Source organism: Pleuronectes platessa, chromosome 18 (genome assembly GCF_947347685.1).
Source record: "Pleuronectes platessa chromosome 18, fPlePla1.1, whole genome shotgun sequence".
In the NCBI taxonomy this organism is placed as follows: Eukaryota; Metazoa; Chordata; class Actinopteri; order Pleuronectiformes; family Pleuronectidae; genus Pleuronectes; species Pleuronectes platessa.
In genome coordinates, this window is record NC_070643.1 from 2710643 (window position 1) to 2843670 (window position 133028).

Here is a 133028-nt window from a genome sequence, read left to right on the forward strand (position 1 = left end):
GCACATGAACCATCCCCCATCAAACACAAAGCATTCATCCAGTCATTAAATTATGTATTATTTGAGACTTGGTTATTATTTTAATACCAATATTAATTCATAACAAACTTTGTGGTAAACATCTGAAATGAAAAATGTCTTTCTTCAGAAACTGCTTTGGAAATACAGGATAAGGATTTGTATGAACCCTACTATGAACCATGTGAACCAGGGTTGCCATGCAACTGTAGTGCTAAGCAGAATACAAATTATTCTTACCCCAGTCGGTCTTTTTACCACAACAAAAACAAACATAACTAAAAAGAAAGGTCGGGGAAGCCATGTGAACTACTCATCATATACATGAAAGTCAAAGGGAAAAAACAAGCCAGTGACCCCCTGCGTCTGCAGCGTCTCCTCCTGCTCAGCCTAATTGCAGTAAACAGAGCAGATGGGGTACAGTGGCACCTGAGGGAGGGCTTTACGGAGGTGAGGGTGGGAGGAGGGGAGGGTAGAGAGGTGGTGTTGGTGGTGGTGGGGGTGATGGATGGATGGAGGAGGTGTTGATTAGCCCACCATAGACTCACTGAGATCTCAGCTGCAACACACTGCCAGCGATATATTTAGCTTCATCACTCGCAGTCAGGAGCGTTTCTCACATACAGAAACAGGGTGGTGGGGGTGTGGAAGATTTCTGGCCTCAGTCGCTGTATTTCACTCACTTGGCACAAACCAGCTGACACGCTCTCTTTGACAATCCACAGAGTTGAGGCTTAATCCATTTTCTCCCCCTTTCAAGAAATGTATTAATACACAGAATGCAATCCATTTTCCTGTGTTCTCCACGCGAACCGTTTACCACACACAAAAGCTTTCAAGGGATCCCATCTGCGCTGCTGTCACTGAGAACCGAGATTCCAATTAAATCTTACAGTCTGGAACTCTTCAGGCTCTCTGCATGATTAGATAGAAACACAATCGGGAATTTGTTTGAATGGGATTCTCCAGATGAGATGGTGGATGTATAGGTGACTTCTATACAGAGTCAAATGCATTCCCCTAATTTATCCTACTCTCTAATATCCAGCTCTCCATCTCATGCAAAGCTCATGCACATCTTCAAATAAGCCATGCTGACTGTTGTATATTAATATATTCAAACCAGCGTATGGCTACATTGAAATATTAATGTCCATGTGGCATAATGAAGATCGAGAATTAGCAGGGATGTGTAAAGTAGTGCAGAGGGGCTGCTGGATTGGGTGTGCAAGTGTTTCAATTATCAGTATTTTGAATTTTCTAATATGAATCCAAAAGATCTGTCACTAATATATTGTATATATACATTGTTTAATTGTACACTTCATACCAATTAATCATTCATTCTCCTGTTATAAAATTGTATATGCACAGATCCTCCAGTTACAGAGAGAAAAATCCTTCAAAATGGCCTGATGTGACTCTGACTTATTGACTCAGACTATTTTATTAATAAACACACTAAAATGGGGACTTGAAAAATTCCACGTATTGACTGTATCAAAAAACCTATTTGAAATATCAATAGTCCGATAACACAAGTGGATGATTTCCTAGTGTTCTGAAATTTCCTTGTGGAAGGTCTTTTCACCTGACACAAACGATAGAGCTCTAAACACACCTGTGTGACCTGATTGACAGGTGCTGAACACACATTTCCATCCTGCGCCGCACCGAGCAGGAGGACGAACCACTTACTGTCTCTGCTGCAGTTTGCCTTCAGGCAGTGGGATGTGCAATTCTCCCAAAGAGCTAAATTAAAACGTACTGTACCTACCAACTCAATAACAAAAAATAATAACAATAACTAAATTATCTGTGGTTATTGCAGGATGGCACTAGCATGATTCTAGGTTTATTACTCAACTAAGAATTTTATAAATAAAATCAGATAATTCTGCTTTGCTTTTATTTCACTACACAGACATTTGAGGGACATTCTTGGTGATGGCGATGCTATAAACCAAGTCATCCCAATGTCCCAATGTTTGTTAACTATGCAAATTACACTTGATATCAAACTAAAAACAGACACCTGTGCTGTGTAGCTCTGCGCTGTAAAGTCAGCACCATATAAGCAGAAGGCAGAAGATGAGGTTAACTCAGAGTCTGACCAGACAGCCGCCTCCGTCTTACCCTGGCTCTACAGTTGCCTGGACCTATCACAGACATTTTCACTAAGTGCTCACTCTGTAGACCAAAACACCCCCCAGAACTACAGCGCACAAAGTCAAACCAAAAAAATTCAAAATTCAAGTTCAATTTGAAAGAATCTTACTTGACTGAAGGGTCTATTGAGATTATTTGAATCTTTGACTTCCAGGTGACAGCCCAACATTATACTCTGTTTATCTAGACAAACAAATATAACAAGCGAAATAAGAAGATTCGCCATCAAGAAGCCTGTGGCTTGTTCCAGGGAAAAGTCCTCTGACGTACAGGACAACATTTTTTATGTTTCAGACTGGTGCAAAAATACAGCATAACGCCAGCACAGCATCCCCAGATATAATGTCCATACTGGATGATACTGCTTCATGATTTGTGTGCAGTGCCAACATTTATAACCAGAGTGAGAATGAATGTACCCTTTATGTAACAAAGCAGAAAGTAAAGGAAGCACAGCTGCTGTGGTCGCCATGTTTTTTAGAGGTTGCCCAAATCATTTTAACAATACGAGCCTTCAAAACATGGTCATTGATGGATCATAGTTCAGGGGTTGGCGATGTTCTTTTCTTGTAGAAAATAATTGTGGCAATTATGCAATTAATGCAAAAACGGAAATGGCTGCAAATACAAAGAAATTCGCCCTGGGCTGTATTCATTCTTGGCAAGTTGAAACTGCTCCAGCTTGAGCAACAAAATCCACACACATCCCTAGGCTGTGTGAGAGCCATACTGGCTGCGTATGTTGCTTGTTAGCTAGAGAGGATGTCTGAGGCGAATAAACACAAACTGTGAAAAAAAGATCCACCATCAATTTTTGTGAAATCTCATTGGTCAGAACATTACTCAAGATTTGGAAATCAAGCCAACCTGCACAAAGTATCTGGTTTGAATCAAACCATCAAAACCTCGTAAATCCAGCTAATTTCATGAATCCGTATAGCATCACAATCATAAGATCTATGTAACTTCCGTTGGAATTTATTTTATTAATTGAGTGTTGTTCAATATTCAGAAGCTTTCACTCCGATAAAAATACACTGATCCTGACTGAGTGTTCAGCCGGTCAGACAGTGGACAGCTCCTGGTGCTGAAATCCAGTCTCACAGACCAAACCAGGAGAGCACAACTCTCCACAGGGGAATTAAACCTCTGGAGTCCCATTCCACGCTGTTATTTATGATCTTATTCACATCATCTCATCAGCAGGACTGTGTCTGTACTGCGTACACAAGGTTTACTGCTTCAGATACTACTTCATAAAATCTATAATTCCATGTCTTAAAGATCCATTGTGATTATTGCACTGAAATCAGGAAAGAAACCATGACTACTCTAGTTTTTACGGTTGCTTTAATTCATTTGTGTCTTTTTATCATCTTTATGTTAGCTGTCTTGTCCAAAGGCAAAACAATTTCTCAAATAGTGAAAAGTTGAAGTAGGATAATATTTGATATATTTTAATTGATGAATGACTTTGGTGAGCAAAATTATTAGTTTTATTTATTGGCGGGATGAATAATGGATTAATTGTTTCGCTATTAACCAAACGAGACAGAATTTGTAGTGTCTACAGTGAATAGCAAACAAAGACTTTAATTGAATTCAGGAGACATTATTTCTCCCTCAAGGGGAAAGGCAGGGCCTCTGGTGGGATGTGTGCTGGAGCTGCTGAGATGTGTGTATTTAAAAGAAAGATAAAACATCACTTGAGGACTTGAAGAGAAAATTAGTTTTGAATGCAAACAAATACACCAGGAACCATTTAAAGAAAGGATGCCACATGAAATCATCATAATGACTGCGTATAGCCTCAACGATGAGGAGTGTTTTTTACATGTATTATTTTTTGTATTGTAGGTTATGGCAGGTCCTCATAGTAGCAGGCTGTTTAAAATAATTGGGCATTTCAGTGACTGGGCCTGCCCCGAACACTGACATGCACAGAGTAAAATGACAAACAGGTTTTCTGGGTTCCCAGAGTACATCAGTATGATGGAGGGCACCGCTGTCAGACAATAGCTTGCATTAATATTTAATGTTAAAGTATCATTTCATGGACTGGCTGGGGAATGATTGCCTCGCCCTGCAGTGATATTCACCTGGCTGGGCATAATGGAAAACTGAGGACTCCCACAGGACCGTTGTGAAAAGCTTAGCATACAGGGAGTGCTCTTCTTAATCCAGACTCAACCGGCTTCTCTAAAATTCCATAAAAACACACACACACACAGCATATGTATCACTGGTTTACACCAGTAGCAGATGATAACACACATCTATATAGATTTACACATAATTCATTGACTCAGTCGGCCACAATCCCAAAGACATCCCGCTAAGTCAATCGCTTTTCACAGCCAGACACTGTTGCTGGCTGTGTGACTGCCCTTTAGTTGTTCTGAGGTCTAATGCTATTACAACCTTATGTTTTCTCTAGCACAAAGCAAAATGTCAGATGGACATGTTTATTATTGAATCATTTTTTACAGTGATATGACTGCTCAGTATGAGGGCAGCCGCAAAAATGTATTCACAGCATTATCTGAATGTGAAAAGTCTCCGGTGCACAGGGACATGTCATGAATAACTGTGTTGTATGCATTTAAAACCTTTGACCCTCTGATGTGAATCATAATGTTAAATTGTGTAATTCATGAGATACTGGATTTTAAGAAAAGGTTTTTGTCAAGCTCCAGTTTACACAATGTGTTGATATTTGCAGGTATTCTTTTTTAAAACCTGTTGTATACTTTTTTCATGGTGTTATCTCACTATATGTGTTAATTAACCCATATGATCCAATAACCTTATACACATGTAGTTGTACTTATATATACATATATATATATCCTCTTTTTACAAGCCATTAATTTGTTCAAACGTGACTTTGGATAAGTACCAGTGCCATTAGCTTGTTTGGTAACTGTTTTCTCCAGATAAATACATGATGGCAATTTCATGTGGAGAAGGATGAAACATTCATGAAAATTATAGAAATAAAATACATTTCTCCTACGATGATGCAGTTTATTTATATTAGAAATTATATAATATAACAAGATGCTGTAGCATTATTATACAGCCTAACCCTTAAACTCTTCTTTTTAAAGCTCTAATTATCATTTGGATTTAAGTGTTAAATTAATGCAGTTACTGCTGATGTGTCATAACGTTATTAATTTAATTGCCTCATTTATTCTGGTACAGCTGGATGAAAGAATAAAAATGCTCTTTAACCCAGACTTTGATAACTCGTGGGTCTAATGCAAGTCTCCTATTTTGGAAACACTAAGAATAAGTAATGGTTGATTGGCTGTTGATGGTGTTCACACCAAGTCATAATAACCTGACGGGAGGGAATCTTCTTTGTTCAGAAGCTGCAGTCACACAGCAGGTTCCTCCTAGGCTTACTGTTAGGAGTGAATGTAAATTAATTTTACTACCACGACCAGTCCCACGTTGTCGGAGGAGAATTTCATTATGTTGGTGGTGTGTAATCACCCACAGTGCCCATTAGTGCCCCTGATAGAACAACATGGTGTAGGTGGAAGCAGAGAGAGTGAGGGAGAGGCAGATAACAAATCTATTGGAAGGGGCTGGAAGAAAATCTACATCCAGGAAACAACTGCCTGCGTTGTTAACATGTGTATCAAATGTGGAGCGGTTCTGAAATTAAACCGAAACATCCATAGTGTTGAGATACACGATACAGGATGAGGGAACCGCAATGCCCCAACCTGCTGCCATCGCCGCCAATTAGCTTGTGTTACCTTACTAATGTAGCAAAACAAATTTTAATTTTACAGTTAACGCCATAAAACAAATACATCACATAATTATTATTCTACTTAGAGTTTGGACAAGCTGGATATTTTGTAAATATTACACGCTGCACTACCAATTTTGATTAGGCCTGTAGAAATAGTTAAGCTTCTTTAATTGGCTCAAGATGGATAATACAACTGAGAGCGCAGAGCCCCCAGACACATTCAAGTAAGCAGTTATCCCACCACTAACAGCTGCATTTCTCCTCACCATAAGTACCAATAACTAAATATGATCCATCCCGTGCAGCAATGTTGAAATAAAGATTTTGTTTTGATTGTGTGTTTTTTTTATCTTGTTCACCATTGTGTGTGTGCGCATGTGTGTGTGTGAGAGAGAGAGATTGTATGTGTGTGATCACTTCTGTTCTAGTAGAGTGGAGACACAGCTGCAGTGATTTTGGTGTTTAAATAGTAATGAGAGGAAAAAGTGGAGCATACAGTGGATAAAATACAAGATGTCAGTTATCAGAGCAGCAGCGTGTCTCTAAAAGCAGTTTTCCATCTATTTTTGAAGACGTGGCCATGTGTAGTTTTCAGGAGGTGAGACGAAGCTGTGGAAGAGCAAACACCAGGACTGTCTGCCTGCTGCGATGGTGGGCTGATACACTGTAAAACCAGTACAGAAAAAAAATGTTTCACCACCCGATTTTTATCAGTTGTTGCTGGGATATTTTACCAGTTCAAAAAACTGAAGACAGATGATATTTGAAGCTCAGGAAAAGCTTGTGAGTTGACTGAAATTTAAGATTATTATAACGATGATTCTTCATTTTTTTAACCATAATAGATGTGTATTCTATTCTATTCTATAATTTGTTTTCTTTCAAAAAGTGATTATAAAACCTTCCAACTCTTATTTGTGTTGCAAAGGTGTATGTGTGTGTTTACATCTTCAATTCAAGGGTCACTGATTACCTCTCATGTCATAAATCACCTGAATTCAAAAGAATCTGAAGGTAAAGCTGTGAAATAAACTGAATGACCGAGGATCGCCCTTGTCTGCGATGCATGAGTGTTATCTGAACAATAGTTCATCAGGTAATAGTTTTTCTTATTATAAATGGCCTCCGTCTGACATTTGTACAATATATGTGCACAGCAGCAGTTTCAAACACTATAGTTACCATTAATACAAGCCAGCCCCATCTTTTCAGCAGCTTGTAAAGACCTGACTGTGCTGCTGCTGTTTGTGGATCCACTTCCTCTGCAGGATATTCATTGATATTAATTCATTCTCTACCTGAATGAGAACTGATCTAAAGTGCTCATGGAGGTTATTTAACAAGCTTCCCTTAGAGTACTTTGGTGCTGCATTGTAGCTTACAGTATACTTATATAGTAGTATAAGTAAGAATTAGTCCTAAATACATCTATGATGGCTCCAGAGGTCTGAATGTCTGCCCACGTTCTTCAGATGTTCAGTGAATTAAGGAAAACAAAATGGAAATGCAGTCTGACTGCCAGGCTCCTCTCCCACTTGTGTAACATGGCAGATATGTAGTCTAGCCTTCAGGGGACACATTATATCACACAGAAGCCCTTAATTGACATCTCTGTAACAATTTTGATGATAGTACTGCTAATGACATTTCAAACTCATTAAACTGGTATTGTGGAATCACTGTGACCTCCCCCATGGGTATTTATGTTAAAAACCCATAAACTCAAAGATGTTAAACAAAGAAAAAACGAATTAACATTATTAACTCATACTCACTGAATGCTCATTGGGCTAAAGCATAATGGCCTTGATGGAGGTGACAAAGGGAGCATCTAGCTGTGCAGTCCTCCCCCTTTTCTTAGTTTCACTGTCAGTACACAGTGTTGCTTTGTGCATTCTCAAGTTTGCTGCAATCAGTGGAGAATGTGAACTTAACATAACCTTTCTCTGCGCTATTACTTTTGGCTCTTTGTCTTCTCTGCGTACTCGGACTCCCTGCAGCCACTGACCTTCATGGCACCTCTCTAAAACAACTCAAGTCCTACAATAATAACCTTAGTCTATACACCAGGATGAGTCCAAAGATATTAGGAGTCAGAAGGTGCAGCCTTGGTGGTGGGTGGACTGTGAACGTGAAATCACTGAGGAATGAGCTGCGGAAGGCAGATCTGTGCAGTCAGGTACTTGAAAACTCTAATCTGTAACTAATTAAATGTTACTCAGTGAAAAGAGAATTACTTACATATTACAGAGGAATTGTATTACTCTGGATTTATGTTTCTCTCTTCTGATAGCCGCTCATTCATATTCCGGAATCCACTGAACACAAAGGGGCCCAATCCATATTAACTCTCCATCAAACCTCGCAGAGATGGGACCTTACTGGGTTTGCAACTGTAATGTGACTGCTTATCTTCATATTGAAACAAGCACTCACACTTATATGTCGTTTTAATGCTTAGGAGTTGGTATGGCGCTTGGGGCTGGGGAAATAGTAATTATCAGTTTCTCACTCAGGACACAGAACGTAGCCAGCTTGCGTGATAGCTCTCCATGCAATGCTAAAGGGAAATGTAGTGGAAATAAATTCTACAACCAGATGAACATGTATTGTGTATACAACACATCACCAACTGCTTCTGCCTCCTCTCTCTAGGCTCATTCTGACATTTGATGTCATGCAGGACCTATATTTGAATAAACGTGATATGATTGGCTATCATCTGATGAGAGATGCAATAATGAATGAAAGGTGTATAAATATCTCAGGATGAAACAGCGGTGACAAATGGTGCTGTAGAAGAAGACAGAACCTTTTGTGATAAGGTCTGATAGTAGTGTCGAGGTGCTGTTAGCTAAAACACATGATCTCCACAGTGGAATGTATACGTTAAATCCTGCCTCTGCATCCTGCGCCACCCCTCCCCTGAACAGTCCAGAGATTTCTCTGTTGTTGTGAACACGTCTGACCAAAGAATCTCCTGCTTGATTCTTAATATATGAAAAACTCAAAAGAAAGTCTGGATCCTTTTCAGATTCTCTGGTAGTCATGAATGAAAACAGCTTAAGTCACCCCATTCTAAGTGAATGAGCAGTGGCCTCCAACACGTGAGTCCTCTGTAATCCTTTACACTACTTATTACAAGAAGTAAAAGCAGTAACATTAATGTAATATGTTAACTTTGGGTTTACAGTAGTATATACTTAATAGTACAGTGTGATTACAACAAATATGGAGCACACTGTCTCATTGCAATTAGGTAGCTGCAATGTGCCATTAGCTCAGGGAGGGCCTCTCCATCTCAGCCTCTGGATTCTCCCACTGTGCTGCTCGGCTCGGTCTCATTAAGAAAATCTGAGCATCAGCAAAAAGTCAGCAGTGGGGAGCAGTCGACGCCAGCCTCCCCGGGATTCTCAGCCTCCCTGAATATTCTGCTCCTTTTATTCTGCGGAAGAGACACTGCAGCATGCGTGACTGCAGAGACAGGCAGGTGAGGGGGAGACAGTGGGAGGAAGGGGAAGCTTGGGTGGGTCAGTGGCAACGTTTGATCTCTCTCTTACTGTTAAAGACCAGGCTTTAAATGTAGAATCCTGCAGACTGACACTTCTAAAGAGGAACTGGCAGGGAGTGGATGGGAGCTCACTGCCAAACGTGCTGCCCTTGTATCCCTACAAACACATTTGCTTTACTGTCTGAAGAGCTGGGATGTAAAGGAAGCTCTTTCAACAAAAACAAAAAAACATGTATAAAAAGCAACTTGATTAAAGGAACAGTCTGACATTTCAAATCAAATCATCGGTCGGATGTGAAGAGCAACTTCAATATTTTTTATTTTAAAAAAGAAACTGGTTTTCTGAGGCTAACACTGGTAAAAAGAAAGAAATATCAGGAAGTTTATCTCAGAAAAAGAAATATATATTTTTTTTTTCCTAACCCTCTCTCTGTGTGTGTCTGGTGCGATTTGTCTGTGTCCCACAGAGCAAGTAGTTGTGTGGATAGAGATAACCACAGTGGTGTTTGGACAGCAGCTCTGACAGACAGGATATACTCCAGCAAACTGCCCAGCATCCATGCAGTGAAAACACCTGTAGGTTAAATTCCAGCTAGGATCTGCAGGAGGGGTGTGTGGATCTGATGGAACACTTTCTGAAGAGCTGATGTTCGGAAATAAGACGCAACACAACTCAACCCAATCTCCTTTAGGTTACTTTTACATTGTAAATAATGAGTATTATTAAATATAGATAATAAATAAATAGAAAATATGTAGCCATGTTTTTGCCTGATTAAATTTGGGTCTGGACAAGAGACCATTCACAACACTTGCCAGGGTCCGTAGAAATACACCTGCCAGGCTTGAGATTGATTGGATGAGCAGACAGACAGACAGACGGGTCTATAATTAGCATAATTAGGTCATGTTTATCAGTATATCATATATCTTCTGTAATAAAATGTACAGTTAATACAAATCTGTAAAATGTTCTTTGACACTGTTCCACTTGTTTCGCTACAATATCCACCGTTACGACTCAATATTCGATTGATTTTCCCTTCTTCAGGTGCACGCTGTGTTTTGTTATGATTTTTGGTTAAGGTTAGTTAATTAGGCGAAGGACCCGACAGCTGCACAATGAGCGAAAACTCACTTTTAAGCTTTGTGGAGCGGAGGTGAGGGGGATCGCTTTCACACTGTCAAATTGTTTTCATGATGTTTTTTGCTTTAACTAGACAAAAGTGCCCATCAGAAAAGCGTTTTGTTGAACATGCTGTTACACCCTGATAAGAACAATACAGGTCTAAGCCCTGCCTATGCAGTACTGAAGTACTCTGTCTTCAGTTTATTCACCTGTACAGTTTATATTCTGTTGAACAGAATAGCAAGTACCCTCATCAGTAAAACAGTTATGATGTTCGGGCGTCACTACAGGGCGACCAAGATCTCACGAACATAAATTTGGGTCGGGCAAGTATTGTCCCCATTTCCTTCTGCTGTGCCATTTCACGTACAAACTCAAGACGATGTCCACAGAATCAGGTTTTAAAATTGTCTACAGTTCTCCTTTCTCAGACTGTGATGTTATGTTCACACCTACTGAAAATACTCTATTTAGTTTCGGCAACGGGTGGCGCCTGGGTCGGGCAAGCAGGAGCCAGGATAAAAAGGTCATCAACATTCCCACATACTCCTTGTGTAAGCTCGAGTTGATGACTGGCTCTAATCAAGCTGGGCCTCAGTTAGACATCCCAACTTCTTTGTACCAGGGAGCTGGCAGGGTAAAATCCATCTAATTATTCCGAAATTTGCGTTCTGACATTTAAGTTCTGTTGGGAAATGACCTGAAACTTTCGTGGTTGCAGTGCATGTGTGAAAGCAGCTTATATGGAGAAGAGCCTCACTGAATTTGCACTGAGATTTCATAGCAGTCTGCAAACACCAGCAGAAAGTTTATGCAGCATAATAAGGACGATGAACAATGCCTCCATCTCGTGTTCCTGTCAAAACGTGGTCTGATGACAACACACTCAGGCAGAAAAACTGTTCAGCCCGGCCTCTGGCCCTTTGCTTAGAGCAAACCAGACGGCAACACTTACCAATTCAGGCGATAATGCTTGCTCGCCGTTAGCCCTGCAAGCAGCGAGCAAATTACAGCTATTAAGGAGGTAGGGTACTTGTCAGCCTGTGACATTTTGTTTAACGCACTGGCAGTAAATGATGAAGTGGAAATATTTATTTTTTTGGAGCAGAGAGGTTATGAATGGCCAGAGTGAATCAAGCAGTTACCAGAAACAGAGACTTAATGATGCGAGCAAGTGTGTTACTGAGAGAGAAGACAGAAACAGGCGGTTTGGGGATGTGTGTGATACATTTGTAAGTTTGTGTGCGTATCAATGTGTCAGTGCAGAATGCAGACCATTTTATTTCGCTGGCCACTGGTGCGCAATGGACACACCAGGGAACGTCACTTCAGACACAAACAATTCAGAGCAACACAGAGCAGTGAATTAAATAGACAGGATGTTCTGGCAGAGAGTGCGGACACGATGGACGTGAGAGGACACTCTGAGGCAGGAAAACAGCCACATCAGCACCACGAGGCCCGAATGAAAGTTGGAAAATCTGAAGCAGCATCATCCGAACTTTCCAACGCTGCATTGCCACAATGCAGTATGAAAACAAACACCCAGCCACATATCAAAGCAAAATAAACTCCAGCCTGTTGTCCGGTGAATATTCGTTTGCCAACATTAGAGACAAGAGGGCAGATCTAGTGGAGTTAGTCTTTAGCCTAATCCAAGAAACAAGTTCAGTGCTTACACATCCTCTCACATGGCTTTTACCATGTCCCCTCTGGCTTGGAGCTGAAATCCACCACTCGTCCGATCAGTCTTCTGAAAATCTGAGTGGCTTTAGCTGAGTTTTGCCGTGTTGAAGACACTCGACTGCATTGGGTCCCTCTTGCTTTCACTTTTCTTGTTCCACCTGTTCCACCCTTTACCACTCAAACACGATTACTTTCACTAAAGCAGGTCAACTGAACACCTCACAATCCAGTCCACACAATTTTTAACAATTTTCCACAAACGCAGCAAGTTTCCCGGAGATGGCCGGAGGAGAATAAGCTCTCCACGGGGTATTCCGGCACCACTGCCGACCATTCACTTGGCAAATCAACATTCTGTAGACCACAAAAAGGATGAACAGCTGCTCATCAACAGGACAAACCGGACAGTTCATGCTCAGCTGGCTCGGTGAGTCCACCCCAGACAGCTCATTACAGCTGCCTGGTTTTCATCTCCTCAGCGCAGCAACGGAGCAATCAGGGGAAACAAGGGGAGGTGGAATCTGCCTTTAGATAAACAAAGGTTGGTGTGCAGATGTCATGGTGTTCAGAAAAACTCTGCAGTCTCTCATCATGAGCTGCAAACCTTTTTATTCTCGGCAGGAGTTTTTCCTCCTTTATTCCGGTTGGCTCTTAGATGCCAGCCCACGCCTGTGTTAGTGAGGCATATCAACATCTGGCCGACCAGATAAACAGCAAGGAGCACAATACATCCAGACATTCCTGATTACTTTAGGGGAGTTAACAACAGCCATGGAAATACAGATTACTTATCAAATGACTCACAAGGGATAAAAACTCGGCCGCTACCGATTTATCGGCCGAACATCGGTAGCGGCCGATATTCGCCTCGTTTACTGATATCGGCTTATCGGTAATAAACTTGACTTTCACCGATATCATTGGCCGATGTTCATATTTGTGGTAAAACCGCTGTGCACGTGCCGCGGCTGGGGGAGCAGTCCCTCCGTCGCCCTCCTCTCCGCGCCGCCGGAGGCTCAGTGTGCGGCACCGGGAGGTCCTCATCCGATGGCACCTCACGGCGTCACTGGTGGGGGGGCTTTCTTTCTCTTGTACCGCGGGGCGGTGTCCATCGCCGGCGCGGAAGGCGGGCCGTTGGAGGGGACCGGGTACGCGGTCAGCGGCGGCCACTCTGGACGTGTGTCGGGCCCTTCTCGCGGATCACCTCAGCTACGGCGACCGCTGGGGGAACCCTCCGGCTGGCGCCTAGCAGCTGACTGAGAACTGGTGCGGACCAGGGGAATCGGACTGTTTAATTAAAACAAGCATCGCGAAGGGCCACGGTGGGTGTTGACGCGATGTGATTTCTGCCCGACATTCAAAACAGGTAAAACTGAGGAGGGCTTGTAATACTGCTACCGTAAATCAATGAGAAGAGCGTTCTCTATAATGATACTTTAACAGGGCTGTTTTAAACAGGGTAAAAAGGTACTGTTTTAAATTACCCTTGTGGTATTTTGACCAAAATATGTTACAGACATTTCATTAAGATCCCAAGGAACCATTTCAACTTGCGGTAAAATGGGCATAATATGTCTCTGTTAAATAAAGTTTAGTTAAATCAAAGATTGTTTCATAAATCTGATTCAATCTGTGCTCATTAAAAGATAAGAGTGATGAAGGGCTGACATTTTTTTAAATAGTGCTTTCTAAATAATGATTTAATTATTTTTCTGGCACAAAAGGGTGAATGAATAACAACAAAAAGAAAATAGACAAATATCGGTATCGGCTATCGGCCAGATTGTTATTTTAAATATCGGTATCGGTATCGGCCAAGAATTTCCATATCGCTGCATCCCTAGTTTTGTTATACTATATAAAACCAAGCTAACGATCCTCCGTCAGTATGGAGAGACAGGAACCCATCCCCCAGTATTGTAGAGAACCACCAATTGGCCCACATTAGCATTCATATTCACACCCCTCACTCGCATCACATCACACAACCAACTGCACCTCCCGCAGTCATCTCACCCCTCCCCACTAACTCCCCACCTGCATCCCGAACTCATGAAGATGACTATTGCTGGATCTTAGAAGATCAGGAAGGCACCAGGCCCAGATGGTGCATCACCCTACAGTCTCAAAGTCTATGCTGACCAGCTTGGTCCCCAATCTTCACTCAGATCTTTACCAAGACCCCTGGAGCTGTATGAAGTCCCTCTCCTGCCTGAAAAATGCTGTGCGGTTCCCAAAGAGACCATCAGTTGCAGGACTCACTGAGAGCAGAGCCATTATCCCAACATCTTTGATCATGACGACCTTCGAGAGGAGGATGCTGACCCATCTACTGTGTGTATATAAAGAATTGCATAAACGCATGTAATAAAAAAACTGGTTGACTTGTATGAGTATCTTTTTAGTTGTTGCTACATCTATACGTTTGTGTGTTTTTTTTTTTTTTTATTTGATGTCCCCTACTTGCCTTTACATGTTAGTCATATGTCACAAGTCATTACGATGGTCTGCGTTGCTGTACATCCATGTGTATCTTTGTGTTAGTAAATGTGTTAGTACCGAATACTGAGAGCCACTATAAGTCAAATTCGGTGTATGTACAAACATGCATGTACTTGACCAATGAAACAGATTCTGGTTTAACAGTGTAGAAACACTGTTATTTAGCCTTTCAGTATCATCACGTCACATCTCCAAAATATACTGCAACATGCGATGGACAGCCAAACAGGGTCAGAATGACCTCCACAAACACACACACACACACACACACAATAGAGGAGAGGAGAAACAGGATAGAATGATAGCAATCCTAAATTGATCAGCTCTGACATGGATTTCACACTATCTGTGAATAGGCTTGTCTCCATTTTTCATGAGACCACTGAGGCAGCCCAGAAGTTTGTAGAAAATAGCAGTCTAAGTGTCTTAAAGACATTCTGTTGCAACATTAACTTCCTAAATGTAGATGGGCTTAATCCTTTGTTAAATATACATACAATATTATTAGCATAACAATTTTTGCAGCATTGCATATATGTGTGGGGATATTATTAGAATTATGCATGATAGGGGCCTTACACTGGGTTTACACCTGACGCAAGAATGCCTTTCGGTTGGTTCATTCAACTTTTTGCCTGAGAGTAAGGAATCTCGAGATTAACATGAAATTAGTTGAACATTTTCTCCCCTGATAAAATGATTATTCAATATTTTGTAACCTCCAAACTCAAAATGTTCACTTAAACAGAAAGACATGATACATTTTTGCAGGCCATGAAATTCCATTGACAGAAAATCCTAACGTATGAGCAACACCGGCTGCAGAGTGTGACCAGTAGACAGCCGCAACAGCTGAAAAAAACATTTCGCAGCCGTTCCGCGGCGCAAGAGCAGCCAATGTGGCCCGGGCATAAGGGTTGAACAAATTCAGTAGACAACACATTGGCAATATCTGCCTTGAAGTATGCTTCTGTAGCTGAAGTCTTACACAATATATGTCTTAATCAAGATATCTTCAACGATTTTGTCCAGTAACCTCCTGACCCTTTCTTTGATATTACCATCACCCTTTTTTTTTACATTGGCATGCAGGAAACATCATCACCCCAGATGATGAAACGAACTGTCCGTGAGCCTTAGCTTGAGTCCAAATGGACATTTACATATGCAAGCAATCGTATTACTCAAACAATGGACCAGCACGAGTTCTGCAAGCAGAGATACATGCTTTTGGGAGGATTAACCTTTTTTTATAATCCAATTTGTTCTTATTCCCCCCAGCCAACCATAATTCCTGTTGTATACAGTTATATAGAGGCATCAGCTGACAAGTCTCACAACATGAGAACCTGATGAGCCAATGGTTTCAGAGTGCAGCTGGTTGATCGGGTGTAATGGTGCATTGTGGGGAAGAGAGAGGAGGATCATTTGAAAGACTACTGAATAGTGAGGGCCATGGGTATGATGAATGGAACCAGGGCCTGTAATTCAAATAGAGTTACTTCAGGCTCTGTAGATGGACAGATGAAAAATGGCACCAATGAAACCAACTCCACTTCAACAAGGTTTGTCATTTATCCCACTTATTCTCTGTTCTCTGAAGGACCTTTAAATCTCAGAGGATGAGGACACCTGTAGTGTTGCTTTAGTTAAAGAACAGCCATAGAAGCGCAAGTTCAGCAGTGGAAACTGTGGCAGCTCATTGAAGTGATAATGTTTTTCTCTACAAAGACCCGTACAGAAATGGGTAGCTCATGATTTGAGGTAACCACCAGTGATATCAACAACCCCGTGAAGGCTTTCACAGTCACTCAACTCAGAATATATTCTGGGAGGATGCTTTATCCCTCCAGTAGAATTCCACTTGCAAGAAATTCTAAAGTTCTTTTTAAACAACCTGTTCAGGAGGAAATGTTGCACCCTCATTCCACCTCCTCACTCTGTATAAAAAGGCGTGAACGCAGAGGGAGAGTGGGGGAAATTTATGTTGTGCCTGTATGCCGGCAGTTGAGGTCGTCAACGAGAAATATCGATGTGAGTAAAAGACAGAGCCATCAAGATGAAATCAGGTGGCAGATAGTGTTGTATTACACGTCATACATTTAATTCCAGAATATCTGCATGCCATCTAAAATCACACACTGGAGCATAAGTGTGTCGGTTACCAGAAACAAGTAAGGCCTCATAAGGACTCTCCTTAATGGCTATGGGATCTCTGGAAGAAAGAGGGTTTAGGACAAGAGGCAGTGAATCTTTTCTAGATGTTTGTAGTATCAATATCTGACTAAAGACCAATTTCTTTTCATTTATTCATTTTTTTGCTCAAATGGTTCAAATAAACACTTAATCCAATTTGGATTCACTAAACAAAACAAGACGACAACTAGATGACAGCAGTGCACCGAGGGAGATACTTTGGCAGCACCACACACAACCGCTGCCACCTGCACCAGCGGACCTGGGGCGGAATCCTGGGTCGGAACCTTGGGATGCATCATTCCCTTTCAATTGGTCAAGGAAGCAATGTAGTGAGTGGAAAAACAGTAATACATGGCTCTTCACTCCTCTGTTGACTCTTTTCTATTTTTTGTTACAACCCACAGAAGGAAGTGAAACATCAGGAAAGTGAAGGGAGAGTTAAGACAGAGCGACAGAGAGGGACAGAGGGAGAGAGAGGGAGCTTCAAGCAGCAGACAGCTGTTTTAATTAGTTGTTGTTAATAAAAAAAGTTTGCTTAATAATGCTCTGCCTTTTTTTCTAAGTGGTATGTTGATCTTTAAGTGGCGTGTATGAAAAGCAGAAAAGTGTTTCCTGTCTCCCCCTGCTTTTATGATGTTTTTTGTTTGCTCTGATTTGGCAATTAAATGTATTTTTTGATTCTTAGGTTGCTTTTAATAATGAATTGCTTTGAATTTTATAAAGTAACCGTACTGGTGAGCACTGGAAAATAGGGCCATTCCTAAGTAGGGCCCCCCCTAGCGCCATCATGTAATTCAAACCCTGCATCCATCTATTGTCTATGATGGTACTCATTCTCAAACATTTTTCTCCACGTCTGTGCCTTAAATACACAGCTGCACTGTGGTTTTCTGCTGGGTTAAATATGTCATCACTTCTTGATTAAACATCCAGTCATTGTGTGTGGTCGTTATTGCACAAAGTGGTCTAAATTATTTGATTGACCTGCAGGTTTAGTTTCACAGTCCAGAATTTCACTTTGAAAGCAATGACGTCTCACTGTTCACTGTCCTTTCCATTTCCAGCAACAGGCAGTTGTTTGTGAAATAAAACTCTGTTCGCCACCTGTCCAACATCAAATAGCTGACACGTAGAGTTAGAAACCCGTAGTGTACAAATTGAAGCTGCTTTTACATTTGTGCTCAAGATTTTGGAAAAGACTATACTTTATGCTTTACTATGTAGGGTGCCTTGAGATAATGACAAAAACTGTATTAAATTGAATTAATATCGAGCTTTGTGAAATAACTTATTACTATTGGTTAGCGATACCAACCTTGTAAAGTTATTATAGATTGATATTGTTTGTTCCACTGCATCAGAAGAGCCCAAAACAACAATGAATAAAACTTTAAGGCTCCCAGACAATGACTCTTCCTCTATATTGCTAACCAGCTGTAGCCTCATTATCACAAGAAGTCTGTGTTCATGTGATAGAAGTAAATTGGCAACTTCCAGACTGTTAAAACTCACAGCTTTGATCCCACTGATATCAACACTTTGCTCACTTTCCATTTAATTATAATGTTCACCCTGCATGTATTATCACATCTTTTCTTTACACAATCTGAGCTGCAGTGTTTATTTTTAAACAGGAACTCATGTTTGCAAAGTCCTTTCTAGTTTCTTCCTTGTGTCGCTGTCGGATGATGACTGCTCTCTCAATAATCAAACCACCAGGGTCAGGAATCAAAGTTAGAGCAGTCTGACTCACAGCGCACTGAAGCTCCCCACAGGGCTCCCTAATGACCTCTGATCGACCGCTGCGCTGGTTTCGTATCAGATTATGTGATACCACGCGATAGTAAGACTCAGTGAGCCTGGTCATATTCGCTCATTCAATCTGATGAACGCAGGTCTGTTGTTAAACTGAAACCAGGCTTTTCATTCGTTTTACTTTGTGACACAAAAAATCTAAATAATGTTTTCATTAGTTACAATTAAACTTCCCCTGGTTTGTAGATGCTGATGCTGCATTTTTGATGACTTTACAGACTTCCCAATCTCTGGGGAATACAACCAGTGTAATGAGGGTAAAGGTTTCAGTCTATTTCAATCTGTTTATCACTCAGTTAAGTGTTTATACCTGTTCCAAGTGTACATACCTGAAGATGTGGCAAAAGACCTAACATCATACTCTCCTCTTGCCAATATCAGCTTTATAGTTTGTAAAATTGTACCTATAACAGAAGTCTCTTGAGATAGATTATATCTTTTGCATAGAGACAGCGCCAACTACCTCTCCAAGGTCGAATCTGGTGTGTCTCGTTACCACCTGGCCTGTTTATGCCTGCATTATAGTGCAAATGTTCAGAGTTCTCCTTTCACCAGCTCCCAGAAAACTTCCATCACAGTAAAGTGATCTGCTCACAAGTGGACAGCTCAAGGTGCTGAATCTGCCCAAGATGCTTTGAGATCCGACTCAATCCACATTCATTCGGTGGTCTGGAAAGAAGCAGGTGGCCACATTACATCATCAAATATGTCCTGGATCACACTGAAGGACTTCTCTCTCGACTGACTCATTGCATAAGCAGAAATATGTACTCGTTCAGTTGTTTCTCAGGTTGTGCAGACAGGAATGTGACCACATGTTTGGAAGTTTTAGAAAAGCCCAAAGAGATACATCACCAGTGCATAGACACATGTGTGACTTATTTGTAGAACAAATCTCAGGACAATAACACTGATGTCTACCGTATGTTATAAGTTACAGTGATAAATATTTACTTTGTGCTTCAGTGATCCCTCAGTCAATCAACGCTAAAGCAAATTGGAAAACCCTGTGTCCAAGTTGCTGAATTGATTCATTTCCACCAATTAAATGAATCCTTTTCAGGATAACGTTAATGTATTTAGCAAACCTCTACTGTGCTCAGCTTCTAATATCAGCTTAACTGTAGCAGCTTGGCAGCACAATATGAAGCTTGTGTCTTATCCCATTTCCTCTCGAGGGTCTTTCTCTCTAGGAAACGAATCAAGTTTTAGTGGACTTTTTACTCTTAGACCACTTTAATTAATTTCAACTGGAACGGTAGAATGAAAATGCTGAAAGAGAAGATTTGATTTGAGTGTAAGTACTGAATGAAACTATCATTCAATAAAAGTGCTGAGTGGAGTTCAAGTATCAAGTAGTGAAAGTGCTGAAAGGTGTTGGAATTTTTTAATTAAGGAGGATATTTGTGGATTATATACTATAATGTAGAATATCAAAGTATAAAGACTCCATGATTATTGCAATAATTGTAAAGTATTATATCAGTTATATATATATATATATATATATATATATATATATATATATATATATAGGTAAATCCTTCCAGCATATGTGGAGTCTTGTAACAATGAAAGTAAACAGTGAGATAAAATAAATAATTACTAATAATAATTAATTATTGATGCAATTGTTAACTAGTGAGCATAATATCTCACTAGTTATTACTGGGGATAACTGATGTCATCAAATATTAAATATCCACATAGGTAAATATGTCAGAGTTCAATATGTTACTGTAAATTACACTGGGTGACAGAAGGATTGGCAGAAAATGTGCATACATAGTTATTTAATAAAGTCGTGCCCAGTTGTATCTCGAGCTTGTGCTGTCATGTCTGCTGGCGTACGCTCTCCCTCCCTCTCTTTCATCTTTTGTCTTTTTGTGAGCTCGCTGCTGCTGACAGATGGTCCTTGGAGGGTTGTGTGGTCGTTGGTGGGGGTATGTGCAGCGTGCAGCGTCACCTAATTGCTTTTGTTCTGTTATGTCGTAAATGGTTATTTGGTGTTTGTCTCCTCCCCCCCACACACTCAGCTCCACCCCCACTCCTGATGGTGTGGGTTCCAAGGGCCAGTGGTCCTGTCTCGACTTGATCTGGGCCATGATATGTAAATTATTTTTTCATTGGCTTATTTGTCTGCTTCTTTGATTTGACTTTTTTCTGCTTACTGTTGTGCTCTAACAGTTTTGTAGGTTATATGTTGTATCAGTTTGTATGTATTGTTACATTTGTATAGTAATAAAAAAGTTGAATTGAAAAACAGTAGCTTTTGTTGATGTTCATAAGCAAGCGGTGCTTATTTCTCAGTTTTGTATACAGCAGATGAAGCCGTCTGAGTGAAATCATTAAGTAGAATCAATGAAAAGTTCTCAAATTAAATTAATTTGAATAACACCCTTATTAAAAACGTGCGTTGGCTCTAATTATATGATCATTGTCTACTTGTAACCTGTAATCAATCAATCTATGTATACTGTCCTTTCAGAAACAGCCCATCATCTGCATTAACTGACTGGCTGGACAATCAGTGAATCCCAGAAGAAGCACGATATGGAGCATGAAAAGATGGCACTGCTGTGACACAGTGCCAGATAATATTTTTCATGGTGACTTGGAACACGAATTTAACCTCTCATTCACAGGGGGCATGGGCACTGCTGCCTTTTTTATTTTCATTACTGGAGGAGTGTGTCTCTTTCGACTGAGAAAGAGACAGCTCACTTGCTGGGATCTGGTTGTGTTTTGACCTCAGTGGCCTCCTCAGGGCCTCATTAGGCCAAGGATGACTGGTGTAACTGTGTTTGTGTCTTCCAGGGTGCCACTGCCTCCAAGACCTGATGAATAATACAGTGATGACTGCAGTTAAAGTGCTGCTATTTAAGGGAGTTTCTACTGTGTGCTGCTGGTATTAAGAATTAATATTTAATATATCATATCTTCCCATCTATCTCTATGTTTCCCATTCTCAACTGACTTGAGATGCATTTAATTCAATTCAAAACAAGACTTGGAGTTGAAATAGACCCTTAGAGGCTGCAATACAGCATATACAGTATTCATGACATACCACATTGCCAAAGTGTCAAATAGTACAAGTATTGCATAGTGCAAAAAGTTTTGCTCTTATTACCTCTGCCAAGGAAGTCATGTTTTAACCCATGTTTGTTTATTTGTATGTCAGCAGGATTAACAAGAAGTACTGAACTGATTTACAACAAACTTGGTGGAAGGATTAGGGCATGAGCCAAAGAAGTGTTGTATTTGTCCCCACTCACCGGCTTCATTTGTAGTGTTGGTTAGGTGTAGGCATGATTAGTAATTATTTGTTAGGATATCTTTGCATGAGGACTAATCACGAAGTGACTGAAGATGGTTCATCCCCCGGGAAGTATGAATGTATCCAGGAAACGTCATGCTTATCTGTACATTTTTATATTTCTTTTTTTGCACACATTCACACATTCATACATTGCATCTATGTGCACTTTTTCTATGAGGGGTAATTTTGGGCCCGGCCAATAAAAAGGAAGAAAGAGAAGCGGATCAGGGAGAAAGAAAAGATAAAACAGTGAACTGAGCGTAGGAAGGAGAATAAGGTGTACAGCCGCTTTCCTCTACTGATTACACTATACAAAGTTATAATACAAAGGAATAATAGTCATAAATTAGAAAAAAAAAAAAAAAGGAAGCAGAAAAAGATCAGGGCACCATTAGCTCCAGAACGGGGCAGCAGGGTCAACCAGGTTACGGTTTCATTTTTATTTATTGATTGAAATTTGAGTAAGTTTCGTGTATAGATAATAGCTGTTGGTTTTTTTCACATTTTATGGTTTTTGTATAGAAAAATAAGTTTTGATTAGATGGTGCCTTTTTTATGAATAATCTGGGGGCTAAACAACACTCAATGACATTGAGGCTTATCCTCTGTGCAACATTAATTCATGTTTGAGTTTCCAAATATCCTCATCAACAGCAATTTGTAGTTAAAAAAATATTTCTCTTTCCAGGTTTTGTTTGAAAACAAAATGCTTGACCAATGCAGTTGAACTTTTGGTTAGTATGGCATCAAGAACACAACATGAAAAACTTCATTAGGGTTCATCCTCTAGGTGTTATTCATGAGCTCAATTTTATGTTATCTAGTACAACAGAAGAACTTGAAATGTCAGGAGAAGGTTATGAAGTCACAATTAGCTCAATACATGTTATGTTGACTATGCATGTCCTAACATTCTGATTCCTTGCTTATGGAAATGGGATTTTTTGGGACTCTGTGCATCATAATCAGTGTAAGTGTGTTTTATTTCTCCCACACACTCTGCGCTTGTGTGTGCTCCATCTTATTTGTCTGGCTGCACAGCTTCGACTGCCAGAGGTGAATCTCTCCTTGTGTAATTTCCTTGGCTATTAATAACACATCACCCAGAACTCAAATAGTACTTATCCACCATATCACTATGTGTGTCTGTGTCACTGGCAGCCCAGTATCATAGTGTAGAAATGACATTCAGAGATACTAACTACCAGGTCTAAGTCGGATGGCCCACCACAGCATAACTCTGTTATTAACGCCATTATATCACGGTACTCAGTCCAATTACCGGAGGCTCTCCGTTGTTAACCTTCATGTAATTATGGTCTCGGACACTTCTCGGCATACAAACAGGCAGCAAAAGGAAATGCAAAAGTAAACAGTCAAATGGAAATAGTTGCCTTACAATTGTTCACTTCTTCAATATATTAGACCCAGTTAAAACTGAATATGAGCAAATACCTTCCTGAATGTGAATTTATTATTTTACCATTCGTTATTAGATGTTATAATATTTTTTTTATTATTCCAATCATTATTCCAGGACTTGACTTCACATAAAACTAGGTAAACAAAAAAAACTAAGAATAGGAAAGAGGTGAGGGCGTGTGTGTGTGTGTGTCTCCCAAAGTCTCGACATCCAGAGTTCAATAAGTATACAAAGTCTGGTTCAGTCTCCCCCACAAACCCAACACACCTCAGTTCAATGCAGTTTAAACAAAGAAAATCAGAAGCAAACAAATAATCTGTTCCAGGGATTTACCGCAGATCTTCATAAAGTCGGGCATAACCTTGGGGGTGATTGGACATATACTCAGACACGCAACAGGCTGCACCGGCAGCTGTGACAGCATGCAGGATGGTCGGGGAGATGTGTGGCAGTTCCTTCCTTGCGTACCAAAACTGCTCTGGACCGCGGTTTTGGTTTTGGATTGAGAATCGTTACAGGCCTATTTACTACTTGACTTTGTATCCAGACATGTCTAAATTATTCAGTGAACTCAGTCGGCCAGGATGTTAGAAATAGTGACATTAACGCCAAGTCGATTAATGAATCCTATCAACTTTCCTATTCTATTTGTTCTATTATACTTGCCTAAACAGCTATCCCCCACAGTAAGTAAAGTATGTGAAGAGATTTTCAGCCCCAGTTCTTTGTTTATTTATGTTTGTTGACCCAACAGTTGTCAAATCAAAGTATATCATGTCTTAAAAAAACGAACTGAGCCATTATGATCCAGTCACTAACTCAGTGTAGCTACTGCTAAGTATAGGCCTGGTCTGACACTTTTAGGCTCTGAGTTGGGCTTGGGTTTAGAAATGATGTAGTGAAAGATCATCATATACCTGCAATTTCTCATGTGTAGGTTTACTTACTGAGGATAAGAGTTGTAGGCTTTAGATCATGTGTCAGTTAGCTGGAAGTGATCTCTAATAGAGGGCTTCACACAGAGAGAGAGAGAGAGAGAGAGAGAGAGAGAGAGAGAGAGAGAGAGAGAGAGAGAGAGAGAGAGAGATCTCAGGTTGATCTCTTAATGCTGCTTAGGCCAATCCTTTAGCACGCTTCCCAGGGCTAATCAAGCCACAAGGAGACTATGAGTTAGCTAGAGGGAAACAAGGGTTTATCTGAGAACAGGAAGACTGTGCTAATCACTGTAATGTGGTTAGTTGAACTAGTATTGTTCTGCAAAGGCTGCACCCGCAAACAAAGAGTTGCTTGGCAGACATTCTTTCTGGCCATCACCAACTCACATGCCTCCATTCTTACCACTTGTTTTGTTAGAATTAGTAAGTGAGCTGTGTTTTAAGGTGCAAACACCGTGATATTGGGTTTGATGGGTGACACATTAGATCTGAACAGGTTTAGGATTAATGACTCTGAAGAGTGGAAATTGGGAATGATGATGAACAGGGCTAATACATGGCAGTAGTTGTGTGGGGACATTTTTTTTTTTGTTTATTCTGAACTAAGTCAGCCATGACTGACATGTTTACCATAATTAGAGAACAGTCTATGTTTCTTCCCCAACCTCTTCCCCTATGGTTTTATCTACTACACAACTACACTGCATAGCTCTAGCGATGGTGCTCAGTTCAACATTTTCATTATATGGATTAGAATAGATAAAAAATAAGGGTTCCGAGAGGACTAAATGTCCGAGAGGACTTAATGCCTCTTGGAGGTATACATTTTTCGTTTTGAAACTATCAAATACATTGCCATAGGATTTGTCCCATACATTGCAGGAATTCAAACAACCTGATGGTTTGATCCCCTTCCCTTTCATACAGCCTGCATGGCCAGATTTGGCCCACACTGTCATCCAGTCCACAGACTGCATGAAAAATATGACATTTGGGAGCCCTTGTCTTGTTTGGCCACAAGTAAGCTAAAGACAACATGTCAACTAAGGGGGCCAAAGGTGACCCGGATTTCTTTTGTTCTATTTGGGCAATATTCACTATCTTCCAACATAGGCCACTTTATGCTCACATCAAAATAAAACCTTGCCTAGAGCTCCACATGGTTTTGGATATTTGGGTCACATTTGCTATTTTACAAGTGAGCCACTGTAGGCTCACATCCATTTTGTCCCAGCCACAAGAAGGCAAGAAGTGCTGCATCATTGTCTGAAGTGGCTGACATCCGTATGTTATCTGGGAGCACCACAAGTGGGTCAAAGTTTTAAAATTTCCAGTGAAATATATTAACATCAAGCGGATAGATGGCAAAAACGTGGATACAGACCATCATGGTTACCAGAGGATGTGTCTTCATGACTCTTGATGGGTAGGGGATGTCCCCTGATTGCATATTTAATAAATCTAAAGGTGCCTCACTCAACCAACTACACTACACTGTCTACAATTACCAGCCAGATTAATGTGTCAACGATTAATGTGTATGTTCATATTCATATATTCTCGACGGTATTCTTGCCTTTATTGATAGGGCAGTGTCAGCGGGAAATAGGGAGAAAAATTAGCGAAGACACCAAGCAAAGGTTTGAGAAGGAACCAAACCTGTGGTCACTGCAGGAGGCCTCAAGCCTCTACCTTTACCTAACCCCGCAACAAGAAAAGCTCTCAGAATACCCATGACTTAAATCGGAGTTGTTGGTCCTTCCTAACACTTTCATTTTGGGAATAGAGGGAACACTGTGGCTACTAGGGGATGCAACAATTATTTAAACCAGCCCCATGGTGACTAATTGGCCTGTGTCAACCCTGTATATTTGTAAACCCATTTATCAGTCAAACCTGAGTGTGTATTTTCGTCTGCGCTGTCCTCTTGTCAGCTAACAGACGAGGTGGTGGCCATGCAGTGGAGTTGCACCCGCATCGAACAAACTCCACTCCCATGTAATTACTCAGCCTCCATGGTTCCACTGCCTATTGGTGGCAAACTGACAGCAACACTCCTCCCCCATTGTCAGGCCTCTCTCTGGAAGTAATGAGGTATGCCACACACACAATACCCATCCGTGTGTGTGTGTGCGCGTGTGTATGTGTGCCTATGTGTAAATGAATGGGTGTTGCTAGAGTTGTATGTGAGTGAGAAATAAAAGAAACTGAATAAAGTAGCAAGGAGGTGGGTGCAGGACGAATTGCACGAATGACACTCTGCTTTTGTCAGGGTGGTGAGATACTAAACTACCTTATTACAGATTCGTTTTTACTTGTCAAGTAAAAATAAAGAGAAATAAGAGTGTGTCCTTGTTAATGGGGATTACATGGTTGATTAGAGACAGCAGGTGGCTGAGAGAGAGAGAGACAAAGACACAGTGCTGAGTTCAGTGGAGTGGTGGTGTGTGCATGCACCTGTGTGTGAGTGTGTGTGTGTTTCTATACACATCCACACCACCTGGGGCAGCCCGCCAGGCAGAATTGAACAGCTGGATTTAGCTCCTTCAAACCCACACAGAATAATGGCTGCAATTTGGCACCTGATGAATCCCATCAAAACCAGAAATAATCCCACCCGCCTTTATGACGCCTTAATGGCACTACTCAAGCTCCTCAAGCTCCAGGCCCATCAGACACTCCAGTGTGTGTTCAACATAACAAATGCCTTTTAATTACTCATGAACATCCATATGTTTTCACTGAAATGGTTTGTCCAACATCAGCGGTGCACAAGAAAATGAGAATAAAGATTTGATTCCCCCCAAGCCACACATGCTCCTACAGAAACAAGTTCTGACAACACAGTCACACCCTTGTTTGGCCTGTTTGCTATCAAAGTTAGATTAGACTGACAACAGACTGATCTGTTTTATTGGAGCCATGGACCCAGGCACAGGTAGGTTGGTTTAACATAAAGACAGTAAGCAGCAAAAAACTGTACACCAATCTCTGTCTGTCAAAAGGGATAGATGGGCCTTCATCAATTTTATGACTCGCACAATATTGTTCTGAGTGGCAAGCAAGTCACCCATAAATCCAAAAATTGCATTAGACAGAAAAAGGAAAAGAAAACTGCACAAAAATGACAACCTCACTGGAAAAGGAGCTACTTTGAGCAAGCTGCAGTGTAATAGCAGAGCTGGGAGAATGCAGGCTGGTAGAAGGCGATTGGATGTGATCAGCTGCACTGAATCACCACCACTGGAGGATGTGTCATACTATAACATAAGGACACTACTTCAGCCTTTGCCTTTGGGAACCAGAGGAGGTCCACATAGAGAAAATGTAAGCTCCAGTCATTTTAAAAAGCCACTGCAGCTACTAAGCAATGCAGTGCCCTACAATTGGGCAACTTTAAATTGAAATACAAAATCTGCCAATGTGGTCAGTTTTATGGTAAAGACTAGGGTCTCCCTTGAAAAGAAAGTTTAGTATTCTCATGTTGAATATAATATACCTTATATAATTCAGCCAGGTCTGCTACCTGTACGATAATGGGGTAAAAAGTACAATATCTTCTTAGAAAGTGTGGCAGAGTAAAACTAGACAGTCTCAAAATGTATTTAAAGTATTGTCTGTATTGATGCTAAGCTAGGCTAGACACATTATTGCCACAGCAGAGATGAACATATTGGCATATTTTTATCTGACTCGAGAGACTATTCCTACAAATATGCATTAATCAGTATCTATAACTCAGAAACAACTTTCAAAATCTAACTAGTTTGACATTATGCAGCCTTTCACTTTAGCAAACTTGTTCTTACTGTTTAAATTTCAACAGACCCAGTGCAACATTTGAGGTAAGATTTCTGGTCACCTGACAAATAATAGGTCCTTTATTTGCTCTCCTTTGACTCATTTCATTGTACATCAACTCCAATGAAAATATAACTGTGTCTTAAGCTGATCAATGTTTCACCGTGTTCAGCGTGAGTAGAGAAAAAACAACGCAATCAGCTAATAGCATCTAACAAGCTCTGTTGACTTGCTTTTCTCTGGTTTGGTCAGTACAATCAACACCTCTCGCATCACACATAGTAATTTCATCCATGGCTCATATTGTTTCATATAATATATATGAACTTTGGTTCCATGGTTCAGAATATACTGATCACTACAGTTTTAAACACATTACTGGCACCTTCAGATTTAAAGACATGAGTATCACTGTATCACCTTCAATAAACGTTAATCAGTCGACCTCCAGCTCACAGGGAGCTTATTAAATGTACTGGTGTAAATGGCTGAATTAAGCACTTGACACTTGATCCGGAGAAGCTGCTGTATTTCACCGTCCACCCCCGCCTCCTTTTCTCCCGTGATAACCCTCATGAGACCCCTCTCAGTTCTGAGGTTAAAGGTCACCTTGATAGAGGGGGAGAGGGTGATGGTGACAGTGTGTGTCCGTGGGGGGGCTGAGGAGGGGCGGTGGGGGGGGGGGGAATTCTATGGGGACATTTGAGGAAGAACAAAGAGCGAGTCATGTGACTGGAGGTGAAGCCTCCTCTTTCTTTTGTGCGCCACATGGACACGAGCATCTGCGGTGGAGGGCCAGAACAGAGACGTACGCCACATGAGGACAATGCCGAGACACTGTTGTTTTCTGTGCGTGTGTTGTTTTTGCGGCCCTAAATGGCCACCATTCATTGGGTCTTTCTGAAGCTGGCTTGGTCTGGACAGAGGACCTGCCCTACTAATTACCATCAGTCATTGCTCCGGTTTGTTCAGCTCTGCGGAGACCATTGTTGTCCTGCACCAGTACAAGAAGTCTCCAGCTACACTGACAGTATACTGATGGTTAAAAGGTTGCTTAGAAAAGACAAATGAGAGAAAACTGGAAATACACAGCACAAACAACTGTTTTTAGGCACGCTGTGAGGCTCAAGAGCCACGGTTCATCGGATTTCGAGAGTATGGTGTGCCTGCCATTCATCCGAAGCCTCAGAAATCTTTACTACACGCAGTATAGTAAGAAGCCATCGGAATGGAAATAATATGACCCCTGTCTTTATCTAAATATGCCATGTGACATGACAGAGAAGACAATCAGAACATTGATATTTCAGGTTATTTTATCCATTATCAAGTCATGGAGGTTTTGTTTTCTTGGAGAATTAATAATAATCATTACAGTGCGGTGTGGCTTTTTACTGTTTCTACACAAATCATCTTGTTTGAGGGATTTATTAAAAATGACAGTAGCTTGGGAAAATACACGCATAAGGCAGATCCCTGCACTGCATGTATCCTAAAAAAGACTCTATGTTCTTGAACTGTGACGGATGTTTACATTAGATGGTTGAGGTCATAATTCTGCAGTTTGCCTTTGTCAAATCATCCAACTTGGTCAACAAATCAACCTGAAGAACCATACATTAGCTATGCCAACTCTAAGACACGACCCATAGGAGTAGACCAATGAAAATGCATACAATACCTTTGTTCTCATCGTGACAAGAATATAATCCATAGATGCTTACAACCAGCAGGCAAACTGACCTTTGTCGTCATGGTAAGAATAATAAAGATTTAAACATGACGGTTTGGTTATAGGTTTAGGAAAAGACTGTAATTTGGTAATGTAAGCTTTTTCTTCAGAGACGAGGACCTTTGTCATAATGGTTAGTCTTTTAACTCTTTTATTGACCCATGAATGCAGCCCGAGTTACATTCTTACACAGAGTTTATTGCTTTATATACGTACGTTGTCAACTATCTTCTGCTCCCATCATAATTACAATGTCTGTAAGTACTCTCATAATTAAACTAGAGGTTGCCTAACAATAAAACATAAATATGGGTTGTAATAAACCTCTGTCAAAGATGAGCTATGTTTCAAAACCCACAAACATCAGTCACAGGTTTGGCCAGTCTGACGAACAGTTTTTTTTCCTGCCCCTGGCATTGGCTAACCTGCCTACCTCAGACACTTCTGTCAAGGTGGATTTCTGAAAAAAATTATTGTGTTGGCCTCTGAAACTTTCCTCAGAATCAACCATTTGTTGTAAGACCTACAAAAAAAGAACAAAGTTGTGAAAGAAACCTTCCTTGTCAATGTATAGATCACCTGCAAGACTTATTCGGAAAAACCATGTGAGTGTGGGAGGAAATCCTAGAGAGCAACATGCAGGAACAGGAATAATCCGCTACCTTCTGTCTGTGGCTTCTGTGCATCAAATTCTGAGACAACACAAGCAATTATTGTGCCAAAAGAAATTACACAGAGTGCCAAATTACACAATGCCACACAACTCCATACATATGCACATAGTTAGGGGACTACTGCGACCAGACATCTGTTTGTTTTATTTAGCATTTCCGGCCTGGTTACACTTCAGTCTTGGTTGTGGTCCAAAGGGGATGATTAAGTAGATTAAATACTAATATAACTACAGTACATTGAGTAAAATTGTACTAACTCCCTTGGCACTGGTGTACATGTTGTTGGGAACAGTTGTCTCTTGAAAACCCACCCTCAAAAAGTACTCCTGTGGCTAATTTCAGCAGCCCGTCTGTACCAGAGTTATAGATGTAGCCAATTTGTAACTGAAAAAAAATGGAAGAGACTCCATCACCTCTTGCAACATCTTGACATACACCCTATTTGCTCCAACACAAAAGCTATTGAGGGGCAGGAAGAGCCTCCTGCATTGTCGTGTTGAGTATGTGGGGAATGGTCAGGGCTTTGATGGGAAGGTGGGATCTCATCAAAAATGCCACGTCAAATGCAAGAATACAACAAGCAATAATCGTTAACTGCCATTCATGTCAACAGCAGTGCAAAGTTCTTATCGGTAAGCCAAACTAGCATCGGGGAGCCAAGTGCCGACACACTTAAGCTGAGAAGAGTCACACATAAACATGTCTATACTGTATCTAGGTTAGCTTTGTCTGGCCAATCTGCTCTGGTTTCTCTATCCTTAATCTCCTCCCCTGTCTTTACACAGTGGGAGGTAGAACACATAATACCATCAGATTTCCATTCCTTCGCACAGGGTGTGAACAATGAAACTGGCGTGCTAAAAAAAAAGAGAATTTGATCTTTTATTCATTAATATTATGTTATATAGTGTGGATAAACTCTGTTTTTAAGTTTTTTTTCAAAGTATCTTAGTCTTTAGCCTCTTATTGGCATGGATTGAACTCTAAGATAAAATAAGTTGTGCATGTAGTGTTATCTATCAATTATCAATTAATGCTGTCTATCCCTTTATATATTCCACATTTTGGGTTTGTAATGCACTCAGGAAATGGAAGCTAGTGCAGTTGCTTTCGTTAGCATTCATTTGCACAAGGTATTTCGTCATCTGCTAAATCTTGGCGGTTAAAGGTGGGTGATCAAAAAACCTAAACAACAACGGCAACTTATTTACATATGCATATTAAAATGCAATCACGCTTAATGATCTCAGATGCTATATTCAGGATAAATTACTTTTGAGAATATTGAGACTTTAACCAGCCATATCTATTTTTCACACTAAGGCACAGCAATGCATTAAAGACATTATCATAAGTGGTCAAGGTTTCATGTATATGAAATCCCACAATGTTCACAGCTTTGAATTGAATCTGCCCTGCTTCTTGCTCACATTGAATTATTTTTTTTAAATATAACACTAATGAAATTAAGTGATTTTTTTGTGCTCTTAAACTGATATTTTACCAATTAAATCAAAGCACAGATATCATCAGTACCAAAGTGATCTACCTCAGACAAGGCTGGGGCTGCTCTCACTACAGAGAAACAAATTAACTCAATTATTTCTGGTAATTACATCTTTGGACAAATAAGTGCACAATTCAAACACTGAAGAATACAATATACATACTGTATGCATATATATATATATATATATATATATATATATATATGCATTTTGTTAAGCAAAAAACAAATTTCACAAGGACTGTCAATTTAAATATCACAAACATAGCACATAGATTACATTTAGGATTCCCACTAAAGGCAGCATTGATCCCATGCAGCCTGATTTACCAGGACTATACCCATTGATCAGCCCCTACTGGTGGGAAGGAGCTGCGGGGTCCCAATGAAACCAGTACATTGATCCAGAGAAACAGAAAGAGATTAGACAGATGTGAAAGTGAACATTGATCTCCAGCTGAATCCAAAGGGCACTCCTGTCCTGATGGGGTGAGGGAGATCCATCCCCCCTACTCTTACTCCTCTCCTTGTCCCACTCCTTCACTTTGCTCGCTGGACCATGCATCAGTATTGTGTTCCTCGACCATGTGCTGCTCTCTCACAGTGAATGAGCTTTCGTTCAATGGGAGGCACCACCCAAAACAGCAACAACACAGAGCTGTGTACCGCACATCTGCCTACACTGTAAAGATTGTTAACATTCACCTCGTGCTTCATCTTTGAAGAAATAAAACACCTGCTTCATCGCTAAAATGGAGTGTTTTCATGTCTGTTGTAGCGCAGTGGTATTCCCTCCATACAAGAAGGAGCCACATGTGACTACAGTGCATGCACCATTTCTCATCAGTTGCACACATGTCAAACTGTAATAAATGAGCCAAATAGTGTTACTGGGCAGCCGAGGAGTCCCATATGCTTCAGCCTAGAGCGAAGGAAGTACAGCCTATAAATGGGCAGCACAACCCACTCCTCTAAACCTTGGTTATGGGGTAAAGAGACATTCACCTCAGGGACTGCAGTAAATATGTTACCCCACTACACTGTAGCAAGATGGCTCCAATGCATCAACCTCTGCCACATGCATCTCTGCAGAAAATGAGGCTCAGGAAAGAAACTTTTGCTTTCATTTGAAGGATTATTTGATGCAATCATTAAAAGTGAACAATAATATAGAAGCAAAAAAAATACACTTTGAACAAGTTCAGCAGCTCCCATTCATCATGTTATGGACACAAACATTTACATATTAATATTTAATGTAGGTTGCCAGAGTAGTAGTGAATGGGACATCATCCTCTCCTAACCCTCGGAGGAGGTAATGAAATAGTAGAAGGTGGACCATACCTGTTTGCCAGATGTACAGGGGTTTATTTTCCACTGCGGTTTGTGCATTCAGCTCCCAGATGGAGAAAAAGAGCAGTGCTAACCTCCAGAGAGAGAGGAGAGGTGCCCCACTCAAGACTGCCGGGGTCCCCAAAGCTCTTTCGGGCAGCCCCATGGCCACCGCACTGCAACTACTGTAGTTCCCAATGCAGTCAGTAGGAAAAAAGCAAGCCTGTCCACGAGGAAGAGAGCTGGACTTAAGTGTGTTTTCTGCTTTGTCCACACCAGCGAGTCCAAGAAGTAATCCCGGATGAACGGGGCTGAAGTCTCCTCTCGCTCTCCTCTTCCTCTCTGTTTCTCTTTCTCTCTTGGCTCCTTAATGAGAAAGAACGAGGTCTAGCAGCAATAAAGCAGGGAACAATAGATCCCTAAGCCCAGCCTGCTGCTGCTGCTGTATGTCGGGTTGATGCAGCACCTCCCTCTCTCCCTCTCTCCCTCTCTGACATAGCAGACACATGCACACACGCCCACCATCTCTACTCCCCCTCCCTCTCACTTTTCTCTCATCTCTATCTCAAAGGAAGTTGTTCTGTGCTCTGACTGAGGTAGGCAGTTGGATCAACAAGGTGAAGGTGTGGAAGTGTATAAGTGGGTGAAATAGTGCCTTAAAATACTGTAAAATGTAATTATAAAGAAATAATTAAATTAGGGCTGTGAAATGATTACAATTTTTAATCAAATTAATCACAGGTTTCTATGGATTAATCATGATTAATCACATTACCGATTTTCTCGGAATATTTTTGTCAAAACAAGATTTTTATGACATTTAACTTTTCTTTTGTGCTGCAACTCAGCAGTTCTTCAGCAGTTATCATTGCTTTTCCATATGGAACATTAATATAATCTTCATCCTAAACAATATTCGGGCTCCTTAGCCATTGTGTGGTTGAATAAAACTTTTTTTTTTTAAATCAAACAGAAATTATTTGAGCTTCTTAGCCATAGGATGGTTGACATTTTTTATATTTTTTGTCACACAACCATTAACCACACCATGATACAATCTAATGCCTCTAAAGGCCCTCTTAGCTACTCGTTCTTTAGCCAGTTGGTGAGGCAAACTAACTTGTTCAAATTCTCTGACAGTAAAGCTGACCGCTTCTTTTGCACAATGTGTCCTGCGAGTGAGTCTGGTTTGGCGCATTCCACTTGAACGCCCCTCGCCGACCAACACATGCTTCGCGTTGCGGTGGTTAGGCGGGTATTGCTACGTCGAAACGATAACTTCTCGCAGAGTGTGCATATCACCTTGGTTTTACTGAATGTTCGATCTTTGTTTTTTTGGAACACGATCTTCCCGTCCAGAAGGTCCTCAGGTTCATTAGAATTATCCATGTTGTTTGTTTGTTTGATTGGCAGCTGCCGTCTGACTGCATTAGAGCGGCAACTAGTGCAGAGGCGGCGGAATTGGAAGGTCCTTCTGCGCATGCGTTAAATCCGTTAAAAAAAAAAAAAGAATTAATCCTGTAATTTAATCATAACGCGTTAACGCGTTATTTTTCACAGCTCTAAATTAAATTCTCATCTGGGGATGGAATGGGGATAAACAGGGATTCCACAGGGCTCTGGCCTTGGTCCACTGCTCTTAAGTTTACATTGTAAATGAATTACTTGCCAATATGTTACAGAGCAGTTGTTACTGTCTGAACATCACATTGTTATATGGATTTGAAGGCACCACAGTATATCGCAAGTTTCTGACCTCTCATTGCAAAACTAAACAAATTTTCAAACTGTTTGACAATTGCAATTAAATTCAGAAAACCATGGCACTGTGTTTTCATCCAAGGATCATCCCTCTGCAGAACTCAGTGCTCAAGTTTGAGATTTTAACTGGCAATACATTCAGTAGAGTCCATACATCCACGCAAGACCTATAGCACTTACCTTATAAAACCATATTTAAATTCACTAGATGAAGATTTGTGTTCGGATCTGCCCTAAACTGAAATCCATGATATATTCTCTGAGATATTGACTGATCACGCTATGTTTAAAAAATCTAAAAATATGTAAATCCTAAATCCTCTCCCTGTTCCAGATCCACACCAAAATTATAGGTTCTTCCCTTATGGATACCGTATCCCTCCACCAAGTTTCATGGAAATCCATTATTTGTATGTGTAATCTTGCTCACAAATAAACGTACAAACCAAACAACGAACAAAAAGATCTGTGAAAACATAAATCCCTTGGCGGAGGTAAATATTATCCAATCTTTCTGTCTTTGACAGCTTCGAATCCAAATTTCAATTAAGGCTGTTGCTCAGGGGTAAGAGCGTTCGTCTTGTAGCATGAAGGTCGGCAGTTTGCTCTACATAGATGCACTGTATGATTGTGTGTGTGAACGGTTAAAGGCCAAAACTGTACTGTAAAACGGTTTGAGTGGTCATCAAGACCAGTAAAGGGCTATATAAAGACAGACCAGAAAAAAGAGAGACCAAAACATTAGATTTTACATTTTTTCTGGTGCTACAATCACCAAGTTCAAATAAATCCAGCGTAATTGAACTTTAGTATGACATAGATAATAGATACTTTTGTTTATATAAAATCTCATTTCAATTGGAATGCAAATGAGGCTAGAACACTGGCACTGCTTGCCTCGGTATCCTTTTAATGCGAAAGTCCACTTTTGCCTGATCTCTATTATAAAGGTTGTGAGTGTAAAATTAACATGACCCATAGTCAGACTTAATTTGATTGATGAAAACCCATGGTCATTTATGGATTGCAACAGCAGACTCAAGATTTGTTCGCAGTCTTTTTCATATCCTTAGTCAGTCAAAGTTTATGCATTGTATGATTTTACTTGCTAAAAACAGTAACTATACAATCTATCAATTGGATTAGACAACTAAAACCTTGGTTAAGCTGAAGGTGGTTTTAGGGAAGGTCCACACAGCTTTTTATCTTCTATAGAAATCCCAAGTTTAGCGCTGACAGTACTCAAGTACTCAGTATTTGAAATCAAGTACATGAAGGTATGTTGCCACATCTGCTGGAATGTTAAATGAGGTGTCTTGTGTCAGTAAATGTTCTAATGGTTCACAACAAAGTTTTACAGAAGTGCTCAATCATTTGTAAAATGTAATATATTGATGTATTTTTACGAAGATAAATATCAACCAGTGTTTTGACGTTATGGAACTGTGGTTATGATAAAATCAGTAATTCCTGACATCGCTACAATGGACACAGACTGTTGCCGCTCTTGGTGCTGCCTTGTAACCATAAGAAGAGAATGACCACAGTTCAACTGACTGGGAGAGGAGGAACTCATTCTGAACTGCAGGCAAGGATAATGGACGGGGAAGTGGACTACACTCGACCCAACCCCAACCATTAGGTACATATGGAATATGTATGTCACTCTGAGTGGAGAGATACTAACCCAACCAGAAACATTAACACACAATGGCCTTAACTTAATGAATGTTCTAAAATCCCAAGATAATCTTATACCTACAAATGGAAAACTGTATTAGTAACTGTATTTCAAAGGGATGTTATTTAACTATAGTCCTGTGCTTATTCAATTTTTAATGAGACAACCAGCCAGAAATCCTCTTATTATAGATGTAATGATTCTCTGTGCTGCTGTATGATGCTGACATACACACAATTCCCTCTCCCATTCAGTACAAGATGCATGGACAAACAGAATCTTTCATTTCAGTTATTTATGTAATTTCATTGGACAGCCTGTAGCACGGACAAGGGATCACATGGGTCATCTCAAGGAGGAAGAAGACAGAGGAAGAAGGAAATGAGCTGGAGTAAGAGCAAGGTGGAAGCAGGGCTTATCTGACCCTGATTAGTGGGAATCTGCTGGATGGGATTACAGTCTCCGTTGCATTTAAGGCAATAAACAGACCGGAAAAGGAGGAGTGGGAGAGATGGTGAAAGTGGAGAATAACCAGTTAAGACCAAAACTGTATGATGACAAACAGTAATAAAGATTATAATGTAAGACTATAAAATATAGCAGCAATAAAAGAAACGTCATGTAAAAATGATCTATGACTCATTTAAGCTTAACCTTTGGTTTTATTTTTAATTATTATATATATGAAGTACAACATGAGTCCTGGACTTTTTAGAAAGTTAAATATATTGTTGTTATCATTATTGTTATCATTTATATATATATATATATATATATATTGTAATATAGTATACATGCAATGTTTTCCACAGAATTAGACCCTATCAGTGGCTGTAGTTGAAACAGTATATTTGTTTTGTCACTGCTCCAATTATTTCAGTGTTTTGTTCATGTTGACCTGGATCATACAAATCTTTTAACAAAGTAAGTCAGTAAAGTAGTGTCTGTGACTTGGAATTTTATTCCATGATTTCTCCATTCCTTTTGAATCAAGACATCAGCATATCTTCTCACTGCATCACCCATTCAATTTGGTGCCCTTTCCCCATGACATTTCTCGAAGGAGAGTAAAATGTGCTCCTCAGGTTAAAAAAGTCTTACATTTCCCGGTCTGTGTCTCCTCTCTAACCTCTTTCCACCCACCTCTCCCCTCTCCCCCATTTCCTCTGCTCACCAGTGGAGGCAGATGGGCACCCACATTGGGTCTGGTAATGCCAGAGGTTTCCTTGTTTTTTTTTTCTCTGTTATGGAAGTTTTCTGGAAGCTGGTGAAAGGAAAACTCAGGCAGCAGCTGCTGTCTTAAGCAGAAGATTGTAATGTAGACTTGATGCATCAAGGAGACCAGAAGGTTGAACAATATACGAACGCTAACAGAGTAGCATGAGCAATTGCCACCCCAAATTATGACGATGTGTCCCACATATATCTTTCTCTACTTGCATCAACCATTTTAACAGCACATCCATGAAAGGCTAGAATTGCTGTCACTCTTTATGTTACATATAGGTGTTTGCATCCTATTGGATAGGTAAGCCCAAAGAGTATGCATTCGTAAATCAAGTTGTGTCCCTACGTTTTGCCACTGGTGTAATACACAAAAGAGTTGGAGCTGGGGCCTCTCTGTTTGGCGCATCTGAATTAGATATGAAAGTCCATGAGCATAGATACTACAATTACCTGTTGGTTGGCCATTTATCTATAATCTGACCTTAAGTATTGTTTGGAGAGAATGGAGTATCTGTGGAATGAGACATGCTCTATTTTCATAATGGTGTACAGATGTAATGTGTGATGATGGTAAAAAATTCCACAGTCGCAAAATGCCCATGGTGCTCATTGTGGAAAGTGTTGAGTTGTTCTACAAGTTTGTAAGGTCTCGACCTTCCTATGTAAAGTGCCTTGAGATAATGTTTGTTTTCATTTGGCGCAAAACTGTATTGAATTGAATTACTGGGCTCATGCAGCACAGTATGCGGACTCAAGGATTTTGTCTTGTATTTTCTCCAGTGCTGGTGTCGAGGTTGGGGTCATTATTTTAAGCCACAAGGAGAAGATGAAGAGAGACACAAGGAAGACGGACACAAGGAAGGGAGCAAGACCTGACAGTTTAACAGGCCGCAAAGTTAAGGCGGTGCCACCGAGGAAGTTTGCGTAAGATAAATTGGCCGGCAAAGTGAGGGAAAGCCCGAGACAAGGTACTGGACGAAGTTACGTGAAAGAGCCACACAGACGCAGAGGCTGAAAGACTTGGTTCACCGCCTGCTAAAAGATAAGTTAAAGGTCCAATGTGTAAGATTTAGTTGAAATCTTTATCAATAAAAACCTTTTTGTTGATGAAGATTCATCAGGAGGGGTCCTCTCTATGGAGGCCGCCATGTTTCTTGTAGTAGCCCAGACTGGAAAAAGTAAGCAGCCTTTGAGTTTTTATGAAAACTGGAGGTTACCACAGGTTCTCTTTCATGTTTGAAAGGGGAGGGTGAGGTGAGGGGTATTCAGCTGCAGCATGCAACTTCGCCACTTTATGTCACTAGATTCTACACGCTGCAACTTTCAGGAAAGTGACCAAGGAAACGTGTGTGTGAGCATAGATATATATATAAAGGCTAGATGTCTTGTCCGCGTTGCCGGCCAACGGAGTCGAACATCCGCACATGGCGGCCATGTACTTTTTAACAAAATAAAATAAAATAATTCTTGAAGTATATTTGTAAAGGGAAATCTTGTACCTATATAGAACATTATTCTATTTTTTTTTAAATAACATAATTATTCATAAGTATGCAGTGTCATAACTACATCTCTGACGTTTATAACAAACCAAACCGTTTAAAAATCGGTTGAAAATTGAGCAAGTTATGGTTATTTAAAAAGTACGTCACACTACAAGACACTGTTATGGGTGAGCGAGCTACCTCTGGCAAGATGGCCGCCATGTGCGGACGTTCGACTCCGTTGGCCGAGACATCTAGCCTTTATATATATATCTATGTGTGTGAGCCTGTGTTTGTGTGTGCCCCTGACTCAGGGTGCTTCCTTCTCTTCCCTAGTGACTGCAGCGAGGTTCGAGTGAGGAGGGTTAGTGGGACCTGGTGAGGGCGAGACAAGGAAGATCCGGAACTGAGAGAACAGGGTGCTGGCGACACAGGATCACAACAATTCTGAAATCCTCATATATGACTGGTGACTCCCAGATGCGTGTGCTACACTTCTGGAGGTGATTGCCTATCTTCAGTAGCCACCAAAGTCAAATGGCTGCACAAGTGGCCAATTTGCAGGCATGGCTCTCTGAAAAATCTATCTGGAGTAGCCAACTGCCTCTGTCTTAGATAGGACCTCCTTTAGACATCTGCACTGTACTGCTTGGTGGAGCCAATTAGACTGGTTTCAGGTTATTAAGTCCCAGTTTCTGTCTTCAAAGTGTTAATGAATAGGTTGTCCCCTGGTCGAGACTGTATAACTTAATGTTGCCACAAATGTCTAAACCTCTCACGACTTGTCACAAACACAGGATTTTCACTTGAAAAAGGGGAATAAAAAACTAAACCAAATAAATTTAACATATTGATACAGTATTTCTGGTGATTTAAGATGACTTTCAAAATACAGCTAAAGGGATAGTTCAGCCAGAACTGAAATCCACAAATTTTCTACTCACCACTATGGTGATGGAGGGGTGGGTAAAGAGTTGGAGTCCATGGAGTTCAGGAGTAACCAGTGTAAACAGTATTTTACAAATGAAGTAACTGGTGACCAAATCTTGTAATAATAATATTGTAATAATTATAATAATAAAATAGAAAAAACCTAGCATGCCTTCATGTGGTGGCATCCCTCAACATTCAAATCTGACTCGAACAAGGTCATTTGACAGAAATTGCAAAAAATAATAAAAATGACCCTCCTTCTTAGGAAGCTATCGGGATGGTAGATCTTTGCTTACGTATAGAATTCAAATGTGATCTTGGGCAAGAAAAGGTTGGTGACCACTCGTGTAAATGATGCCGTTTCGAGTCGAATATGAATTTCAGGGCTTGCAGAACCTTGGACGACACTACACGAGCAGAATGGAGGCATTTTATGTTATTTTTGTTGTTTTATTACGTCTGAAGAAGGACTTACCATTGACTTCAATTGTATTGGACTGTGCTCTAACACTGTTTGCCCCTGGAACTACTAAAGTGTTTTGTGGACTTAAACACTTTGCCCAACCCTCCATCGGCATAGTGGTGAGAAGATAACGAGTGAATTTTCATCTTTGGGTTAACTATCCTTTAAAAGGGCCCTTTGCAGGTAGCAACTCGTCTGCAACAAATTAAACAATCAGCTCACCTCAATGTCATAATCAAAAAGAATGAGATGCTTGATGCAGTGTCTTAGAGAACTTTGAAGAAATATTTTGGTTCATGAATTATCCTTCCTTTTGAATCAAGACACATTTTTCAGTGCTGTCCTCTAGAAGAGATATTCAATCTATTTTTTTAAACAAGATTATCAGCACAATCACAAAATGAGCTGCTATTTAGCGCACACCATTGACACAGAGTATAAAGTACAGCATTGGAATGTAGAGTATTGGCATGGAAATGAACAGTACAGCATGTGCATGTGTAATAGATATTGCAGGTCTCCATAGAGACATAGCAGAGGAGTGTAGAAAGGTGAGAGAGAAGGAGGTGTATAAATGATGATGCTGAAGAAGAATATGAAATACAATGACACGCACAAACTAAATTGTTTTCCTATTTCCTCATTGTTCTTGCCTTGAACTCTGTCTGTGAATGTTTTTTGTTAAGCACTTTGGTCAGAAACGACCACAAACAGACAACACCTTCACTAGTGCAGTTCTTACTACCTCATTTGAAAATGTAGTTTTTTAAGTCTCCAGTTGGTATTAATATGTATGTATTTTTAGTACTGTGCAGTAATACAAATTCAGTACAGTGTGTCAAAGTTGCAATTCTTACTGTGATTAGCATGCGTTCCTTACTTTCTGTAATTATCACATTAGCATGCTAGCAACATTTTATAACCCTGAGTGTGGTAATTGCTGTGATAGTGGTTGTATCTCAATTCAAGGACTGCATCCTTCAATGGACTGGTCTACCCAGTCCATTAAGACTGCCTCCTTTGTAGGCAATGTAGACTGCAAAGGCCTAACTGAAACGAGATCTGGTCTATAGAGGTGTTTCGTGAAGGAAGGACACATTTGTCAGCACATTTTAATGAGACTTTGCAATGGGACAGTTAAGTCGCGCTGCTGTGACACGATCTGTCTTGAAATGCAGCCTCCAAAGGATGAAGCCCCTGAAATGACACACAGCTAGTGTTTTAGGTCAGACTTGATGCTGGAGCTACCTTTGACTGATATGTGAGATTTTGATTAGCAGACTTCTTCATAAGACAGAGAGGACCAGGTAACTGTAGTCTACGTGCAGCATCATGGAGCGAGCCTCAGAGTTCACTGGTCTTGATCATGTAGTCAGTGCATGCTGCATTCTCCTTGGACTGACACTCTTTGAAGTATCCCTCCGAACTTAAAACACGAGGCTGAACAAACCAAGTACATTAGTCTGGATTAGATGATCAAACGCTGCTCCTGACCTGACACAAGTTGTGCAGTACTCTTTTTACTGCATGCTCCAGCATATGTGCTTATGCTGTGTGAAGTGTATGGGCTATAGTGCGGAGCTTAGAACACTGTGAGGGGAATTATTTTTGAAGATGGTTTAATGGTATGTGTTTATGAATAAGATATTGAGCTGCATTTGTCATAGGTATCTTTTTATTTTGGAAGTGGCAACAGTTTAACTGACACTTATCTCATAGCTGTGAAGGGTTTTAAGTAAGCAGTCTCTATAGCTCTGTGATAGACTGGCAACATGTCCAAGGTGTAACCTTCCTCTCGCCGAATGTCAGCAGAGATTGGCCCAAGCTCCCCACAACCTTCAAAGGATACGCGCTATAGATAACAGATGCATGGATGCATATCTATTCTAGCTTAATGGCTAAAATAAAATATAGAGGTTGCATGTTTTGTAAGATTTGCGTTCACAGATCCTGAGTAAATTTTGTTTTAATATCTTTGAATATTAGTTTACCTTTCCTTCAGTTTACAATATTTACATTTTGTTCATTGTTTTGAATTGTTTTAATATGTCAGTTGTGCATTAGAAAGTAAGTGATTCTAATAAGAATCACTTGATTAATTCAATGTTATTTTCTATATATACGGTGTAGGCTCTATGCATTTGATAATGATGGAGTTTCTCTATATTTTAACAGAGCCAGTTTTTCTGGTACACCCCTTTAGTTTATAAACTTGCAGAGCTGTAATATGACAATTTATTGTCACTTAAACTTGGTTTAGTTTGATAACGGTGTCCTGTGATCAACACTAGTACTGCAGTGATATATGGAGTTGGTTTGTCCAGATTCTTGAGTCAGGTGCCAGTGTGCCATTGCAGAGGGTGCAACAAAGTGACATAATGCAGCAATCAAACCTTCAGTGATGGACAACCATAACATAATAGAGGGTTTGGTGATGGAGAGCACAGCAAGAATATGAAAAGCAGATAAGGCATAAGGTAAACCCCTTTTTTGACTTTTATTGACTTCAAAACTTTTAGCTTGTACAATCTTGGCGTAGATGTAGTACAAATAATGGCCTTATACCTGAATTTATCTGGCCTATTGTTTGTTAAATTCAAAACCTATCAGAGCTGTAATGAGCCTTATAGCCTCTAGTAGCCACTTGACTTTTAGTGTTGCAATTTAGTTTACATTAAAGAGGAAAAATGTAACATAATAATGAATTACTGTACCCTGGTGGAAAAAATAAGGCATTAGGTTATTATTCTGTTTAGTACTGCACGTTGTTTTGCCATTTTCTGGCCTTTTTCTAAGAGGGGGTGGGGGCTGAGAAAAGTGCTGTGGTGGTTTTGTTGGGGGGGGGGGTACCGATGGGCCAAGTGAAGCACATCCAATTTAAATATGCAAATGTTATCGTGGAGAGCCGGATGGAGGAACAATGTGGCAATGAGGGAGAACACAGAACAAAACAGTAATGTAATTAAATGTTTACTATTGTTAGCTTCCATTATTGAGAAATTAATTATCGGTTTTAGAAGTTGTGGAAAAAAGGAAGTCTCCATGGAAAAAAGGATCAGAGATTAGGTCTATAGTGGAATGTAAAGTGACATGTTTGCAATGAAAAGGCTAATTTGTTCATGTCAGAGAAGAAAAATTAACAGGCACAACACGCACACAGCAAGCATCCTGTACACTGCTCATCTCATTTGTCTGCAGAGAGCATTTACAACTGACACTGCCCTGTTGGAGTTTAAGGAAGCAGATCTGTCTCATGGCTCTGCCCAACTTCAGAGGAGGAGTCGTCTGAAGTCAAGCAGAGCCATGAAATAGCATGCCGGGCAAAGATACTACAATTTAAATCTGTCAGTGCATGTTATGTGGAGCTGCTGTGCTCTCAGGGGCTTGTTTTGACCCCTTCCCCAAACAGGAACAAAGAGACTCAACAGTAATCCGAGCAGCTTATATCACTCAAGGCAAATCATCCCTGAAATGAGTTCAGCTAGGCAGCGACCATGACTCCAACCAGCCTTTAGCCTCATCCCTGCTCTCTATTGTTGTCTGCTTCATTGGCTCAAAGCCGGTAACCAGATTGGGGGAAACAAAGTCGGGGGGAACCCTCCATTGAGCCCTAAAAAAGTCCCACTTCAGGCAGCCTGCTGGTGCACCCCAGAAAGAGGATTTAAGTGTGTTACCATCCACAACGCAAGAGCAACCTCTGGGGGATTGCAAAACAAACACAAAGCCTTTGTGTAATAGCTGGGCCTAACTATTTGTAAACCTGTTTTCCTGCCATTACTCACCCAGGAGAGGATACCCCTCTGGACTCATGACACACTAATGTGGAGTTTTTTTAAGGAGTGACTCAATTTAATCATTTACATTTACCATTTTCTAACAAAAACTTACAAACCTTACATATTTATGTATCATATACATAATACAGTTCTGATATGTAGCTTTTCTCTGTGTTACAAATAAACTTTGTTTTATACTGCATTCACACCTGATGTGAAGCAAATTTGGTCATTGCATTCATTCTCAACACTGATTGTCTTTCACCACCATTGCATCACTGTGAGTAAAAATATTGCATCTTGAGCAAGAGGCACAAATTTCACATTTATTGTCCGGCGCAAGTGACACAAAGTTTACATAATTGCATTAACTCTGTATGTGATCTCTTTTTTCAAAAAATATGCTTTGTGTATGGTAAGAATGCAGCATTGTTTGAGCTCATTGATTGAGAAATGCTGAAACTAATTGCATTCATTAATAAATGAATAAACGGAATCCTTTCATATATATTTATCATTAGATGCATCACTATATTGCAAATAAAATAAAACCGCTAAAGGCCTTTGGATGAATTATAGGTAAACTATGATGTCACTCAGAAGACCTCAACCAAGGCCAATGTCAACACCACACACTTCCATAAGCCCTTCCCTTGCAGATGTCACTCCACAAAGTCTGCAGGTCAGATCAGAGCAGAGGCTGACAAATAAATGAACAAACTATCAAACAGACACAGGTGAAAATATAACCTCCATGGCAGGAGCAGTAAAATCCTCACTGACATTGGTTATGTTTGCTGTTGTTATCAACAAAGTGTCGTGTGAGGCCGTGAGACTATGAAGCATGAACACAATATTGAGTTTCATTAATGAAACCAAATCACTTCACAAAAATGGATTTTAATTTAGTCATGCTTTCAAGCTATTTTATGTTGGATGAGATAAAGATGTTGCTTAGGGTCTCACTTAGTGTAAAAGTCCACTCAGTGACAAAAAGCGACATGGATCAAATTCCAGAGTGATCATGCTCGACAAACTTTTAGTCTACTTGAAAGGGTCTAAAGAATTAAAAATAACAAAAATTGTAATTTTCACATTCCAACATATTTGTCCTTTACATGGCAGATGTAGGACAAATAGGTGAGCAGCTGAGCATTTGATTGAGCAGCTGAGGCATCTGATTGACCACCTGACATTTGGATATTGTAAACCTTTCAGGAGTTGTCTGTATAGCTTGTGGAACAGCAACTGAGTCTGCCTGAGGCTTAAAACATGCTTTTAGGGTTAGATTAAGGTTAGGGTTAGGTTAATGATGAGGGTAAAGCCTGAAACATGCTTCTGCGTTTTCACGGGCCCGTAAGCGCAAGAGCCCTTCCGGGTCCCTTACGTGCTTATGTATCCCTTCTTACGTGCTGACGGGCGTCGCCTCACTTTTCTAAAATTTACGGCAAAGCTCTGCAAGCTCACTCAGCCCGCAAGGCTGTGATTGGTCTGCTCTACATCCCTTCTGGAGCTGCATTTCCGGTTTCATGCCCCATAATACAGGCAGAAACAACGGAAGATTTTAAAAAGAAGAATGGACAACCGGGAAGAACTCCTGTCGGAAGAGGTCCGAAAATATGAGCACCTTTACAACCCGTCGATGTCCGAGTACAAGGACACTGAGATGGCTTCCAATTCGTGGAAGGAGATCTCGGCTAACGGCCAGCAGCTCCATCTCAATCAATTGTTGTTCGGTTGGAATCGTTAATACACTCTCTGCCATGGTTCACCGTGTGTTTGTAATGGAGAACACGACTGGTAGAAGGTAAATAAACAGTCAACAACGATTGCCACACCCACAAAGAAGGCGTCTCTCAGGTCGTCTTCGACAAAAAGCATTTCTCTGCCTAGTGTTCTGGCGCGGAATTGCTTTGTAAGACGCGCAACGGTTGGGGAAGCATGAATGACAACGAGTCTTGCGGCACAGCGGCGTGAAAAGACGCAGACACAGTCGCAGAAGCATGTTTCAGGCTTAAGGCTTTTAGTTGTGATGCTTATAGTGAGGAGTTTCCTGTCTGAGGTAGAAATGTGTGTGTGTGTTTTCCAGTTTGGCTGTCAGGATCATCTCTGCAGTGGCTAGACCTCAACATCTGCTCCATGTCCCACTGCACAGGTTTCCTTGTGATTCCAAAGGCTTTTGTCAGGTTCACTACACTCACAGGGGATCTTCAGCTGTTCACAAATCCTCCAGACTGACCTCATAGAGAGCTGACTTTGCCCCTGTAGACAAGGTGAAAGTCTCTGCCTCTGTCATCTCCTGACAGATGTGCAGAGGCTGTTTGTATAAGACAGAGTTGACCCTGCTGTGTCATCCCACAACACGCAGGGCCTGGTGACATAGACATGTTGCCCCTTGACAGACTGAAAAATGTTGGTCAGCATCTTAAGCACAAGGAGAGTGTGTCCTGTATCTGCAAATAGCTGCTGGTGGGGGAATACAGAAACACACGCTGCTGTCAACTCCTGTTCACATTAAGAGTGATCGCTCATGTCATGTAACTTCCCTGGTCACAGGGTCAGGGCTGTAGGGTAAGACAAAAGACAACTTTATGCACTGGCCATGTGAATCAACTCTGACCCTAGATGGGGTCCTTTATTAATAGCTCAAACCTATGTTACAACATCATGGAGGAGCATGACAGGATGACTCTTTTTATATCCTTATCATGGTTAGGGGGTTATAGGGTAAGTTTGGGGTTAGGGAGCTCAAAGCTCTCAACTGTCTATTCTATCAAATGCTGTCTGTAATAATGCTCCTGACATGCCATTTACAAAAACTCCCATCTGCTACAAATACGTTCATTTGTCAAAATAACCTTTGGTGATGTAGTGAGCCAATGTTAATCCTAGTGACATTAAAAACAGACATTTTCTTTATCACATCTTCAGTATGCTTGGGGTGATTGATTGATTTGTAATTGCACAAACAGGTCCGTCACAGCAGCAGGGTTGAAGAGGCCCTTTATCGGGCCTGCTTTGTGCTGCCTCGATGAAAGGCAGCCTTCCGCTGGGACACTAACTCGATTCTTTCCAGGCAAATTGATAACATTAGCTGGATGGTTTGCAACCACACACTTAACACTGGCGTCGGGTCTCCGATCCCCAAGGGAATTTAAGGGGATGCTGATGTTTTACAGACAAGGCTGGGCAGGTGTAACACCAGCTCCATGGGACCCACATTACAGGATCTGTTTTTATATCTGATATATCTTAATGGGGAACAACGTGCAAATGAACAAAATAATAAAGCTTTGATTTACAATGACTTCTAGTGGCAGGTCATTCAGCAACCTCAGGGAAAGATTTTGTCTACCCAGGTCACCTGTTTGGGATTTGTGTTCTGTATCTTATTGAGAATGTGTTAACATCTTTCAAGCAAAGAGACGTTTTCCTCTTGGGTAATGTCTCTTTCACTATTCTGCCCCCATTGCTTCCCCTACACAGCTGTGCAGATAGCTAACTCTTCCAATTAATGTAGAAGAAGTTCTCCTTCATGAACTTTATTTGAATTTGCCACTCATTATACAGAGTGAAAACTGCAACTACACATACAAACCACCATCAGTACAAAGTATCCCATTCCCCATAAAGCAAATTAACTGTTCGGTCCCCATGAGTGAATTTTTAATCAGGTTTGCTACAAGCTAATGGTCAATGTAGGAATCTGTCTCAGGGCGCATCATGGTAAATCATTGACGAAATTAATAAGGGGGGAAGGCATTTATACAACTGGGGTAACCTTCTTAATCCGGTCCTTAGCAGCCTCCATCACACTCCTTGTGTCCTTCCTTCCTTCCGTGTGTGATTGAAGAGCCCAAGAAAAAATTCCCAGTCTGGACAATAATGTTCTTGGATCACTTGTATTCACAGTATTCTCTGGGGTTTATTTTAAGGTCTTGAACACAAACTGATATGTCCTATCCATCAGTTCAGCGACAATTCCCAGTATAATGTCCACTTAACAGTCTAACAAAAACAACTAGCTCATTCACATTTTAAGCATCTTATTCAACTGCTACTAGCCGTCTGGATAGCTGCACAACTCAGGTGGATTTGCAAGGTATAACGTGAAAGTCCCAAATGCAATGCTATTGTCAGTAAAACACCATGTTGCTACCTTTAAGGGGTCAACATTAAGCTGTGACAAGGACTTTACAGTGCAGATGTGATCCGGTAACATGAGTTTAGAGGAAAAAAGAAAAATGGTTATAATGTAACATCTGTGCAGTCTGTTTGTTGGTATCCACTTCCTGTTTTATTTTGTTGTCCGGGTTCTTGTGTCCTGTGTCTAGATTTACTTCCTGTTTGTTTCCCCACGCACCTGTACCTTGTTTCTCATTAAGCACTCTCTATTTGTACCCTGTGTTTCCCCTTACCCTCTGCCAGATTGTCATTGTCGCCACCGTGTGTGCATGCTCTCCAGCTCTTTCATTCGTGTTTTGGACTACCTGCTTTTTGACTCTGCCTGGATCTATGACTTTGGATTTTGCCTTATCCCTGAATGGACTTTTGAAGTAAAGTTTTATTTTTTATACTTTATTTTGCTTCTCGTGCTTCTTTTCTGCTACTGAGTCCCAGATCTGTAAAGAACTGTCACATATAAGCACTTCATGAAGTCCACTTCAGAAGGCTCATGATCCAGAGTCATACATCTATTTTTAAGAAGTTCAGGTTTCTACACTAGCTGAATAATTCTTTACAGATTTGTATTAATTAAATCACTTTAAGTAGGGTTAACTTAGTAATTGAAATTCCACTGCTTTAGTAAGTTCAGCATCAAAATGTGAAACTAACCAAAATAATATATTTTGGGTTAGTTAATTCATTCAGCATTGTTCATGATTTTACAAATGTCGAAGTTGAATAGACCTTTAATTACTCAACAAACATGCAATTTAGTGGAGGGTTTTAGAAAAATTTAAGCAGATATACTGTCATGTTCTGTCGTGCATGTTATTTTCGATGAAAAATCTTTAGATCAGATATCTTAGATTTTAATGAAAATGCTTCAGCACGTCTCATCCCTTTTTTTATTTAATTTCTTCCTTATTTATTATGTTTATTTTGGGGGATTTGTATGCATTTATTTGTGATATCAAAAATAAGGGGGGCAGAGGGAGAGTGGGGGATGACATGGAGCAGAGTGCCACGGGTCGGGGTCGGACCCGGGTCGTTGCAGATGAGGTGGAGCCTTGTTGGGGCGGCAGCTCTAACGGTAGAGCTTTACGGCGACCCTCCTAATTTTTTTGAATGGTTGTGATTGGCCCGACCAGTTTCATGACAGATAGAAATGTGTTTGAACAGGAGGAGACCAGACTCATCTGTGACAGCAAATTAATATGAGATTGCTGATTGGTCTCCTTTCTAGGGTAATGCCAAATGATCTACAGTGTACTGTCAATTCTGTGCAGGCCTGGTAAACTGGAGCTGCCGCTAGTAATGTGCAGCTTTCATTACACAACCTATTTAGACATTGTGCAATACTTTCTCACCATGCGCCCTACATCGTAACGCTTGCCTGGGTGCGGGTCTAAGTTCAACTTTACAGGGTTGTTAAAGAGACAAAACAAATCTCATATATATATATATATATATATATTAAATTATAAAAATAGTTTTTTTTATTGAAATACAACACAAGAAGTATTTTTCATTCAATTTTTACAAACATTATGGCAATTATTAATGTTAAAGATCTAATGGTGGTGTCTAAAATGGCCTAATTATATTATTTATATATATATTTTTTAATATTTATATATTTATATCATACAATATTACAAAGGTTCAAATGTAATACTAGTGAATATTTTTGTAAAATATCTAAAACTCTTAGTGTTATTTCACACTTCAAAACTCCATATCAGAGCAGCCTTTTACAGCTCCAGATGGTGCACACAAATTTATATTTTCAACAGTGAAATTTATAAATGTAACCATGAATATTCTTCTGGCAGGTGGTATATTTATAAAAGGCATGTTTTGAGCTGAAACTAGGTTTTCACATGCTTTGCAGCAGTGTAATAATAAAACCTAGTCTATCGAGACCTCACTGACAGAACTTGAAATGATACAAAGTAGCAATGGCAATCCTGGCTGACGGGTTATTAGCTGTAACAAGGTTGGAGGAACCATGCGGTCTTGTTTTTCATCTTTCCTTCATGCTTTCCCCACCCATCCTTTCCCCATCCCCCAACACTGGAACCCCCCGCTGCACTCACCACGACCCCCCCAGGATCTTTGGGGCTCTACCAATGAGAGAACTACAGCGGCATTCCTTCCTAGAGACAGGAGCCTCCAGGTCGGGTGCATCCTTCCCTCTGCCTGCCATGCTGCTTAACACCAATCACATGCTTGGCGCCAAATGATTCCGAATCACAGAGTTACTGAATTGGCAAATCGCACAATGTATGGGTTTTCATGGTTACTACCCCTGGGCATAACAACAGCCAGCGTGGTGAAGCTATGCACAAGAAAAACAACATTTACCATGTTTATGGCTCGTTCTACCGAGTTAGAATTTCAAACCCTGCATCAGCCTGCTTCAGACATTTGATTCGAATTCAAAGTCAAACCAAGGACTCTTGTGGGCAACACTGGCTTGTCTCACATTTGCAGTCCTTACTGCTGGGAGTGTTCTTGTGCATCAGAATGAGGCTGGGTTGGATACCAAGAGCAACTTGCTTTGGATTAAATGAAATCAGCTCAGCATAATGTCAATATCAGTGTCACAATATGCCAGTTTGGGGAGCTGAGATTACATTATATTTATAACCTCATTCAATCCAATTTCTCAAATGATGTTTGTGCAAATTAAAGCCAGAGCAAATCTGCTGATGAGAAAAATTCAGCAGCTTTACGCTATCCATTAAATAACATAATTGGGATTTGAATATCAAAATCAGAATCAGCTGTTTTTATGACCTATTCCAACTTGAACAATAATGTTATCACTTGCCCATAAATAAATGGGTCAACATATTCTGTTGTGTTTTGTTTGCACTCTTAATTCCCATTGGAATTCATAGTAGGATGTAAAATCCAGGTCATGAAGAGGAAGGCTCAAGTTGTTCATTTCTGAAGAAGGGTGTTAGTGGTGAAAGGTCATCTCCAGTGGCCCAAATCAACTTCCTCCTTGTTGATCAAGTAAAAAGGCTCCATTCATTTGAGGAATTCAGTTTACACTGTAATAGGTGTTTTAATTCATTTTAAATTTGAAACTTAAGGGGATTTAAATATTTAAATAATATTGTGCTTTTTAAATAACTGGCAGGAATATAATACCACTTCATTTATTATAATCATAGATTACTGTATCTTAGATGTTGATCTTGATAGTCAGGCAAAAATATGTAATGACCTTATATTGTAGTTTATATTAGTGTTCACCTCTAGTGTGATTATCCAGTGTTTTTGTTTACTGTTGCAATCATTCATTTTCTGGGTAAGCAATTGTATAACTTCTGGTGCTGTATTGTTGATTCATCAGTATTTTGCATAATATGCAGTTTGAATATGCTATTCAAGCTGCAATCCTTTTTAACTGCAGAAATAATTGAACAAACATTGTATTGGACATTTGAAATGCATATATACTTCAGTCTTTGGAAACCTGAGTTGTCACTGTTGTAGATGGTCTTTGTTGTCGCAATTTATAAGTAAATTGCAGGCACTGACTTTCAGGAGGGTTTAGAAATATTGAAATAACATCACAATGAAAGCGAAATGAAAAAAAAACACAAAGTAGTTTACCATTTAACACTTTGTGAACGGTTTGTTACGTAACTGCATGGAGTCATTTATTTCTTCACTTTAAAAAATGGTAGCTTCCTAGCTGATCTTGTTTTCTGTGGGGTTTTTTCTTAATACAAAAAATAACTTAGCATCACTGGACACCAGTTAGGAAAAATAGTAGGAAAATAAGAAATAACTATGAGACAACTGACATACATGAGTGCATGGCACAACTGTTCTGTTTAATAAGTCAGCACATGTAAATAGTAATGACAAACAGCCTCCGTCTAAAGCTAAAGTTACTGTTAAAGTCTCCTCAATGTAGTAGAAATGTACATTTAGGGAAAATTGTTTTAATATTTAGGATTAGGTAGTCAAGAGACTCTTTACTCAAGTATGATGTGGTTCCACGAAGAATAACCTCATGTGGACATATCATGTCTGGGGTTAAATGCGGTCACCAGGAAGGAATCCTTCAAACGTGGGTGACATTACACAGTGCTAACTTGTATTGCTTGTATCTATACACAATGACCTATATCTTCAATTAAAGCTTCTGCCCTGAGGTCTTCGTGAAACTTCTTCCATCAGTTCACAAGATTTCAATCAAAGTCTGAGGTACGCGCCATGCGATGAGATATTGATGTTGTGCCTAAAGCAATCAGTTCTTTCATGTCAGGTGTGCTGTTTTGGTGAGGAAATTACCACTTTATCTCAGCAAGGATGCAGGGAAATGGGAGAGTGCTGGGCCGGCTGTGAAAACACAGCAGGGTTAATAGGAGCCACTTGTTTTTGCATGCTGTACACACAGGTAATTGATGTCCCAAGTTTGCTCAGCTGTTGAATTGGAAATGTCAAGCTCTTGATGTTCAGCTCGCCATGATGGTCAGGGTGGTTTGCTGAGGCTAAGCAGCAGGATCCAGGAGTGTCGTGGAGGACGGCCGGCAGGGGAACACAGGTGTTCAGAGAAAGAGAAGAAGGTGATGAAGAAACCATGACAAATTAAAATAGAAGATAGAAGAAAAAGTTGCTCATTTAAATTTCTATTAGATTTCTTATCCCATCTACTGGCATCTGAGCAGCAACGCTATTTTCTATAGGTGCAGACCTGTGATCTAGTTCTATATGGGATGCACTGACGATCCCATGTGTACTTGTGACAAAGTATGTATTATTCAGGTGCCGTACTGAGGGGTGATATTCCTAGAATGTGGGTCACCCATGTTTTTCTTCTCCAACCGAGGCATGGCAGCAGACCACTCCCATTTCTACAGGCCATACAGAGGCTGAGGGGGACAGCCATGCAGCGACCGCCCAGCAACACATGCAATAACAACTCCAGCAGCCCAACACCTCACTATCGGCCCCTAGAGGTGAAAATACTAATGATACATAACTGATAGTGTTATTGACTCTAGCATAGAGCCATATTTATAGAATTATCTAGGTGAGGGGGAAATAATCAGAGATGTTGAGAAATAGGTTGAAATATTTTGAGAACACTATATTTTCAGGAAAGAAGTTCAGGTGAGAGCAGTGTTAAAAGGAGGGATGTAAATGACTTGAGGTTGTAGGTTTTACTAATTGGTACTTTATTATAAAATATTTCACGATAATGACATTAAATAAATAACAGTCAGATGATGTAGAAGTCAATCAATCAAATTGTATTTGTATGCCTATATTCAAAAATCTAAATTTGTCTCAAAGGGTTTAACAAGGTGTGGTAGAGTCACAGAGTTAACAGGTCAGTGGACACACTCACCTGAATTGGCATCTCAGTCTCATGTCCTTTAGAAAATGGCCATGCATTTCCCTTTGCTACATGTAATGGGATTCTGACAAGAATAAATCTGTGGTTTAGGAATACATCATGGATCTGATGTAAACTTTTTTGGGGACTTTTCTCAAGACAGAATAAAAAATGAATAGGGGAAATATTGGTAAATGAGGCACATTGTCTTAAATATCAAAAGGAAGGACATGGGCAATCTTTCATTATCTAATTAAACAACCATCTTATGTCATTAATACAGAATATAGTTGCACTCCACAAGTGTTACTGTAAATGTAGCAAAGTGACAAATTTGAGTCCTAACTTGGATCATTCATAAGTTATGAATTCTTTCACTGGGACTCCATGGCATGAAAATGCAAACAGACATCACCCCTGTACCATGTTGTCCTTCTGTCACTCACATAGCTGTTAACTTGGCAGAGTACAATTGGAAAGGGCCAGGGCTGGAGTGAGAATTTTTAAATATTTAGTATTATGAGCTGGAATAGCTGTGTTTGCCAACTTGAACAGCAGGATGTCACAAACAAATTATTTTGTCAGAATCAGAATAAAATCTTTCAATCTTTCATATCTCTGCAATTTGCTGTGTGATAGTGTATATTCATTTTTAAAATCTGTTTCTCATGTTAAATTCTCTCTATGGTTCGAATATGAGAATGCATCTGTATTAAAGCTGTATAAGCTCTGCAGATTTCAGAATGAATTTGGAACTTTATCTCAACAGTTATTTTCTCATATTTGTAATCAGTTTTCATTTGTTCTCATTCTCTTTACACTGTCTTTATTTCTGTTTGTCTTATGTTATAATTGTTTATCCTCACTGGATTTCAAGGGTTCTTTGTAAATTCAATTCCCTGCGCTTATAAAATGCACTTGATTTTAAGTCTTGTATAGAATATGCTGTATGACACTTGCCTTGCCCATTATACACTGTTTAATATGGTCAATATAGGAAATTAAGTGCAATATATTGTTTTGTTGTACCTATTAAGTATAAAAATAAATACCCAATTAAAAGCAGTAAAAATAAAGTTTAAATATAATGCTGCTAATATAATATAATACAGTTTACATTAGATAGAGATAGAGTTAGACTGCAATTACAGCTCCATGTGCTAAGATTACCCTTTCACCAATGTTGCATTTACTTTCCATATCTTCTCTAGCTCGTCTTGTTCTAGCTCTTCTTGTTGAGCTTCTCAGCTCTGGACATCACATTATAGCTTGGTCTCACCCTGTTTGGCCTATTGGGGATGCCTATGGCTTTGGAGATAGAAAGGATCGTTCACTAACCAGAAGGTCATTGGTTCGATCCCTTGTTCCCCAGTCTGCAGGCCGAAGTGTCCTTTGGCAAGATACTGAACCCCAAATTGCCCCTGGTGGCTGTGTCCACAATGTATGAATGATGTGTAATGAAGCATTGTATGAATGTGCTTTAAAGCAGTTTGGTCAATAAGACTATAAAGGTGCTATATAAATATAGAACATTTACCATGTACTACACTGAGCGAAAATGTTCCAGTACACTATGCCGGTTACCTAGTTAAAGCATTCAATGTACACCTGACCTGCCTGTGTCTTGAAGCCTGCTATTATGTACTGTGTCTCAGGGATACTTTTTGCACACACATACAGACACAAACACAAATATTATAGTATTGTATATGTAAAATCAGATTGAATCATATATATGCATGTTTGCATCCACAGTAATCTATAATCTACAGTTATCTACAGTAATTTAATGTCGAGCTTGACCACTACGAGGGCACTGAAATCCCTTAAAAGGTCAGTTAAAACAACTATCTGAGCATGTTATCATGTTTTGTTTGTAAAGGGTGCTGAGCGGGCCTCATGGCTTTCATAATACTGCAATACGAGCCAGTAGCCAGTCAGATTTGCCATTAGCCTCAGCTAAAAACCTAGATGCATTAAAAAGATAAATTAATTTAACAAAATGCTTAGTTGAGCCCACGTTTATTTTCATGATGTAAAACTCAAAAATGTAATCGTACTATTAGTCATTCTATGTTGTCTCAAGTAGGATTAAGCTTTGTACAACTTGAAATGTCTTGTTGGTATCACTTCTAAAATCCCATTTTAGAACATAGGACATGGTGGAGAGTATCCCTTGTACTTTCTACCACACCAATTAATGCGTACCACTAGTTGACGTTATCTGATGTTAGGGACCACCAGCGGATGTTAGGGACATATCTTCAGCTGTGTACCATCAGGTGTTTCGGCCTTTTAATCACAAGAGACCCTTTTCTAAGTCAGGCCCACCACAGGTTGATCAGACCTGGGTGCATATCCCTAGACAAGTCTTTCACCGTTGAGGTTGATTGATTCATTTATTTTATTTATAGATTAGCAGACAAAAAGACAAATATAGTTAACATGTTAAAGTGAAAAAACACTTGTCCCAAAATGTCAAGACAAAAAACTGATGTAAAAAATACACAAAACCATTTAACAAGAGCTGCAACCCATTCACACACACATACATACAGTGCACCTATTAGCAGCACATTTTTTTCTATGAGGGGCAATTCGGGGTACCGATCTTCTGGTTGGAGGACACATGCTCTACCTCTCAGCCACGGCTGCCCTAAAAAAAATATGAATCCACATCAACAAGGGAAAGCCAAAATAAAAATATAATGCATATTATATCAGAAATATGTAACCCGGTTGCATAAGAAATCTTGACATCTTGATTTGCAGCAGAAGTGCTGTTGCACAACGTGCCACTGGTGTAAAAAAAGGAGCATCTGGCAACATGATTTAATGTGGGAACTTTACATGAGCGTACACTGGCCCTAGTATTATGGCTATGCTGAGAATGAAGCACTGTAATCTGAAAGCACAAGTTTTTAAGAGCATAGCCATTAATAATATTAAACCTATGATTCAGCCTCTGTTGTTCTACTCTGAGTTGTACTGGTGGCAGTCCTATTTGTTTGAATTCCTCACTGGCAATATGAGTAAGAGGGGATGCATTTAACAAACAGCATATAACATTATTTTGTATAACATGGCAAAGGGGTCACTACACTTGGCCTTAATGAAATTATAAACAAAATGTTTGTGTCAAAGAGCATCTCCAGCTGTACGTACCAGGAGGAAAATTCAAACTACCATCAGGAGAGACTGACAGACACATGAGAGACGGTCACAGACACAGAAGACAAAGAGACAAAGAGGAGCTGAAAGCTGTTTTGAAGGAGCTGAGGAAGAGGATCAGAGAGGGGAAGAACTGCTACAAGTTTCAGCGGTTTCTGGACGGATCTGAAAACCATCTCTGGCCACAAGAAAGCTGAGGTCCAGGCTGCAGGGGACCAGAAGTGGGCAAATGATCTGAACCTGTTCTCCAACCTGTTTGATCAGGCACCTGCAGTGGACTGTGATTTATAAAGGTTACATTGCCTTCAAGTGTGAATGTGTGCTTGGTTTTGTAAATGTAAAAAAGGTTTGCACTTGCGCACCGTTTATAAATGAGGCCCCAGGTCAGAGAAGTGAAACTCCCTGTAAAGCAGTACAGGACTGCAGTCAAACCAGCCTCTACTCTGACACTCATGGTCAAACTTGCCCCCACTCATTTAACGTAGTGCATTGTTTCTAAGCATTAAGTTACAGGCGTTCAAAATACAATGACCTTCCTATACATTTGTTAAGTCTGTGAATGCATGAATGAATTAATGAGGTAACAGATGAATGTATTATAACATGATATATAATTAAATTCATGCAATAAATTAACAGACTTTCATTGCGAAACTACCTGTTTCACAGTTCACCACCTCGTCACCTTGTCACCCAGACAATATCAGGACAAGCTGATGTAGAATTTCAAATTAAAAGCCCTTGAAAATATCATATTTTTACTGATTTGGTTCTGACAACAGGGAGGATCAGTGGCGTTTCTACATTAGGGGCATGTGGGGCACTACCCCAATAGATCCCGATGGCGCTGTTGTGCAGAAAGCTCAATACATATTTACTTTGTGGAAAAATATATTTTATTTTATTTTATATGCAAAGTAGCGTGTATGTGTGTGTGTATAAACTTGACTCACAAGCATTATAGTCTTGTTTTGGAGTCATTTGATTCGTGTGTGTTTCTGTCTGTGTGCTTGCTCTGTGACAAGCTTCTCTCTTGCCGTCCGTCTCTGCTCTGGGGGCAACGGCCCAAGCTTAAGAATGAAGTTTGGGCGTGAACCACACAGGCCGGAGTTAACATTGGGAGTTGGGGCACTTTCAGATTTGCCCCACGAAATCTGCCTAGCAACTCGACTCGAATAATGCGAAACGTGACTCCAGCTTCTAGCCTGTTACCTGCTCGGCTTCACCTGAGCTAACAGGCTAACAGGCTAACAGGATATCCCCCGTAAGTGAACAACCCGAGTCTGTGGAGAGGTTTCACTCACATAGCGGATGAATAATACAGTTTGATCTTTGGTTTGTTCTCCTGACAGAGAAGCTAAAGACATCTGCGCTCCCGTTTCTGTTGTATGTCAAGTTTAGTATTGTATTTATGTGTTAGTGATGAGCAGGTACCTGTACATGGCTTTTTAGTTTCGCTCCGCTAGCCTGCAGGCGATGCTAACGGGACCGTACAGAGTTATTGACCCGACATGAACCGACATGATCCGGTTGATGAGGATGAGTGTGATTGGAGAATAAGCTCCACCACGTAAGATATCTAATGGTGTGTAAAGTGGTTTCACTCGCCAACCCATTTGACTTGACTATGCTACACAGATTATTATTCACAGCTTTGACCATCAGACATGATTGTGTATTTTAACAAGCCATCTGCTCTTCTTTCACAGATGATATGCAACGTCTTCAACATCTTAAAAAAACTTGGCATCTGAGAACTTGGGAAAGCTGCCAACACCACAAACCTTTGGTGAACTTTGCAAACATAATAATATTAAACCATAGAAGTGGAGGAGAGTTTCAAAGATGCAACTAAAAAGTTTACTCATGAGGGACACAACTGCCCTATATACAATATTGCCGTTGGCTTACGAAGTTTGAGTAAATCTCTGTTAACACTTCAGTCATGTGGAAATTAAGGCTAAAGAAGGGCACACAGTTGCTGTGCTGCTAATACTAGACATGGCGGATGCCTGAATGTGCCCCAGTAACAAAATACGAGATTGTGAAGCTCCAGAAGAAAAAACAATTCCTGTTTGCAAGACCTCATTGTTCGCCTTCTAACACAGGATAGATGTTAATGATGTTTCACATTCACTGTAAGGGATCAAATAACAAACAACTAAATCCATATAATTTACAAAAATAAAATTAAAACACAAAATCTGGGCCCAAATTTAAAGAGGTCAATTTAACAATAAGACAAGTATATTTTCAACATAAGTAACATTCCTACGGTGGCCCTGAGAGCTCAACGAACAGCAACTTAAGAAAACAGATGCAAGTTAAGAAAACATCTTCATCAAGTTCACAACACAACACAACACATTACAGAAACGCGCAGCAAATAGACAAACGCCCTGCAAATAGTGAAACGCGCTGCAAATAGCGAAGAAACGGGGCAGAGGGGCTGAAGAGCCGCATTCGGCTCCAGAGCCGCGGGTGGCAGACCCCTGTGTGGAACTGAATTTGTATGGTGTATTGGACGTTTTTGTGTCTGCCCTGGCAGCAGTGTCCATCCCTTTTAGCTGTCCTCTGGAAACACTTCCGCTGTCGTTTCTTCTCTATTTGCAGCGCGTTTCACTATTTGCAGCGCGTTTGTCTATTTGCTGTGCGTTTCTGTAATGTGTTGTGTTGTATTGTGAACTTGATGAAGATGTTTTCTTACTTTGCTTGTGTTTCGTCTACTTGCATGTTTTTTCTTAACTTGCATGTGTTTTCTTAAGTTGCTATTCGTTGAGCTCTCAGGGCCACCGTACATTCCTCCTTTACAAATGACACACAGGGGGTATATATACAAAGGTAGACTAGTCCAGACAGGCACACAGAGGAAACCTCATTAAACATACATTAACTACCCAAATGAACTATCAAAATAGAAACATAGGCAATAATACGTAGATACACAAATGAACAGGATTAACTTTAAACAAATAATAACCAAGACAAACAAAAAAGTCTAAATCTATCTCCCCTCTTCAATCATGCTTTGGCCCCCTCCACTTCCTGTGGGTTAGGGCTTAAAAGGCCACTTCCTGCAGGCTCAATACAGATATTTACATTTGTTGTTAGCTGCATTTTGTTGGTTTGTATCAAGGTTAGGATAAGAAGCATCCCTAGCAGGCATTTTTGGTAAACTATAGTATTTACCTTTACAATATTCAGCGACTTTGACTCATTAAAATATCCCAATAAAAAATGTCTTTGTTTTTATTTTCTCATCTGATATGTCTTTTGTTAGATAATATAGATGAACCATTCTGGCAAAACTAAAGGCAGTGAGGCTGAGGAAGCAGATCCCTCCACACATATACAAACAAATAAATAAAAAAGATTCCTTAATTCAACATACTGCTTTTAGGGTGATGCACTTCAGATGTATGTGACATTTCAGATATAGATACAGTATGAGCAGTTGATATGTGGAATAGATAATGCAGTATAACACTGTTATGGAAAGTAGTTTTCCTCTCGTACATATCTGTATGTGTATGCAGCTCTGTTCCTGCTGTTAATGTGGCATATCAAAAAACACTATCTTGTAATATGTGGTGAAAAAATGTAATTAAAATGGCAGACACCTGATAAATGACTTAATTGTTTCAGTTCTGTTGATCTGGGGGCATGGTTTGAACACTAAGTAATCAGCAAATGCTCAGTAAATTAGACTGGACATAATCAATTTTCAGGGTAAAGAGATCCACCACTGCCTCTGTCCCTGGTCTCAGCGTTGACCCCGACTGGATTACTCATGATCTGCGAGTTACGTTATTTATGTTGAACAAAAACACATGGCTTAAACGATTTGTGCCATATATTCCGTGCCCTTGCAACCAATTTTAAACCCAAAGTACAGCATTTGCTATTAAATATGATAATGTTCAGGTAACCCTGAAATTAAATCTCTTAACTAATGTTGGATATCACAGATTGTGTAAAGAATCATATTATTAGACAAGTTAAAGAGCATTTCCCTCCTCATTCTTTAAAAATCATTTTCTTGTATGTCTTTGCGCCGCGAGGATCATTATCAGAGGGACTGGTTTATTTAGATTAGCTACGCCAAGCACACAGGGCAGTCAGACTAACTATGCCAGGCCAAACTGGAATTGAAATACCAATAGTATACAATTGGTCTATCATTAGACACCTTGAGAACCGATGATATGTAAGGAGTGGTTCTCTGAGGTGGTTTGATACCCCACAGCTGCATGAATATTTAACACTGAGCACAAAGCCTCTCATGCATGCATTGTGATTCTGTTGGATAATGAGATAACTCACTTCCCCTCAATATATTTATGCTTTTCAATATGATCCTGCCGCATTTCACTGCTGCATGGGAAAGATTTCTGTGATTTCTCCGGGCATACCATGGTGCTCGTCTGACCTGTGAAACTTCTGTGTAATAAATTCCGTTATGCTGCAAGTTCTGGGTCTGCGTCTCCTCTCTTCAAACACCGACTTCGACAAGACACTGCTGCTTGAAAGATACGACACAAGAAAACAGGATACCTATTGAAGAGTGTTGTTAATCCAGTAGTTGTCTAAGCCAGAGTTAATAGTTCCTGTCTCAAAATTCAAAATTTCTAAAGTTTGATACTGAACCCCAAATTGTCCCTTCTCATTGTGAAAAGTGCTGCCCATAGTTGCACTTCATGAGTGGGTGTGTGAATGCTAAACTTTACTGCAAACCACTTTGAGTGGTCATCAAGACTAGAAAAGTGGTAATATATAAATACAGACCATTTAACAGCTAGTAACTGGGCGTTATTCAATGTGCTCCAGAAGCCAGAAATGTCCACACAATGGGGTATGTAAAGATGGCAGCAGGAGTTTCTCCAGTCAGGTGTGTTAAGAACAGACAAATCTTAGGAGTGTTCTACATTGTTTGTGCTTCCATGGTTTTTGATTTCACTGTCCAAAAAATTCCAGCTCAGTTGGAGAGGGAACTCCAAACTTCTGTCAACTTGCACTGTGTGCATTTGTCATTCACCCAATGCGTGATGGTAGCCTCTGCCTCAGTTCAGCTGCATTTTTGGACCAGTTGACAAAGGCAATAATGGATTTTGTTGTTAGTAATAATCTCACCCTACTTGCATAATTCAGGCAAATAAATGAATAAAGCCTCCATGTACATACACTCAGAGTTGTAGTGTGTGCTATGGTGGAGGAGGGCCTGTGACCTTGCTCCTGTTAGTAAAGGTGAGGAAACATCTGCTGTCTGCACATTTTAGTCCCACTCAGTATTCAGCAAAGACAAAACCCAGACAGGCCTACTTGTGTGGCCAGCAGAAATGACAGCAATTTTACCATTAGGAGCAATCAGAAGCTAATCAGAAGAGCTGCTGATTTGAACTGCAGCTAATCAGAGACACTCGATGAAACAGTCCCTCGATCTGCAATGAAGAAGGTCAAAGTGTCAAAGTTTCTCTTGATGCAGTATGGAGAATCAAAGCCATTGTGAATCAGGTCTCACTGGACTTGCTGCTGAATAAATAATTACGAAAGGAATGAATGTAAATTCACTCATTATCTTCTCACCACTATGCCGGTTGAGGGGTGGGTGAAATGTTTGAGTCCACAAAACACTTTCGGAGCTTCAGGGGTAAACAACGTTGCAGCCAAATCCAATACAAATGGAGTAAATGGCGACCACTTCTTCAAATGTAAAAAAAACACAGAAACAAACATAATATGCCTCCATACTGCTCCTGTGGTGTCATCCAAGGTTCCTTAAGAGAAGGGATGGGGTCAAGGGGGCAGGTGGTTAGGCCGGCGGAGGTTACCAGGGTAAGAACTTGACAGGGCCGCTGTGGCTGAGGGGTAGAGCGGTCGTCCTCCAACCTGAAGGTCAGCAGTTCGATCCCCAGTCTTCCCCATCCGCATGCCGAAGTGTCCTTGGGCAAGATGCTGAACCCCAAATTGCCCCTCATAGAACAACAACGTGCTGCTAATAGATACACTGTGAGTGTGAATGGGTGAATGTAAAACTGTACTGTAAAGAGCTTTGAGTGGTCATCATCAGACTAGAAAAGTGCTGTATAAAGACAAAACCATTTACCATTGGGACACCGGAGGTTGGAGAATGAGGACTGAATTTTTGTCTGATTAAAAATAACCTTTGGCTGCAGAAATAGAGGCAGAGAAGGTGGAGAGAAAAGACTAATATATAAGCAGGTCGTCTGAGTGATTTGATTTCGGCCATTTCCTTTCTGACAACCACAGAACTCTGGAAGACTTGCATACCTGCAGCGAAATAAGAGAAAACAGAAAGGAGGAAAGAGTAGAAAGGAGAGTATCTGTGGATGAGGTAAGATGCATCAGTGAAAAAGGGCCAGATAAAGGGAGGCCTCATAAAATGGATCGGGCCAGAGAGGAGGGATAGATTGAGCGAATGTTGCAATGTACAGATACAGAATCTGTTGATCAGATAGGGATGTCAGATTGGGAGAGTGGGAGAGAGTAGGAGATGAAGAAGTGGTTGGAGACGTGAAGTGGGGTTATTATGAGGTTGGAGGTAGAGCAGTTTCTTGTCATCATCACCTTACATGATGGCATGTTAACGGCATTTAATAGTGGCAAGAAACTGGGAGAAGCCTTTTCACAGGCTGGTGTGATGAGTGGATCTAAAGCAGTGAGCTCAGTGTTTACTGTAGCTTCCCGGGAAATGTTCAAAGAAGCACTGGAAAGTTGCCATAGCAGGTCAAAAGGCTGACTTCTTCAGTTTATCTGAAATCATTATTCAAAATGATTCTGTAGGCAGGGCCATTTTAAAAACTGGAATGACACTCACAGAGCATATACCTTCGCCAAGGAACCACAGTCCCCTCAAGAATCCACATTTAAATTCACTAGATCCCCCAAAAAGTTGGACCTACATCAAATTGTATAGATGAATATATGTTCCGAAAAAGGCCTTATTTTTTAAATCAAGATCTATAAAATCAATACAAAATATGACAAATATCTTGCAATTTTAATGAAAGTGAAAAACACATCCTTATCCAGATCAGTGTCAAAATGTAATGGCGTATACCACAGGCTACCACCGAGTGGTTACCCTGGTGATGTGTCATGTAGTTTTTGCATAATCCTGCTAACTCACAGACGGAAAAACAAGCAAAAACACAACCTGCTTGGTGGTCATAAAGTTGTAGGTAAGCTCCAACACAGTCTCACAGCATCCATGTTGACATTAATTTTACCTTTGCTTTTAAGTTTTCTTGTGCACAACTCTAAAACTAATTTTGCAGACCAATGTCCCAACACTTGCTGTCTGGAGAGAACATTCGCCAGTCAGAGTTGACACAGCAGTTTTCAGTGTACAACACAGTTACTTACAAAAATACACACAATTTCAGTGACAGGCTGTCAGTGAAAACAAACATTTTCTTTACATGTAGCCTGCATAATTTAATGACTTTTTTCAAAGCAGATATCAAACATTCATGGAGTGAGGGAGCAACAGGCGGTTACTCACCTGAAAAATCTACCAATCTTCCATTAAATGTTGACACAAATTCAAACAAATGGGGGATCCAGGAATAGGATTTTTTTTTTTTACAAATTTCCAGGGAAATAATTCATGGTAATATATGCTTGTATATTGTCCACAGTGAATGAGGGACCGTGGTCGTAAACTGCTACAAGATCATTATGTCCATAGCTGAGAATCTGTGTTGACACTGTTAACCAGAACTATAGGTTGCTGGTGAAGTGAGGAACAATGCAGCAACAGCAGCAACACAACCATTAATCATAGTCACACAGTGTATAACAACTGGTGAGCAGTGAAGTGGTTGCATGAGTGATTACACTTGAGCAGTAGCAGCATGGGCGCCTTTGTTTAGCAAACAAAAGAGTGTTTCTAGAGTCAATGCTGGATGGGTACCACGACTCTCTCAGCAGACAGCTGCTCTTCAAGTTTGCGCATGAAGGGTTGAAACCTCTGCTGTGATGTGATGACCGACCTGTCGGATTTCCAGCAGGATGAAATATGACAGCTTTCCACTGCAGAGAATAAAAACATAATACTTCAGCTTGTGCCCTGACTGGACTGGACAGACTCTGGAAACTAGTGTGCAAAGGAAACAAGGATGTATGTGTGACTCAGACTGAGATTACTCACACATAAACCCAGTCTTCACATCTGCTGGTTTTTATACCACCTCAGAAAAAGTACTTCAGATTGTGTATATTTTACACTACTGACTACAATAATTGTTTAAAATTCTGCGGTGTACTGATCCAGGTTGTAAGAAAAAACAGTAAACAATAGTTCCTGTTAACAAGGTAACTAAATGCCTTTGAATTTGCTTCTACATGTGTTTTAGCTGTCTTGTAACTTTATTGGGAAACATGTTGTGGCTCATAGAACCTCTTGAGTCAACATAATAAATGATCTCTATCTATATAGCGCCTTTCTATCCTTGATGACCACTAAAAGCTCCTTCAATGCAGTTTTGCCTTTCACCCATTCAAACACAGATACAGTGCATCTGTGTGCTGCACTTTCTCTATTATACGTTACTCATACAATGCCCGGAGCTATCAAGATGTACGACTTCAGATGGTAGAGCCCTGGCATTTAGTTGAGTACATAGGGTTCTTGTAATCAAGGAAAACCAGTGGTCGTACCAGAAACTCATGCAGCAGCTCTGCAGCAGACACACAGCAGACACACTCCCAGTGTGAACAACAGATGCCTGTGACTTGCTGCACATCAGCAACACAGCCGTCACACATGCTGCACATGGACTCAGTGTGGCCCAGGCAATAGTATCAACCATTTCTCACATGCCGTCTTCATCCTCTTCCCATCCTGTACAATAGGGCACCCCGACAGATGTTGTCACATTTTGTACTTTGAAAATCTGTTATTTTTTGGTTCCAAATGTATGGTTCCAAACAGTTCAAAATTAGCTGCATGCCCTGGGACAGTACCTGTTCCATGTTGGTGGGGAAAAGTTCTGACAAAAAGGATGGACTGATGGGTGAAACATAAGAAAGACATCCACATTAACTGTATCAGCAGGGACGGATACAACTTTTATTGATCCCCACAGGGAAACTGTTTTGATGCACAACTCATAGTCAGGAGAGAGGGGGTTAATAAGTATAAATGGAAAAACTATTGTAAAATAAGACCAATAAATGTAGTGAAAAGAAAGAAATGTGTACATATACAAAAAAGTAGTGTGCGATATAGAATCTCCAGGCCTCTTCAGCATTAACATACAGCAAGTCCAGGGTCTTGTCTGCTGTTTCCCTTTACTGGCCCCCAGCCATCTGACATGTGCTGTTGAGTCCCAACCAGACAAGCAAAATGGTTGATAAACACTGGTTTAATTTACCTCCACATAACTTGCACAATTAAGGCTTCTTGTCGAAGCCAGGCCCTAGCCTACGTGTTGACGTATACCCTACACAATACCCTGATGCAACGCAGACTGCAATAGCTGTGATTGGTCCGCTTTGTAGCATCGCATTTCTGGCAGAGTCACTGCCAGTTTTTTAATTGATTTGAAAGAACTAACACGGATAATTTCTTTCTTTTCTTTGTCGCAGTTCTTTAAGAAAAAGTAATTGCTCTTCAACATCTTTGAACTCAAACTCTAACACGATCTTCTTAGTAACGCTCGCCATCGTTTTGATGTAAATAGAGACACAAGAGAATTTGAAAAGAAGCGGACAAGAGACCAGAAGATACTCAACAACGTGCCTTTCGTTTGGGAGTAGTTTCGACACAGAATCATTCAATGGGCTGTTAAATCTAAGTAACAGTAAACACAGCAGCATACTGGATCTGAGGCTGACCTGTGTAAAGAACCTGGATCAACACTGACACCAAGTGGGCCAACACTGCAGTTACAGATTTACAGTACAGTGACAACTTCAGAAAATTGTCAAAGACATTGTCATACAGTTTATAGTAGTGTTATACTGTCAATTTCTAACTGACTGGAACATAAATAGGCTGCAGGGATAGAATGTGAAAGCTGTGTAACCATAATGCGATTTAAGAAGCAGCTAAACCCATCAGATATATGCTGGAGCTGGTAGACTAGGAACTCTTCATTAGTTGATTTTGAAGGATTGCACAGACTTAACACCCAATGTTAGAATGCATGCCCCTGTATAAAAGTGGGTAGATATATATGTTAAAGGACCCATATTTTCCACCTTTCGGGACTTAATTTGAGGTACTATAACCCATAAGATGATATATCGGTGGTTAAAAGTAGAAAAAACTGTTGCAATGTGTATTTCCATGCCTACTCTTCTGCCTCTCTCTGGAGCTGCAGACAAAACACGCTGTTTTTGCCTGCCTCTGATTGGCTGACTGCACTTTGAGTGACACGCGTCCAGGCCTATCAACAGTCTCATTCTGGTGCATTGACGATCTCTCTGGTAAACACAGCTGAAAGTGATGTTGGTATGTTTGCAGCTATAGAAGACCAGCAACATATTTACAGTCGGTTACAACAGGCTGTTTCTGAACAGTAAGTTACACCGTCCTCATGTTTGTTCAAGTTTTAGCAGGACAGTCGACCAATGTAGGAGTAATGTCCCGAGTTACAATGAGGAGTTTCACAACAGAGTTTCAATACTGAGCACACCGACATATCACAACTGAAGAAATAAAGCGTAACTGTTGGTTTCGAACAGTAACATTCTCAAGAGGAATGTGCACGGACACATTCTCTTCCTTGCATCCTTCCACGCTGCAGTGTTTCTTCTGCATTGTTTGTTGTGGTTAGCCAGTGTTGAGTTTGAGGTGGACGGGTGGTGGTGGGGAGCAGGGGTGGTGGGTTTGGAGGCTGAACTGGTACCGACTGGGCGGAGCTGAATGATGTGGGCGATCCCGAATGACATCACACGGGGAGGAATTACGTATATGTTTCGATAATATATTTCTTAGAATGGATTGAGTGACAAAATCAGCTGAGTGACTGTTTTCATACTTTGAGAGTCCCTACTGACCTCCTTCAAGTAATTACAGAAGGTAAAAGCCCAGGAAATTTATTTTACACAATATGGCCCCTTTAACTATGTATATGACTTGGTGAGGTAAACCAAATTTGTAAAATTATCGAAGAGTGGCCTAGAGGTTCTAGTGTTCCTGATATTTATGTCTACAGGGTTGTAAACAGAATAATTAGGCTCAAAACCAAGGTCATCTGATGTCCATCATCAGATGATCTTCAAATAATTGCACTGGATTTAAACATCTTACTGTCTTTGCATCATTTGCCAGGGTTGTGGCAACTGCGGAGCCAAGCCCATTTGAATATGGGCGAGAGGCAGTACTAGTGTTCGCTCACATAGATGGAGAATATGCCATCTTACAGGCCAAACAGGTTGGACTGGGATTCAAATTTTACTCAGAGGCAACAGAACTAACCACTACATCACTGTGCTGGCAGTCAGTGTTTCTTTAACAGGAAGCTGTTCTATTCTGATCAGATGCATCAGGCATCCATCAATGTCAGTTCCTTGAAATATTTATTGGAAGGTTGGTGATGAAGCCCGAGTTCTTAAAAATAGCCCTTATCATGTTTAAAGTACCAACTGAAGGATATTGTATTCTATGGGATGGTTGATATCTCTGAATGTCCCTGTCACACTCAGCACACATTACATAGAGACAGTGAGAAGAGGTGCAGTTGCAGCCTGTTCTGTGATTAAAAAGAAATTTGGCATCATGAAAACCAAGTGCTGTTAAATATTTTTAAAGGCTCTGAAAGTGCATCAAGCTTATTGAGTGAAGGTTGTTTCTTGCTCTACCATTTTCTGCCAGAAATGGAGAAACACTTGAGCCGGTGGAAGAGGCACTTGGGCCAGAGAAAGAAGATGGTCAGTGAAATGACAAAATGAATGATGCTCCTCTGTCTAATAACTCTAACATTGATAAACTGTATGTAAATTATGAACCTATCATCAGTGACAAACACAACCAATATTGCATAATTTTGTAGTCGTACTTTGCCTCTGAAATCATGACGATGGTGGCAAGTGTTTGCTTCCTCTTCATATTTTTAATGAACTTTAATAAAAAACGAAGTAGCAGAACAACCAAAAGCACATACACACTGAAACACATAAAAAATATACAAGGCCAGGAGTTATAAACAGTTTCAAATGAACAAATACAAACTGACAGCGATAAAGTAAAAATATATAATAAATAAATATTAACAATAATATTAATAGAAAAAAATTGTTTCAATATATTGAATTAAGGCAAGGACTCAATGTTTTAACTGCTATTATATTACAGGAGGTAGACAATGACCCAAAATGGAACTCGTCTTCCTTCATAAAAAGAAGGTTTCAATTTTTGTACTTTACATTCATTGATGTGGAAGTTGGCCACTAATATGATGAGGTTGCAAAGAAAAGAAAATGTCTAATTCTCTTGTAATGTGTGAAACCAAACAAAGCTTCATACAAAGAGTCCGAGTCTTGTCCTGATCAAGTTTCTGGTTCATGACGCAGTCGCGCTCTGTGACGTCACTGTGTCACATTTGCGCATGTGTGTTTCACAGGAGATAAACAAACCTGCACGAGCCGCGATCTGTTGACGTCTTCTGAACCATCAGTCCCATTCAGGTAATGCTTCACCCGTTTCATTGAAATATCACTGTTTGTCTCACCTTGTCCATCATCTTCACATGGATACACTGCAGCTGCATGCAACTACCTAGGTAATTTGCGTTATTGGTCATGGCTGACATTCGTTTTCGAGCGTATGCTAGTTGTCAGCTAGCTAGCAAGCTAACCGGTGTTCCTGTTTAACTGGGGAACATGGCAACATATGTTGTTTGTCGGTTGCAGATTCGTCATTTTCACAAAGTGCGGTGATACTCTGAAGGTCTCGTTGAAATAAACATCAAACAAAAACCCATCACGAGTTCATATCATATGTCCGTGTCAACATCAGGTTTAGACAAAGTGCTTTTGTTTGATGCTGGTGATCATTACAATGCACACACACCGAGCACGAGTCATATACAAACCTCCCTCACATCAACGAGGTTGAAGCTTATGCGCTGTTTTGTTAGTAAAGTTGGCGAACGTGATTTTATCGGATGTGTCCGCTTCCTGTCCCTGCTGGCCGAAGTCAGCTGACGGGATTTTAAAAGATGTGCTTGATGATGAGCTTCAGTCATCTGAGAACGAAAATCAACCAAACGCTCATCATTGTTTTTTGTAGTGTCTGTAATGCAAGTGCTATTTATCTGTGTGTTATCAACAGATGAAGTCTGTTGAGTGTGTGTTCAACATGACACATGTGTGACTAGGCAAGGGCAAATCTGGAAAACTAACTTCACGTCTTCATTGTCGTACAACGTGTTGTGTATTTCTTGACTTCTGTCAGAGGACACTGTGCTCTGTTGGAACTGTGTCGGTCGAATGAGTGAGTAAAGTGCCCCGTGCAAATAGGACAACTCTGGCTGAGTGGATTCACTGATTGTGTATTTCATGCTGAAACGGACTGTGCTCTGGTTGCATTGTTTGCTATGTGTCCTCTAGCTTAACGATGATTCATCTACAGTGGGATACTCACAGGATAAGTCTCCTTGTGATGGAAATAACATGTTCAGTGTAGAAGAGGAAATGCTCTTCCACACTTTAACCCTTTGATACATAAGCTATTCAAACCCCTTGTAATGTACAACATGGGTAAAAAAAAGACCTGTATTCATTCCCTGTGTTATTTCATGCATGGCTGGTTGCTTTATTTGCTATCTTCATTTAGGAGAAGGCTCTTTTGATGACATTGGAGACTGATCTTCTATTGAAGGAGCCTTCTTTATTTATGCGAGCTGGATTCCAAGACACACCCACAACTCCAGCTTGATCCTGTAGAATAAAGTCTAGGTCCTGAACATTAGAGATTTCAGACTCAGAAACAAGACCAAGAATTGCCTCCTCATTTTCCTCATCCTGTTCTTCATACAGTATCTTTATGAAAACATTTAAAGTAAGTCTGAAAAGTTTGTGACCAGCCATACATACACTCTGGATAGAGTGTCTTATTTCAAAAATACACACAGACATGAAATAACACAGGAAATGAATAAGGGTAATTTCTGACCAATGTTGTGTATCAAAGGGTTCAAATCTCGTCTGCTGATTTTAGCCAGCAGCGACAGGTGGACACATGAATCTTAACACATCCAATAAAAGCACGTTCACCAACTTTACTCACAAAAACACTGCGGGAGTTTCCACCTCGTTGATGTGAGGTTTGTGTTGAGTGCATTGTAATGATCACAAGCGTCAAACAAACGCACTTTGCGTGGAGTTGATTTTATATTGTTGTCTAAAGTGATGTTGGCACGGACATATTATGTTATCTCGTGATGGGTTTTTGTTTGATGATTATTTCAACGAGACCTTCAAAAATGATGAATCTGCGACAGAGTCTGCAACCGACCGACAACATCTTGAATAAAGACAACAAATCACCGCTTGCCACTATCCCCAGTTAAACTAGATCCCCGGCTTGTTGTTATTCAGGTGGGATGTGTCTGTAACAGGTCATTTAGCCTGATTGGTCTCATGTTGTGATCTAACGTTACACCCCCATTGACAGTAACCTCTTCCCTTACAGCATATTGCCGGACACCAGTTCAAACTGTACGTTTTCAGGCCTGAACTGAGCTAGCGGTTGGAGCTAATTGAAGAACGGACATGCTAACGCCACACAAGCTAATCCACTTTGTTTGATAACCAGAGCCTGAAGTAGCTCCTCATTATGAACATCCGAAACGTGTTGACCTGTGGATTTACTGACACGGCAGATAACACACTGTGGGAAAGCATCTTATTAACTTTTCATTGACGAATTGATCAGATGAGAGAACAGATCCAAGCATCTGAATGATTTTCTACTGTCAGAGTCAATAAATATAATATCTTTATTTGCCACTTATCTCTAAAGAAAAATGTGGAAAAACTGCAAAGGGAAACTTAAAAGCTGTTGAGTAGAATCGTATGGCAGACATGTGTCAATAAAGTTGAGTTATTTGACCAATAGTTTGTTTGGAGATGAAAGAAGATATTTCTAACTCTCCTGTGACACGGGATGTAAAATAGGCTATAGTTGCACCTTGGTCGTTATTTCCTAACAGATGACAGTGACTCATTAGTGTGCAGTCTGTTGTTCAGGACAGGAGTATGGTAGAAGTGTGCACCTTCACTATCAATCATCAATGAAATTTTATTTGTATAGCCCATATTCACAATTTGTCTCATAGGGCTTTAACATGGTGTGACATCCACTGTCCTTAACCCTCAACAAGAGTAAGGAAAAACTATTTACAGGAACACTATTGCCCTTTTTAACCGGGTAAAAATACGTAGAAACCTCAGAGAGATCCAGATGTGAGGGATCCCTCTCCCAGGACAGACAGAAATAGATGTCATGGTTAAAGGAGAACATCATCAAGATTAAGGTTTTAGCCTCCCGATTTGATTTTATGATTCAGCAGTTTAGACTTTAGACAGGTGTGGCCTAGTCTAGACGCCACCTGGCCCCAGATTGCCCCCCTGAGCTGTGCTACTGCACTGAGGCCCATTACTTAGCAGGTCAATAAGTGACTCGGCTCCTCCGTGGTTTTCTAATCACTGACATTTTGACCTGGTCTTTATAAAAACTGCTGAACTCATATTTATGTTCCTGGATAAACAAGGCGTCGCTTCTCTGCAACAATGAAGTTAAAACATTGCGTTGTGCCATGTATGCTCGTCTTTGTCCCTCTTCACGTCACAAAATTGACATGTATTTAGTTCACTTTAATCCTGATGTCCTGACTGTGCCCGTCATGATACGTCCCTTGTTTTGTAGCAGGTTTAAACAAGTGTTTTATAAACTTGAGAGCGAAATCAAACAAACACAAAGTAAAGCTCAGCCTGTACGTGTCTTAATAACTTCTGATCTGTTAATTGTTAAAGTGTAAAGCGAGGGGAGGTCATAGGGGGAGTGAGGAGGAAGCAGACTTTGACAGGAGACTGACACAGGACGACAGGACCTTTTATATTGGGTCTGTCCTGATCCTGTAGCAGCGCTGGTTATAGTTATTTAGCAGTGGAACACCGCTGAAACAAAGAATATAGCGGAAAACATGAATAAATTTTGTTTTGGTTTACAGCAATTACTAAGCCCAGGTGTGGGCAAAGTTGTAATATTGAGCTTTACTGCGAACCACACACTTCATTTGTTTGCCTTCCTTGTTTTCTAGGAGTGACTATGGGGAAGTCAATTTCCCACCTCACCAAGCAGACAAGCGATGACGAGGACCGGCTCTCCTCTCCTGAGGACGATCAAACTGAGGATGGCAAGGACGGAGACGTCTCCCAGTTTCCTTACGTGGAGTTCACAGGACGGGACAGTGTGACATGTCCCACATGTCAGGGCACAGGGAGGATACCCAGAGGTAACACCCCTGTGTGCACAGCCTTGGTTGAGAAAGTCAAGCTCTTATAGAAGCAGAATGGAGACAGAAAAGTGCGCTGTCTTACATGGCCTAGTCCAACATAATTACACAGTAACCAGTGATAACCCAGAGATAAACCAGGGGGATGGTGTAAAATAGGCGGTAATTGTGCCATGGCCTCAGTTTCTTCACAGCTAATAGTAACTCATCAGTGTTTGTTGTCTGTTTCAGGACAAGAAAATCAATTGGTGGCATTGATTCCATACAGTGACCAAAGGCTACGGCCCAGGAGGACGTAAGTAGTTTCTTCTTTGTTTGTGGCTCTTTGTAGAGAACAAGCCACATTATTAAAATTAATAAAGTAATATATCATGCTTTGTACAGAGATGATGGTCAGTAAGTATTGTATGGCATGAAGTAAACGGAACAGATTTTCTTATCCCCCACATTGTCCTTTTCTTAAGACGGCATCATTTACGGTGGAAGATCCTGTACTGCACATATTATGCACTATGGTTCTCTTACTGTGATGGAAGAAAGGCTGAAAATTATGATGCAATAATAGGAATATTATTGATGTAGACTGACCAAATTTGCAGTACAACACAAGTAAAGCTTTTTGAAAAAATTTAAATAATAATAATGTTATCATATTTACTCACAATGGTTCAACAGAAAGCTTGATTAGATGGTATCACAGTATTAGCTTATTGCCCAGGGCTAATGTCCTTCTTGTTATTTCTTGAGTGGTGCAATTAGTACCCGGCCTAAATAACTGCTGGACAATGTGAGCAACATAATAACAAAAAAGTGTGCACATTTCAAATGAAACTCGTCTCACGTTTTGTTATCACTGTGTGATTAGGAAGGAAATTAAGCAGTTGTCTATGTATCCCACAGGAAGTTGTATGTCTCAGCTTCAGTGGTGGTCTGCCTGTTACTGTCCAGTCTGGCCGTGTTCTTCCTCTTCCCTCGCTCCATCGACGTCTCCTATGTTGGGGTGAAGTCTGTTTTTGTCAGCTATGACCAAGACAAGCGCAGCGTCTATCTCAACATCACAGTGAGTTTTTCCATTCCTGAAACTGCTGAAATCTGCAGTGTGATTCACGCCTGTGCAGAAAACCTCCTGCTGTGTTGTGCATGTGTGAAACGCAAACTGCGGGTAGGGCCGTACACAATTCTACAGACTTTACTGGAAAACGTCTATGTGCAGCCCAGAAAAAGGATGTGAAGACATGTTTCTGATGTATCAGAATGATCACAAATTTAAAACTGTAAACATGAGTGATGCTGGAGTCCGTCGAGTAATAACGTACCAAATGAGGTGATGAAAAACCCAAGAGTAGTACCCTCCCCATTTGCAAACATCATGTGTTAGTGTTTCTTTTTTGCCGACTGTCGCTATCTGCACGGTCGATGCCAACAAAGATGAACTCTGGACTGACGCATGCAGGAATTTTTACAATGTACAGTCTTCAGTTGAAGTGAATAGCAGGTAGGAGCAAATATTTGTAAGAAATATAATGTTAGGACACCTTTACGAGGGGAAAAAAGAGCACCCAGACACTAATACGACTAGTATGCTTGGAGTTTCTAGATGACCACCAGTTGCACCAGATATATTCAGGCATTGATCTACCTAAACGATTCTTAGTAGGTGGTGAGCTTAAGATAGAGACAAGTGTTATAGAGCAGTGATGTGTCAGAGCTTTAAATGGTTTTAAATCTAACCATAGTTTGAGTCATGAGATCATAAGTCCAGACTATCTTTAATAAAGATTAGTCAAGTGAACACTTGAGTCTCGCTTTAGTCCAGATCAAGAATGACCCTTTCGGTCGAACTCCAGTCACCTGCTTTAAGATAAGATTTCATCCAACTACAAACAAATGAGAATACTGAGAGCAACAAAATAAAAACGAGCTCTATGATTAAACAACACATCCAAACATGAAAGAGGTTAAAACAATGAAGTCTGAAAAGAAGAAAGATCTTTAGCAAGGGCGGGTTGATGTCAAAAAATGTGTGTCATTGACGTAGACGACAGAGACGAAGATGTCTGGAGAGTTTGAGCCGATGAAGTGTCAGGGTGCTGTAAACATGATCACACGATCTATGCAGCAGAGTTAATACGTCACTTCCTGCCTCTGTCTGCTGCAGCCCGCTGCCCCACCTCTCGCCTGAATAACATGGAGGATTTGTTGTTATTTTAACTTGTCTGTGCAGAGAACCTCCCATAAAATTTTTGTTGCAATGTGAGGTGATTTTCATAATTTCTTTGATTTCTCAGAGAACAATTCATGGATCATGACAAAAATATCATACATGTTTAGGGCATTGACATTTATAAATGTGTAAAATATAAAATATAGTGTAAAATGAATGAATGAATTTAAATGTGGATTCATAAAGGGACTTTTGGTGGAGGTATGCACTCTACTGACCGTTCTAGTTTGAATACTGAAATTGAATTGGTTTTAAAGGTTCAGTGTGTAGAAATTAGTGACATCTAGTGGTAAAGTCATGGATTAAAGTTTTCCGTCGCTATGACGGATTTCCGTCAACTCCGCTCGCATAAGGCTAAAAATGAGATCGATGCAGATCCGAAGAGAAAAAAAAATAGGGGGGGGGGGGTGTAACACTGATATGATTTGCATAAATTCACCAATCAGCTGTGATTTTTTTTAACCTTTTGTTTGTGAACCATGCCTTGCGTCTTTTTCATGTTTGAATGGATAAGTTGACGCGGCATTTAAAAAAAAAATCCATGCGTTGGCAGAGCATTGGAAATAAATCCCCATGCGTTGTGCTTGGTTTTCTTGTGTTTGGCAATTTAGCTAGTGTTTCGGATTAATTTGAGTTGTGGCAAAAAATGACTGTTTGAACAGATAGACCATCTTGTGTTTCGCTTTGATCAGTCATGGCCACCGGTGTATCAATCATCGTCGGCAGATACAGAAATAATTAAATAAAAAGTTCTAAATCAACAGACGTCTTAAAATGCTCTCCTTTCCGTTTGGCCTGGACCTACACGATGTAGAGAATTATTGAAAAAGGAGCAGAAGCGTGAGAAAAGGCTTACAATTAAAGAATCAAAGAAAGAAAGACGAACCGACGTTTATATGCCTATAGGCTATATTCAGTGTTGGGAAGGATACTTTCAAAACGTATTTCGTTACAGAATACAGAATACATGCCTAAAAATGTAATCTGTAACGTATTCCATTACATTAACTAATCTGAGTAACGTATTCTGAATACTTGGAATACTTCCGGTTTGTATTGCATTTTTTAAGTGTAGGATTGCGGCGTTGTTATTGTCAGTGGAGCAGCAGCAGTTTAAACTCTCTCTCCGCCGATGCGGCTGGCCAGCTGGATGTCCGGCTCCCATCCACTCCCAGCTCTGTGCGGGTCCCACCAGAGGCTGAGGGGTCGCGCTGCGCCAAGGCTGCCTCGCGCCGTGCAGCGATTGTTTCGGCGTCGAGTCTATTTTTGTTTGCGCTTGACGCGAGCGTATCGCGCCAGTAAACACACTGAAAAATGATTTTAAACGATATTGATGACTTATTTTATATGATATAAATGATAAAGTATGCATCCCATAGTTTGTATTCCCCTTCTGTTGTCCTGGAGTTTTAATTTTACCAATTTTACCAATCACATTATTAAATGCCCCCCACTGCCCATCCACTGCAAGCAGTCATAAAGATAAAAAGAGAGGGGGGGGCTCCCCATTGGCTTGAGTGGAGAGTACGTAATTTACCCTCGACACCCGACATTGAACGGAGCAAACAGCGGAGAAGTTCTTGAATATGGATGACATTAAATTAGGACGCTGTTGCAGTTAATGTTGGAGCAACAAGTGACCATATGCTTTTATACTAATGGGTCAACGGGTGATATTAGCGCTGCCCGGCGCCTCATCTGGAAAAGCTACCCCTGCAGGCCACCTCCCATCTTTCACATCCAGAAAAGCTACCCCTGCAGGCCACTTCCCATCTTCATCATCTGGAAAAGCTACCCCTGCAGGAAAATCCTTAAAAGGCACTACTGCAGGAACCTCCTCCTCCTCCTCCTCCACCTCTACCCCTGCAGGAAAACCCCTCTCCTCAAAAAGCACTCCTGCTAGAACCCCCTCCACCTCCTCTTCCTCCTCTACCCCTGCAGGAAAACCCCTCTCCTCAAAAGGAACTGCTGCAGGAACCTCCTCCTCCTCTTCCTCCTTATCTACCCCTGCAGGAAAACCCAGCTCCTCAAAAAGCACTCCTGCTAGAACCTCCTCCTCCTCTAACCCTGCAGGAAAACCCCTCTCTTCAAAAGGAACTCCTGCAGGAACCTCCTCCTCAAAAGGCACTTCTGTTGGAACTCCCTCTTCCTCCTCCTCCTCTGGCTCATTTAAAGCCACACCTGCAGGAAAACCCTTTTCCTCTCCTCCTGGGCCAAAAAAACCTCCCCAGAAACGGGCATCAGGTGTCCTGAAGTTAGATGACTTTGGATTCACCACTAAAAGGCCAAAGAAGTAGACCTTTTCATTTTCTCTTCTTGGGTCTCAGTGTTTTAACTTATTTAGGACTGTTATCTTTTAAGTTTTAAGTTATCTTTTTGTGTTACACCGTTTTGTTCAAACATTGTTCTCTTTAATATAATTGTTCTTGAAAGCATTGTGGAAATAAATGCTTGCTCTGACAACTTGTGCAGACGTTTTGTCATTTATAGCCCATTAACACGAATGGTGAAGTCTTGCAAAAAAAGATTGGTTTTATGCCCTAGCTTTAAACTAGTAAGTGATAATGGACCACGTGAAGTTCAAATATCGAGGCGGTAAGTAGCCACGACCCAAAGTGAGTGCAGATTTTTTTTTTTCAGTCAGATGATTTTTTTTTTTGCTTTAATCCCTGTAAAGTGTTATGTTGCAGCTGAATGCCCCTCACCTTACCCTCCCCTTCCAAACAAGATAACCTGTGGTAGCAGTTCAGCTGTCATAAAAACTCAAACATAAAAATTTGTTTAGTTTTGTCCAGTTTGGGCTACTTTAAAAACATGGCGGCCTCCATAGAGAGGACCCGCTCCCGATTTTAATATAAAGTAGTTTCTAGGGTAACTAAAACAACAAGTTTCTGCCAATAGATCCCTTTCACCTAAATCTTAAACACTGGACCTTTTAAACCTTTCTGCTACTTCTCCTTTCAGAACACTCTCAACATTACAAACAACAACTACTACTCAGTGGAGGTGGCCAACATCACAGCCCAGGTGCAGTTTGCAAAGACAGTGATCGGTAAAACCCGCATCAAAAACATCATTGCCATCAGCCCTCTGGACAAGAAACAGGTACAGCCCAGTGTTTGTTCACCAGGTCACCACCTGTCCCTGTGGATACAACTCTTAACGCAGTTATTTTTAACTGCTTTTCTGTTTCCAGACTGATTATATGGTTCCCACCATCATCGCAGATGAGATGAGCTACATGTAGTAAGTATTGTGTGTGCAGAGCATGGAAAGCATGTTGATTTTTTTTTTTTCTAAGCTCAGCACCTCTGGCTGTGATGTCAATAGGAAAGGAAATAGATACTTTTTTTCAAGCATCTTCCTGTCAGTAATGTGCTGTCATTATTTTTTATTTTCTTCTGTTTAAGAGATTCTTACCAAAACATAGCCAGTTGAGTAATAGTAAAATATCTTTATAATAGGGCTGTGAAATGATTAAAATTTTTAATCAAATTAATCACAGGTTTCTATGGATTAATCATGATTAATCACATTACCGATTTTCTCGGAATATTTTTGTGAAAACAAGATTTATGACATTTAACTTTTCTTTTGTGCTGCAACTCAGCAGTTCTTCAGCAGTTATCATTGCTTTTCCATATGGAACATTAATATAATCTTCATCCTAAACAATATTCGGGCTCCTTAGCCATTGTGTGGTTGAATAAAACTTTTTTTTAAAAAATCAAACAGAAATTATTTGAGCTTCTTAGCCATAGGATGGTTGACATTTTTTATATTTTTTGTCACACAACCATTAACCACACCATGATACAATCTAATGCCTCTAAAGGCCCTCTTAGCTACTCGTTCTTTAGCCAGTTGGTGAGGCAAACTAACTTGTTCAAATTCTCTGACAGTAAAGCTGACCGCTTCTTTTGCACAATGTGTCCTGCGAGTGAGTCTGGTTTGGCGCATTCCACTTGAACGCCCCTCGCCGACCAACACATGCTTCGCGTTGCGGTGGTTAGGCGGGTATTGCTACGTCGAAACGATAACTTCTCGCAGAGTGTGCATATCACCTTGGTTTTACTGAATGTTCGATCTTTGTTTTTTTGGAACACGATCTTCCCGTCCTGAAGGTCCTCAGGTTCATCAGAATTATCCATGTTGTTTGTTTGTTTGAATGGCAGCTGCCGTCTGACTGCATTAGAGCGGCAACTAGTGCAGAGGCGGCGGAATTGGAAGGTCCTTCTGCGCATGCGTTAAATGCATTAAAAAAAAAACCGAATTAATCCTGTAATTTAATCATAACGCGTTAACGCGTTATTTTTCACAGCTCTACTTTATAAGCAAAACAGTAGAAATTACTTTTATATTTGCAGGTTCAACTTAAACCGCATGGTGGCAGTACCAGCTTTTCATCAAAATCACTCGAACAACTAGAGCATTGCTCATTGTAAATGGGCTGTCATTATTTACTTAACTATTGTTATGTTTTCATACAATGCATGATGACTACTTCAGAAGTCCGGCCTTCAGGCCTAAGTTCACAACTGCCAAACAGGAGGAAATTCTATGAATGTTGCAATGACAGACATCAGCACCTAATCTAAAATCAATTATCCAAATGATGTGGCTGCCAATTTGACCCGAAGTTTGACCCAGTTACCGACCACTGCTTTAGTTTATCTGGGGTTGTTGAAGAAAAATTGTAGAACTTTTTCCATAGACTGGAGGCACACTGGGTGACCCCCACTGACTTCTAGTTTCTTGTTTATTCAAATTGTTTTATTATTGAAGGTACAACGTGTTCAAACTCTGCACTTCACTTCCTTGGGCAATTTACATTACACATTTTAAGTGTAAAGTACTGATGGGCGATATATGGTATATACTCAATGTATCGCGGCTTTTATCAGGTGCGATGTATAAAATTACTTCAGCGCAATTGAGTGTAAATTGTCACATGAATGTTTTAAGCAGCTCTCTTCTCATGCCCCTCTCACCGCAGACTGCTCACTCCCTGGATGGTCAGGGGAGTGAACTTTTTGTATCAGGAGGGAAAGGACTCAGAGCATGAGAGAGCGAAAGTGAAGAGTCCCAATGAGTTGACAAGAGTTAAGAGACGGTTATTGACAGTTTGTTCATATTCTTTGTGAACGCTGAACCAAACAAATCAGTTTACAAATGATGAGCATGAACGGCGTCCACTCCTGTGGAGTGATTTAGAGGAGATTTCAAAATATTGAGATTTATATTGTGTTTTAGGCCATATCGCCCAGCCCTAGTGTAAAGGTTAGACGATTAGATGAATAGTTTGTAAGATATGCTTTCCACATACAGTCAGACAGGCAAGTCTATGAAATCAGTAGGCAGATATATAATGAATGCTCAGAAAGTAGTGCAGGAACCGGCGGGGCTAGTGCAAGAGGCCCTCCTTATTCCTAACATTTAGATTCCAATGTGCACTTTCGTTTTCCTCGCACTTGTCTCTGCAAGGGTTTAACCTTTTGTAAGCAGCAGTGTGATGTGTAAGAGTTGATCTTATGTAAGAGTTTCTACAGTCTTACGGCCTCTTTTCACAACCCCACCATTTAAAGTACCTCTATTAAGATAGAGAAGTAGAACCTTATAGAGCTGCCAGCATGTCTGTTCTTGTGTCCCTCACAGCAGTTGTGAAACAATGTGTAGTAGTTAGGTAAAATATTGTATTGCTGGAATGCAGCTGAAATCATGATTCAGCCATTTTTTGTTAAATATCAATGTTATTATATGATATGACCCAACCCTGAAATTGAGAGACCCACCTTAGCTGTGAGTTTTAATCTTTACTGTTATTAATCCACTCAGACGTCACAAGTTTTTGCAGTTTCTCCCTGCTTGAAAACATTATCAGTAATTTTCTATTGCTCCACTATGCACAAATACTCATATTTGTTTTGTTTCCCAGTGACTACTGCACCCTGCAAACCATCAGGGTTCACAACATTGTCGTCATGATGCAGTAAGTTGTGTTGATCCTCCTTCATTTATTCTAATCAAATATGCACCATTGAGTTGACTGTGTAAGCTCCAACCTATGCCTTACCACCCTCTGCAGAGTCACTGTCACAACAACATACTTTGGCCACGTGGAGCAGGTGTCTCAGGAGATGTACCAGTATGTGGACTGTGGCGGGAACACAACCTCTGTCAGAGGGATGCCCCAGCCCTTTAACATCCCAAACCCTGCTGAGTAACCCCCACCTGTGTGTTCCTCACTGGCCCTGACTCAGGCCCTGGATGGTCACCTTAGGTGCTTTACGGTGTTCCCTCTTCTTCTATACCTGCAGGGTCTAACAATCTGCTGTTGACATGAAAGTGTAGAGTGGAATTCAAAACCAACACTAACAAAGTCTACACTGAAATAAGAATTGCACCCAGAAAATGTTGCAAAGCAAAAGTGTTGACGTGTGTGTGGAAGCACATTGCATTCAGCAAAGAAAGCAAATCAACAGGAGTGCTTTGCTAATTAAGAGATCTGTATCCAAAAGATGTTTTTGAAACAATTACAAGTGAACTGTTTCATAATTAAGAGATCCTTATCTACTAAGTACTACGTTTCTCTTAACTCGTGTTTGAAATAATACAAAGGTGTTTCATATATACAAGATCCATGACTCGTAATTATAAGAAAACAATTAAGCAAAAATAATACTTGTAGTTATGAAAAGACCACTGCAGTAAGTAGTAAACAGTGCAATTGCAGATACACGTGTCATAACTACCAGACCTGTTGGGAGAAAAAATATCTATAATAATCAAGTTTTTGCAGAAAACCCAATCCCAAAATTAAAATTTTAAAATTACAAAATCATTACCTTGAAATTAAGAGAGAAGAATTTGCTACACTATAGTATAAATAGATTTAGTTTAAGCATTATATCGATACTTCATAGATTAAACAAAATATTTTTTTAACTCTGAGATCCATATTTTTAAATCTGAATCTAATTATTATGAGATGCTAATATATGATTCTAGCGAATGTGGCAAATCTTTTTCTCCTTTAAGAATGCAGTGTGCACTCCACAATGTTTCCAGATTATCTAGTAGCCTAAAGGGTTGTTCTGTTTTCCTGCCTGACATGCTGAAAGTAAGGTATTCGATTCAATGCTTTCTAATGTATCCTGAAAGATAACATCTGTTATCATGACAATGCTCTTACATAATCTGATTACATGAAAAGCGTAATTATTATTTATACCATTTAAACCATAATGCACTACATGGATCTATTTAAAGGGCACATTTTATTATAGGTCTTAAGTTCTCTAAAACATGTTTATCCACCATAGTGTGTCGAGCTCCGTAAAGATAAGTAATGAAAACATGGTGATGTTACAGCACAAAAATATTCAGATGCTGTTCTGTCAGATACTGACATAAGTTGATTTTATCCATAGTATCTCCTTTGGGTTTTTTTTACAATCTACTTACTTGCCTATAGTAGCTTTTGGCTGTCAGATGCTCAGTATTGGTTTGTTGCTAAAATGGAGGCTTTCCTGTTTCCAATTTAAAGTTAGAGGTGAACATTCTGATGGGGGCAGGTGGTGACAATTTCTGATGTGGTAGCTCTCTAACTTTTAAGAGAGTCTGTTTTGTTTTTTTATCATTCCACTGTCGGGATAGATGTTTTTAATCTAATGTTTGCAATTAAAGAGTTATGGCTTCTTGACACCAGAATTCAAAATAACATTTGGAGTAAAGTTGGTTCATTTCAGTGAAATCAATGGATTCCCTCAGTTGGGAGGAAGTTCATTTCATCACATCTTGCACATCATCTACAACTTTGGAAAACTTTGAGATATTTCAGCCAGTAAACAAAAGCTAAAGAAAAAGTCCTTAGGTGATCAGGGGCCTCATTTATTAATCAGTCAGTGAGATTCATACTAAAAGTCTAAATGTGCACGAAAGCTGAAAATGGCATAAGCAAAAAAAATAAATATAATTTATAAAACCGTGCCCATGCTGACCTGAACGCAATGCTCACTTTATAATTCACTGTCTACCTGTGAATGTTGATCTGCTGCTATGTCGGCCTTGTACAAGCCCACGTTCAACCATAAATGGTCAATACAAAGCACCTCATGAATATTAAATTTTCCTGCTGATCAATGGGTTTCCATGAGTCATGACCGTCACGGCATCAAGCAATGAGAAGACGAAGTGAAACTTTCTGATACTGACATCGTGTTTGTTAGTCTGGTGGAGGTGAAGAGAGATTTTATGGGAAAGCGGTGATGTCACTAATAAAGAAAGTGCACTGATGTGCTGCAGTTGCTGTTGTTATAATAGTACTTGAGAGTGAGCACGATAGATTGAATGGAGCCTGAAATAAAAAAAGATCCAACTCAAAGGTGCAGTCAAAAGAAAAACACTATCAGAATGTGAGGGGACTACTGTTCTTATTTTAATCATCCAAAACTGCAGGATTATTAAATTCAGAGACAGATGTGATCCTCAATCTATAGAATTTAACAGAATTTTTATTATATGCTTGTGTTTGTACTGGGATGGTTGGGTTCCGTCGGTCGATCTGTGTGATACTGAACTAACTCCATCGTCATGGTTACAAAACTCTGATCGCTGAACCCACGTTTCCTCCTCATCCATTCATTTATGCACAGTGTTAGAGGACATTATTAAAACCTATTAATGACTCGGCTCTGCTACTCCACTGTTTATTTGTATCTAAGCTTAATTTGCTGGTTGGTGTTTATCGTCTTCTTCAATTAAATTAATGTTAGTTTTAGTGTTAATGATGAAGTGGGTCATTAATCTGGCTTCAGTTCACCACCAACACCATTGTGTTTATTCTGTCTTCATTCCTAATAGGTTGAGGAGAATAAACTACATCTTTTGTTCCAATATAGAAAAGCACACTTGAATTGTTATTTAATCCAAAATGCACCTGTAACAATCCCTATGAAAACGTTACTGTAGTAGTAGTATTTATTTAGGACCCCTAACATAAACCCTTAACAACCCACTTGAACAATAACTTTTAAAAAACATGACTCCTACCTCTTCTGACATGTTGTTGCTATGTATTTGTTTTGAATAAAGTTTTACAATCAAGGAGTGAGGTGTTGTTTTTTTTCCATCTTCTAACCGCACCCTACTAAATGGTAAAAGGCAAACGGACTTTTCCTTTTACTGTTTCTTAATTATTAACAGATTGTTATCAACGGCTCATAGGGCTCCACACACTACACGTTCACAGTTAACTGTACCCATCATACATCTTTCACGCACAAAGATGCCCCAGACTATTGCACTTTGATGTCCCCTCCACTCCCCCCTGCACAATGTTACATTTTGGTGGCCCTGAGAGCTCAACGAACAGCAACTTAAGAAAACACATGCAAGTTGACAAAATACAAGCAAAGTAAGAAAACATCTTCATCAATTTCACAACACAATACATTACAGAAACGCTCAGCAAATAGACAAACGCGAAGCAAATAGACAAACGCGCACACACACTCGCCCGCTCCTGGTATTTCATGATGGCCTGATACGATGATGATTAAAAAAATTAACGTGACGTTCATGCACGTTCATCCTTACGTTCATGTTAATAATATGAAAACTGATTCGTTAAGTTCAGCGTTCACGAAACATATGCACAACACTGAACTGTGCAGCCACTGCAGAGGGGTGAAGAGCCGCGTTCGGCTCCAGAGCCGCGGGTGGCAGAACCCTGTGTGGAACCGAATTTGTATGGTGTATTGGATGTTTTTGTGTCTCCTGTGGAAGCAGTATCCATCACTTTGAGCTGTCCTCTGGAAACACTTCCATTGTGTTTTCTCCTCTATTTGCAGCGCGTTTGTCTATTTGCTGCGCGTTTCTGTAATGTGTTGTGTTGTGTTGTGAAATTGATGAAGTTGTTTTCTTACTTTGCTTGTGTTTTGTCAACTTGCATGTGTTTTCTTAAGTTGCTGTTGTAAATCAACTGAAATAGTGCAGTGCTGAGATTGGTGCAATTTGGAAAAACGATACATTCAATGTAAATAATTGAAGAAACAAGTGACCATTGAAAAGGAAATTTCAGCCTGAGAAACAGAAACATTAATGTTCCATCTTGATTTTAATTACAGAGCTTTTAATTTTCTCTTATTTAGAGATGTGTAACAGACCACTGACATAGCATACATGAAATGTATGGAAAATAACAGCAGCTCTGTAAATCATCAAAGTTATATGAGCCACACACGTGACAATAACAAAGTAAAAATAATGGAACATTTTATGGATTATATAATGTTCATTACAGATTCCCCCCATCCTTTACTGTTTCTCAATTACTGGCTGCAGCTCTATTGTCATCAGAGAAATAGTAGGAAAAGGAAAAGTGGAAAATTTGAGTAAAAATAATCATCTTTCCGGCAACAAGTTTCGCCTCAATGTCATCTGGTCAGTCTCCAGCTGAGGAAGAATCCGAGAGCTATGCCGGCGAAGAAGGGGATGAATAGGCCTCCTCTGTGAGAGCTCATGGATGACGCGTTCTGCATGGACGCCACCGCCAGTTCAGAGAAACTGTAGATCCATCCTCCTCGTCCCAGAATCCAGCCCAAGAGATCACGTTTGAAAAGGTCCACGGTCCACTCCAGGATCTCCATCACTGACTGAGGCAGATGAGCCTCCACCATTCTGATTGCCAACCTGCCGGCAACATAGAAGAGAACAGCAATCCTCTCCCAAGTGATCCCCTGCTCAAACACCTTGTTTGCCATTTCCTTAAATCTGTCCCACTTGAAGCCTCGAGCAAGCCCATCTATTGCATCTTGGATCTCCACGTCGTCCTTTATTTTGTCACCAATTTTGCGGACCAATGTGCTCAGCTGGTCCACACACTTGTGCTCCTGCTCATTCTTTAGTTCCACAGCAGGGAGGGTGGGGGACGGGACGTCCTCCGAGGGTCTGTGTTTCAGCTCCTCCTCAATGACCCCCCTGATCAGGGCCTCTCCTATCCTCTCATCAGACACGCTGTTACTTTCACACGCCATGGTTAAAAAGTTAAAACTTGCTCTTAAAACCTTCAGGAGAAACTTCGTCAGAGACTCTGCTTCTGTTCAGTGCACTTCCTCTTCTCGATGGTTCAGTAGGCGGAGCTTTGTCTGTGTGTGTCAGAAGTGGAGTTGATAGTAGATGAGTCAAAACGCCGGGTTCACACCGGACGCGGAGTGAACCCCCCCCCCCATCTCTCTCTCTTTATATTTATGACTGCTTGTGTGGCTGTAGTGGATGGGCAGAGGGGGACATTTAATAATGTCATTGGTAAAATTGGTAAGATTAAGACTCCAGAAGGGGAATTCAAAGTATGGGATGCAAATTTGATCATTTATATCATATGAAATATGTCATCAATATAGTTTAAAATACTTTTTCAGTGTGTTTCCTGGCGCTATACGTTCGCTGCCAGCGAAAAAAATAGACTGAAACGATCGCTTCACGGCGCTAAGCACCCTTGGCCTCAGTATGCTTCTCCGAGTCCGTTTCGGAATGACGGACGGACGGATCGGACGGACCCTTTTTGATTTATAGTTCTACGAGCCTTTTTGTTGTGAAAACAATTCACCGCCAGAACAGTAGATGGCGAAACGGAAGTCGAGCTTAGACAAGCCTACCTCATGAGGTATATAGAAGAAGTCCACGCTGGTTTATTTACGTCCTCCCGGCTCCTCACACACAGTGAACGATGGCAACTAACAGAAAAAGGATGTTGATGACGCGACAGTTTTTGCTGAATAAAGTGAAACCCAGCGGGTAAAAATGCTTTTGTTATCGTGTCTTAGCGCAGCGGTTCCCCGGTCTTGTTTCCAAACTAATGTTGCTAATTCAACAGCTGCACCAGCTTGAAGCTACACGGAGGCAGCTAGCTCCCCCCAGCTTCCACACACAGTCAGCACGGACACCCGATACTAGCTACTACCAAGTGTTTGCTTCTAACCTGACGGTGTTTGAGAAACAGTGTCATGAGAGCCGTGGGATTAAAGTCAGCGGGTTTTTGCGCTGTTCCCACCGCAGTTAGCATGGTGGCTAGCCCGCTACCCCCGTTATCAAAGTTCGTTATAACCGTATGTGACCGTACACATATGCTGTAAGTGCTCTAACCAGCCACCGTCAGCCGGACAACGCCGCTTAACACACTTGTCACATTAATCATAGAGTCGTAGTTGTGATTTTGGTTTATTGTGATGTAGGGAATGGAACAGGAAGTTTCCATTCCGAAATGCTGGCGTTAGCGGACCAATCACAGCCAAGTGCTATCCGTGGGCTGTCCGTCATTTCGACGTGTATAGAAAAATGAGAGCTGCACGAAAAGCTCTCCGATGAGCCTCGGAGAGGCACGCAGAGGGCGTTCCACGTTGGAGAGGGCGGTCCTATCTGTCCGTGTCCGTCAAAACGCAGAAGCATACATTGCTTCAGCGTCGCTTCAGCGCAGGGGCGGTTCTGGCTAATAGAGGCCCTGGGCAAGAACAATTTTGAGCCCCCCCCCAAAAAAATAAACAAAAACAATCCCCTCCAACCCCACACCCACCAGGCACACACACATTTAATGAGCCTTATGTGAAACTGACATTTATTGTGAATAGAAACAACTAAAGAATTATTTACTTCATAATGATTAACTTTACAGCAAAACGGCTGACTTTAACATCTATTTTGACTATGTTTGTGTGTGTGAGAGAGAGAGAAAGAGAGAGAGAGAGAAGGTGAGTAAATGAGTGTGAGTGAAAGGGAGACGTGTGTGTGTGTGTGTGTGTGTGTGTGTGTGTGTGTGTGTGTGTGTGTGTGTGTGTGTGTGTGTGTGTGTGTGTGTGTGTGTGTGACAAAAACGGAGACGAATGAGTGAGTGAGTGAGTTAGTTAGTGAAAGGGAGACAAGTGGATGTGAATGACTGAGTGCGTGTGTGTCTGTACACATTTGATTCAGTATGTGGGGTTCGGTGAAAAGAGTTGGCCAAGGTGGGGATGGAGTCGGAGGGCAAAGGAGGTGCAGCTCCACATTCTTCAATCTGCACAGGAGGGGAGCAAATACCTGAAAAAGCAGACAAAAGGAGAGAAGGAGCATATAAGTTAGCATTCAGTATAGAATTTAATGAAAATGGCATGGATTGAAAGGAGTTATAACTGCCACTTACTGTGTGTGAGTGTTGAGTGCAGGATTAAATCCTGATTCTTCGTGCTTTAGCATTTGCAAATGCAGTTATGACATCTTCCATGTCTAGCTTTCTCCTCACATCTTGATCAATGGATATTACTGCCAGATCTGACAGTCGCTCCTGAGCCATGGTGGACCTCAGATATGTCTTGATTAGTTTCAAGGCAAAAAAACTCCTTTCCCCAGAAGCAACAGTGACAGGCAGTGTGAGAAGTAATCGGAGTGCAATGTTTAGGTTGGGGTAAGAGCGTGGCCTAGGGGATAGAGTGGGTGTTTTGCAACAAGAAGGTTGGCGGTTCGAATCCCACTCTCTCATCTGAATGCAGTCAAATGCACGTGCAATGACAAGTGATTTATTTGAATTATTAATTCCGCTTCCTGTGTGAAACCGGCGTGAGTCAGGTAGGTCCTACTAAAGGTTGCTGTCTGTGAACCACTTCCAATTTCTGTTTCACTAAAATAGTAACCATTTTGATTCTCAGTTTAAATAACCCTCCCCTGTTTACCGTTTTACTATAAAAGCTGCTCATATCTGATCGTATGCTAAAACTAGAATAGGGGAGAGCGGGGTAATGTGAGACATTTTTTACATTTGCTCCCCTCTAGGCGAGCTAAAATTATATATCAGTAAAATTTACACATTTCCCATTAATTCAGGATGTTTCCTAGCAATGGAAATGATCAGGATGTCTTCAGGACAAAGGGCAGTGAAAATATGATTGTTTAAAAAAAAGGGAACTTGTGTCTCACTTTACCCCAGTTTAGGGTTAAAGTGAGACCAGAGAAATCAAGGGGGTAAAGTGATCCACTTACTTTTCCACTTTAAAACTACCATAACAACACATGTTGTAATAATTCAAATCCTGACAGCTAGATTGACAACCACACATTCCAAAACTAATATCGGACTAGTAACAGAATCATGGGGATTGGTCAATTAAGCACATTTATGATTATTATGATTCATGTGATCTCTCGCACACCCTAGCTTACCTGCACATTGTTTCTCTGTCCAATTGGCAGGGACAGGGATATTGTTTTTCTCTGCGTATTCAAATGCCAGTTCACAGCACTTAACTGGAGTAAGGCCATGGAACTGGTCAGCTAGTTGTTTAAAGTGTTTTGCAAGCTCCTCCTCCATCTCATCTGTGAATATTCTCTTTACCTCAGCTACTGCACCCCAGGCTACCTATTTTACATTCCCTTTTTTCTTTATGAATCTTTTGAGGGTTGTCTTGTCAATATTTCTATCCCTTCCAGCTTTTCTTAAGGACTTTTCCTTGCATGACCTCAGCGGCTGCACTCTCCATCTCTGCGAGGGCTGTTTGGCCTCAGGTTGTCTTCCTGGTGTATTTTCTTGGCATGATGGCTTTTCTACAATGTTTATGACATTAAAGATAAAACATATTAAACGCAATATTAGACTAAAATGTTTTTAAGACTAAACTTAACTTGTGCTTCATGTCTCACTTTACCCCACAGCATTTGTCTCACTTTACCCCACAGCCAACATTTTTGAAAAACAACATTTCTTAGCAATTCAGGCTAATCTTCAGCTAGCATCATCACATGGTTTTATATGTTGGAAGTTCATCAACATGTATGATATAGGTTTTTCTACCTGATTCAATTTGTTTTGACACAACAGTTGATTAAGTTCAAAGCAAGAAAATTTACTTACCATATCCTGAAATTACATTAATTTCCAACTCCTTAAATTAATTATAAAAGCCAATACTAAGTTAACTTAGTTGATTTTCACACGTATGACATTAAGATTGTGGGGATTATATTCAGTTGCTTTCATTATCAGTCATGTCAGTGTAGCAAGGATAGGCCTTGAGTCAATGAATGTTAACAATATAAGACCTACCTAAACATATTTAAGACTGTACATAGTATTTTAAAGTTTTAGCACGTTAAATTCTGATTATTTAATTTAAAACATTTACATGTTTTAAGTTTTTATAATCCACGTCTAAACTGTAACTTCATATTCATCCCACAGACACGAGAATGGCATCAATATTTAAATTTTTCTTTGGAATAAAGCAAAGTTAATGTGATTCGTTGTCATGGATTCAAACATGTTGTGTAGTTATTAATAGTGGCAATAATCAATGTACTCCAGTGACTGAGCTTACTATGTGTATCAGGGAAGTAGTCATAATAGTCATTGGGGGAGATAAATATGGTCATATGTACCCCCAATTAACTGAATTGTAAACTGGCCGATGAATAATACTAACATAACTGTTATACTATGACGACAAGCAAAAAAGCACTGAAGTCCGAAATAGTCACTATTAAAATTTAGGGAATAAACGAGTAGGAATTAGGTTGTAGTGCAGCTCATATACCGTTTCTGGCAGCTCTGCATGCGGTTCGTCCAAAATCCTTTTTCCAGTGACCTGAACCCGAACTAGGTTGCAGTTCTGAACTGGTGCTAGAGGATATCGAATGAGCTATCCATAATTCAAATCTTTGATATTGTACTTGATTTTCTTGGTTGTGAGGGACCAAGCAGGAAGACCAGAGAGCCACAGAGTTTCTTTGAACGAAAAGTTGTTTTTTAAGTCAATTTCCATTAACAAGAAGTAAAAAGAAAATCTCACAACCGGTAAAAAGGCAAATTATCCTCAAGCAGCAACTGGCGACCAGTTGACAGCATCACAACAGAGAGGGAAAAAAAAAAAATCTCGACTGAGAGATGGGAACATATATTTTGGCTGGTCAAGCCACTCAAAACAAAGAGGGGGATACAAATAGACATACTAACGTTGAAAACAAACTACAGCCACAACATAACATCCCAGTATTATACCATATAATATTAACTAAGGGAAAAGAATTAAATATAAATATCAAGCAATAATTAAAGATTTAACAATTACAAATAGAGATAAGGCAACAATGTCCTTCCCCATGATGGCAAGAGACATGGTGAAGTCCAATTAGGACTCAAAGCCATTGAAGGTGGTTTGCTGCAGCTGGGCCTCCTTTTGCTGAATTGCCAGATGATTCCAGCAACAACCCCCCAGGAACTACTAACTCAAAGAAAACGTAATTAATTATCACAGAAAGAAAATATTTAACAAATAAAAGTTTGTTGTAAGAAATCAAAAAGTGTCCAGTTATTTTATATATGAAGTGGGTGCGTGTGCAAAAAGAAACAACTAAGCAAATTAGAAATCAAGAAGTTACCACCATGTTTCGGAATGTCAGTGTGTGGTTGCTGTTGCGGCCATCACATTGGTGTTTTAAATTCCCCTGCATTTTATTTTTCATCCGTTTTATTTAGTTTTTATTCTTATATTTTCTCTATTTTATGGCATAGCAGATTTGATAAGTGCTATATAAAGAGTTGATTATTATTATTATAATATTTAATTAATATTCACTGTAGTGCGCTCAGAGTAGAGAGTTAGGGAGAGATGTTTTAAATGTAGCTTAAATAGATATGCTTCAGAGAATGCACAGCGCTACAAACGACAAGTGCGCCTGCGCAGACCTTTGCAGCGATATGATCCAGCAAGATGGCGGAGATTGCTAAATTCTTGGTGGAAAATGATATATTTTAGCAATGTTTCTTAATAAAAATGTGTTTTGATGATATTTATGGCGAGACATGTGTGTTTCAGTTGCAATATCTTCATTCAGTCTACCTATACGATGATTGGTTTGTTAGTTATTATGAAGATTTTTCACATTTCTGTCGTATCTAAGGTGGTTGCTATGGACGCTTTTGTCGCTCCTTGCCGTCATACAGGAATACTTTGTACATTGCTCCCGTTAATATCTTTCCATATACTGCAGGGCATCAGTAGAAGGACAGGAAAGATGCGTATTCAATCAGGACAAAAGGCCTGTTTATTTTCCTCCTCTCGTCAATTCCTCTCTCCGCAGTAAAAGATCACTTCCGTTGCTCGTAATAGCAAAAACACAACTTCTACATTAAAGCAACTAAATGAAACATTTTGGGATCTTATCTGTCCTGCTCTCTTAGCATGCTGCGGTAAAGACGTTTCCACCGAGGCGACAAAACACATCACACCAGCCTCCAGAAACTCATGCAGGTTGAACTAACTCTGAACTAAGTCTAAACTATAAACAGAATGAAAACACTCAAAATAAAACACAGCTCCTCTCTGTCATCGAAAAACTCATCTGTATCAAAAACTTTTATGACCTTATTTCTAGAAAGAAATCTCATATTCAGGCTAAATAAAAAGTCTGAGAAAGAGAAACTCACCACAGACGTAGCACGGACAGCAGAAATCCTGCCTGTAGTACGAAACCAGCTTCTCCTTGTATTTACCCTCAGGAGGGACGAAGTCACACAGGCTCTGGTTACAAACTGCAGGGCCACAAATCACATCTTCAGCATTGGATTTTCAAATCAGCCTTCTATACCAGCTTCTTGAGTTTGAACATTTCAAACTTGCCGCCTCAACACAGACTCTGTGAGCAGCAGCTGGTGTCGTCGGCCTGGCTGATGATCACCTCCCCTGCTCTGCGGCATACGGGCGCCACCATGTTGGAGAAGTTGTTCTACTTGGGGACGATGGAGTCGTTGTCGCAGTGGTACATGCAGCAGGCGTCCTTCGAGGCCTTCCACACCTTGCCGTGAGCCCCGGAGCCGTCGGTGCAGGCAGAGGACGCACAAATGACGCCATGATTTCTAGTTCACTGGTCATGAGACAGATGATGACCACTCCATACAGTAAGAACTTGAGCCTGTCAGGAACTGACTCTGTCAAACATTTCTTATCCTGATTTCAGAAAGAACTGAGATGGGTTTGAAAATAAACTCAGTGAAATGATCCAATTGAGACAAGTGTCTCCACAGAATAACATAACCTGTTCAAGACAACAGGCCCAAATGTCCACTTCCTTAGGACATCTTCTCTCAGACGATTTCTGTCACTTGTCTCTGCCGTGAACCTCCCATCATCAATTAATTCCCAGCATGCTGAGGTTCCCAGAGGCTTGCTGGAGTCTCCCCCTTGTGGTTGTTCTGAGTTGGTGGTCGAGAACATTGTTTTAGAAATTATTTTAGCAACAATTCACAAACTGGACAGACGAATAATCTTCATCTACGTTTGTATACAAATTCCTTGGGTCAGTTTTCTATTAAATATGGTAAAACATTTATGAAACAGTTTCCTCAGATACTTAAAAATGCTCTGCTCTTTATCAACTCTTCTTCATACTGTAAATATGAAATTCATTTTTCTTCTGGGTGTTTCCATTATATCAAATTGGTGATTTTGTTCTTTTACCTGCACCAAGGAGGGGATGTTTTCACCTGTTTGTTTGTAAGATGAAAGAAAACCAGAATAATGATTTCCAGTAAAGTCAGTGGAAGGATGTTTTTTGTGAATTAAAGCAGAAACAAGTAAAAACAACTTTTCTCTCTGAGATGTTTTTCATCTAGTTACATTGGGTTTGTCACAGAGGAAATGATCCATGTGTTTGACTCATGGACTGAACATAAAGGCTTTGACCAGGATGTTCTGCTGTTATACTACAGCGGCACCTGTGGGTCAACAAGTAGAAAAGCAACCACTTCTCTGCACCTGATGCAGAAATGAAAACGTCTTATTTTAAAGTCCAGAGTTTTGATCTTTTGTGTCAAAGACAAAGCTCTGATTTTGAACTCAAAGTGATTTAAATGTGTCTAACTTTGTAACTAAATCAATTTGTGACGTGAATCCAGGAACTTTAAGAGCAAAAAAAGTTACACAGAATGTGGTTATACACACATGGAGATATACTAAAGTACAAGGTTAAAGTTAAATACACTATATGTGACTCTTTACAGAGGGTGTATTTATTCTGTTGGTGTTGTGTCATTTCAATAAACACATTCTTCAAGTGAATAAACACAATCGGTAGCGAGGGGCGAACAGCCCCAAGACTTTGGGGCTGTTCGCCTCACAGCCAGAAGGTTCCTGGTTTGAATCCTGGTTCAGATGGGGTCTTTCTGTGTGAGTCTGCAGGTTCTCCCCGTGTTTCTCCAGGTGCTCCGGCTTCATCTCATAAAAACACATGCAGATTAGGGGTTGGGTAAATTGGAGACTCTACATTGAGCGTAGGTGATAATGTGAGTGTGAATGGTCGTTTGCCGGTCATGTGAGGGACTGGTGACCCGTCCAAGGCGCACCACACCTCCCACCCAATGTCAGCTGGGATTGGCTCCAGCTCCCCCCTGCTGCCCTCAAGAGGACAAGCGGTAAAGATCATGAACTGAGGGAAGATGTTGAAAGAGATGCTGCAAATTCACTCAAAACAGATTTAGAAAAGTGTTGATCTGCAGTCATGTCGTCGTAAACAGAAATAATCTGCTGAGTGTGTTTGTGTTCTCTTCTCACTCACCTTCACAAAGATAATCTCCATCTGTTGAGAGAAAAATACATCAGTGTTTACAGAACTCACTTCGTCGGCTGTGAGTCAGTGATGCAGCACATCCAGTAGAAAGAGCAGCAGGGACTTCAGTCCTGTTCAGAGGTGGAGCAGCATCCTCTCTGCTTCATGTTCATGTGTTGGAATGAACAAGCTAAAAGCTAAGTGTGTTTCCTCTGCATGTCAAAGTGCAGAGTGGACACCTGAGAGGTGGATTTACTGCTGTTACAGGTGAAGCCATGTTTCATAGTGTGAGCATGTGCATATAAAAGGGGCGGGGATAACTGTGAATGACCAATCACAGACATTGACAGTTTGACTGACAGCAGAGCCTCATATTTCACAACGAGGATCAAACTGTTCTATAATAAAAATCAGAAGAGAACAAACACATGACCCACAATAAAAGAAATACAGTTACAGCTGCTAAATGCAGGAAGAACAGCTGGTAAAACCTTTGTGATTGTGTCAATGCGTAAGTTACAGATATACCACGATATAATAACGTGTGTGAACGAGATAAATAACTTCAAGCCACGAGATCTGAATCTGTTGTTTACTAACAAGTCGAGTCGAAGATTCTTGATGAAAAACGTTTGAATCCCAGGATGTGGCCTCGATAATGAGCTTTACTTTGACACGCCCTGTCTCACTGTCACTGAGGACACACACTGTCTCACTGACTCTAAGGACACACACTGTCTCACTGAATTTGAGGACACACACTGACTCTGAGGACACACACTGTCTCAATGACTCTGAGGACACACATTGACTCTAATGACACACACTGTCTCACTGTCTCTGAGGACCCACACTGTGTCTGAGGACACACACTGACTCTTTAGACACACACTCTCATTGACTCTGAAGATACACACTGACTTTAAAGAGTATAAAAAGGCTCTCCACAAAGCAAGAGCTGCCTACTATTCAAAACTAATAGAAGAGAATAAAAACAACCCCAGGTTTCTCTTCAGCACTGTAGCCAGGCTGACAGAGAGTCACACCTCCACCAAATCCAGTATTCCTCGATCCCTAAATAGCAATATCTTTATGACCTTTTTTAATGATAAAATTCAAACTATTAGAAATAAAATCAACCATCTCCTGCTCTCAATTGGCACTAATACCCTCCCAACAACAGAGATTTCAGAATCGGCTGAGAATCCTACCCATTACTTAGACAGCTTCTCTCTGATCACTCGTGATCAGTTTACCAAAATAATCTCAGGTTCTAAACCAACAACCTGTATCTTATTCCTACAAAATTAGAAATTCTGCCCCTAATTGAGAGTTCGTTACTTAACACAATCAATCTGTCATTATCATCAGGTTATGTATCACAGACTTTTAAAATAGCAGTAATCAAACCCCTTCTCAAAAAAACCACCCTAGACCCAGAGGTTTTAGCCAATTACAGGCCAATATCTAATCTCCCCTTCATGTCTAAAATCATAAAAAAAGTTGTAGCCAATCAGCTGTGTGAGTTTCTCCAGGAAAATAATATATATGAAGACTTTCAGGCTGGGTTGAGAGCCAATCACAGTACAGAGACAGCCTTGGCAATAGTCACTAATGACCTTTTAATAGCCTCAGATCAGGGACTTTTGTCTGTCCTCGTTCTGTTAGATCTCAGTGCAGCATTCGTCTCAATTGACCATCAAATTTTATTACAAAGACTTAAACAGTTAATTAACAATAATGGAACCGCCCTTAACTGGTTTAAATCGTATTTTTCTGATCGCTCCCAATTCGTGCAAATTAATGATGAGTCATCTGTGCGCACCAAAGTTAACCATGGTGTTCCACAGGGCTCTGTGCTCGGCCCAATTTTATTCTCATTATATATGCTTCCACTAGGAAACATTATCAGGACACACTCGGTAAATTTCCACTGCTACGCGGATGACACCCATTTATATCAATCAAATTTAATTTGTATAGCCCATATTCAAAAATCACAATTTGTCTCATAGGGCTTTAACATGGTGTGACATTCTCTTCCCTTAACCCACAACAAGCATTAGGAAAAACTACTTAAAACCCTTTTAACAGGGTAAAATCATCAGCTGCCAGCTCGGTCGTGGTCCACCACCATTATCTGATGCCAACACGATAAAGGAAACGCCATCATTATAACGATCAGCCCGCACAATATAGAATCTGCCACACTGGATCCACCATTGCGACCTCTGATACGCGATCCACAAATCGTAATCCATGATGATGTGGCCACAGCTGCGGCCCTGGATCTGCGGGCGATAAGGCTAAGGGACTCCAGATAAGGGGTCAAGTCAGTAACATGTAGTGATGTGATAAGGATGGAGAAGAGGAATGAGAAGCTGGAAAGAGAAGCTCCATGAGTCATGTGTCATAAATTCCCTTTGCACCTTGGCGTCATTAGGTGTTTTTGCCTTGTAATCAATGATACAATGATGCAGGCCGATCTTGAGGGTACACTGAGGTATATCTGACTGGCTACAAATCCTGCTTGGTAGCACAGACCCTGGATCTGTACTGTGATACTTACTGTGTTTATTAAAATACTGATGAAAGCAGTGTGGACTGACTCCAACCATCTACTGACCTCACAGTCTTCAGTCGATAGCCTGAACTCTGCTTTAGACGAAGCAGCTTCTTCACTCCTGAGTCCTGCTGGTCGTTTCCTCTCAGATCCAGTTCTCTCAGATGAGTGGGGTTTGACCTCAGAGCTGAAGTCAGAGTAGAAATGCTTATCTTTGACAGACTGCAGTCCTTCAACCTGGATAAAGAATAAAAAAATGTATATTAAACTGAGTTCAAGTCTGAAAATAATATATAAATATTTTTGTCAGCACATACTCATAAGATGAAAAATAAATATGAAATCATACATGTTGGACTAAAAATGAGTCCTGATTCAGTAACTATATATTATTTGGACCTGGTCTCTGTTGATCAGTTTAGGAAATCCAGAACTAAACTAAGATGTGTCTTAACAAGTAGGTGAATATTTAAAATTGTTAAATTAGGATTAAATGAGATCAATTGGGTATGTATGCTGTATTATAGATTTGAGATATACAAAAGCCAGTCAGTGAACTGACCTCAGTCTCCAGTTGACAGGTGGTACTCTGAAGAAAACTACACAGCTCGTTCACTCCTGAGTCCTGCAGGTTGTTGTTACTCAGATCCAGTTCTCTCAGATGAGAGGGGTTTGACCACAGAGCTGAAGTCAGAGAAGAACAGCTGATCTCTGTCAGTCTGCAGACCTTCAACCTGAATAAATAATAACAATAATATACTCAATTGATATAGTACCTTTTAAAAACAGAGTTTACAAAGTGTTTTGAGCAGTAAAATGACAAGAGATAAATTAACATGTGAATAAAAGGTGAAAATGATAAAAACATAGTTAAAAGACATCATATAAAAGCAAGTCTATAAAAATGGGTTTTAAGAAGTGATTTAAAAGAAGTCACTAACTCTGCCTTATCTCCTCAGGGGGCCGTTCCATAGCCGAGGGGCCCTGATGCTAAAAGCAGGGTCACGGTTTAGTTTTCAACCCGGACTTTGGAACAGCAGGATCCATCTGAGGATCTAAGGCTGCGTGCAGGAACATATGGGCTCAATAATTAGGGCCCGAGCACCGATGGTGAGAGGCCCTATTGAATCTGTAAGGATTTTTATTATTATTATTAGGGCCCGAGCACCGAAATCGGTGGGAGGCCCTATTGAAATTGAAATGATTATTATTAGGGCCCGAGCACCGAAATCGGTGGGAGGCCCTATTGAAATTGAAATGATTATTAGGGCCCGAGCACCGAAATCGGTGGGAGGCCCTATTGAAATTGAAATGATTATTATTAGGGCCCGAGCACCGAAATCGGTGAGAGGACCTATTGAAATTGAAATGATTATTATTAGGGCCCGATCACCGAAATCGGTGGGAGGCCCTATTGAGATTGAAATGATTATTATTATTATTATTATTATTTTTCTCCGCTTAAACTAATTGGCTTTTTGAGGGCTTTAATGTGCTCAAAAAGTTGTAGGAGCAGTAAATTCGAAGGCGGCTTAATTTTACGTATTCTGGAGTATTTTGAAAAGGGCGTGGCAAAATGGCTCAAGAGCGCCACCTACGGAAAAGCCCCTCATTTAGCATTCACCGATCCTCAAAAAAAACAAAGACTATTGTGTATCATGACTAGATGCACAAAAAAGTCCATCAGTGCAATATGAATAACGCAACAGGAAGCCCGCCAGTTTGACTTTAGTGGCCATTTTGGTCATATTCCATATTTTTGTTTTGAAGTACTCCTCCTACAGCTTTCATCAAATCAACTTACAATTTAGACGATCGTCATCACAACAAAATGGAGATCTAAAGTTATTGAAGGATTAAGTTTTAACAAAACCGTCTGACCGTGGTGTGGCTTCCAGTTTGAAGAATGAAAGTATTTTCATTCTTCAAACTATAACTGGCCGCTGTGCTGCAATATTTAGTCACTAGATGGCAGTGTCAGACCATGGTTTGAGTTATCTATGCATTAACAGACTGTGTTTACAGGTTGCCCAACTTTACAGCAGAATTTCACCTTCTTACAACATTGCTCAAACTTTGGTTTTAGTCTCAATCGCTAGGTTCTTCCCTCATGACAACTCTGAGGGGGATGAATTTGTTTTTAACTCCCTCGTTTAAGCGATATAGATGTTTGGAATTCACGTGACGTCACAGTGTAAGCTGTGCTGTGTGTTGTGAGTTCGGCTTTAACGACCTACAAGTGAACGCCTCATCACAGCTGCAAGTGAACGCATCATTAGAATCTCCTTCAGTAAATACGAGCTGAGTCTGTGGTGACGGTCCACTCACACATCGAATCAGTAGCACAGTTCGATGTTCTAACGGCGACTGCTCTCCCGTTTCTGTGGTAAGTGAAATTAACTATTTTATTTCGATCTGTTAGAAGTGATTTGCAGCGTGTGTTAAAGCCACTTGTTAGCATAGTTAAGCTAGCCCCGAGGCTAAACAATATCTTTGCATGGGTGCAGTAACTGTCCTTCGATTCGATTGGGGTTATTACCGACAAACACCGACATGAAACGACATGAGCGGGTCCACCCAGCAGATATAAGCGTTACTTTATGCGGATGACTCTGAGACAGGAGACTGTGTGTCGGCTTGTAAGTTAGCTTCGCTAGCGGGCTAGCTTGGCTAACTGAAACCTGAGAAACCGGAGTGTTTAAAGTCACATCTGCATTGCAAGAGCAGCTGTTCAAAGGAGCATTACGTGTCCTAAAGCTCTTTCTTCATAGTAGTGTTGTAACGTGTTACAGTGAAAACTAATCGTGTCTGCCACCTTCAGTGTTTAAATCACACAACTTGAATCCAACCAGACTGAACACTGACTCCATGTACAGACCTGTTTTCATTACTTGCAAACAATCAAAGTATTGCACATAATACATAATGTATTAAATTATAATGCGAAATAACTCCATACTGTACATTCATTGTCATGCTAGTGCACGTTTTAATCCAAAAGCATATTCAAATACATAGTTGAATATCCACAGAAAATGAGAATACACACTTGTTCAAAAGTAACACTTCCTGTACAATAATGATATATTTTATTTTTCCTATCACTTTATTAGGGACAGACGAGCCTGAAGGACACAGCTGTGATGACCATGTTCTGTCTCTTATGGCAAAGCAGAAATATTAAACAATGGGTTCTTATCTAAAGTGTATCAAATCCGATCTCCACCATGTTGCTGCTGAGGACATCAGGTGCTGCAGTTCTTCATCTATGAAGAGAAAAAACGCACTGTTAAAGAATGTTTTGTGTTGTGTATGAAGCACAACAGATTTCAGATAGAACCGTTGTACTGTGGTCTGGGTTTGTATCCTAATGGTTAAATGCACATATTTTAAGTCGCTTTTGATAAAAGTACTGAAAGAAATACAACATTGTAAAAATAGATAAAATGTCTTTCTACCTCATCTGTAATATTCAAGGTGATAATCTCCCACAGAGCTATTGATAACAGTCCACATCAAGTCTCTCCACTTCCCTCGGTGTGAAAACATAATTATATAATTAATTTGAGAACTGTTTACAACACTGATGTGTGGAGATTATAATCATATCTAAACTGTCATATTCACTGTAAAACTCCATGACAGGCTAAATAAACGCGGTGGGAATAGTAATGGTGGATATAATATATTGTAACTTTACTAGAACAGACAGTGTTCATAGAGAATTTGAAAATGATGTACACTACCTATTTCCTAAGATGAAATGATTATGATCTGATTATTTTTATGTTTCCTCTCATTTTATTAGGGACGGACGAGCCTGAAGGACACAGCTGTGATGACCAATTGACCATGTTTTGTCTCTTATGGTAAAGCAGAAATATTAAACACTGGGTTCTTATCTAAAGTGTATCAAATCAGAAAGCAAAAGATACACATTGTTGTAATAAGTTTTTATTATTTTAACCAACCATAATAAAGATAGAAATGAATTGTTATCCATGACAATGAGCAATGACTGTTACCACTAAACAGTTGCAGGCCATCTTTATTTAAGGGAGGAATTTAGAAGTGTTGTGTAGCTTCTGATGATGATGCAGTCGTCCACGTGTTGACCACCATGTTGCTGCTGACGACGTCAGGTGCTGCAGTTCCTCATCTATAAAGAGAAGAAACGCACTGTTAAAGAATGTTTTGAGTTGTGTATGAAGCACAACAGATTTCAGATAGAACCGTTGTACTGTGGTCTGGGTTTGTATCCTAATGGTTAAATGCACATATTTTAAGTCGCTTTTGATAAAAGTACTGAAAGAAATACAACATTGTAAAAATAGATAAAATGTCTTTCTACCTCATCTGTAATATTCAAGGTGATAATCTCCCACAGAGCTATTGATAACAGTCCACATCAAGTCTCTCCACTTCCCTCGGTTTGAAAACATAATTATATAATTAATTTGAGAACTGTTTACAACACTGATGTGTGGAGATTATAATCATATCTAAACTGTCATATTCACTTTAAAACTCCATGACAGGCTAAATAAACGCGGTGGGAATAGTAATGGTGGATATACCAGCCTTCAACAGAATAATGGTGAAACATACAGTGCCTTGCATAAGTATTCACCCCCTTTGGACTTTTCTACATTTTGTCATGGTATAACCACAGATTAAAATGTATTTCATCGTGAGTTTATGTAATGGACCAACACAAAATAGTGCATCATTTGGAAGTGGGGGGAAATATTACATGGATTTCACAATTATTTACAAATAAAAATCTGAAAAGTGTTGAGTGCATATGTATTCACCCCCTTTACTGTGAAACCCCTAACAAAGATCTGGTGCGACCAATTGCATTCACAAGTCACATTTGCAAGTCACATAATTAGTAAATAGGGTCCACCTGTCTGCAATTTAATCTCAGTATAAATACACCTGTTCTGTGAAGGACTCAGAGTTTGTTGGAGATCATTACTGAACAAACAGCATCATGAAGACCAAGGAGCTCACCAAACAGGTCAGGGATAAAGTTGTGGAGAAATATGAAGCAGGGTTAGGTTATAAAAAAATATCCAGAGCTTTGAACATCTCTCTGAGCACCATAAAATCCATCATAAGAAAATGGAAAGAATATGGCACAACCGCAAACCTACCAAGAGGAGGCCGTCCACCCAAACTGAAGAGTCGGACAAGGAGAAAATTAATCAGAGAAGCAACCAGGAGGCCCATGGTTACTCTGGAGGAGTTGCAGAGATCCACAGCTGAGGTGGGAGAATCTGTCCACAGGACAACTATTAGTCGTCTACTCCACAAATCTGGCCTTTATGGAAGAGTGGCAAGAAGAAAGCCATTGTTGAAAGGGATCCATAAAAAATCCCGTTTGGAGTTTGCCAGAAGCCATGTGGGAGACACAGCAAACATGTGGAAGAAGGTGCTCTGGTCAGATGAGACCAAAATTGAACTTTTTGGCCTCAATGCAAAACGCTATGTGTGGCGGAAACCCAACACTGCCCATCACCCTGAGCACACCATCCCAACAGTGAAACATGGTGGTGGTAGCATCATGCTGTGGGGATGCTTCTCTTCAGCAGGTACAGGGAAACTGGTCAGAATAGAGGGAAAGACGGATGGAGCCAAATACAGGGAAATCCTTGAAGAAAATCTGATGCAGTCTGCAAAAGACTTGAGACTGGGGCGGAGGTTCATCTTCCAGCAGGACAATGACCCTAAACATACAGCCAGAGCTACAAAGGAATGGTTTGGATTAAAGAATGTTAATGTCTTAAAATGGCCCAGTCAAAGGCCAGACCTCAATCCAATAGAGAATCTATGGCAAGACTTGAAGATTGCGGTTCACAGACGGTCTCCATCCAATCTGACTGAGCTTCATCTTTTTTGCCAAGAAGAATGGACAAACCTTTCCATCTCTAGATGTGCAAAGCTGGTAGAGACATACCCCAAAAGACTTGCAGCTGTAATTGCAGCGAAAGGGGGTTCTACCAAGTATTGACTCAGGGGGGTGAATACTTATGCACCCAACAGATGTCAACTTTTTTGTTCTCATTATTGTTTGTGTCACAATAAAATTTATTTTGCACCTCCAAAGTACTATGCATGTTTTGTTGATCAAACGGGAAAAAGTTTATTTAAGTCTATTTGAATTCCAGTTAGTAACAGTACATAATGGGAAAAAGTCCAAGGGGGGTGAATACTTATGCAAGGCACTGTAGTTACTATCACATGCAACTTACACGTGTAGCATATTGATATTAACTTATTATAATAAAACATAAAGTCTCAACCAAACATACGACCCTGCAGCTAACTTGCTTCAATCTGTTCATTAGACGTGTTAAATAAACGGTAACTTTTATAACAGTTTTATATTAAAAAAGCCTTGCGGCATGTAAGCATATGATGATAGATAAAGCAATAGGTTTTGTTGTAGTATAGTTTCAAGGTTACTTACCTCTAGTTCATAGAGCCTCCTGCTGGCTACAGTAAGTGAAGCGATAGTCCTTGCCGCAGTGCCCAAACGCATGCAACGCAGAGACGAGCGCTTCTCATTGAACTTTCTCTCTTCACCGACCGCAACAGACTTGAAATTGCCTGTGCTCGGGCCCGTTAGTGCTACAACGTAGCCCTAGTTAGGGCCCGAGCACCGAAATCGGTGGGAGGCCCTATTGAAATTGAAATGATTATTATTATTATTATTATTATTATTTTTCTTAGCTTAAATGAATTGGCTTTTTGAGGGCTTTAATGTGCTCAAAAAGTTGTAGGAGTTTGCAGTAAATTCGAAGGCGGCGAAAATTTACGTATTCTGGAGTATTTTGAAAAGGGCGTGGCAAAATGGCTCAAGAGCGCCACCTACGGAAAAGCCCCTCATTTAGCATTCACCGATCTTCAAAAAAAACAAAGACTATTGTGTATCATGACTAGATGCACAAAAAAGTCCATCAGTGCATTATGAATAACGCAACAGGAAGCCCGCCAGTTTGACTTTAGTGGCCATTTTGGTCATATTCCATATTTTTGTTTTGAAGTACTCCTCCTACAGCTTTCATCAAATCAACTTACAATTTAGACGATCGTCATCACAACAAAATGGAGATCTAAAGTTATTGAAGGATTAAGTTTTAGCAAAACCGTCTGACCGTGGTGTGGCCTCAAAGTTTGATTAAACGCCATCAAAACACGGGCTCCTGTAACTTGGACATATTTTGTCCAATCGAGTCCAAACTATACACATAACACAAGAGTCGCGACCTGAAGACATCGGTACAGAAATCGTGACTTAAAATCACAGCGTCCCCTGGTGGCAACAGCAAATGTCTTGTTTTTCTATGTGTTACAGTTTGATTCACTACTCGTAGGGCCTTCATTAAATCAACGTAAAAATTTGATGCATGTGCTCAAAACAAGATGAAGATCTAAAGTTAACGAAATTGCAACTTTTCATAATACTGTGTGACCGTGGTGTGGCTTCCAGTTTGAGGAATGAAAACATCTATATCTGGCAGATGTGCTGCAATATTTAGTCACTAGATGGCAGTGTCAGACCATGGATTGTGTTATCTATGCATTAACAGACTGTGTTTACAGGGTGGCCAACTTTACAGGAGAATTAAACCTTTTACAGCATTGCTCAAACTTTGGTTTTAGTCTCAATCGCTAAGTTCTGCCTTCATGACAACTCTGAGGGGGGTGTATTTTATTTTAACTCCCTCGTTTAAGCGATATAGATGTTTGAAATTCACGTGACGTCACAGTGTAAGCTGTGCTGTGTGTTGTGAGTTCGGCTTCAACCAGCTACAAGTGAACGCCTCATGAAATGGCTTACACCCACATACCCGGTAAATTACACACTTTGATGTTCTGCTCCTTCTCCTGACGGTCACGGTAACGATGTCTGCGCCTCCATTTCTGTGGTAAGTCACGTTAAGTATTTTATTTCGATGTGATTCGCAGGGTGCCTTTGAATCAGCCGTGATAGCTATGGGACGCTAATCCGGGAGCTACATACCAGCTCAGTGTATATCAACGGGTTCGATGCGAATGCCAGCTGTTACCGAAACAACCGCCATGAACCCAGGTCCACCAAGCAGAGATAAGCGTTCGTTTATAAGGATGAATCTGAGACAGGAGACTGTGTGTCGGCTTGTTTTTCGCTAGCGCCGGAGGCTAACTAGCTCGCTAACAAGCAAGCTAACAATATCTTCGCATGGGTGCAGTAACTGTCCTTTGATTCGATTGGGGTTATTACCGACAAACACCGACATGAAACGACATGAGCGGGTCCACCCAGCAGATATAAGCGTTACTTTATGCGGATGACTCTGAGACAGGAGACTGTGTGTCGGCTTGTAAGTTACTTTCGCTAGCGGGCTAGCGATGCTAACTGAAACCTGAGAAACCTGAGTGTTTAAAGTCACATCTGCATTGCAAGAGCAGCTGTTCAAAGGAGCATTACGTGTCCTAAAGCTCTTTCTTCAGAGTAGTGTTGTAACGTGTTACAGTGAAAAGTAACCGTGTCTCCCACCTTCAGTATTTAAATCGTTAATCTCAGACAGACTTCACTGAATTCTATTGTTAAATATGAGTAAATCATAGCCTTGTAACTTTACTAGAACAGACAGTGTCATACAGAATTGTAGGCTAATATGCACTACCTATTTCCTAAGCTGAAATGATTATGATCTGATTAACTTTGAATTAATATTTTATTATTACCATGTAAAAGTCTGTTAAGCAGATAACATGGCACATGTATGACTTAACATATCTGTGTATTTGTGTTCAATGTTCCTCTAGGATGTCCAGCGTGAGACACAACTTGAATCCAACCAGACTGAACACTGACTCCAGGTACAGACCTGTTTTCATTACTTACAAAGTATTGCACATAATACATAATGTGTTAAATTATAATGCAATACTTTTAATGTGAAATAGCTCCATACTAAACATTCATTGTCATGGTAGTGCACGTTTTAATCCAAAAGCATATTCAAATACATAGTTGAATATCCACCGAAAATAAGAATACACACTTTGTTCATATGTAACTCTAATAAATACTGTATAAGTTATATTTTGCTCCGGAATTGAACTGTGTTAAAGCGGTTCACATGGAAAATATATGTTCAATTATGTGAAGGGTGATTTTCATTACTATTATACTAATGGAGATTTAGCACTTGCTACACATTGTAAGAGCAGCTGTGCAAAGGAGCACTACGTATCCTAAGGCTCTTTATTCAGAGTCACGGTGTTGATGTCCTGTCACGTGTTACAGTGAAAAATAACCGTGTCTACTAGTGTTTACATCGTTAATCTCAGGCAGACTTCCCTGAATTCTTTTGTTAAATATAAATACATTATAGCCTTGTAACTTTACTAGAACAGACAGTGTTCATAGAGAATTTGAAAATGATGTACACTACCTATTTCCTAAGATGAAATGATTATGATCTGATTATTTTTATGTTTCCTCTCATTTTATTAGGGACGGACGAGCCTGAAGGACACAGCTGTGATGACCAATTGACCATGTTTTGTCTCTTATGGCAAAGCAGAAATATTAAACACTGGGTTCTTATCTAAAGTGTATCAAATCAGAAAGCAAAAGATACACATTGTTGTTATAAGTTTTTATTATTTTAACCAACCATAATGAAGATAGAAATGAATTCTTATCCATGCCACTTAGCAATGACTGCCACCACCAAACAGTTGCAGGCCATCTTTATTTAAGGGAGGAATTTAGAAGTGTTGTGTAGCTTCTGATGATGATGCAGTCGTCCACGTGTTGACCACCATGTTGCTGCTGACGACGTCAGGTGCTGCAGTTCCTCATCTATGAAGAGAAGAAACGCACTGTTAAAGAATGTTTTGAGTTGTGTATGAAGCACAACAGATTTCAGATAGAACCGTTGTACTGTGGTCTGGGTTTGTATCCTAATGGTTAAATGCACATATTTTTATCTAAGTCGCTTTTGATAAAAGTACTGAAAGAAATACAACATTGTAAAAATAGATAAAATGTCTTTCTACCTCATCTGTAATATTCAAGGTGATAATCTCCCACAGAGCTATTGATAACAGTCCACATCAAGTCTCTCCACTTCCCTCAGTGTGAAAACATAATTATATAATTAATTTGAGAACTGTTTACAACACTGATGTGTGGAGATTAAAATCATATCTAAACTGTCTAATTCACTGTAAAACTCCATGACATTCGCAGGCCATCTGTACTTAAAAGACGAACCTGGATTGATCTGTCCAAAAATCCAAAAGTCTCCCTACCCTCTCTAGTGCCCCTGAGCAAGGCACCTCACTCCCCAAACATCTGCTCCGTGAGCGCCGTACATGGTCGCTCACTGCTCTGTGTGTCCTGCACCAGATGGGTAAAAAGCAGAGATTAAATTTCCCTACCTGCATGAGTGTGCCTTTGCATGTCTGTGCATGTGTTTGGGACGAATAAATGGATCTTAATCTTAATCTTTTAATCTTAATCAGTTGTCTTCCAGTTGACCAGCATGAAGCTGCAAATCTCCACCATGTTGCTGCTGAGGACATCAGGAGCTGCATTAATGAGGAGCAGAAGCGCACTGTTATGAATGTTTTGTGTTGTGTATGAAGCACCACATATTTCAGATAGAACCGATGTACTGGGGTCTGGGTTTGTATACTAATGGTTAAATGCACATACTTTAAATCGCTTTTGATAAAACGTGAGAAAGAAATACAACATTGTACACAGATAAAATGTCTTTCTACCTCATCTGTAATATTCAAGGTGATGATCTCCCACAGAGCTGTTGATAACAGTCCACATCAAGTCTCTCCACTTCCCTCAGTGTGAAAACATAATTATATAATTAACTGGAGAAGTGTTTACAACACTGATGTGTGGACATTATAATCTTATCTATACTGTCTAATTGACTCTACAACTCCATGACAGACTAAATTAACGATGTGAAAATAGTAATGGTGGATATATCAGCCTGTATCAGAATAATGGTGAAACATAGTTATTATCACATGCAACTTACACATGTAGCATATTGATATTAACTTATTAAAATAAAACAAAGTCACAGCCAAACATACGACTCTGCAGTTAACTTGCTTCAATGTTTTCATTAGACGTGTTAAATAAACTGTAACTTCTATAACAATTTTATATTAAAAAAGCCTTGAGGCATGTAAGTATATGGTGATAGTTAAAGCAATAGGTTTGGTTGTATGGTTTCAAGGTTACTTACCTCTAGTTCATAGAGCCTCCTGCTGGCTACAGGAAGTGAAGCAATAATCCTTGCCGCAGTACACAAACGCATGCAACGCAGAGACGAGCGCTTGGTCATTGAACGTTCTCTCTTCACCGACCGCAACAGACTTGAAATTGCCTGTGCTCGGGCCCGTTAGTGCTACAACGTAGCCCTAGTTATTATTATTTCCCTTCGGGGGGCTTTTTCAGGGTCTAGACATGCTCAAAAAGTTGTGAAACTTTGCAGGAAATTCAACGTCTGCGGATATTTTAGTATTCTGGAGTAATTTGAATTGGGCGTGGCAAAATGGCTCAACAGCGCCCCCTGGAACCAGCCCCTAGGTTTCCACATAAGCGATTTTCACCAAAATCTGGACACTAGTGTAACGTGACTAATCATAGAAAAAAGTCTCTTGGAGCATTATGAAAAACGGAACAGGAAGCCCGCCATTTGGGATTTTGTGGCCATTTTGGCCAAATTCCACATTTTTTGTTTAATGTACTTGTCGTAGAGCTTTCATCAGATCAACTTAAAAATTAGACGGGTGTCATCACAACAAGATTGAGAAAAAAAAATGATCAACGGAATTTTTTTTCGTCACTTCGTGTGACCGTGGCGTGTCGTCAAAGTTTGGTTCCACGCCACCAAAACACGAGCATCTGTATCTCGAACATACATGGTCCAATCAAGTCCAAACTAGACATGTAAGAGAAGAGTCCCGGCCTGATGACATCTACACAGAAATAATGACTTAAAATCACAGCGCCCCCTGGTGGCACCAGGAAATGTCTTGTTTTTTGCTTGTCTTACACTTGGATGTATTCCTCTTCATCCACTGACCTCAACCATGTCAAACTGTATCAAATGGGTCTCAAGACATTGATAATGAAGGCATAAGATAACTGTGACTTTTCGTCAAACGCCATATTAATGGCGTGGCATCAAAGTTCATCAACTCGCCACGTAACACGAAATTGCTCTAACTTCAGTGTTCGTGGTTCTATCTCACTCAAACTAAATGTGTGCAACAACATCCCCCCCTGAAGATTTTCATATGGTTTTAAGGAATGGGCGTGGCAAAATAACTGACTAGCGCCCCCTAACGGGCAGCCCCGGCACTACGATTGGCCGACATGTACAAAAATCGATTTGGGCATGTGTCTTTTCATAACAAACAAATAAGTCTCTTGGATAGATATGCTAGACTAAACAGGAAGCCCGCCATTTTGGATTTAGTGGCCATTTTAGCCCTATTCCACATTTTTATTTTGATTTACTTGTCGTAGAGCTTTCATCAGATCAACTTCAAATTCAGATGAGTGTCATCACAACAAGATTGAGATAAAAACTGATTAAGGGATTTTTTCCCCTTCACACCGTGTGACCGTGGCGTGGCGTTAAAGTTTGGTTCCACGCCATCAAAACACGAGCATCTGTATCTCGAACATACATGGTCCAATCAAGTCTAAGCTAGACATGCAAGACAAGAGTTCCGGCTTGATGACATCTACACAGAAATTATGACTTGAAATCACAGCGCCCCCTGGTGGCAACATGAAGTGACATGTTTTATACTTTGATGAACTGCTCCTGGCTGCTTTAAGATATACAGCTCAAATGAGCTCAGTCAAGTCATTGAATCAAGGTCAGAATTGTGACATTTCCTCAAACCATGTAAACATTGATGTTTGGCGAAGGATCATCCTTCGCCAAAGGACACGATGTTTTCATAAGTCCACTGTGCATTGTCCTATCACTACCAAACTTCTGTCACATGATAAGAGTACAAGCCTGAACAGCTCTATGTGTCAATATTTCCTCAGTGTCATAGCGCCACCTACTGATTCGCCAGGAAACAGGAAGTACTTTGTTAATCCACTCTGCATTATCCAACTGGCTCCAAACTACTGACCTATGATCACAATACTAATCTGAACAGCTCCACATATAAATATTAGTTCAGGGTCATAGCGCCACCTACTGATCAGTGTGAATATTAAGTTGTGTTACCATTGTCCGATTCACCCAAAATTGCTCACGCTACATCAGACCGCCTACATGAACAGATATATATATGTCTGTGCGTAATAATAGTGATGGCGCCACCTACTGGCAAACCTACTGCCGCAGAGCGCAAAACGCATGCAACGTGGAGAAGTGCATGCTCGATAGATGATGTGCGCTTGGTCATCGATCGCTCTCTCCACCGACCGCAACAGGCTTCAACGTGCGGGTGCTCGGGCCCGCAAGTGCTACAACGTAGCCCTAGTTAGATCATGTATCTCTAAGGTGTGTTGTGCAATAGTGCTTAAAAAGTGTTACCATAGAATGGTGTGCCTTTAGGCACTCAATAAATTTGGTTATCAAAATAAAATGTAAAACATTAATATTTAAAATATTAATATTAAATCATAACTTTAATTGGTTAAAGTTCTCGCGGGGCACATCCCTTCATAGAAGGGAAAAGATAGCCAATTTATTGATTAAGATCAGTCTCATTTAGATCTAGTTCAATTAGAAATCTCAATATTTTACCATTAAAGATTATATAATGAACAATGAAGGTTTATGGAGTTATTAACAGTGTAACAGTTGGCAAGATTCACTTATGCAATATTAATGACAGAACATTTGTGAAAGAAGAACATTTATTATGAACATAATAAAGTATAAAAACACAAATTACTAAACAATCAAACTAACTAACAAGGAGGTGTGTGAGTGTGTGTGTGTGTGTGTGTGAATGTAAATTAGCATGCTTTAAAAATGGTCCCTAAGATAAGAGCCCCCCCCCTTCTTCTGAGGTTGCTTTATGACCGTTGCTTTACGGCTGAGGGGGAAGGTTTAACTTGGTGAGATGCAATGCGTGTCTGTGTGTATGTTAATCAGATAATGATAGTCAGGGACAAAGCCTGTGGCGAGCCTAACTGCCATTAACCTTCATTTAACTTATACCTACAACATCACAGCATATATCAAACTTGTAAACACACAGAATTGAGTAAACAGTCTTGCTTAGCATGTATAATTATTAAGCCCAGATTATGTTACCAGTCCGAGGGAAAGGGGAAAAGAAGTTGCAGTACAGTTGCAGTTCTGTGACGTCTCCTGGGTTTGTGGTCGTAGAGTTCTGCATTCGCGATTCTGTCGAGCCGTGTGCTCAGATGCTGGTTGAAGTTCTCCTGCAGGACATCGCGTCGCTACGAGGAGTTTTTTAGAGCTTGAAGGGCGAGGAGATTTCCTTGAGAGGGGTGAGCTGGGAGCTGCACCTCTGACCTCCGGTAGTTGGTGGGAAGAGAAAATTAGGCTGGAAAGCCCTGCTGTCCTCGGTGGGATGGGAGAAAGAGAGAGCCACCTTCCGCCCTCGGCGGGATGGAAGAAGAGGGAGAGCCTTTGGGGAGACTTCTCCTTATATTGGCCCCGGTGACCTCACAGGTCTTGGACCAGAGTGACCAATAGGAGTGACCCTAGTGGTTCTTGACACCTTTGTGTGATATTGCCCAGATCCCAGGACATGCAGCATCCTGTTACATCCTCTGGGAGACTGAGTTCCTTGACTGTCTTAAGACAAAGGGAACATGTGGCACTCTGGGAGACTGAGTTCACTCCAGAACATGCGGCTCCCTTGTTTCAAGTTTGACTGAAGGGAGGCCTGTGGTTTGCACAAAAACCATGTCCCAACAGGTGTTTAGGGCCAAGTATTATAACCTCTGTTTTATCTGAGTTTAATAAGAGAAAATTGCGGGTCATCCAGGTTTTTATGTCCCTGAGACATGCTTGAAGTTTAGTTAATTGATAAATTTGTTCAGATTTTATTGACAAGTATAACTGGGTGTCATCCGCATAGCAGAGGAAATTTAAAGATTGTGTCCTGATAATGCTTCCTAGTGGAAGCATATATAATGAGAATAAGATTGGGCCGAGGACAGAGCCCTGTGGAACACCATGGTTAGTTTGGTGCGCACATATGACTCATCATTAATTTGCACGAATTGGAAGCGATCAGAAAAATAAGATTTAAACCAGTTTAGAGCGGTTCCTTAAATATTAATTAACTGTTCTAGTCTCTGTAATAAAATGTGATGGTCAATTGTGTCAAATGCTGCACTGAGATCTAACAGAACGAGGACAGACACAAGTCCCTGATCTAAAGCTATTAGAAGGTCATTAGTGACTTTCGCCAAGGCTGTCTCTGTGCTGCTCTGAACCCAGACTGAAAGTCTTCATATATTATTTTACTGGAGAAACTCACACAGATGATTGGCTACAACTTTTTCTAAGATTTTAGACAGGAAGGGGAGATTAGATATTGGTCTGTAATCGACAAAAACCTCTGGGTCTAGGGTGGGTTTTTTAAAAAGGGGCTTGATTACTGCTATTTTAAAGGACAGTGGTACATATCCTGATGATAATGACAGATTGATGGTGTTCAGTAACGAACTATCAATCGGGGGCAGAATTTCTTTAAGTAATTTTGTAGGAATGGGATCTAAAATACAGGTTGTTGGTTTAGAACCTGAGATTATTTGGGTAAACTGATTTGGGGGGATCAGAGAGAAGCTGTCTAAGTAATGGGTAGGATTCTCAGCCGTTTCTGAGATCTCTGTTCTTGGTAGGGTATTAGGGCCAATTAAGGGCAGGAGATGGTTGATTTTTTTCTTATAGCTAGAATTTTATCATGAAAAAAGGTCATAAAGATATTGCTATTTAGGGATCGAGGAATACTGGGTTCGGTGGAGGTATGACTCTCTCGTTCAGCCTGGCTACAGTGCTGAAGAGAAAACCTGGCGTTGTTTTTATTCTCTTCTATTAGTTTTGAATAGTAGGCAGCTCTTGCTTTGTGGGGAGCCTTTTGTATATGCTTTAACACTTCTCTTTCAGTCTATGAGATTTTCAAGACAGTTGGTGGAGCGCCACTTCCTTTCTAGTTTTCTAGACACTTATTTTACTCATTTGTCTTGGAATTATACCACGGAGCTAATTTACTAGTTTCTTTTTTAGAGGCGCTATTGAGTCTAAGTGGAGCTCTTGTTTTGAATGAATATGATGTTTATATCGACGGATAATACGGTTTAAATGTAATCAGAATTATTTCCTTAAATTTAGCTACAGTGCAATCAGGTAGACATCTAGAAAATGAGTTTTTTATTAGTGAAGTATATTCAGTTATTGAAAAAACAAAGGTTATTCAATTATGGTCTGATAGAATTGGATTGCGCGGAAGTACTATTGTTTGTCCCAGGGTCTGGTTGACCCAGTGTGTGTGTGCGTGTGTGCAAGAACAGGTTCAGAACATTCCGGTCAATAGATACAGGCAGCCGAGCAGGCCCGCGGCCCCACGTCACACCGGGGCGCAATTTGGAGTGTGGCGTGCGGAGATTCAAAGGAAAAAAATCAAATGCTTGCCACGGTATCGTAATTTTTTTTTTTCGCGGGGACCCTGATCGAACTTCCTCAAACTTCCTGTTTCATTTCCTATAGCACAATAAACCGTAAAGTGTGTAAAGCCAGCGGAGTTGTCCGGCTGACGGTGGCTGGTTAGAGCACTAACGGCATGTGTGTACGGTCACATACTGTTATATAACGCCCTGTCATAGCGGCGCTATGTTCTGGTGGTGAATTGTTTTCAGCACAAACAGCTCGTAAAACCATAAATGAAAAAGGGTCTGTCTGGCGTAACGGACTCGGGGAAGCATACTTTAGCCTTAAGGGTCGCTGAGACCCCGACCTACAAGCGACAGGGCCGACGTTACACCGGCCCTACGTCTTTGCGCGTTACACCGGCTCTACGTCTTTGCATGTGTCTTGCAGCTATAAAAAATGAATAAATAAAAATTAATTTCTTTTTTTATTATTACCGCGCAAGATTCTTCTTCTTTTTCTTCTTCTTCTTCTTCTCCTCATCACCGAGCAGGAACAGGTTTCGGTCTGGAGCCTTTAACTTCTCCCTTTTTAATCTGTTATTTGTATCAAGTCCAGGCCAATACTTCAACCTTTGCACATGATCCAGTGCTGTTTGATCATGTAACTCCCATGTGATGTTCACATCGTCCGGTGTGCCGCGCGATACAGAGGGTTCCAATGCAGAATCAACGGCAGACCGGTGCGGAGAAATGCGCGTTCGGTGTGAACAGACAGGGTGTGACCAAAATGTGACGTACCGAGACAAAGCGATAAGGATACAGGAGAGGGGGAAAAGAAAGTAAGGTATCCCAGAATGACCCAGGTGCCAAATGTGTGCATGAACCATCTGAGCACCATCACCAATATGATGAAATGAAGAAAATAAAGAAGACAATAGTGAACAAGGACCTACGTAAACAAAGGACGGTGTGGAAGAAAGCAGTTTAACAAAAGGTGAGATGGAGAAAGAGTTTACATTAAAGGGGACATATTATGAACACTTTAATGTGGGTATCTGGCATGTCTACCATCCCCAAAACTCTGGAAAAAAACAACTCCCGCGATTTGTTGTGGTTCCTCTATGTAAGAAACTATACTATAGAGTTCGTCGAATGGGAGTACGACCAGAATTGACGTCACAGTCAGTCTACATGGCATAGCCCATGTCTGCGGCCCGCCTCTGGTGGACCTATCGCTGTTTGTTTACGGTTAGCAGTAGCTGCCTGACTGATCCCCCACGGACAGGGGAGCGTTGACGGTGCGTGTCGCAGTGAGTGTCTTCAACTAGAAAAGCTGTTGTTTTGTTTCGGTAATTGACATTGACATGTTAGCTAGGTGGCGTTAGCCTCATAGCAATCAGTGCCCGGATTGCTGGCCGGCGTCGTCGGCAGCGGCATCCGGCTGCTCGGTGACAGGTTGGTCCCCGGCTGTACCCGGGCGGCTCACTGCGAGGCTGGCGATGCTACCGCTGACTTCACACACCTGAGAGCCGGCACGTCTCACCGGCTCAGGGTTCCCCACGTCTGCAGGGTATTTCTCATTTTCATCATAGATCATTATCGATCTGTGACAAATCTCCAGCCTGTGTGTCCCGCTACGGTTAGCAGCAGCGGGCTAATGCTAGTTGGCTATTAGTTTGTGTTTAAAGTTGCATCACTTTCTGGAATGGCTGCTTGTGAACGTATTTACAGCAGTATTGCATGTGGAACTCCGGCCGGGAGGCTAACCCGAGTAGTTGCTTCTGTGTGTGTCGCCCGGTTGAAACAGCAGGTATAACTTAAAACAGCTGTTTGTGGAGCTTTGTTAGAAAATAGCACCGGAACCCCCCGTCTCCGGCTGCAGCCGACAGCCTCTCCTGTGATGCCCGGGCGGCGAAGCGGAGGAGGAGGAGGGGGGGAGAGAGCTGTGCCTTATAACTTTTGTTGCCCGTACAGATTAGCTCCACGCAACCCGAGCTGCACGAACCGATGCCGGTCACCAGCAGCTCGTTGCCGCCTCCGTCGCTCGCTTTAAAATAGACTCATACCCGGGGTTTTAAGTGCATTTCTCCGCAAAAGTTGCAGCAGTGTTAGCCTCCAAAGCTGTAGCCCCTCCATGATCCCTTTGTCTGTGTGTGTGTGTGTGTGTGTGTGTCTGTGTCTGTGTTTATGTTTATCGATGAAAGCCTCCGCTATTTGCTCGGCTTCTTGTCCGCACACGGACCGTCAGTCCACGCGGAGGGGAAGCCGGACAGACCCGGGTCTGAGTGAGGGGTTCCGGGAGTGAGGGCGTGACAACAACCGGACGAGACGTTGAGAACCGTCAAATCGAACTAGCTCTCAGCGGCTAGCTGGTCTCTCATCGGGGCTTGAGAGTACAGCAGCGCATATTTTAAGTGTAGATATACATGCATTAGATATGTGTGTATACACACATATCTAATGCATGTATTTAAATAATGTACATTGTAGTAGAAAAATTAACTAAACATGGTTGACAAACTATTTTGTATTTGGATAGTAAGTTTCTGCAGCCTTGTAAGAGACTTTTATGACTTGTATTTACATACACCAAATGTTTAAGACTTGAGCTGTTTTATGGTCGGCACTGTTAGTGTTGAAATACGTTGAGACCATTTGTTACTTAATTACTAGGGCTGTGAAATGATTAAAATTTTTAATCAAATTAATCACAGGTTTCTATGGATTAATCATGATTAATCACATTACCGATTTTCTCGGAATATTTTTGTGAAAACAAGATTTATGACATTTAACTTTTCTTTTGTGCTGCAACTCAGCAGTTCTTCAGCAGTTATCATTGCTTTTCCATATGGAACATTAATATAATCTTCATCCTAAACAATATTCGGGCTCCTTAGCCATTGTGTGGTTGAATAAAACTTTTTTTTAAATCAAACAGAAATTATTTGAGCTTCTTAGCCATAGGATGGTTGACATTTTTTATATTTTTTGTCACACAACCATTAACCACACCATGATACAATCTAATGCCTCTAAAGGCCCTCTTAGCTACTCGGTCTTTAGCCAGTTGGTGAGGCAAACTAACTTGTTCAAATTCTCTGACAGTAAAGCTGACCGCTTCTTTTGCACAATGTGTCCGGTGAGTGAGTCTGGTTTGGCGCATTCCACTTGAACGCCCCTCGCCGACCAACACATGCTTCGCGTTGCGGTGGTTAGGCGGGTATTGCTACGGTGAAACGATAACGTCTTCTCGCAGAGTGTGCATATCACCTTGGTTTTACTGAATGTTCGATCTTTGTTTTTTTGGAACACGATCTTCCCGTCCAGAAGGTCCTCAGGTTCATCAGAATTATCAGAGCTGCCAACTTTTCAAAAAACCTTGGAGTGAGATTTTGTCGGGGGTGACCAACATTTTGCCGCGCACACAGCCACACACGTTGGTGGCTCAAATATCAGGGAATTGTTGGAATTTGGCGTTGTATCCATGTTGTTCGCTGCATTCTGGTGGTTTTTGGGGCCCGAAGTCGTTGATAGGAGCGGCCGACTGGAGATGGACAACATTGGTTACATTCTGTGACGCAAAGACATAGCTGAAGGTCCACCCCCAGGAAATGTTGGTTTAAGTAGATGTTGTTTCCTGCATTCTAGTGGATTTTTGGGTGGTATGCTAAAGATGTGCAATACCTGAACTTCTTCTGATTCATGTTCCTCTGATCATGACTTGTAGGGCCTTCTAGCCTTGAGCTGAACATTCAACCAGAAAACTATTGTTGTGCCTCAATGACCACAATATAGCCTAATTAATAGACCTTTGTTTAAGATTTGACCAAGGTAGGTTGATTGACATTTTGATTACAATGGTTTTCAACTAATTCTGAACTGAAACCTAACCTATATTTTAAATAATTGTATTCTTAAGAGTAGTTAATGATTTATGTTCGCCTCCCACCACACTTTCCATCAGACAAAAAAGTGCAACAAATAAAGTGCTTAAACAGTAGCCTTTTTAAGCAACACAATGGACCCTCTTCCCCAAAATAAAATTTGTCTGGAGCCGCAAAACATATTTGATAACAAAGCTAATAAAGTTTTATATAAAGTTATACTATACTAAACTATGGTTTGTTGCATTTATGAAATTATCGAACAACAATAAAGAAAACTGTTGACATTTGATTGATATTTTTACCTGTTACAACAAAGGAAAAACCAAACGCTTATGAAGAGAAGAAAATACACAGGCAAGTGTCGGCCTACTTTGAAATAAATTAAACACAGACCTTTGTAGGGTTATTTGAGTCCTCCCCGTATTTGTGGAAAATGTATGAAATAAGAAGTACCCTATTTTTAAATAAATAAAAACATATAGCTGCAGCCTAATAGCTTAAAAATATATATTTTAGTTGGCGAAATATTTAAACGAAAAGTGAGAGCAGGTCAGGCTGGAGGCGGACACAGAAACTGCAGCTCGGTAGAAACCAACTGCAGCTTCTGCTCTGATCAAGACGCTGAGCTCTGATCAGCTGAGACCAGAGAAACTCTGTGTTTTCACTGTTTCCACTGAGCAGCCGGTGAGTCAGTGACCAGCTCCTTCACGTGAAGGAGCTCTGGTCTTGTGTCTCTGAGCAAGTGCGCGGGGCGGGGGGCGGAGCCTCGGGACCGGTGCGCTATCTGGGGCACACACACACACACACACACACACACACACTCGCCCGCTCCTGGTACTTCATGACGGCCTGATACGATGATGTTTTAAAAAATGATCGTGACTTAGTCAACCACCAACATTTTCGTCTCGTCTCGTCAACAAGTTAAAATAGATTTAGTCATGCGCTTCACTTAAAAGATCCAGGTTTTTTTTGGCGTGAGAAATTGGATGTGTGGCGTGAGTGCGTGTGAAAACATGCAAAAGCGTGTGTCACACGGCGGAAGCGTGAGAGTTGGCAGCTCTGGAATTATCCATGTTGTTTGTTTGTTTGAATGGCAGCTGCCGTCTGACTGCATTAGAGCGGCAACTAGTGCAGAGGCGGCGGAATTGGAAGGTCCTTCTGCGCATGCGTTAAATGCGTTAAAAAAAAAAACGAATTAATCCTGTAATTTAATCATAACGCGTTAACGCGTTATTTTTCACAGCTCTAGTTTATACAGATCATATAGCCCATCATGTGGTGTTGTATAGGACAAAGGAGCATGATCAGAAACAACAAGACCAAGAGGTTCTTAGAAAACTTAATCAAATACAACTGGTGGATAATAAGAAAATTATGAAGCAAGCTCTGGTTACACAGAATCAGGCTCCACTAGATCAATCACTGCTACAGTCACAGCTGAACCAGGTTCAGCTCCAATCGTTCCAGCCATCATCAGTGGCTCCAGTCATCTCCTACCAAGAGACAGCATTTGATCAGGCGCAGACCTGGAGAGGAAGGTTCGATCCAAATTTTGAACAGCATTCAGAAGAATGTTATGATTGTGGACAGTTTGCCTGTGAGTGCTACTGCTGGATAGAATATGGAGGAGGAGAATACTGAAGAAACATCAGAGAAAGAACGGAGGATGACATGATTTGTGATTCATCCAAGATTTCTAAGTTGTCAACGTCGCAGTACAACAGTGTGCTTCGTCTGTTCCAAATCTATATTTGTTTTAATTTGTGTCTGTTTTGTATGCAAAGATACTGGTTCTCTTCTTTTTCATTCTAGAACATATTGGGGAAGATCACTGAAAGGGTGATTGATGTTTAGGGACTCTGATGTGTTGAATGGACTCAGACACTTCAGGCATGAAAATACTGATGGACTGAAGGACTCTGAACAAAGATAAAATCTCCAGATTCAACATGTCATCAATACTACAACAGAGAGTCAATGCCGCTGAGAAACTGCAGTGTTATACATTCTTATGTCTTAAATATTGCATGAGTGATATTAAAAGTGAATTATATTCTTTGTGTGTTAATTACTACGAAAAATGATGTTTTCTATTATTGAGTTAATACACTGGGACCTCAGATGTTTTCTTTTCTGTGAGGTTTAAGGATAGTGGTGTTAGGCAGGGAAAGGTCCATTGGGAAGCTCCAATGGGACAACCAGGCTGACCTTGGACATTGTTTTGTTTATTATTTGCTGAGAGTTCCATATGTATTTGCTTAAAGTAATTTCCTTAAACACTTTGCTAAAATTCCTCATTTCAATAGCATGGAGTACGATGTATGGCCGCCTGGGCAGAGGGGTCGTGAGAGAATTTTCCTGTCTAGTTTGTTTGATGGATATTTAAGGAAAGATAGCTGCCTGACAGGTTTTTCACTCTCACTCCTAAAAACTCTATAACTGTTGCTGTGTTGTTAAAATTATGCTGTAGACGGTTTGTTGTTTTTGTGATGATCATATGCCTGTATGTTTTATTCTTTTGATTATTTCGAGACTCTGTTTAGTCTCGAAGGGGGGTTATGTCGTGTATTCATTAGACTAAAACATGTTGGTATGTGTGCTTAAAACATAATGACAGGCTTGGATTGATGATGCCTGCCTTTTGGACTCTTCGTCATTCTCAGATAGTCCTCCTGACAGTTATCTTATTTACTCCGTAACTTTTGGGTGTGACCTTTGACCTGGGGAGTTGTTTCTGACCAGCTGATGTATGGATTCAGAGGGAATGTTTTTGAGTAACTTATCTTCGTCCTCAGACACAAAAATGTGCTATGCCTAGTCAGAAATCCCATGTGACCTGGATACATGCAAGCCATTGCAAGAGGGTACCCGAGCCAGGGGAGGATTCTTCAGGACAGAACGTGCGTTGATGTCAGCAGGTGTGCTTTCAGCCTTTGATTGTTTCGTGCCCGCAAGTAAAGGGGTGTGGAAATCATCGGAGCTACACGTCTCTAAAATTCAAAGAGAGGCGACACACTGATTAAGAAGAACAAGGACTCTCAAATTCCTGGAGGATGGGATTGGGAGTCATGGTTAATTGTAACAGGTTGGAAAAATGTATTGTTTAAATTTTTTATGCCTATTTTGATTTCATTTTGTGTATTAGTGTTGTTGGCATGTTTTATTGTTCCTTGTGTTAAGACTATGGTTACATCCCTAATTAAGTCTATGATTGGACAATATGTTCAACTTCCTGAAACTCATCCATCTTGGACACTTCCCTTTCAGGATGATGAGATGATTTGAAGATGTTTAGAGGATGTTGAGCCCTTAAGGCTCAAGGGGAGGATTGTGATAGAAATTTTACTGTTAGGGCAATGATTGATATGAGGAAGTACTTTGATGTTTTCGAAAGATAACAGATGTTGCCTGAGAAGTCAGGGGTGCACTCAAACCTGTTATGTGACATCCTCACTGACGAGGTCACCAAACAAATCACTTAACAGAACAGAGGATTTGTGTTTGTAAACTACTCAAGGGATCTTGAACAGTAGATACTACATTCTAAAGGTCTTGGAAAGATAGGTGACAGGATATGGGTCACCTATTGCTTAACATGAAAGAGGTTGATCAATAACATTTGTCTCCTCTCTAGGAGGGGCTTGGAGATGTATAAAGTGCTGCTTTTCCTGTATGTCATTGCTCATTGTATGAAATCCATTCCATGGTCTTGTACATTGATGCCCATCTGCAGATGTAGAATAAACTTCCAGAAAGACATTGTAATGACTTGTGCTTGACTATTGAGAAATTCCCATGACAGAGTCAACCATTACATTAAGTTTGTGACCGTTAACTTGGAGTTAAGGCATTTTCTTAAAGGCATTACTATTGTACTTAACATAAGAACCACAAAGTTGTGTGTAATCTGGTGTGTGTGTGTGTGTGCGGTTAGTAATGCAAGCTGATACTTCTTTGCAGTGGCATGTATTTGTGTGTGTGCTGGAGCTTCTGTGTGTGTGTTTCACTTCCCTTTCTCTGATCCTCGGTGGGTAGGCTGGACATCTCCTCTCCGTCTGCCCCCTCCTCACTTTCTGCAAAGTTCAGTCGGCAGTGAAAGTTCTTGTCTCCCCGTCCCCTCGCCGCTGGGGCATTTCCTTGCCCAGTGTCCTTTTCCTCTGCAGATGAAACACTCATCTTTGGGAATTTTGGGTCGTCGAGAGAGCTTCTCCCACGGCCACGTCCGCGCCTCTCTTCCTGGTTCAGTGAAGATGGCTCTGCTATCAGTGCTATCTTGTCTGCTTGGCCTTGACAGGGTAGACACAGCCTGCATCATAAAGCTGTGTTGATTAAACAGGACAGTCAGACTTGTGAGGAAATCTCCTACGATTTCGTCTAGTTGTTGTTTGCACCCCGTTATTTTGGACATGTCACTTTTATTCGGGAAGGCGTCCTCAGGGCGTTGAGGAGTGTGTTGAGAGCGTTGACGTATGTTGCATTACCCACATCATCCCAGTCTGGTGGAATCAGACGGAGATCTCCCCCACAGTGCGGTCATATCTTTGCAAAGTCAGTGGGGCCTAAGGATGAGGAAGAGGTGGCGTCATGATTCTGTCCTCCCGCTGCCCTGTCTCCATAGACTCACTGGGAGAGCGGTGGGTGGCGTCTGAGATGGGCCTGAGCGTTGATTGGTGGAGTCTGGTCTCTGCATCATGTGGAGGAGGGTTTTGTCGTTGGTGAGGGGAAGGCAGGCGTTGAGAAGAGGACTGCCACACCCTTTCAAAAGGAGAATACAGAGATCTATATGATTACTTTTCAACATTCTTTCCAACATTATCACTTTCCTTCTTGTCAACCTTAGACAGAAAACGACCTTTAAATTATCGTTTTCTGTCCCTACACTCTTTTTTTATGTTATTTTTTGTTGCCTTTTTTTTTTTTGATTCTTCCTCTTTCTCGAGGAGTTATCTCTTAAAAGTAAAAAAATAAAATGTCGACACTGAATGACCCGTTATGAGGAAAAGCAAAGTCTCTGGACCATACTGGAAGAAATGTCACACTATCCCATCCGTGCCTTGCAACCACAGAGTCCACAATAGGACCCTCTGGGCTTTGGGGTCCTTGACTTCCCTTGTTACCCATCCTATCTGGTCTATGAAATTGGCTTATCAACAATTTTCATAACCTTATTAATTAGCTGTGTGAAAAAGGACTCATCAACTATTTTCACAACACTCTAATTTAAGACGTGGACGTCTCCACGAATCCTTGTTTCTTTCTCCGGCAAAACAGGAAAAATGCCTTCAACTAGGACGATTGCCACAAGATGGGTCAGATTAACATTAATAATCCACAATAATCCAGAGAGAATGACTAATACACCTGTTCCAAATAAAACCCTTTAAATGTATTATTTCTTATGTTTGATTTCGTATTTGAGAAATCATCTAAACAGTCGTGAAAATCAGAATTTCAACATCTCACCAGATTTAAGATGACCAAAGAGAGGTCTTTGGATCCCTGTGAAGAAGGTCCAGAACCCCAGTCACTTCGGTCCTCTCGTCTCTTCAATGTTAGAGGTAGAGGCAGAAAATTTCTCTCCCGGGTGACCAGCCACCGAAGACTTCTGGGGTCCGGACGATCTTTCAAGGGATCCTGTTCGTGACGCCAATTTGTGATGGAAATTCATCTTGAGATTTGAAATAATGAAATTCTCAGACTGGAGTTGCCATTAAGTCTTTATAATAGTAAGCTCTGCAGAGTTTACACGGGTGCTCAGGATGGAACAACTGGCTGCGAAGGTGAAAAAGCCAGGACTTATACCAAGAGGCGTTTCACAAGACAGTATGAGAAAAAGAAGACATGCCAGAATTAATACAAAGAGGTGCTTCATGAAACGTAATATGAAAAAGATATGAAATCCTCCTCAGTGCCTGTCTGCTGTGTCCGTCCGCTGTAGCAAACTCCCTGTTTGCCAAGGCCACTGTAGTGAGACAACTGGTCAGTTGAATTTTCCCTTACAGATGATAGGATGATAGGATGATAGGATGATGATAGGATGATGATAGGATGATAGGATGATGATAGGATGATAGGATGATGATAGGATGATAGGATGATGATAGGATGATAGGATGATAGGATGATGATGGGATGATGATAGGATGATGATAGGATGATAGGATGATGATAGGATGAGATGATAGGAAGAGATGATGATGATGGATGGAAGAGATGATGGAAGAGATGATGATGATGGATGGAAGAGATAGAGATGATGGAAATAGATGATGATGATGGATGGAAGAGATAGAGATGATGAAAGAGATGATGATGATGGATGGAAGAGATAGAGATGATGGAAAGAGATGACGATGATGGATGGAAGAGATAGAGATGATGGAAAGAGATGATGATGATGGATGGAAGAGATGGGAAGAGATGATGATGATGGATGGAAGAGATGGGATAGGATGAGATGAGAGGATGCTGGATAGGATGATATGATGATAGGATGATAGGATGATGATAGGATGATAGGATGATGATAGGATGATACGATGATAGGATGATGATAGGATGATAGGATGATGATAGGATGATAGGATGATATGATGATAGGATGATGATAGGATGATAGGATGATGATAGGATGATGATAGGAGGATGATAGGATGATAGGATGATGATAGGATGATAGGATGATGATAGGATGATGATAGGATGATAGGATGATGATAGGATTATAGGATGATGATAGGATGATAGGATGATAGGATGATGATAGGATGATAGGATGATGATAGGATGATAGGATGATGATAGGATAATAGGATGATAGGATGATGATAGGATGATAGGATGATGATAGGATGATAGGATGATAAGATGATATGATGATGATAGGATGATAGGATGATAGGATGATAGGATGATGATAGGAAGAGATGATGATGATGGATGGAAGAGATGATAGGAAGAGATGATGATGATGGATGGAAGAGATGATGATGATGGATGGAAGAGATGATGGAAGAGATGATGATGATGGATGGAAGAGATGATGGAAGAGATGATGATGATATATGGAAGAGATGGGAAGAGAGATGATGATGGATGGAAGAGATGGGAAGAGAGAAGATGATGGATGGAAGAGATGGGAAGAGATGATGATGATGGTTGGAAGAGATGGGAAGAGATGATGATGATGGATGGAAGAGATGGGAAGAGATGATGATGATGGATGGAAGAGATGGGAAGAGATGATGATGATGGATGGAAGAGATGGGAAGAGATGATGATGATGGATAGAAGAGATGATGGAAGAGATGATGATGATGGATGGAAGAGATGATGATGAAGGATGGAAGAGATGATGGAAGAGATGATGATGATGGATGGAAGAGATGATAGGATGATAGGATGATGGAAGAGATGATAGGATGATAGGATGATAGGATGATGATAGGATGAGATGATAGGATGATGATAGGATGATAGGATGATAGGATGAGATGATAGGATGATAGGATGAGAGGATGATGATAGGATGATAGGATGATGATAGGATGATGATAGGATGATAGGATGATAGGATGATGATAGGATGATAGGATGATGATAGGATGATAGGATGATAGGATGATAGGATGATGATAGGATGATAGGATGATAGGATGATGATAGGATGATAAGATGATGATAGGATGATAGGATGATGATCGGATGATAGGATGATAGGATGATAGGTTGATAGGATGATGATAGGATGATAGGATGATAGGATGATAGGATGATGATAGGATGATAGGATGATAGGATGATAGGATGATGATAGGATGATGATAGGATGATAGGTTGATAGGATGATGATAGGATGATAGGACGATAGGATGATAGGATGATGATAGGATGATAGGATGATGGGATGATAGGATGATAGGATGATAGGATGATAGGATGATGATAGGATGATAGGATGATAGGATGATAGGATGATAGGATGATAGGATGATGATAGGATGATAGGATGATAGGATGATGATAGGATGATAGGATGATGATAGGATGATAGGGTGATGATAGGATGATGATAGGATGATAGGATGATAGGATGATGATAGGATGATAGGATTATAGGATGATGATAGGATGATAGGATGATAGGATGATAGGATTATAGGATGATGATAGGATGATGATAGGATGATTGGATGATAGGATGATGATAGGATGATGATAGGATGATAGGATGATGATAGGATGATAGGATGATGATAGGATGATTGGATGATAGGATGATGATAGGATGATAGGATGATAGGATGATAGGATGATGATAGGAGGATGATATGATGATAGGATGATAGGTTGATAGAATAATGATAGGATGATAGGATTATAGGGTGATGATAGGATGATAAGATGAGATGATAGGAAGAGATGATGATGATGGATGGAAGAGATGATGGAAGAGATGATGATGATGGATGGAAGAGATTATGGAAGAGATGATGATGATGGATGGAAGAGATGATGGAAGAGATGATGATGATGGATGGAAGATCTCAATGAAGAGATGGGAAGAGAGATGATGATGGATGGAAGAGATGGGAAGAGAGATGATGATGGATGGAAGGGATGGGAAGAGAGATGATGATGGATGGAAGAGATGGGAAGAGAGAAGATGATGGATGGAAGAGATGGGAAGAGAGATGATGATGGATGGAAGAGAGGATGATAGGATGATAGGAGGATGATAGGATGATAGGATGATGATAGGATGATGATAGGATGATAGGATGATGATAGGATGATAGGATGATAGGATGATGATAGGATGATAGGATGATGATATGATGATAGGATGATGATAGGATGATAGGATTATAGGATGATGATAGGATGATAGGATGATAGGATGATGATAGGATGATGATAGGATGATGATGGAAGAGATGATGATAGGATGATGGAAGAGATGATGATAGGATGATGATAGGATGATGATGGAAGAGATGATGATAGGATGATGATAGGATGAAGATGGAAGAGATGATGACAGGATGATGATAGGATGATGATGGAAGAGATGATGATAGGATGATAGGATGATGATAGGATGATAGGATGATAGGATGATAGGATGATAGGATGATGATAGGATGATAGGATGATAGGATGATAGGATGATGATAGGATGATAGGATGATAGGATGATGATAGGATGATGATAGGATGATGATAGGATGATGGAATGATGATAGGATGATAGGATGATAGGATGATGATAGGATGATAGGATGATAGGATGATAGGATGATAAGATGATGATAGGATGATAGGATGATGATAGGATGATAGGAGGATGATAGGATGATAGGATGATGATAGGATGATAGGATGATAGGATGATGATAGGATGATGATAGGATGATAGGATGATGATAGGATGATAGAATGATAGGATGATAGGATGATAAGATGATGATAGGATGATAGGATGATAGCATGATGATAGGATGATAGGATGAGATGATAGGAAGAGATGATGATGATGGATGGAAGAAATGATGGAAGAGATGATGATGATGGATGGAAGAGATGATGGAAGAGATGATGATGATGGATGGAAGAGATGATGGAAGAGATGATGATGATGGATGGAAGAGATGATGGAAGAGATGATGATGATGGATGGAAGAGATGGGAAGAATGATGATGATGGATGGAAGAGATGGGAAGAGAGATGATGATGGATGGAAGAGATGGGAAGAGAGATGATGATGGATGGAAGAAATGGGAAGAGAGATGATGATGGATGGAAGAGATGGGAAGAGAGATGATGATGGATGGAAGAGATGGGAAGAGAGATGATGATGGATGGAAGAGATGGGAAGAGAGATGATGATGGATGGAAGAGATGGGAAGAGATGATGATGATGGATGGAAGAGATGGGAAGAGATGATGATGATGGATGGAAGAGATGGGAAGAGATGATGATGATGGATGGAAGAGAAGGGAAGAGATGATGATGATGGATGGAAGAGATGGGAAGAGATGATGATGATGGATGGAAGAGATGGGAAGAGATGATGATGATGGATGGAAGAGATGGGAAGAGATGATGATGATGGATGGAAGAGATGGGAAGAGATGATGATGATGGATGGAAGAGATGGGAAGAGATGATGATGATGGATAGAAGAGATGGGAAGAGATGATGATGATGGATGGAAGAGATGGGAAGAGATGATGATGATGGATGGAAGAGATGATGGAAGAGATGATGATGATGGATGGAAGAGATGATGGAAGAGATGATGATGATGGATGGAAGAGATGATGGAAGAGATGATGGAAGAGATGATAGGATGATAGGATGATAGGATGATGATAGGATGATAGGATGATAGGATGATGATAGGATGATAGGATGATAGGATGATGATAGGATGATAGGATGATGATAGGATGAAAGGATGATAGGATGATAGGATGATGATAGGATGATAGGATGATGATAGGATGATAGGATGATAGGATGATGATAGGATGATAGGATGATAGGATGATGATAGGATGATAGGATAAGATGATAGGAAGAGATGATGATGATGGATGGAAGAGATGATGGAAGAGATGATGATGATGGATGGAAGAGATGATGATGATGGATGGAAGAGATGGGAAGAGAGATGATGATGGATGGAAGAGATGGGAAAAGAGATGATGATGGATGGAAGAGATGGGAAGAGAGATGATGGATGGAAGAGATGGGAAGAGAGATGATGATGGATGGAAGAGATGAGAAGAGAGATGATGATGGATGGAAGAGATGGGAAGAGAGACGATGATGGATGGAAGAGATGGGAAGAGAGATGATGATGGATGGAAGAGATGGGAAGAGAGATGATGATGGATGGAAGAGATGGGAAGAGAGATGATGATGGATGGAAGAGATGGGAAGAGATGATGATGATGGATGGAAGAGATGGGAAGAGATGATGATGATGGATGGAAGAGATGGGAAGAGATGATGATGATGGATGGAAGAGATGGGAAGAGATGATGATGATGGATGGAAGAGATGATGATGATGGATGGAAGAGATTGGAAGAGATGATGATGATGGATGGAAGAGATGATGGAAGAGATGATGATGATGGATGGAAGAGATTATGGAAGAGATGATGATGATGGATAGAAGAGATGATGGAAGAGATGATGATGATGGATGGAAGATCTCAATGAAGAGATGGGAAGAGAGATGATGATGGATGGAAGAGATGGGAAGAGATGATGATGATGGATGGAAGAGATGATGGAAGAGATGATGATGATGGATGGAAGAGATGGGAAGAGAGAAGATGATGGATGGAAGAGATGGAAAGAGAGATGATGATGGATGGAAGAGATGGGAAGAGATGATGATGATGGATGGAAGAGATGGGAAGAGATGATGATGATGGATGGAAGAGATGGGAAGAGATGATGATGATGGATGGAAGAGATGGGAAGAGAGATGATGATGGATGGAAGAGATGGGAAGAGAGATGATGATGGATGGAAGAGATGGGAAGAGAGATGATGATGGATGGAAGAGATGGGAAGAGAGATGATGATGGATGGAAGAGATGGGAAGAGATGATGATGATGGATGGAAGAGATGGGAAGAGATGATGATGATGGATGGAAGAGATGGGAAGAGATGATGATGATGGATGGAAGAGAAGGGAAGAGATGATGATGATGGATGGAAGAGATGGGAAGAGATGATGATGATGGATGGAAGAGATGGGAAGAGATGATGATGATGGATGGAAGAGATGGGAAGAGATGATGATGATGGATGGAAGAGATGGGAAGAGATGATGATGATGGATGGAAGAGATGGGAAGAGATGATGATGATGGATAGAAGAGATGGGAAGAGATGATGATGATGGATGGAAGAGATGGGAAGAGATGATGATGATGGATGGAAGAGATGATGGAAGAGATGATGATGATGGATGGAAGAGATGATGGAAGAGATGATGATGATGGATGGAAGAGATGATGGAAGAGATGATGGAAGAGATGATAGGATGATAGGATGATAGGATGATGATAGGATGATAGGATGATAGGATGATGATAGGATGATAGGATGATAGGATGATGATAGGATGATAGGATGATGATAGGATGAAAGGATGATAGGATGATAGGATGATGATAGGATGATAGGATGATGATAGGATGATAGGATGATAGGATGATGATAGGATGATAGGATGATAGGATGATGATAGGATGATAGGATAAGATGATAGGAAGAGATGATGATGATGGATGGAAGAGATGATGATGATGGATGGAAGAGATGGGAAGAGAGATGATGATGGATGGAAGAGATGGGAAAAGAGATGATGATGGATGGAAGAGATGGGAAGAGAGATGATGGATGGAAGAGATGGGAAGAGAGATGATGATGGATGGAAGAGATGAGAAGAGAGATGATGATGGATGGAAGAGATGGGAAGAGAGACGATGATGGATGGAAGAGATGGGAAGAGAGATGATGATGGATGGAAGAGATGGGAAGAGAGATGATGATGGATGGAAGAGATGGGAAGAGAGATGATGATGGATGGAAGAGATGGGAAGAGATGATGATGATGGATGGAAGAGATGGGAAGAGATGATGATGATGGATGGAAGAGATGGGAAGAGATGATGATGATGGATGGAAGAGATGGGAAGAGATGATGATGATGGATGGAAGAGATGATGATGATGGATGGAAGAGATTGGAAGAGATGATGATGATGGATGGAAGAGATGATGGAAGAGATGATGATGATGGATGGAAGAGATTATGGAAGAGATGATGATGATGGATAGAAGAGATGATGGAAGAGATGATGATGATGGATGGAAGATCTCAATGAAGAGATGGGAAGAGAGATGATGATGGATGGAAGAGATGGGAAGAGAGATGATGATGGATGGAAGAGATGGGAAGAGAGATGATGATGGATGGAAGAGATGGGAAGAGAGAAGATGATGGATGGAAGAGATGGAAAGAGAGATGATGATGGATGGAAGAGATGGGAAGAGATGATGATGATGGATGGAAGAGATGGGAAGAGATGATGATGATGGATGGAAGAGATGGGAAGAGATGATGATGATGGATGGAAGAGATGGGAAGAGAGATGATGATGGATGGAAGAGATGGGAAGAGATGATGATGGATGGATGGAAGAGATGGGAAGAGATGATGATGATGGATGGAAGAGATGGGAAGAGATGATGATGATGGATGGAAGAGAAGGGAAGAGATGATGATGATGGATGGAAGAGATGGGAAGAGATGATGATGATGGATGGAAGAGATGGGAAGAGATGATGATGATGGATGGAAGAGATGGGAAGAGATGATGATGATGGATGGAAGAGATGGGAAGAGATGATGATGATGGATGGAAGAGATGGGAAGAGATGATGATGATGGATGGAAGAGATGGGAAGAGATGATGATGATGGATGGAAGAGATGGGAAGAGAGGACGATGATGGATGGAAGAGATGGGAAGAGATGATGATGATGGATGGAAGAGATGATGGAAGAGATGATGATGATGGATGGAAGAGATGATGGAAGTGATGATGATGATGGATGGAAGAGATGATAGGATGATAGGATGATGGAAGAGATGATAGGATGATAGGAAGATAGGATGATGATAGGATGAGATGATAGGATGATGATAGGATGAGATGATAGGATGATTGGATGATAGGATGAGAGGATGATGATAGGATGATAGGATTATAGGATGATAGGATGATAGGATGATGATAGGATGATAGGATGATAGGATGATGATAGGATGATAGGATGATAGGATTATAGGATGATGATAGGATGATAGGATGATAGGATGATAGGATGATAGGATGATGATAGGATGATAGGATGATGATAGGATGATAGGATGATGATAGGATGATGATAGGATGATGATAGGATGATAGGATGATGATAGGATGATAGGATGATAGGATGATGATAGGATGATAGGATGATGATATGATGATAGGATGATGATAGGATGATAGGATTATAGGATGAT

General features: G+C 40.6%; 3 protein-coding genes and 1 long non-coding RNA gene across 5 annotated transcripts in view; 2 read left to right on the plus strand and 2 right to left on the minus strand.

Moving 5' to 3' along the window:
- Nucleotides 1-33690, minus strand: part of thsd7aa (thrombospondin, type I, domain containing 7Aa) — a 135946-nt gene extending 102256 nt beyond the window's left edge. Inside the window, exon 1 of the mRNA XM_053447421.1 lies at nucleotides 33537-33690. Within this exon, the coding sequence (XP_053303396.1) occupies nucleotides 33537-33690 (154 nt within the window). The remainder of the gene's footprint in view (nucleotides 1-33536) is intronic.
- Nucleotides 33691-68007: 34317 nt separating this feature from the next.
- On the plus strand, nucleotides 68008-85365 carry tmem106bb (transmembrane protein 106Bb). Of its 2 annotated transcripts, none has more exons than XM_053446685.1 (9): nucleotides 68008-68093; nucleotides 70140-70203; nucleotides 73842-74036; nucleotides 74268-74331; nucleotides 74937-75096; nucleotides 79225-79365; nucleotides 79457-79506; nucleotides 82196-82249; nucleotides 82346-85365. In XM_053446685.1, the coding sequence occupies exons 3-9, from the start codon at nucleotides 73850-73852 to the stop codon at nucleotides 82482-82484; spliced, it is 795 nt and encodes a 264-aa protein (XP_053302660.1). In that variant the 5' UTR covers nucleotides 68008-68093; nucleotides 70140-70203; nucleotides 73842-73849; the 3' UTR covers nucleotides 82485-85365. The 2 variants fall into 2 exon arrangements, with proteins under 2 accessions (XP_053302660.1, XP_053302661.1); XM_053446686.1 differs by having other exon boundaries at nucleotides 68022-68093; nucleotides 70140-70298.
- Nucleotides 85366-86358: 993 nt separating this feature from the next.
- On the minus strand, nucleotides 86359-87399 carry LOC128461720 (apoptosis regulator BAX). The gene has a single exon (XM_053446784.1). The coding sequence runs from the start codon at nucleotides 87294-87296 to the stop codon at nucleotides 86697-86699; it is 600 nt and encodes a 199-aa protein (XP_053302759.1). The 5' UTR covers nucleotides 87297-87399; the 3' UTR covers nucleotides 86359-86696.
- Nucleotides 87400-106133: 18734 nt separating this feature from the next.
- Nucleotides 106134-109130, plus strand: LOC128461779 (uncharacterized). Its single transcript, XR_008342293.1, has 3 exons — nucleotides 106134-106323; nucleotides 107207-107260; nucleotides 107901-109130. It is a non-coding gene; the product is annotated as an uncharacterized LOC128461779 (long non-coding RNA).
- The last annotated feature ends 23898 nt before the right edge of the window (nucleotides 109131-133028 follow it).

Coding starts and splice junctions, on each gene's coding strand:
- tmem106bb (XM_053446685.1), top strand. CDS start 73,850: ATGGGGAAGTCAATTTCCCACCTCACCAAGCAGACAAGCGATGACGAG. Junction 75,097..79,224: donor GCGTCTATCTCAACATCACA/GTGAGTTTTTCC, acceptor TTCTCCTTTCAG/AACACTCTCAACATTACAAA. Junction 79,507..82,195: donor GATGAGATGAGCTACATGTA/GTAAGTATTGTG, acceptor TTTGTTTCCCAG/TGACTACTGCACCCTGCAAA.
- LOC128461720 (XM_053446784.1), bottom strand. CDS start 87,296: ATGGCGTGTGAAAGTAACAGCGTGTCTGATGAGAGGATAGGAGAGGCC.